Source organism: Hevea brasiliensis, chromosome 1 (genome assembly GCF_030052815.1).
Source record: "Hevea brasiliensis isolate MT/VB/25A 57/8 chromosome 1, ASM3005281v1, whole genome shotgun sequence".
NCBI lineage: Eukaryota > Viridiplantae > Streptophyta > Magnoliopsida > Malpighiales > Euphorbiaceae > Hevea > Hevea brasiliensis.
Genome location: NC_079493.1, coordinates 97,906,443 through 98,050,621, shown reverse-complemented (window position 1 = coordinate 98,050,621; position 144,179 = coordinate 97,906,443). Strand labels below are relative to the sequence as shown.

The window sequence follows — 144,179 nt, the reverse complement described above, 5'->3', positions numbered from 1 at the left end:
AAATCTGAAGTAGAAAATCAAATAGGAAAAAGTATTAAAACTCTTCGATCAAATCATGGAGGTGAATATTTAAGTACTGAATTTGATGAATACTTGAAAGAGCATGGCATTATATCCCAGCTGACTCCTCTAGGAACACCACAATTAAATGGTGTATCTGAAAGGAGAAATCGTACCCTATTAGATATGGTAAGCAGTATGATGAGCTATACTGATATGCCAGTCTCCTTTTGGGGATTTGCATTAGAATCAGCTTTGCATATTCTGAATAGGATTCCATCAAAATCAGTCTCTTTCACACCTTATGAGATATGGCTTGGAAGAAAACCCAGTCTTAAACATGTTAAGTTTTGGGGTTGTCCAACTTACATTAAAAAGCTGAAGACTGATAAATTGGAAACTAAATTAGAAATGAGTACATTTGTTGGGTATCCAAAAGAAAGTTTTGGATATTATTTTTATTTGCCTATATCACAAAAGGTTATGGTAAGCAGAAATGCCATATTTTTTAAACAATAGTTTATTCAAGAAGGTGGCAAAGGAAGGCAAATAAAGTTAGAATTACAGAATTCTAACCAAACAAATCAAATGGATATAGATCCATCTAGTCAACTTATGCTAGTTAATGAAACATTTACAATAATTTTTCGCAGATCAACTAGGATATCTCATCCACTAGAGAGATATGGTTTTCTTTATACAGATGAACAAGAATTGTTGGCTCATGAAGAAATAGATCATGGAGATGATTCTTTTACCTATGAAGAACCTATATTAGATATAGACTCTTCTAAATGGATTGAAGCTATGAAATCTGAAATTGATTCTATGCATAAGAACCAAGTTTGGGATCTTGTTGACCCACCTGAAGGTGTTATACCTATAGGAAATAAATGGGTTTTCAAGAAGAAGATTGGTTCTGATGGAAAGGTAGAGACCTATAAGGCAAGGCTAGTAGTGAAAGGGTTTCGCCAAAGGCAAGAAATCGACTATGAGGAGACTTTTTTGCCTGTTGCCATGCTTAAATCAATTAGGATTTTATTAGCAATAGCTGCATACTATGATTATGTGATTTGGCAGATGGATGTCAAAACAGCTTTTCTCAGTGGAAACATTGATGAAAACATTTTCATGGAACAACCTAGGGGTTTTGAATCACAAGATAGTTCTAAAGTGTGCAAGCTAAAATGATTTATTTATGGGTTAAAATAAGCTTCGAGGAGTTGGAACATCCATTTTGATGAAGTCATTAAGTCATTTGGTTTTATAAAAAATGTGGATGAACCATGTGTATATAAGAAGGTTAGTGAGAGTTCTGTCACTTTCCTTGTCTTATATGTAGATGACATTCTGTTGATAGGCAATGATATAGGTATGTTAACAACCATCAAGGTATGGTTGTCAAATATATTCTCCATGAAAGACTTAGGGGAAACAACCTATATTCTTGGAATTTGCATCTATAGAGATAGAGTGAAAAGAATAATTGGTTTATCCCAAAGTCTATACTTGGAAAAGGTGTTAGAGAGGTTTAACGTACTTGATTCCAAGAGAGGATTATTACCAGTAAGACATGGTGTCCATCTTTCTAAGGAAATGTCTCCAAAGACACCTAAAGAAAGAGATAAGATCGCCAAGATTCCATATACCTTGGCTATTGGAAGTTTGATGTATGCAATATTGTGTGCTGGGCCGGATATCGCATATTCTGTTAGTTTGACTAGCAGGATTCAATCCAATCCAAGTTTGGAACACTGGATAACTGTCAAGAATATCCTTAAGTACTTAAGAAGAACTAAGGATTTATTCTTGATTTATGGAGGTGGTGACCTATAATTGGATGGTTACACTAATTCTGATTTTCAATTAGATATTGATGATAGAAAGTCTACCTCTGGTTTTGTGTTCATTTATAATGGAGGCGCAGTTAGTTGGAAGAGTTCCAAACATAGTACGATTGCTGATTCCACTATAGAGGCCGAGTACATTGCTGCATCAGATGCTACAAAAGAGGCTATTTGGATAAAGAAGTTCGTGATAAAACTTGCAGTAGTTCCTTCCATTGAGTCAGTAGTTCCTCTCTACTGTGACAACAATGGAGCTGTCATACAGGCTAAGGAACCCTGGTCTCACCAGAAATCCAAACACATAGAAAGGTGCTACCACATTATCAGAGAGATAGTTGGGCGAGGCGATGTAGTCATGCAGAAAATAGCATTAGCCGAAAATCCAACTAATCCATTCACAAAGCCTATGTCACAAGCTCAGTTAGATCGACATCTTGAGAAGATGGGTCTAAGATATTGTAATGAATGGCTCTAGTGCTAGTAGGAGATTGTTAGTAGTATGCCTTATAGTATATCATTTTGTATGTATCTTGTACATATTTTATTAATAAAAGGCAAATTTACTCTTCCATTTACATAATCTATTTATGTGTAATTGAAAAGGTCCATTGATATTTTGTTAGAAATTCTATTCTTAAGTTGTTAAGAATATGAGTGACAGTATTTTTAGAACAAAGTATTATAAATTGGTTCACAATCGAGGATACTTCACAAAGGATATGACTTATCCAGAAAGATTGTAATCATGTTTGTTCCCAAGGTATTTATATGAGATATATATAAGATGGAGTGGTGAGTCTCATGACACATAACAAATATGATAGGCACTTATATATGATAATTAGGCCGAACCAGTGACGCTTATGACAAGTACATGGAGTTTACTCTTGTCAATTCATTGTCATATATCATATCATTGCATAAAATCTTTAGACCTTAGATAATACAGTTATCTTGTATATAAGTGGTTTAAGTTTGATATTGCTTTCATACTTGTACTGTGTATGGGTATATGGGCATGTGTTGGCTCCTACTAGTTATATATGGAGGTAGGTGTTGATCAAGATGGAATCGGTTACCCTAAGTAAATAGGGATGAGATCCTATGTTCATTTAATTATTCTTGATGATTTAAGTCCCTAGCCAAGATAGATAGATTTAGTCAGAAAAGAGTTTCTGACAAGAAAATCTAATTAATCAAGAATTGAAATTAAAAGAGAACATAATATTCATAGCGAGTAGAGTTTGACATTAACCATGACTCCAACTAAAATTGAGATTTCTTAATGGAGAGATTCTAGTGCATGGTAACATATGATTAAAAGTTCATTTAAGGTATTCCTTATTACTGATTGGGTTGCCATGGCATGCTATGCTAGGTGTCAACCATGGTCTATGATGTGCCTAAAATGATTTAGAGAAATCATTTAAGGTAAGAAAGAGTACTAACGATATTATGGGATAATATCATTTATTATTGCCAATAAGTAATGAGTCTAGTAAGTCACACATCTACACAAGTTAATCACCAAGTAAAATATGATTTAATTGATTAATTAAAGAGGTTTGATTTGCAATTAGATTTCAAGGTCCCTAGCATGACTTGAAACTAAATCTAGGTTATTGGATGTATAGCATAAATTAAATTTATATTTAAATTTTTTAATTATGAATTTAATTGTGAGAAATTAATTAATGGAAATTAATTAATTAATTAATTTATATTTGATATAAATTAATTTAAAGAGGAAAAATTATTATTTTTTGAGTTAAGAACTCAAATTAAAATAATTTAAAAAGTAAGATTAAATCATATGGCACTATGAGATGTTGACACATGGCACCATATGATCTTACCACTTGTCTTCCTATGATGGAAGACCACTTTTCATCATTTAAATGGAGCTTGACACTTGGCTCAATAGGATTAAGTCAACCAAAAGCAAGATTGAATCTAATGGTGACATGTGGCAAGAGTTAGTAAAGTTTGACTTTACTATAAAAAGGGAAAATGAAGAAAGAGAAACAATTTTTTCTCTTCTTCTTCACATGTTGGATGGTAACATTGAGCTCCTATTTCCTCTCTTCCTTTCTCACTTGATTCAAGAAGAAATCCTTGTTCTTCCTTAAATTAAAATTGCTAGAAATGGTTTCTAGTGCCATATACATCCATTGAACCTTGCTAAAACACAAACCCCTAATTACAAGTGGTTGGCAAAGGCTTGGGAAGTCAAATAAGGGCTGCCATTGGTGAGCTTGTGGTGGACATGCTAGAGGGACTTCATTTGGGGTCCTAGAGGCATCGAAAGCAAGTGGGTTCCATCAATTGTGCTTCAAGAGTTTATTAACCTAAAAGCCCTCTTTTAGTTAAGGTTAATTAGAATTAAATGTTAATTCACAATCCTAAATGGCAAATGAAAGTTTAAAGCATGCTATAATGTGATTTAGTATGCAATTGGGGCATTGAAAATTGATTAGGACCATAATACACATGTATGATGCATGAAACCCTAGAATTGGTTTTAAAATTTCAATGTTTTAAATGCCCTAAATCCATGCTTCCACCCCTACATGTTAGACATAAGGATGTTTAACTAGTATACTCCCGTGTATCTAGTCTTTATAGTCTGTCATAGGTTACTTGGACACAAATATGTGTAATATACTTTAAGTTTAAATAAATACATGAAGAAAGTACTAATATGGGTATAATAAGATTGAATATGTAATATATAAATAAAAAGATCTCGATAAATTATTTGTTCCCAAAGTTTTATAAATATGTAATTAATTCAAAAATTTAGTAAATTTTATATGGAATAATTATTTCAATTATTAGTTATTTTTATTTCAATTATTGCACCACTAAGCAGAAATGCTTAGCGCGATGAATTATTTCCTCGCGTAGGTACAGGAGACTACCACCAGCAGTCGCAGCAGCAGTAGTAGACTCTAGCTAGGATCTTGACCAGATCTGCTACAGTATCAGTGTCACCTCAGCAATCCGTTTTGGTAGGGCTCATGTATATTTAAGTTTTTGCATTTTGGTTATTGTACGTAAGTAAATTATGTACATCATTTTGTGTATGTGAATAAATTGCAAATTATTATATACAAATTTTATATGAATGTATGAAGTTTATATGAATGAAATGAAATTTATTTTCTTGAAATTTTATATGAGTTATTATATAATATAATGCCTGGAAAATTGATATGAGCAACGAGATGATGTATGAAAATATGAAAATGATATGAAATTGTTTTTAACAGGTAAATAAGGAAACCCGCAATGCACTAATAAAACAGAGGAGATTATGTCTGGGTCTCCATAAAAATGAAATGAGATTAAAAAAAAAATTTTCTACACGTAAGATAATATAATTAAATAGATATTAAATTAATATCATACACGATAAGGCAGGACAGGGTGCTTCGGCACTGAATGTAGCACACCTTGCTCGACTACACTGTAGACGGGTGAGTGTTACACTTGAGGAGCCTCTTTATGAGCTGAGCAAATTGGTTACGAGAAATCATTAGTGACAAATCCATCTTATGTGAATTGTTTGTGTTGTGGATAATCATATGCTTGATGCATTGCATATGTATGATTGGAATAAAATGGAATATGAATATTTATTAGTTTACTCCCTAAGCTTTAGAAAGCTTACCCCACCCCCTTCCATTGATCTCAGTTACAAAGTAGCACAGATATAAGGGTTCTACAGCAAGGCTAGTCATTTATAGAAGTCTAACAAAGTTTAATGTATAATTTGTGATTTTATACTAGACATGTAATTATCGACTGTTAGATATTGTGCTTAGTTTCAATGGGTTGTTAATATGTAACATGTAAGAACAAGAATTGTATGAATGTTGCATCAATCCATAAGCACTCTTTTATGATTACGTATGAATGAAGGAACTATACTTTAGCATTTATGAATGTTATGACAAGGTTGAAAATCCTGAGCAATTTTAAATTAAATGTTTTATGTTGTCATGAAAATGCTAAAGTGTAGTTGTATATAAGTTGCTTTGGGTTTTAGTTTATATGGAATAATTAAATGTTTTTACTAGATTCCGACAGTCTTAAACTGACCCATTCCCTAGGGCCAATAGCGGCTCCTAGATGGGCCGTTATAAGACCAAAGTGGCTGAGTTAGGGGGATCAACTCCCATATATGTATGATATGTGACATGTGTGTGTATACCTCCCAATTACCTTCTTGTGTGAGTATTGAATGCTTTGGTTGTGATATGTGCTTGATGTGCATTTCATCCTATGACTTCATTAGTTAAAGATAGATATAGAAAGTATAGTTTTATTAAATATTTAAATTTTTTGAGTTAAACATTCATTCCTGTTTTTGTTTTTTTTTTTTTTTTTTTTTATTTTATTTTATTTTTTTTTTTTTTTTTATGTAACAAGAAGAGTTCTTCTTCACATTGAGTCACTCCTATTTTCTTTCCCACGGGATCTGTTATTTATGTTGTTTTGTTATTTAATATGTCTACAACTATTAGACTATTTCTATACTTATTTCATGGGCTTGTTATATTTTACATGTGGATGTGTGTTTAAGAGTTGAGGTAGGCTCTCCAAATATTTCTAGTTATGTTGTATGCATTGATATGGATCTTAAAGGTTAAGTTGGGCTCCCTTAGATGTTCTTATATATATTATGTTACTATTGCATGTTGGGTCACACTTCTTGGACTTACATTTTGAGTTAGGTTTATTATGGATTTCAAAGGCTTTATGCTAACTTAAATTCTAGTACCTATTCAACTCATAAAATAGGGTCATGACACTTGCATTACAGATATACATGTAGAGCAACCCCACTGCATTTATATCAAAACTAAAATTTAAAATTAGTTATGAGGATAGGACAGACAAAAAAAAAAATGTAAATATATTAGCAACTCTAAGATGTGGTCATTAATCAACTCTTAAAAATATTTTTAGAACTGTTTATTGGAGATAAAAAAAATATTATTGAAATTCTTACTTTTAAATTTAAGATTTTTTCAATTAAATGATTTCTTGATATAATATCAAAACTTGTTAAATTAAAAGATGCAAAATTCTACTCCATTTCAGTACAAAATAAGATGGTATTATATTTATTTACACTTTAAATTTAATAGACATTCACATGAAAATATAAATTAAATGTGTAAAATTGTTATTTTAATCTCATTTTAAACTTGAGTTTTTTTATTCCTGAATTTCATATTCTTGAACCAAATACAGCGTTGGCTATAAAGTTAAGTAAATACATTTTCCCATGGGATACTAGCAATACAATTGTAGAAGTTCCTATTAATTTGATTATAAACCAAAACAAAATAAACTGGTTTAAAGATGTAATGAAATTGTTATTTTGAACTAATTTTAGAAGTGGCTTGTGAGAGCTTGGCTTTAAACTATTGAATATCCACACAAATGCTTATTTCAAGCTAGAGTGCAAAGCTATAATATATAAATATAGAGGGTAACAGGCTATACAATACGCTTCCAATAGGCAATATATATATATATATATATATATATATATATAACTTCACTGTTACGTTTATTTATGCAGCTTTCATTGCTTTCATTTTGTTCTCTTCCCTAAGATTTAATTATTGATTAATAATTTATTTCATGAGGGACATCTGTTAAGGTCCATTTTGTCACCCAAGAATATGCATTTCAACTCCCCAACCTAAGAAACCTGGTTGATTGCAGTTTACATTTTGCTCTATGGATCCCTATCGTGCTAACAATTGATCATTACACTCCTAAGAGAAGAAATGCATATGAAAAATAAGAAAATATAAAAAGAAAGATCAGTTGCTTTTTTTAATTTGTTAAACGAAAAACATGAAAATTATTTTATCACACTTCCAATATATATGTTTTTGTATGTATGCATATGCGTTGATTGCATTTTATATTAATCTCTATAATTTTATTAATAATTAACTACACTCTTTAGAGAAGATGAATATGGAAAACATATATATATATATATAAGACATGTGAATTTTCTCGTAATTTCACATATATATTGGCTTCAGAATGAAAACTTAATATATTTTGCAAATAAATTAGGCTTTAAGCTTAATTTCATCCATATATTTAGTGGGGAAGTTCAATTTAGTTAATTTTTAACTTTTTATCTAAATTAATCAATAACTTTCAATTTAAGTTTAATTTATTCCATAAATCAAGAAATTGTATTTCTTATTTTTGGGCTTAAATTAATAAACTAATAAATTTATTTCAAAATTAAGAAATTAAACTTATTTTTTTTTAATTTAAATCAAGAAATTTAGCTCATAAATTTTAATTTTAAAATTAAATTAAATTTAAATTAAAACTTTTAGATTAATTTAGACAAAAAAATTTAAAATATGGAGGTGCAAGGTAAAATTGAATATTTTGCCACTAAAATTATCTAAAAATTATAAATATACCATAACACGATATTATTAATATATTAAGTAAATAAGACCAAACCCTAAATCATTAAAAGAGATCAATTGACCTTAAATGTTTTAGCATATAGTACACATAAATTATTAAGAATATAATGTTGGTTATAAGCACACTTCTGTAGGTGTGGGGTTGCTGCACTTTTGATATGGTTCATGACCAAACCCATATTTATGTTTGGCACGTGGATGACAGCAGGTGCATGATATAAGCATGAAGTCAGATTGTCACAATAATTTTTTTATTTTTTAGTTTCACTATTAATTCTTTAAGGGAAAAAAAAAAAAGGAAAAAATAATAATTTATAAGGAACAAGAGCAGGCAGCAACCAACACACTCACTCTCTGCAAAACTAAATAGATACCGTTACTTAGAAGCATGTAAGCGTTCCGTTATTCGCCGCCTCGGAATCGAGAGAGCTAAGAGCCCATCAAAATCCATCACCACTCTTCTTCTATGTTTGATGATTTTTTTTCTTATATATTTGAAGACGCCTTCTCTTTCACGCCTCTTATCCTTCTATCTCATCCTATAAATGTTATCCATCACCATAAAGATTCCTCGACAATAGTCCATCATCATAGCTTCTTCTTCTTCTTCTTCTTCTTCTTCTTCTTGCTTTATTTCGTGAAGTTGGCGATAGAGATGAGCGGTAGCAATGTTAATCTCCCTCCTGGTTTTCGATTTTATCCTACTGAAGAAGAGCTCGTTGTCCATTTTCTTCAGCGTAAGGCATCGCTTTTACCATGTCATCCAGATGTCATCCCTGATCTTGATTTATATCCTTATGATCCATGGGAACTTGATGGTATATATCAATTTTTCTTTCTTCCCCTTCCACCACACACACCCCCCAACCCCTCCCCCTCCCCGCCCCCGCCCCCGCCCCACCACCCCCCCATATCAAGATTTCTTTATATTAACATATATTGGGGAACATGCAGGCAAAGCACTGTCTGAAGGGAAGCAATGGTACTTCTATAGCCGAAGGACACAGAATAGGGTTACAGAGAACGGACACTGGAAGGCTATAGACATTGAAGAACCAGTGCTTACAAGCGCAAATATAAGAGTTGGAATGAAGAAATATTTAGAGTTTTACGTAGGAGAAGCTCCAGAAGGAATGAAAACTAGTTGGATAATGGAAGAGTATCGATTATTATCATCGGATTGTTCTTCTAGTAATAGCAGTAGTAGCAGAAGAAGATCATCCAAAACAAGAGGACATCCAAAAATAGTAAGTTCTAAACTTTTATATATTTTTATTTATTACACATGGGACCTGCACCTTTTGACTTCTTGGTTTTTTGTGTGTTGCAGGACCATAGTAAGTGGGTCATTTGCAAAGTGTACGAAAGAAACTGTGGTGATGAAGATGATGGAGCAGAATTGTCATGCTTGGACGAAGTTTTCTTGTCAATAGATGATCTTGAAGAAATAAGTTTGCCAAATTAATCAGACTTTTAATGCGTATATTATATATGTCAGTATAATTGTATCCAAATCAATGTAGGATTGTAACTTGTTTTATGCTTCTATATTGATCAAGATATATATGTTAATTTAGCAACTTCAATTAAGCAATGAAGTGTTTGATTTATAATGCCAGAAGTCCAAATTCTGGTATATTTTCTTTAAAGAATTTATCACCTATTTTGAAATTTTGAATCATAATTAATGAGTTTTCTTTAAAAATGAAATTTCTTGAATTTAAATTTTCTCAATTATAAAAGAAATAAATTATGGATTGTAACAGAAGATTACAAAAAGAAAGGAAAAAAAAAATCTCACGTGCAAGGATCATTGGTGGGAGTTACAGTAACAAGGCAAAACGTGAGGGAGAAGTGGAGCCCAGAGAGCACTGTGAGCTTGCTGGAGAGATCCATGAGCATTTCTTGCTGTTTATGCTTATAGACTTTTTGGGTTGTTTAGCTTTTTATCCTTTTTTTTTCTTTTTTTTTTTTTGATGGAATTTGGTAGTTGTCTTGTATCACAAATCCGAAAGAGCACATCTTCTTTCTTTCTTTCCTTTTTTAATGTGTCTTCTTATTCAAGCATTGAGTCATGTCTGATGCAAGACTTCTTACACTTTTTATTGCCCCGCACGAACGTGTCAAGCACCGTTCCATGTATCTTATGCTTCAACTGTCAATGATATTTGCATTTCATCAAATATATAGATGCATTTTGAGAATGACTTTAATGTAAAAGATGAAATTACTCTATTTTTGAATTACAAGAAAATAATCTTTCTATAAAGTAAAAAATAAAACTGCATATATTAATTTTTCCTGTAATTTATAGATATGAAATACTTCATACCCTTAACCACCTCTAAGTACATCTTTTATTATTTTATTTTTTCCACTGTTTTCACTTTGCTTCATTTATCTAATTGAGGTTAAATTGTGAAAATCGTGATTATTTACAGAGTAAAATTTAGTTTATAAAATATAAAATTACCCTCAAATTGTCACATTTATTCTCAAGTTGGCATGACAAGTGTGATGTGACACCCCTTACCCGTCTACAGTATAGCCGAGCAAGGACTATCATACTCTGTGACGCAGTAACTTATCTTATCTTACTTTATTTCTTTAATAATTTTTATCTCGTTATATTTTAAAATAAATTATATTCAAAGGAAAAACTAACGGATTTTTCCTTATTTTATTACCGTTTGACGTGTTTCACTATTCACCTGTTTAAAAAAATTTCAACAATTATTTTCAATACTAATCTTATCCATATTCATCATAACCAAATAATTTCAACTCATTATCCCAAATATCATTTCTCAACATCATCATTTCCATAATTTTAAATATCATCTCATAAATTTCAATTTATGTTTTCCATCACAATTTCAAGAAATTTCATCCATTTTGATTTTTAACAGCTTTCAATCCTCATTACATATGAAATAGTCAATTTATTAATTTACATCATATACATCTTAAATACAATTTCATAATTTATATTACAACACAACAAATACTTATAATGTACAAAGTACATTAATATGACCTATATGAGCCCTATTTACATGCATTGCTGAGGAGGTGACACCTTAGGCACTTCTGTAGATCTGGACTCCAAAATCTCAGTCTAATGTCCACTGGGCTTTATGTTCAGTACCTACACGAGTAAACAATCTATTGCGCTAGGCATTTCTACTTAGTGGTGCAATAATACAACAAGGAAATAATATACACAAATAAAGATAAAGATAGAGCGTAATTTGTGTAATCAAGAATTTTTTTTTATTTCATATGAAATTTTTAATATTAGATATCTTTTATCATTTTTATTGTTCTTTGGAAGCGCTTATTTCGTAAGTTTAAAATAATAATATATAATATACAAAATTAATAAAAATATTGAATTTATGTTCATATTATTATAGAAGATGCATTTGTAATAATTATTTAAATTATACTTATTTTTCTAGCCTTTTTATTTCTTTACTTAACATTTTCTATGTATTTTAGATCATTTCATAATAAACAAAATTTTAAAACCAATCTAGTTCATTTTAGATCTTTCGCACTCATTTATTTAATTTCTAATATTTTTAACTTATTTCACTGCCCGAGTAACCTATGACAGGCTGACTGGACTGGATATACGGGTCCCTAGCACTGGACACCGTGGTGCCTCCTACCGTCATACCATGAGATGTATAACATCAACCACATATGCAATCAATATAGCTGACATTGGACACTGTAGTGCCTCGAGCCGTCATACCATGGGATGCATAACTTCAACTACATATGCAATCAATATGGCTAAGAAGCCATGGTAACACATAATCTAGCATACAAGAGCTTCGGCAGCCGAAGTAAAGAACTTCAACAGCTAAAGCTGGGTTTTTGAAACTTGATAAAATAGAGTTTTGGGTGGTTAAATGGCTATATTTGCATTTAATGCTGTTAGTAGTATGCCCTAGAGCATATCATTTAGTATGTATCTTGTACATATTTTTATTAATAAAAGGCATTTCCACTTTTCCGTTTACATAATATATTTATGTGTAATAGAAAAGGTCCATTGATATTTTGTTAGAAATATTATTCTTAAGTTGTTAAGAATATGAGTGACAATATTTCTAGCACAAAGTATCATAAATAGGTTCACAATCAAGGATACTTCATAATAAGGACATGACTTATCCAGAAAGATTGTATTCATGTTTGTTCCCAAGTTATTTATATGAGATATAAATAAGATGGAATGGTGAGTCGCATGCCATATAACAAACATGATAGGCACTTATAAATGATAAGTAGGCCAAACCAGTGACACTTATGACAAGCACATGGAGTTTACTCTTGTCAATGTTTTGTCATAAATCATATCAGTGCATATAATCTTTAGACCTGAGATAGCACAGTTATCTTGTATATAGGTAGTTTGAGTTTGATACTGCTTTCATACTTGTACTATGTATGGGTATATGGGCATGTGTTGGCTCCTACTAGTTATATGTGGAGGTAGGTATTGATCAAGATGGAATCTGTTCCTCTAAGTAAATAGAGATAAAATCCTATGTTCATTTAATTGTTCTTGATGTTTCAAGTTCCTGGCCAGGACAGATAGATTTATTCAGAACAGAGTTTCTGATGAGAAAATCTTTTTAATCAGGAACTAGAATTAAAAGAGAACATAATATTCATAGCAAATGGTGTTTGACATAAACCTTGACTCCAGCTTGAGTTGGGATTTTGTAACAGAGAGATTCTAGTGCATGGTAACATATGATTATAGGTTCATTTAAGGTAAACCTTATTACTAATTGGGTGGCCATGGCATGCTATGCTAGGTGTTAACCATGGTCTATGAGGTTCATAAAATGATTTAGAGAAATCATTTATGGTAAGAAAGAGTTCTAATGATATTAAGAGTTGATATCATGTCTCATTGCCAATTAGTGATGAGCCTAGTAAGTCACACATATACACAAGTTATCACCTATTTAAATATGATTTAATTAATTAATTAAAGAGTTTAATTGATTAATTAAATAGGTTTGGTTTGCAATTAAATTGCAAAGTCCCTAGCATGACTTGAAACCAAATATAGATTATTGGATGTATAGTATAAGTTAAATTTATATTTAAAGTGTTTAAATATGAATTTAATTAATGAGAAATTAATTAATAGAGATTAATTAATTAATTTATATTTGATATAAATTGATTAGAAGAAGAAAAATAATTATTTTGGGTTAAGAACTCAAAATTAAGACACTGGGGCATTTTGGTCATTTCACAGTGTGACACGTGGCACCATGAGATGGTGACACTTGGGATTACACATAAGCTTGCCAAATGATTTTTAATCATGTAAGATGATTAAAATCAAGATTAAATATAGGTTTGACACTTGGCACAATGTGATTGGGTCACTTAAACCTAGAGCTAATCAAAGGGTGACATGTGGCAAGGGTTTAATGTGTTAACCTAGCTATTTAAGTGTTGTTATGAAAAGAAAAGCAACCAGCAGCCACTCCTCTCCTTTGTCACGTGTTAGTAGTATGCCCTAGAGCATATCATTTAGTATGTATCTTGTATATATTTTTATTAATAAAAGGCATTTCCACTTTTCCGTTTACATAATATATTTATGTGTAATAGAAAAGGTCCATTGATATTTTGTTAGAAATATTATTCTTAAGTTGTTAAGAATATGAGTGACAATATTTCTAGCACAAAGTATCATAAATAGGTTCACAATCGAGGATACTTCATAATAAGGACATGACTTATCCAGAAAGATTGTATTCATGTTTGTTTCCAAGTTATTTATATGAGATATAAATAAGATGGAATGGTGAGTCTCATGCCATATAACAAACATGATAGGCACTTATAAATGATAAGTAGGCCGAACCAGTGACACTTATGACAAGCACATGGAGTTTACTCTTGTCAATGTTTTGTCATAAATCATATCGATGCATATAATCTTTAGACTGAGATAGCACAGTTATCTTGTATATAGGTAGTTTGAGTTTGATCTGCTTTCATACTTGTCTTGTGTATGGGTATATGGGCATGTGTTGGCTCCTACTAGTTATATATGGAGGTAGGTGTTGATCAAGATGGAATCTGTTCCTCTAAGTAAATAGAGATAAAATTCTATGTTCATTTAATTGTTCTTGATGTTTCAAGTTCTGGCCGGAGACAGATAGATTTATTCGAAAAGAGTTTACGATGAGAAAATCCTTTTAATCAAGAACTAGAATTAAAAGAGAACATAATATTCATAGCAAATGGAGTTTGACATAAACCATGACTCGGCTTGAGTTGGGATTTTGTAACAGAGAGATTCTAGTGCATGGTAACATATGATTATAGGTTCATTTAATGTAAACCTTATTACTAATTGGGTGGCCATGTCATGCTATGCTAGGTGTTAATCCAGGTCTATGAGGTTCATAAAATGATTTCTGAAATCATTTATGGTAAGAAAGAGTTCGATGATATTAAGAGTTGATATCATGTCTCATTGCCAATTAGTGATGAGCCTAGTAAGTCACACACATGCACAAGTTATCACCTAATTAAATATGATTTAATTAATTAATTAAAGAGTTTAAATTGATTAATTAAATAGCTTTGGTTTGCAATTAGATTGCAAAGTCCCTAGCATGACTTGAAACCAAATCTAGATTATTGGATGTATAATATAAGTTAAATTTATATTTAAAGTGTTTAAATATGAATTTAATTAATGAGAAATTAATTAATAGAGATTAATTAATTAATTTATATTTGATATAAATTAATTAGAAGAAGAAAATAATTATTTTGGGTTAAGAACTCAAAATTAAGACACAGGGGCATTTTGGTCATTTTGCAGTGTGACACGTGGCACCATGAGATGGTGACACATGGAATAACACATAAGCTTGCCAAATGTTTTTTTAATCATGTAAGATGATTAAAATCAAGATTAAATATAGGTTTGACACTTGGCACAATGTGATTGGGTCACTTAAACCTAGAGCTAATCAAAGGGTGACATATGTCAAGGGTTTAATGTGTTAACCTAGCTATTTAAGTGTGGTTATGAAAAGAAAAAATAACCAGCAGCCTCTCCTCTCCTTTGTCACACCACTTTGAGGGTTTTTATCTCTTCTTCTTCATCTCTCATCAATTCAAAGAGATTAGCCATCAATCTCTTGAATTAAGAACACTAGAAATTGTTTCTAGTGTCCTGTTTACATCTCTAATCTCTTAAAAGGCAGAACTTGAATTTCTAATTAATAGAAAAAGCTTTAGAGGCTGTTCAAGGGCTGCCATAGGTGTTCTTGGTGTGGACAAGCTAGAGGGACAACATTTGGTGTCCTGAAGATGAATCTCAAAGCGCAGAACCGCATTGCGATTGCATCAAGAGGTTAGTGTAATCGTTCTTGATTTAATATAGGGTTCTAAAATTAATCTGATTAATTTTAAAATCTTAAATAGAAAATACAGATCCAAAAACATATTAAAAGAGTTTTAATATGTTGTTTATCATTGAAATCAAATAGATAAAAATAAATCTTGCATGATGCATGTGACCCTAGGTGAAAATTTTTGAATTCAATGGTATAAACTTGTGTTTTTCACGCTTTCGTTCCTTCAATTGGTATCAGAGCCACTATATTTGCCATTTAGATTGTTGATTATATGATTTAATTGTGTGATTTGATCATTAGATGATTGATTCATTGCTGGTTGGATCAAGAGGTGTGGCGGCACACATGGTGAAGCCACCATTGGTGGCGGCAACAATGGTTCCATGGGTGGTTCAAGTTTTGGCTTTTAATTCTGCAATTGTTGTATGATCTAAGGTCTATTCTTTGACTAATTAAAGTGTTTAATTAGTTGTTTTAATCACACAATTAAATTATGATTCAAATCAGAATTTTAAAAATTGTTTGAATGTGATTCAAATCTGAATTTTAAAAGTTGTTTGAATGTGATTCAAATCTGAATTTTTAAAGTTGTTTGAATCATATTTAAATCTGATTTTTTAAAATTGATTCAATAAAATTCAGATCTGATTTTTAAAAAAATATTTGAATGTGATTCAAATCTGATTTTTTAAAAAATGTTTGAATGTGATTCAAATCTGAATTTTTGAAGTTGTTTGAATGTGATTCAAATCTGAATTTTTAAATTTGTTTGAATGAGATTCAAATCTGAATTTTTAAATTTATTTGAATCATATTCAAATCTGGATTTTTAAGTTGAATACGAGATATTCAATTTAATTTAAGTATGTATGTTTTGTTTAATTGTTAAATAGTGATATGCATGATGGATGATCATGGACTATAAAAGACTAATGTGATTGGATTTATTTCTTTTATGTTTCTTTGGGATTGTAAATTAATTAATTTATTTTAATTTATTTTGGGCATGTATTATTAAGTTTGTAATTTTTTTGGGTTATAATTTCATTTATTTAAGTTCTTGTAAATTCGCCTTGGTATGCCAAGGATTACTATGTAATATTGGATTGCAAGAAGTTCAAGGAGGTCAAGAGCATTGGTGGGACCAGTGGGAGGAATTCAATATCAAGTGTTGATTATGTACTCCTTCAGCAACTCTTGTAAAATGAATGAATGAAATGCACCTAGGAATGCCCTGATTCAATTCTTGGTGGCTCAGAATTGAATCCCTTAGAAAGTCCATGATCATACCATATTTACTGCTTATCCATGAATGCATGAGATGTATGGGAATGTATGCAATTATATGATATATGCATGCTAAATGGATAATGTGCAAAGTGAGACCTTAATAGTAATAAGGATGGCTATAAAATCTTCCAAACAAATGATTAAGTTGGAAATGGTATAATTAAAGTAATTATAACATAAGCCCTCCATTGGGGCAATTATTTTAAGAAATTTTAAATAGTTGCATGAGATGCAATTAATTTAAGAGATTTTCTTAAGAATAATTGTTACGAATGAGATGTTGTAAATATGTCATTAGTATGTTGGCCAAAATTGGATGTACCTGAGGACATTAAAATTATTTGCATAATTCTTGACTCAATGGGATCAACTTAACTAATGCAAGATAAGTCAATAATGGATGTACACGAGATTTTGAGCATTAGGGGCTAGGTAAAGGATTGAACCTCACATGAGATGTGATGGGCAAGGAGTTGCTCACTTATAGTTTATTGTAATTCCAATAATGGATGTACCTGAGGATGATCAATAGAATTATAAGAATTCAATGACCCACTAGAAATCCATCCAACTAGGATTTCCGTTTTCTACTTTGGAAGTGTAGGATTCGCTAAGTTAGTGGGTGGACCAATTTGATTAAAAGACCATAATCATTTTGGTTAATTACATGTTACATTTACTAATTAATCAGTTACTTTACGTAGTTAATTTTTGATAAAAATGAGCACAAAACAACCACCACCATCCAATATCCTTGCAAGCATACTTGATCACAACAGTTGACAGGACCTAATCATGCGATTGGCTAAGAAATTTGAAACTTGTCTGAACCTTGAACATATAGGATATGTTCTAGATTCAAATGTTCTGGTCCCTTACCTCCAGAGGCGGACAAGAGGAACATGAAACTTTGGACAAGTGGAAGGAGCATGATATGAGAGCTAAGTGTTACATGCTTGCTTCCATGAGTAATGAGTTCTGAAGCAACATGAGAACATGCAGTGCAAGTGAGATCCTCCTTCACCTACAAGAGTTGTATGGTGAGCACAGCGAGAATGCTAGGTATGAGATATCTAGACAGCTATTCCGTATGAGGATGTCCGAGGGAGAATGTTGGGGATCATGTCCACAAGATGATTCGGTGATTGACGGCGCTTGGAACATCTTTACTTCAACATGGATTTCCAACTACAAACTGATTTGATCCTTCAGTCCCTTCCTGAGTCTTTTGGGAATTTTGTAACAAATTTCCATATGACTAAACAGGAATGCACCTTAGCTGGTTTACTCAACATGCTGGTTATTGCCCAAAAGAATATGCTGAGCAATAAAGGAAAAGAGGTAGCTTTGGTTGCATCTTCTTACGCTAGAAAGTCCAACAAGAAGAAGGGCAATAAGAAAAAGAAACCTCAGTTCTGGTCCTTCTAAGAAAATAGCTAAGCAGAAAAGGAAGACTAAAGTGATGAAGGCAAAGGAAAGTGTTTCCACCGCCAACAGAAAGTGTTTCCATTGCCAATAAGAAAGTGTTTCCATTACCGATGAAAGTGTTTCCACCGCGAGTATAGCAATCTAAATGAAAGCAATGCCGTGGTGAAAAACAACTCAAGTTCAAAATATATTTGGCACTTAAGGTTATGTCATGTTGCAGAAGATAGGATTACAAAATTGGAGAAAATGGGGATTCTATCCTTATTGGACTCTGAGCCTACTCCAACTTGTGAATCTTGCCTTCAGGGCAAAATGACTAGATCACCTTTTATTGGACAGGGGCTAAGAGCTGAAAATATTTTGGAACTAATACATAGTGATGTATGTGGTCCATTTAAAGAAATGGCTAGAGGGGGCTTTCATTATTTTATTACCTTTACTGATGATAAATCAAGGTTTGGGTGTTTGTATTTGATGAAATACAAACATGAATCCTTTGAAAAGTTTAAGGAATTTAAATCTGAAGTAGAAAATCAAACAGGAAAGAGTATTAAAGCTCTTCGATCAGATCGTGGAGGTGAATATTTGAGTACTGAATTTGATGAATACTTGAGAGAGCGTGGCATTGTTTCTCAGCTAACTCCTCCAGGAACGCCATAGCTGAATGGTGTATCTGAAAGGAGAAATCGTACCCTATTGGATATGATACGTAGTATGATGAGCTATACTGATATGCCAATCTTCTTTTTGGGATTTGCATTAGAATCAGCTTTGTATATTCTGAATAGGATTCCATCAAAATCAGTTTCTTCCACACCTTATGAGATATGGCATGGAAGAAAACCAAGTCTTAAGCATGTTAAGATTTGGGGTTGTCCAGCTTATATCAAAAAGCTTAACACTGATAAATTGGAGACCAGATCAGAAAAAGGTCGATTTGTTGGATATCCAAAAGATAGTTTTGGATATTATTTTTATTTGCCTACTTCACAAAAGGTTGTGATAAGTAGAGATGCCACATTTCTTGAACAACAGTTTGTTCAAGAAGGAGGCAAAGGAAGGCAAATAGAGTTAGAATTGGAGAATTCTGACCAACCAACAGATCAAATGAATATAGATCCATCTAGTCAACCAATACCCGTTGATGAAACATCTACAGCTGTTCCTCGTAGAACAACCAGGGTATCTCACCCACCAATGAGATATGGTTTTCTTCATGAAGAAGAACAAGAGTTGTCTACTCATGAAGAAGTAGATCATGGAGATGATCCACTTACCTATGAAGAAGCTATATCAGATATAGACTCTTCAAAATGGATTGATGCTATGAAATCCGAGATTAATTCCATGTATAAGAATTAAGTTTGGGATCTTGTTGACCCACCTGAAGGTATTGTACCTATAGGGAACAAATGGGTTTTCAAGAAGAAAATTGGTTCTGATGGAAAGGTAGAGACCTATAAGGCAAGGCTAGTAGCGAAAGGGTTTCGCCAAAGGCAAGGAATCGACTACGAGGAGACTTTCTAACCTGTTGCCATGCTTAAATCAATTAGGATTTTATTAGCAATAGCTGCGTACTATGATTATGAGATTTGGCAGATGGATGTCAAAAAAGCTTTTCTCAATGGATACATTGAAGAAAACATTTTCATGGAACAACCTAGGGGATTTGAATCCCAAGATGGTTCCAAGGTATGCAAGCTAAAGCGATCCATTTTTGGGTTGAAACAAGCTTCGAGGAGTTGGAACATCCGTTTTGATGAAGCCATTAAATCCTTTGGTTTTATAAAAAATGAGGATGAGCCATGTGTATATAAGAAGGTTAGTGACAGTGCTATCACTTTCCTTGTCTTATATGTGAATGATATACTATTGATGGGTAATGACACAAGTATGTTGACAACTATAAAGGTATGGTTGTCAAATACATTCTCCATGAAAGACTTAGGGGAGGCAACCTATATTCTTGGGATTCGCATCTATAGAGATAAAGCGAAAAGAATAATTGGTTTATCCCAAAGTCTATACTTGGAAAAGGTGTTAAAGAGGTTTAACATGCTTGATTCCAAGAGAGGATTGTTACCAGTGAGACATGGTATCCATCTTTCTAAAGAGATGTCTCCAAAGACACCTGAAGAAAGAGATAAGATGGTCAGGATTCCATATGCTTCAGCTATTGGAAGTATAATGTATGCAATGTTGTGTACTAGGCCGAATATCGCATATGCTGTTAGTTTGACTAGCAGGTATCAATCCAATCCAGGTTTGGAACACTGGATAGCTGTCAAGAATATCCTTAAGTACTTGAGAAGAACTAAGGATTTATTCTTGATTTATGGAGGTGGAGACTTGCAATTGGATGGTTATCACGATTACGATTTCCAATCGGATATTGATGATAGAAAGTCTACCTCTAGATATGTGTTCATTTGTAATGGAGGTGCGATCGGTTGGAAGAGTTCCAAGCGAGCATGACTGCAGATTCCACTCTGAGAGGTGAGTATATTCTTGCATCGAGATCTGCAAAGGAAGTTGTTTGGATAAAAAGTTCGTGTGAGAACTTACAGTAGTTCCTTCCATTGAGTCAGCGGTTCCATTACAATTGTGACAACAATGGAGCGATCATCTGAGCTAAGGAACTAAGGTCTCACCCAAAATCCAAACACATAGAAAGGCACTACCACATTATCGGACATATAGTTGGGCAAAGCGATATAGCCATGCAGAAAAATAACATCACTAAAAAATTCAGTGATCCATGCACTAAGCCTTTGTCACAAGCTCAGTTAGTCTGTCATCTTGATAATATGGGTGTTAGTTATTGTAATGAATGGATCTAGTGCTAGTGTGTGTTTGAGAGTAGTATGCCCTAGAGCATATAATTTTGTATGTATCTTGTATATATTTTTTTTCATAAAAGGCATTTCCACTTTTCGTTTACATAATATATTTATGTGTAATAGAAAAGGTCCATTGATATTTTGTTAGAAATATTATTCTTAAGTTGTTAAGAATATGAGTGACAATATTTCTAGCACAAAGTATCATAAATAGGTTCACAATCGAGGATACTTCATAATAAGGACATGACTTATCCGAAAGATTGTATTCATGTTTGTTTCCAAGTTATTTATATGAGATATAAATAAGATGGAATGGTGAGTCTCATGCCATATAACAAACATGATAGGCACTTATAAATGATAAGTAGGCGAACCGGTGACACTTATGACAAGCACATGGAGTTTACTCTTGTCAATGTTTTGTCATAAATCATATCAGATGCATATAATCTTTAGACACGAGATAGCACAGTTATCTTGTATATAGGTAGTTTGAGTTTGATCTGCTTTCATACTTGTCTGTGTATGGGTATATGGGCATGTGTTGGCTCCTACTAGTTATATATGGAGGTAGGTGTTGATCAAGATGGAATCTGTTCCTCTAAGTAAATAGAGATAAAATCCTATGTTCATTTAATTGTTCTTGATGTTTCAAGTTCTGGCCAGACAGATAGATTTATTCAGAAAAGAGTTTCTGATGAGAAAATCTTGTTAATCAAGAACTAGAATTAAAAGAGAACATAATATTCATAGCAAATGGAGTTTGACATAAACCATGACTCCAGCTTGAGTTGGGATTTTGTAACAGAGAGATTCTAGTGCATGGTAACATATGATTATAGGTTCATTTAAGGTAAACCTTATTACTAATTGGGTGGCCATGGCATGCTATGCTAGGTGTTAACCATGGTCTATGAGGTTCATAAAATGATTTAGAGAAATCATTTATGGTAAGAAAGAGTTCTGATGATATTAAGAGTTGATATCATGTCTCATTGCCAATTAGTGATGAGCCTAGTAAGTCACACACATACACAAGTTATCACCTAATTAAATATGATTTAATTAATTAATTAAAGAGTTTAATTGATTAATTAAATAGGTTTGGTTTGCAATTAAATTGCAAAGTCCCTAGCATGACTTGAAACCAAATCTAGATTATTGGATGTGTAGTATAAATTAAATTTATATTTAAAGTGTTTAAATATGAATTTAATTAATGAGAAATTAATTAATAGAGATTAATTAATTAATTTATATTTGATATAAATTAATTAGAAGAAGAAAATAATTATTTTGGGTTAAGAACTCAAAATTAAGACACAGGGGCATTTTGGTCATTTTGCAGTGTGACACGTGGCATCATGAGATGGTGACACATGGCATAACACATAAGCTTGCCAAATATTTTTTAATCATGTAAGATGATTAAAATCAAGATTAAATATAGGTTTGACACTTGGCACAATGTGATTGGGTCACTTAAACCTAGAGCTAATCAAAGGGTGACATATGGCAAGGGTTTAATGTGTTAACCTAGCTATTTAAGTGTGGTTATGAAAAGAAAAAATAACCAGCAGCCTCTCCTCTCCTTTGTCACGCCACTTTGAGGGTTTTTATCTCTTCTTCTTCATCTCTCATCAATTCAAAGAGATTAGCCATCAATCTCTTGAATTAAGAACACTAGAAATTATTTCTAGTGTCCTGTTTACATCTCTAATCTCTTAAAAGGCAGAACTTGAATTTCTAATTAATAGAAAAAGCTTTAGAGGCTGTTCAAGGGCTGCCATAGGTGTTCTTGGTGTGGACAAGCTAGAGGGACAACATTTGGTGTCCTGAAGACGAATCTCAAAGCGCAGAGACATTGCGATTGCATCAAGAGGTTAGTGTAATCGTTCTTGATTTAGTCTAGGGTTCTAAAATTAATCTGATTAATTTTAAAATCTTAAATGGCAAATACAGATCCAAAAACATATTAAAAGAGTTTTAATATGTTGTTTATCATTGAAATCAAATAGATAAAAATAAATCTTGCATGATGCATGTGACCCTAGGTGAAAATTTTTGAATTCAATGGTATAAACTTGTGTTTTTCACGCTTCCGTTCCTTCATCACGCCACTTTGAGGCTTTTCATTTATTCTTCATCATCTCTCATCAATTCAAAGAGATTAGCCATCAATCTCTTGAATTAAGAACACTAGAAATTGTTTCTAGTGTCCTGTTTACATCGCTAATCTCTTAAAAGGCAGAACTTGAATTTCTAATTAATAGAAAAAGCTTTAGAAGCTGTTCAAGGGCTGCCATAGGTGTTCTTGGTGTGGACAAGCTAGAGGGATAACATCTGGTGTCCTGAAGATGAATCTCAAAGGCGCAGACACGCTACAATGCATCAAGAGATTAGTGTAATCGTTCTTGATTTAATCTAGGGTTCTAAAATTAATCTGATTAATTTTAAAATCTTAAATGGCAAATACATATCCAAAAACATATTAAAAGAGTTTTAATATGTTGTTTATCATTGAAATCAAATAGATAAAAATAAATGTTTAATTAGGATTTTTAATCACACAATTAAATTATGATTCAAATCAGAATTTTAAAAATTGTTTGAATGTGATTCAAATCTGAATTTTAAAAGTTGTTTGAATGTGGTTCAAATCTGAATTTTTAAAGCTGTTTGAATCATATTTAAATCTGATTTTTTAAAATTGATTGAATAAAATTTAGATCTGATTTTTTAAAAAATGTTTGAATGTGATTCAAATCTGATTTTTAAAAAAATGTTTGAATGTGATTCAAATCTGAATTTTTTAAGTTGTTTGAATGTGATTCAAATCTGAATTTTTAAATTTGTTTGAATGAGATTCAAATCTGAATTTTTAAATTTATTTGAATCATATTCAAATCTGGATTTTTAAGTTGAATATGAGATATTCAATTTAATTTAAGTATGTATGTTTTATTTAATTGTTAAATAGTGATATGCATGATGGATGATCATGGACTATAAAAGACCAATGTGAACGGGACTTGATTAAAATTGGAAATTTGACTTGAACACTTAAGATCGGAATCCTCATTAAACCGGACCAAAACCTTAGCTCTTAAACTTTTGAAAGGGAGATCGGCAATAAAACTGGTAAGAAAAGATCTAGTTCACTTCGTTTATACTACAATGTGTCGGAGAGATCGGTGAGCGATTTAATGGACTGGTAAGGATTTGACTGATGTGAGGACTTAGCATTGATTCAATTCTTTGAGGAGAGATCGGAAATGTGACTGTCCATCAAAGAGGGATCGAAAATGAGATTAGCTGTCAAAAGGAGACTTAGTACTGGGGTCAGTTTCAAAGTTTTATTGATTTTGGGGATCGGCCAAAATATGGTGTCGACATTAATCATAATTTGAAGTGAACTAAAGTGTTACAAACCCAATTGGTAGGCTGCCTAGTGACAGCAGCAATGAGGCTGTGAGTCCAGCCTATTTGGACTGACATATCTTTGGCTGTGTAGGTCCAATTGGTGTTTGGCCAATTGGACATGAAACTAGACTTGTAATGGCACAATTTTGCTGAAGAAACCATGTCCAAAATACCAAAGCAAGTGGACCAAAAATTGGCCCCAATCCGGATACCCTGCAAACAGGTTCTGCAGAATGACCAAATGAACAGTAACTGTTCATTTGGCCATAACTCACTTTAGATATGGTCAATTGACCTGAAATTTTTACAGCAACAAGTTAAGACATAGACAAACAACTTTCATGAAGAAACCTACCCCAAATTATGACCAAAACCTATCCAACAAGGCAGTGGCAGTCACTATTCATTATACTGTAGATTTGGTAAATTCTGCAGTTTTGCAATCCGGCCAGCTGTGGTTTTTGGACCATATCTGGAGCTACAAAACTCCAAATGGAGTGATTCAAAAAACGAAATTCAACTAGACAAAATAAGGAACAACTTTCATGTTTACCATTTCCTCAAATTTTTACTGTAACAGTCACCAATGGAATAGAAAAAATTGAGTTACAAAAACTGAAAATTCTGCTTCCCTTAGTTTAAACTTAGAAATGGTATTAATGCTTAATGCCAATAAGTTTTGAATGCAAAATGTGGTATGTTAGGAGTGTCAAAACCAATGTACCTATTTTCTATCAAAAAGTCAACATTTTTGTTGACCAATGAGGTGAATAGTGACACCAAAACTTGAAATTCAAAATTTGAAGAATTCAAAAGTATCAAATGCCCTAGTATACCTAACAAGATTGGTTTGGATAGTTTGGCATGCCAATAGGGTTCGGTTAGCAGTACTGCACATGACATTATGCCATTCTGTGATTTTATGGCTTTTAGCCATTTTGATATTGTGTTGAGACTTGGCCTCGTGCCTAATATTATTTATGACTTTGCTCACACAATCGAGATACATATGTGACCGATGGTGTGACGGCCCGAGGTACTTGATACCCAGTGCCAGTTTACCCGTTTATCCAGTCTAGTCGTTCAGTATAGGTTACTTGGGCAACCAAATGAATGAAAGTGGACAAAGTTAACGAAATAAATGGATATACAAATACAAATCAAATAAGACATATACATTCAATACATATTTATTTCTGTTATTTCTTTCTATTTTATTATTGCACCACTAAGCATCATTGCTTAGCGCGTTGCTTTTGCCACGCGTAGGTTCTGGAGATATTGATCGTGAGCCAAGTAGACCGCAGACTGGGTGAGTCCACCCTGCAGCTCTGCACAGTGTCCGTGTCACCTCACCACCTACAGTGCATTGGTAGGACACTAGGTTTCATTTTGGTATTTTGTAACTAACTTTTATTTTTTTCATGTGTAAATGAACTTATGTATGTATTTTGATGTTCATGTAAATAATGAGAATTGTGTTTGTGAATGGAAAAGTGAATGTTTATCTGTGTTTTATACACGATTACCACATGAGCTGAATGATTGAGAAACGAAATTGAAAAATATTGAGATTTTGATATTGGAGTTTGAAAGTGATGAGATATGAATATTGGAAGTGTTTTTAATAGGTTCCGAAGAACTATTTTCTGCATTTTTAGCCGGCACTCTGCCGGATTTTCTTTAAAATTTTCGGAACCTCAAATAAATAATAATTTCGATAAATGGCTTAAATAAATTATATTTCATAAACTATATTCAAAACTATGATAAAAATTGATTAAGTTAAAATAGAGGGTGCCGATACACCGTGTGACATTGCTTACTCGGATATACTGTACACGGGTAAGGGGTGTCACATTTAGTGGTATCAGAGCACGGTTTAGGCGTTTCTGGGCCTAAATTGAGTCCATACCATGCATTGCATTTGTAAGAGTCGAGGTGACACTAATGCAGATCTGTTTGTCTTTCTTATTTTGAATAGGATATGGACCCTACATCTCAGAGGGCAGTAGAGGAGGAAGTGGAGAGTCATGCTCCACCTGCAGCAGCTGAGATTGGGGGTATGGGAGAACCTGCTCCGCTAGCTCAAGCAGAGCCTACTCAGCCTCCACAGGCCATGTTCCAACAAATGGCCGAATTCTTCAGACAAATAGCTGTGGCAATGCCAGCAGCAGCACCACCACCACCACCTCCACAACCAAAATCACACCTGGAAAAATTGAGAAAGTATGGAGCAGTGGACTTCTTTGGCAAGAGAGAAGATGATTCTATTGCAGCCGAAAATTGGTTGAACAGAACAGGCAGAGTTCTAAAACAACTCCACTGCACCCCAGAGCAAAACTTAGAAGCTGCCATATCTCTATTGCAAGATGATGCATATGAGTGGTGGGATACGGTGTCTAGTGAAGTACAGCCAGAAGCTATAACTTGGGACTTCTTCCTCTCTGAATTTAAGAAGAAATATATGGGTACTGTATACCTAGAAGAGAGAAGAAGGGAATTCATTAGCCTGAGGCAGAGACAGCTGTCAGTGGCCGAATATGAGAAGGAATTCGTTAGATTAAGCCGCTACGGAAGGGAGATAGTCCCTAATGAAGCTGAAAGGTGTAAGAGATTTGAAGAGGGACTAAATGACAACATAAAGATCCAGCTCACTGCCCTGGGAATCACAGAATTTACCAAGTTAGTGGAAGCTGCAATAAAGGTTGAAAAAGTAAGAATCAGTGAGCAGACCAGAAGGGATAGACAGCAGAAGAGGGGCCCGGGTCAGTCTAGTTCATCTCCTGCACCTGGGAAGAGGTTCAAGGGTCCATCTGCACAGAGTTCAGGCCAGCCACAAGGTCAGGGTCAGTCTCAGGGGCCCAGGCCATAGTTTACCCCTAGGAGAGGTCAGTCCACACCATCAGTGGGCAGCTCTCCAGGGATGGGGTTCAGGGGACCAGCCCCAGCATCTTCTGCATGTCCACACTGTTTGAAATGGCATAAGGGGGAGTGTTGGAGAGTGACTGTGCTCGCTAAGGTGTGGGTCAACAGAGCATCAGTTGAAGAACTGTCCACGCAGAACTACTACAGCTGCTCCAACACAAGCAGACAGACCTACTCCTGCACCACAGAGGGGTAGAAAATCTGGCAAATCTGAGGCTGTGGGACCATCACAGAGGCCTGCATCTGAGCCAGCAGAGAGGCCTGACAGCAGACCACCTGCAAGAGCTTATGCCATTAGAGCTCAGGAGGAGCAAGATGCCCCAGACGTCATCAGGGGTACGTTCTCCCTCTACAATACATCTGTGCATGCATTGGTGGATCCAGGATCCACTCATTCATACATCTACATCAACTAACCCGTAGAAAGGGGGATACTAGTAGGGGAGAGTGACCAAGACATTCTAGTCACTAATCCATTGGGCCACAGTGTAGTGGTGAACAAAGTATACAAGGGTTGCCCGTTAAGGATTCAGGGGCATGAATTCTTGGCAGACCTGATTGAGTTGCCCTTCCACGAGTTTGATGTGATTTTGGGAATGGACTGGTTGTCACGTCATCAGGCAATAGTTGATTGCAAATTGAAGAGAATTTCGTTGAAAACTTCTGAAGGTAATGAGATCACTGTTGTGGGGGAAAGGACAGATTTCTTATCCAATGTCATCTCAGCCACAGTTGCAAGAAGAATGATGAGAAAAGGCTGTGAAGCCTACCTAGCACATGTGGTGGATACTAGGCAGGCTAAGCCAAACCTGAGTGATATACCCACAGTAAGTGACTTCCCAGAGGTATTTCCTGAAGAGTTGCCTGGTTTGCCACCAGAACGGGAAGTTGAATTTGCTATTGAGACACTGCAGGGTACAACACCCATTTCCATTGCTCCTTATAGGATGGCACCCACTGAATTGAAGGAGTTGAAAACTCAGTTGCAAGAGTTACTTGATAAGGGGTTTATACGCCCCAGTGTGTCACCATGGGGAGCTCCAATGCTGTTTGTAAAGAAGAAGGATGGGACTTTGAGGCTATGCATCGATTACCGGCAGTTGAACAAAGTGACTGTGAAGAACAAATATCCGTTGCCTAGAATAGATGATCTGTTTGATCAGTTGAAGGGAGCAGGAGTATTTTCTAAAATTGATCTCAGATTAGGGTATCATCAGTTGAGGGTGAAGGATGTAGATGTGCCAAAGACTGCATTCAGGACCCGATATGGGCATTATGAGTTCCTGGTAATGCCCTTTGGCCTAACAAATGCACCAGCGGCATTCATGGACCTTATGAACCGTATCTTTCATCCATACCTAGATCGGTTCGTAGTGGTCTTTATTGATGATATTTTGGTGTATTCCAAGACCAGTGAAGAACATGATGAGCATTTGAGGATTGTTCTGCAAACCCTGAGAGAAAAGAAGCTGTATGCTAAGTTGTCCAAGTGTGACTTTTGGTTGAGGAGATTGCATTTCTTGGACACATAGTGTCAGCTGATGGGATTAGGGTAGATCCCAAGAAAATAGAAGCAGTGATGGAATGGAAGCCTCCCAGAAACACAACTGAGGTCAGAAGCTTCTTGGGGCTAGCTGGGTATTACAGGAGATTTGTGAAGGGATTTTCCTTAATAGCTGCTCCAATGACCAAGTTGTTACACAAGAATGTTAGATTTGACTGGAATGATAAGTGTCAGACCAGTTTTGAGAAATTGAAGGCTATGTTGACAGAGGCACCAGCAGCACACATACCAAGGTCGAAAGGACTTTGTGGTCTACAGTGATGCCTCTCATAATGGATTAGGGTGTGTATTGATGCAAGAGGGGAAGGTGGTCGCTTATGCTTCCAGGCAGCTAAGGCCACATGAACAAAATTACCCTACCCATGATCTAGAGCTTGCAGCAATTATCTTCGCACTGAAGATATGGAGGCATTACTTGTATGGTGAAAAGTGCTACATTTACACGGACCACAAAAGCCTAAAATACTTGCCAACCCAGAAGGAGCTCAACCTTAGACAGAGGTAATGGATTGAGTTCCTGAAAGACTATGATTGTGTAATTGACTACCATCCTGGGAAGGCAAATGTAGTTGCTGATGCTTTGAGCAGAAAATCCATGACAACTTTGAGATCATTGAATACCCGTTTAACTTTGATTCGAGATGGAGCTATTTTGGCTGAGTTGCAAGTGAGGCCAACCCTGTTACAGCAGATTTTAGATGGGCAGAAGGTAGATGAGAAGCTAATGGCTATTATGAGCAAAATCTCAGAGGGAAAAGCAACTGACTATGAGATGAAAGCAGATGGGTGTCTGTATTACAAAGGAAGACTGTGTGTACCAGATAATGGTGAATTGAAGGCCAGTATTCTAAAAGAGGCACACACCAGTGTATATGCTATGCACCCAGGAAGTACAAAGATGTATCATGATCTGAAGCTTCAGTATTGGTGGCCTGGTATGAAGAAAGACATAGCTGACTACGTGACTAAATGCTTGACATGTCAACAAGTCAAGGCAGAACATCAAGTTCCATCAGGATTGCTACAGCCTATACGCATACCTGAATGGAAATGGGATCAGGTCACCATGGATTTTGTAAGTGGTTTACCTCTCACCCAGAAGAAACATGATACAGTATGGGTGATAGTTGATAGATTGACTAAGTCAGCACACTTTCTGCCAGTTAGGACTGACTACTCACTGGAAAAGTTAGCAGAATTGTATATCAGTGAGATAGTTAGACTGCATGGAATTCCACTTTCCATCATATCTGATCGAGACCCAAGGTTTTCATCAAGATTTTGGAAGAAGTTGCATGAGTCCTTGGGTACACAACTCCACTTCAGCACAGCTTTCCATCCTTAGACGGATGGGCAATCAGAAAGAGTAATCCAGGTCCTTGAGGATATGCTGAGGAGTTGTGTCATTGAGTTTGAGGGAAGTTGGGATAGATACCTCCCACTGGCAGAATTTGCATACAACAATAGCTACCAAGCTAGTATCCAAATGGCCCCGTATGAAGCACTGTATGGGAGAAAATGTAGAGCTTCAGTGTGCTGGACTGAATTGGGCGAAGACAAACTGGTGGGGCTGCACTGTGAAACAGATCGAGGAGAAAGTGAAACTAATCAAAGCCAATCGAAGGTTGGCTCTGCATGCAGAAATCTTATGCCGACCTGAAGAGAAAAGAAATAGAATATGCGGTTGGCGACAAAGTGTTCCTCAAGGTGTCACCGTGGAAGAAGGTATTGAGGTTTGGAAGAAAAGGTAAGTTAAGCCCTAGGTTCATTGGCCCATATGAAGTCATTGAACGTGTGGGTCTAGTGGCCTATAGGCTAGCTTTACCACCAGAGCTGGATAAGATCCACAATGTGTTCCACGTGTCCATGCTCAAAAGATACCGCTCAGATCCTTCACATGTCATCTCCAGGGAAGAAATTGAAATACAGCCGGATTTGACATATGAAGAAGAACCTCTACGGATCCTAGCTCGGGAAGTAAAAGAGTTGAGAAATAAGCAGATTCCACTGGTGAAAGTGCTTTGGAGACACCACAACACCGAGGAGGCAACTTGGGAAAGTGAAGAGACGATGAGGCAACAGTTTCCTCAACTGTTTGCATCAGGTAAATTTCGAGGACGAAATTTAAATTAGAGGGGAAGAGTTGTAACACCCTCCCGGTAGCAACTCCGTACATTCTACTGTTCCGGTGACCAGTGTCGGTCCGGACAGCTAGAGCGTCCTGAAAAATATTTAAACTAAAGTGAGGAACCATAATTAACTTAAATATTAATAAGAAAAATTTAGGAAAAATTTTAGAAATAAAATACAACCAAGTTAAACGAGCGGGTGCCCTAGCGATGGGTAACCCAGAGGGAAGTTGCGGTTCTCGCAACTAGGAGCCCTAGACCCGGGGGAAAAATAATAAAATAATTTTTGAGACTCCGGAGAAGGGTCATTGAGGTCCCTATGGCATTAGAATGCCAAGAAAATATTTAGAAAAATTTTTCAATCGGTACAGACAATTTTGACCCGTTAAGCCAAACGGAGGGCATTTTGGTCATTTCGCCTTCAGAGGTGATTTTTGGCCGACTTGTCCAGTTAAGTAAATAATTATTATGACATAAAATATGAATAAACATTACTAAAAATTAAATTGAAAATGAGTAGTGATGAAAAGAAAAGAAAAAAAAAAGCGCATTTATGACATATGATGATGTCATTTAAAGGCTACCACCAATCAAATTTAAACAACCAATTAACTAACTAATAAAAGAGATAAATAAAGACCAAAGAATTAAAAAAATTTTCAGCCATCTTCTTCCTCATTCAGCCGCACCACCATAACTAAGAACCCTCCATTTTTCTTCCTAAATCAAGCTTAAAAATCTCTTAAACCTCTCCCCAAAACCCTAAGTCATCTTCACTAAAATTAATCCACACACCCTAACGAAGCTCTAGGCAGCCACAAAGAGGAGAAATTTTAGAGTTTTCACAAGTTCAATAAGTTGAGCCAAGAGGTTAGTGCTTACTTATGTTAATATTCCTTTATTTCCATGTTAAGGACTTGAATTTAGTATGAAATTGTAAGTTAAATGAAGTAAAACTCATGTGTATGTGTACCATAAATTTCGACAGCCCTAAGGAAGGAATGAGTCTGATTATTTTAATGGACTTAGAATGAATTAGAGATTATGTTTAAGGTGTATATACACATATATGATGAATGAAAGTGTTTAACTAGGTGTATGGGTGAATTGAAATGGGAAATTAGGGTTTTGGGAGTGAAAAATTGGACTTGGCTTATGAAATGATTAATGGACATTCTAATGGTCAATTAGTGACCATTTGAGGCAAGTTAATCATAATTTGAAGTGAACTAAAGTGTTACAAACCCAATTGGTAGGCTGCCTAGTGACAGCAGTAATGAGGCTGTGAGTCCAGCCTGTTTGGACTGCCATATCTTTGGCTGTGTAGGTCCAATTGGTATTTGGCCAATTGTACATGAAACTAGACTTATAATGGCACAATTTTTCTGAAGAAACCATGTCCAAAAGACCAAAGCAAGCGGACCAAAAATTGGCCCCAATCCGGATACCCTGCAAACAGGTTCAAGAAGATGTCCAAATGAACAAGAATCGCTCATTTAGCCATAACTCACTGTAGATATGGTCAATTGACCTGAAATTTTTACAGCAACAATTAAGACATAGAAAAACAACTTTCATGAAGAAACCTACCCCAAATTATGACCAGAACCTATCCAACAAGGCAGTGTCAGTCACTGTTCATTGTACTATAGATTTGGTAAATTCTGCAGTTTTGCAATCCGGCCAGCTGTGGTTTTTGGACCATATCTGGAGCTACAAAACTCCAAATGGAGTGATTCAAAAAAAGAAATTCAACTAGACAAAATAAGGAACAACTTTCATGTTTACCATTTCCTCAAATTTTCACTGTAACAGTCACCAATGGAACAGAAAAATTGAGTTACAAAAACTGAAAATTCTGCTTCCCTTGGTTTAAACTTAGAAATGGTATTAATGCTTAATGCCAATAAGTTTTGAATGCAAAATGTGGTATGTTGGGAGTGTCAAAACCAATGTACCTATTTTCTATCAAAAAGTCAACATTTTTGTTGACCAATGAGGTGAATAGTGACACCAAAACTTGAAATTCAAAATTTGAAGAATTCAAAAGTATCAAATGCCCTAGTATACCTAACAAGATTGGTTTGGATAGTTTGGCATGCCAATAGGGTTCGTTTAGCAGTACTGCATATGACATTATGCCATTCTGTGATTTTATGGCTTTTAGCCATTTTGATATTGTGTTGAGACTTAGCCTCGTGCCTAATATTATTTATAGCTTGTTAGCTGTTCTGTTGCACACCGGGAGATACATATGTGACCGATGGTGTGATGGCCCGAGGTACTTGATACCCAGTGCTAGTTTACCCGTTTATCCAGTCCAGTCATTCAGTATAGGTTACTTGGGCAACCAAATAAATGAAAGTGGACAAAGTTAACGAAATAAATGGATATACAAATACAAAACAAATAAGACATATACATTCAATGCATATTTATTTCTGTTATTTCTTTCTATTTTATTATTGCACCACTAAGCATCATTGCTTAGCGCGTTGCTTTTGCCACGCGTAGGTTCCGAGATACCGATTGTGAGCCCAAGAGACCGCAGACCGGGTGAGTCCACCTGTGACTCTGCACAGTGTCCGTGTCACCTGACCACCTACAGTGCATTGGTAGGACACTAGGTTTCATTTTGGTATTTTGTAACTAACTTTTATTTTTTTTCATGTGTAAATGAACTTATGGATGTATTTTGATGTTCATGTAAATAATGAGAATTGTGTTTGTGAATGGAAAAGTGAATGTTTATCTGTGTTTTATACACGATTACCACATAAGCTGAATGATTGAGAAACGAAATTAAAAAATATTGAGATTTTGATATTGGAGTTTGAAAGTGATGAGATATGAATATTGGAAGTGTTTTTAACAGGTTACGAAGAACTGTTTTCTCCATTTTTAGCAAGACTCACTGGATTTTCTTTAAAATTTTCGGAACCTCAAATAAATAATAATTTCGATAAATGGCTTAAATAAATTATATTTCATAAACTATATTCAAAACTATGACAAAAATTGATTAAGTTAAAATAGAGGGTGCCGATACACCGTGTGACATTGCTTACTCGGATATACTGTACACGGGTAAGGGGTGTCACATTTGATCCTTCAGTCCCTTCCTGAGTCTTTTGGGAATTTTGTGACAAATTTCCATATGACTAAACAGGAATGCACCTTAGCTGGTTTACTCAACATGCTGGTTATTGCCCAAAAGAATATGCCAGGCAATAAAGGAAAAGAGGTAGCTTTGGTTGCATCTTCTTCTGCTGGAAAGTCCAACAAGAAGAAGGGCTATAAGAAAAAGAAACCTCAGATTCCTGGTCCTTCTAAGAAAATAGCTAAACAGAAAAGGAAGACTAAAGCTAATGGAGGCAAAGGAAAGTGTTTCCATTGCCAAAAGGAAGGGCACTAGAAAAGGAACTGCCCAGAGTATCTTGCTTCTCTAAAGGACATGAAGGATACACCTTTGGAAGGTATATCCATATCTTGTTATTTAGATTCTGATGATACTCATAGCTCATCTACAGCTTGGGTTTTAGATACTGGTTCCAGTTTTCATATTTCTAATGATATGCAGGAACTAGCAAACAGTAGCAGCTTGCGTTCTCAAGATATTAGAGTCCGGATTGGCAATGGTTCAACTGTTGAAGCTTTAGCCATAGGATCTAAATCTTTTTACATGTTTGGACATGTTTTGTGTTTAGATAATATTTTATATGTACCTGATGCTTTTAAGAACATCATTTCTGTTAGTAGTATGCCCTAGAGCATATCATTTAGTATGTATCTTGTACATATTTTATTAATAAATGGCATTTCCACTTTTCTGTTTATATAATATATTTATGTGTAATAGAAAAGGTCCATTGATATTTTGTTAGAAATATTATTCTTAAGTTGTTAAGAATATGAGTGACAATATTTCTAGCACAAAGTATCATAAATAGTTTCACAATCGAGGATACTTCATAATAAGGACATGACTTATCTAGAAAGATTGTATTCATGTTTGTTCCCAAGTTATTTATATGAGATATAAATAAGATGGAATGGTGAGTCTCATGCCATATAACAAACATGATAGGCACTTATAAATGATAAGTAGGCCGAACCAGTGACACTTATGACAAGCACATGGAGTTTACTCTTGTCAATGTTTTGTCATAAATCATATCAGTGCATATAATCTTTAGACCTGAGATAGCACAGTTATCTTGTATATAGGTAGTTTGAGTTTGATACTGCTTTCATACTTGTACTGTGTATGAGTATATGGGCATGTTTTGGCTCCTACTAGTTATATATGGAGGTAGGTGTTGATCAAGATGGAATCTGTTCCTCTAAGTAAATAGAGATAAAATCCTATGTTCATTTAATTGTTCTTGATGTTTGAAGTTCCTGGCCAGATGCATGATTTATTGTAAAAGAGTTTTTGATGAGAAAATCTTTTTAATCAAGAACTGGAATTAAAAGAGAACATAATATTCATAGCAAATGGAGTTTGACATAAACCATGACTCCAGCTTGAGTTGGGATTTTGTAACAGAGAGATTTTAGTGCATGGTAACATATGATTATAGGTTCATTTAAGATAAATCTTATTACTAATTGGGTGGCCATGGCATGCTATGCTAGGTGTTAACCATGGTCTATGAGGTTCATAAAATGATTTAGAGAAATCATTTATGGTAAGAAAGAGTTCTGATGATATTAAGAGTTGATATCATGTCTCATTGCCAATTAGTGATGAGCCTAGTAAGTCACACACATACACAAGTTATCACCTATTTAAATATGATTTAATTAATTAATTAAAGAGTTTAATTGATTAATTAAATAGGTTTGGTTTGCAATTAAATTGCAAAGTCCCTAGCATGACTTGAAACCAAATCTAGATTATTGGATGTGTAGTATAAATTAAATTTATATTTAAAGTGTTTAAATATGAATTTAATTGATGAGAAATTAATTAATAGAGATTAATTAATTAATTTATATTTGATATAAATTAATTAGAAGAAGAAAATAATTATTTTGGGTTAAGAACTCAAAATTAAGACACAGGGGCATTTTGGTCATTTCACAGTGTGACACGTGGCACCATGAGATGGTGACACATGGGATTACACATAAGCTTGCCAAATTTTTTTTTAATCATGTAAGATGATTAAAATCAAGATTAAATATAGGTTTGACACTTGGCACAATGTGATTGGGTCACTTAAACCTAGAGCTAATCAAAAGGTGACATGTGGCTAGGGTTTAATGTGTTAACCTTGCTATTTAAGTGTGGTTATGAAAAGAAAAAATAACCAGCAGCCACTCCTCTCCTTTTTCACGCCACTTTGAGGGTTTTCATCTATTCTTCTTCATCTCTCATCAATTCAAAGAGATTAGCCATCAATCTCTTGAATTAAGAACGCTAGAAATTGTTTCTAGTGTCCTGTTTACATCTCTAATCTCTTAAAAGGCAGAACTTGAATTTCTAATTAATAGAAAAAGCTTTAGAAGCTGTTCAAGGGCTGCCATAGGTGTTCTTGGTGTGGACAAGCTAGAGGGATAACATCTGGTGTCCTGAAGACGAATCTCAAAGGCGCAGACACGCTGCAGTGCATCAAGAGGTTAGTGTAATCGTTCTTGATTTAATCTAGGGTTCTAAAATTAATCTGATTAATTTTAAAATCTTAAATGGTAAATATAGATCCAAAAACATATTAAAAGAGTTTTAATATGTTGTTTATCATTGAAATCAAATAGATAAAAATAAATCTTGCATGATGCATGTGACCCTAGGTGAAAATTTTTGAATTCAATGATATAAACTTGTGTTTTTCACGCTTCCGTTCCTTCAATTAGTATCAGAGCCACTATATTTGCCATTTAGATTGTTGATTATATGATTTAATTGTGTGTTTGATCATGAGATCAAAAGATTATTGCTGGTTGCAAAGCAAGGTGGTAGCATACTTGAAAAAAGTACCATCAATGGTGCGCATGGTTTGGCTACCATGGGTGGTTCAAGGTTTGGCTTTTAATTCTGCAATTGTTGTATGATCTAAGGCCTATTCTTTGACTAATTAAAGTGTTTAATTAGTTGCTTTAATCACACAATTAAATTATGATTCAAATCAGAATTTTTTAAAGTTGTTTGAATCATATTTAAATCTGATTTTTTAAAATTGATTCAATAAAATTCAGATCTGATTTTTTAAAAAATATTTGAATGTGATTCAAATCTGATTTTTTAAAAAATGTTTGAATGTGATTCAAATCTGAATTTTTGAAGTTGTTTGAATGTGATTCAAATCTGAATTTTTAAATTTGTTTGAATGAGATTCAAATCTGAATTTTTAAATTTATTTGAATCATATTCAAATCATGATTTTTAAGTTGAATATGAGATATTCAATTTAATTTAAGTATGTATGTTTTATTTAATTGTTAAATAGTGATATGCATGATGGATGATCATGGACTATAAAAGACCAATGTGATTGGATTTATTTCTTTTATGTTTCTTTGGGATTGTAAATTAATTAATTTATTTTAATTTATTTTGGGCATGTATTATTAAGTTTGTAATAATATTTTGGGTTGTAATTTCATTTATTTAAGTTCTTGTATATTCGCCTTGGTATGCCAAGAATTACTATGTAATATTGGATTGCAAGAAGTTCAAGGAGGTCAAGAGCATTGGTGGGACCAGTGGGAGGAATTCAATATCAAGTGTTGATTATGTACTCCTTCAGCAACTCTTGTTAAATGAATGAATGAAATGCACCTAGGAATGCCCTGATTCAATTCTTGGTGGCTCAGAATTGAATCCATTAGAAAGTCCATGATCATACCATATTTACTGCTTATCCATGAATGCATGAGATGTATGGGAATGTATGCAATTATATGATATATGCATGCTAAATGGATAATGTGCAAAGTGAGACCTTAATAGTAAATAGAATGACCATAAAATCTTCCAAACAAATGATTAAGTTGGAAATGCTATAATTAAAGTAATTATAACATAGGCCCTCCATTGGGGCAATTATTTTAAGAAATTTTAAATAGTTGCATGAGATGCAATTAATTTAAGAGATTTTCTTAAGAATAATTGTTAAGCATGAGATGTTGTAAATATGTAAATGGTTTGGTGGCCAATATTGGATGTACCTGAGGACATTAAAATTATTTGCATAATTATCGCTCAATGGGATCAACTTAACTAATGCAAGATAAGTCAATAATGGATGTACCTGAGATTTTGAGCATTAGGGGCTAGGTAAAGGATTGAACCTCACATGAGATGTGATGGGCAAGGAGTTGCTCACTTATAGTTTATTGTAATTCCAATAATGGATGTACCTGAGGATGATCAATAGAATTATAAGAATTCAATCACCCACTAGAAATCCATCCAACTAGGATTTCCGTTTTCTACTTTGGAAGTGTAGGATTCGCTAAGTTAGTGGGAGGACCAATTTGATTAAAAGACCATAATCATATTTGGTTAATTACATGATACATTTACTAATTAATCTGGTTATTTTCTGCAATTAATTTTCTGATAAAAATGAGCACAGAACAACCACCACCATCCAATATCCTTGCAAGCATACTTGATCACAATAGGTTGACAGGACCTAATCTGTCTGATTGGCTAAGAAATTTGAAACTTGTCCTGAACCTTGAACATATAGGATATGTTCTAGATTCAAATGTTCCTGGTCCCTTACCTCCAGAGGCCACACAAGAGGAACATGAAACTTTGGACAAGTGGAAGGAGAATGATATGAGAGCTAAGTGTTACATGCTTGCTTCCATGAGTAATGAGTTACAGAAGCAACATGAGAACATGCAGAGTGCGAGTGAGATCCTCCTTCACCTACAAGAGTTGTATGGTGAGCACAGCAGGAATGGAGATATCTAGACAGCTATTCCGTATGAGGATGTCTGAGGGACAGAATGTTGGGGATCATGTCCACAAGATGATTCGGCTGATTGAGCAGTTGGAACATCTTGACTTCAACATGGATTTCCAACTACAGACGGATTTGATCCTTCAGTCCCTTCCTGAATCTTTTGGGAATTTTGTGACAAATTTCCATATGACTAAACAGGAATACACCTTAGCTGGTTTACTCAACATGCTGGTTATTGCCCAAAAGAATATGCCAGGCAATAAAGGAAAAGAGGTAGCTTTGGTTGCATCTTCTTCCGCTGGAAAGTCCAACAAGAAGAAGGGCAATAAGAAAAAGAAACCTCAGATTCCTGGTCCTTCCAAGAAAATAGCTAAACAGAAAAGGAAGACCAAAGCTGACAAAGGCAAAGGAAAGTGTTTCCATTGCTAACAGGAAAGTGTTTCCATTGCCAGTAAGAAAGTGTTTCCACTAGCCAGAGTATAGCAATCTAAATGAATGCAATGCCATGGTGAAAACCAACTCAAGTTCAAAATATATTTGGCACTTAAGGTTATGTCATGTTGTAGAAGATAGGATTACAAAATTGGAGAAAATGGGGATTTTATCCTCATTGGGCTCTGAGCCTACTCCAACTTGTGAATCTTGCCTTGTGGCAAAATGACTAGATCACCCTTTGTTGGACAAGGGCTAAGAGCTGAAAATATTTTGGAACTAATACATAGTGATGTATGTGGTCCGTTTAAAGAAATGGCTAGAGGGGGCTTTCATTATTTTATTACCTTTACTGATGATAAATCAAGGTTTGGGTATTTGTATTTGATGAAATACAAACATGAATCCTTTGAAAAGTTTAAGGAATTTAAATCTGAAGTAGAAAATCAAACAGGAAAAAGTATTAAAGCTCTTCGATCAGATCGTGGAGGTGAATATTAGAGTACTGAATTTGATGAATACTTGAGAGAGCATGGCATTGTTTCTCAGTTGACTCCTCCAGGAATGCCACAACTGAATGGTGTATCTGAAAGGAGAAATCGTACCCTATTGGATATGGTACGTAGTATGATGAGCTATACTGATATGCCAATCTTCTTTTGGGGATTTGCATTAGAATCAGCTTTGTATATTCTGAATAGGATTCCATCAAAATCAGTTTCTTCCACACCTTATGAGATATGGCATGGAAGAAAATCAAGTCTTAAGCATGTTAAGATTTGGGGTTGTCCAGCTTATATCAAAAAGCTGAACACTGATAAATTGGAGACCAGATCAGAAAAAGGTCGATTTGTTGGATATCCAAAAGATAGTTTTGGATATCATTTTTATTTGCCTACTTCACAAAAGGTTGTGATAAGTAGAGATGCCACATTTCTTAAACAACAGTTTGTTCAAGAAGGAGGCAAAGGAAGGCAAATAGAGTTAGAATTGGAGAATTATGACCAACCAACAGATCAGATGGATATATATCCATCTAGTCAACCTATACCCATTGATGAAACATCTACAGCTGTTCCTCGTAGAACAACCAGGGTATCTCACCCACCAGTGAGATATGGTTTTCTTCATGAAGAAGAACAAGAGTTGTCTACTCATGAAGAAGTAGATCATGGGGATGATCCACTTACCTATGAAGAAGCTATATTAGATATAGACTCTTCAAAATGGATTGATGCTATGAAATCCGAGATTGATTCCATGTATAAGAATCAAGTTTGGGATCTTGTTGACCCACCTGAAGGTATTGTACCTATAGGGAACAAGTGGGTTTTCAAGAAGAAAATTGGTTCTGATGGAAAGGTAGAGACCTATAAGGCAAGGCTAGTAGCGAAAGGGTTTCGCCAAAGGCAAGGAATAGACTATGAGGAGACTTTCTACTTTGTTGCCATGCTTAAATCAATCAGATTTTATTAGCAATAGCTGCATACTATGATTATGAGATTTGGCGATGGATGTCAAAATGACTTTTCTCAATGGATACATTGAAGAAAACATTTTCATGGAACAACCTAGGGGATTTGAATCCCAAGATGGTTCCAAGGTATGCAAGCTAAAGCGATCCATTTATGGGTTGAAACAAGCTTTGAGGAGTTGGAACATCCGTTTTGATGAAGCCATTAAATCCTTTGGTTTTATCAAAAATGAGGATGAGCCATGTGTATATAAGACGGTTAGTGACAGTGCTATCACTTTCCTTGTCTTATATGTGGATGACATACTGTTGATGGGTACTGACACAGGTATGTTGACGACTATAAAGGTATGGTTGTCAAATACATTCTCCATGAAAGACTTAGGGGAGGCAACCTATATTCTTGGGATTCGCATCTATAGAGATAGAGCGAAAAGAATAATTGGTTTATCCCAAAGTCTATACTTGGAAAAGGTGTTAAAGAGGTTTAACATGCTTGATTCCAAGAGAGGATTGTTACCAGTGAGACATGATATCCACCTTTCTAAAGAGATGTCTCCAAAGACACCTGAAGAAAGAGATAAGATGGCCAGGATTCCATATGCTTCGGCTATTGGAAGTTTAATGTATGCAATGTTGTGTACTAGGCCGGATATCGCATATGTTGTTAGTTTGACTAGCAGGTATCAATCCAATCCAGGTTTGAAACACTGGATAGCTGTCAAGAATATCCTTAAGTACTTGAGAAGAACTAAGGATTTATTCTTGATTTATGGAGGTGGAGACTTGCAATTGGATGGTTATACTGATTCTGATTTCCAATCAGATATCGAAGATAGAAAGTCTACCTCTGGATATGTGTTCATTTGTAATGGAGGTGCAGTCAGTTGGAAGAGTTCCAAACAGAGCACGATCAGAGATTCCACTATAGAGGCCGAGTATATTCTCGCATCGATGTCGCAAAGGAAGCTGTTTGGATAAAGAAGTTCGTGACAGAACTTACAGTAGTTCCTTCCATTGAGTCAGCAGTTCCATTACACTGTGACAATAATGGAGTAGTCATACATGCTAAGGAACTAAGGTCTCACCCAAAATCCAAACACATAGAAAGGCACTACCACATTATCAGAGATATAGTTGGGCAAGGCGATTTAGCCATGCAGAAAATAGCATAAGTTGAAAATCCAGCTGATCCATTCACTAAGCCTATGTCACAGACTCAGTTAGACCGACATCTTCAGAAGATAGGTCTAAGATATTGTAATGAATGGCTCTAGTGCTAGTGGGAGATTGTTAGTAGTATGCCCTAGAGCATATCATTTAGTATGTATCTTGTACATATTTTATTAATAAATGGCATTTCCACTTTTCTGTTTATATAATATATTTATGTGTAATAGAAAAGGTCCATTGATATTTTGTTAGAAATATTATTCTTAAGTTGTTAAGAATATGAGTGACAATATTTCTAGCACAAAGTATCATAAATAGTTTCACAATCGAGGATACTTCATAATAAGGACATGACTTATCCAGAAAGATTGTATTCATGTTTGTTCCCAAGTTATTTATATAAGATATAAATAAGATGGAATGGTGAGTCTCATGCCATATAACAAACATGATAGGCACTTATAAATGATAAGTAGGCCGAACCAGTGACACTTATGACAAGCACATGGAGTTTACTCTTGTCAATGTTTTGTCATAAATCATATCAGTGCATATAATCTTTAGACCTGAGATAGCACAGTTATCTTGTATATAGGTAGTTTGAGTTTGATACTGCTTTCATACTTGTACTGTGTATGAGTATATGGGCATGTGTTGGCTCCTACTAGTTATATATGGAGGTAGGTGTTGATCAAGATGGAATCTGTTCCTCTAAGTAAATAGAGATAAAATCCTATGTTCATTTAATTGTTCTTGATGTTTGAAGTTCCTGGCCAGATGCATGATTTATTCGTAAAAGAGTTTTTGATGAGAAAATCTTTTAATCAAGAACTGGAATTAAAAGAGAACATAATATTCATAGCAAATGGAGTTTGACATAAACCATGACTCCAAATTTGAGTTGGGATTTTGTAACAGAGAGATTTTAGTGCATGGTAACATATGATTATAGGTTCATTTAAGATAAATCTTATTACTAATTGGGTGGCCATGGCATGCTATGCTAGGTGTTAACCATGGTCTATGAGGTTCATAAAATGATTTAGAGAAATCATTTATGGTAAGAAAGAGTTCTGATGATATTAAGAGTTGATATCTGTCTCATTGCCAATTAGTAATGAGCCTAGTAAGTCACACACATACACAAGTTATCACCTATTTAAATATGATTTAATTAATTAATTAAAGAGTTTAATTGATTAATTAAATAGGTTTGGTTTGCAATTAAATTGCAAAGTCCCTAGCATGACTTGAAACCAAATCTAGATTATTGGATGTGTAGTATATATTAAATTTATATTTAAAGTGTTTAAATATGAATTTAATTGATGAGAAATTAATTAATAGAGATTAATTAATTAATTTATATTTGATATAAATTAATTAGAAGAAGAAAATAATTATTTTGGGTTAAGAACTCAAAATTAAGACACAGGGGCATTTTGGTCATTTCATTACAGTGACACGTGGCACCATGAGATGGTGACACATGGGATTACACATAAGCTTGCCAAATTTTTTTTAATCATGTAAGATGATTAAAATCAAGATTAAATATAGGTTTGACACTTGGCACAATGTGATTGGGTCACTTAAACCTAGAGCTAATCAAAAGGTGACATGTGGCTAGGGTTTAATGTGTTAACCTAGCTATTTAAGTGTGGTTATGAGAAGAAAAAATAACCAGCAGCCACTCCTCTCCTTTTTCACGCCACTTTGAGGGTTTTCATCTATTCTTCTTCATCTCTCATCAATTCAAAGAGATTAGCCATCAATCTCTTGAATTAAGAACGCTAGAAATTGTTTCTAGTGTCCTGTTTACATCTCTAATCTCTTAAAAGGCAGAACTTGAATTTCTAATTAATAGAAAAAGCTTTAGAAGCTGTTCAAGGGCTGCCATAGGTGTTCTTGGTGTGGACAAGCTAGAGGGATAACATCTGGTGTCCTGAAGACGAATCTCAAAGGCGCAGACACGCTGCAGTGCATCAAGAGGTTAGTGTAATCGTTCTTGATTTAATCTAGGGTTCTAAAATTAATCTGATTAATTTTAAAATCTTAAATGGCAAATACAGATCCAAAAACATATTAAAAGAGTTTTAATATGTTGTTTATCATTGAAATCAAATAGATAAAAATAAATCTTGCATGATGCATGTGACCCTAGGTGAAAATTTTTGAATTCAATGGTATAAACTTGTGTTTTTCACGCTTCCGTTCCTTCAATTTCTATATCTAGTTTGACTAGAAATGGCTATGAATTTCAGTTCACAGATGATGTTTGCAATATTTATTTTGGAAATAAATATGTTGGTTCGGGTTATATGAATGATAGTCTTTATTGTTTGGATAATAATGACAAACACAAATTGAATGTAAGTGATCTAAAAGAATGCAATGCCATGGTGAAAACCAACTCAAGTTCAAAATATATTTGGCACTTAAGGTTATGTCATGTTGCAGAAGATAGGATTGCAAAATTGAAGAAAATGGGGATTTTATCCTCATTGGGCTCTGAGCCTACTCCAACTTGTGAATCTTGCCTTCAGGGCAAAATGACTAGATCACCCTTTATTGGACAAGGGCTAAGAGTTGAAAATATTTTGGAGCTAATACATAGTGATGTATGTGGTCCATTTAAAGAAATGGCTAGAGGGGGCTTTCATTATTTTATTACCTTTACTGATAATAAATCAAGGTTTGGGTATTTGTATTTGATGAAATACAAACATGAATCGTTTGAAAAGTTTAAAGAATTTAAATCTGAAGTAGAAAATCAAACAGGAAAGAGTATTAAAGCTCTTCGATCAGATCGTGGAGGTGAATATTTGAGTACTGAATTTGATGAATACTTGAGAGAGCATGGCATTGTTTCTCAACTGACTCCTCCAGGAACGCCACAGCTGAAGGGTGTATCTGAAGGAGAAATTGTACCCTATTGGATATGGTACGTAGTATGATGAGCTATACTGATATGCCAATCTTCTTTTGGGGATTTGCATTAGAATCAGCTTTGTATATTCTGAATAGGATTCCATCAAAATCAGTTTCTTCCACACCTTATGAGATATGGTATGGAAGAAAACCAAGTCTTAAGCATGTTAAGATTTGGAGTTGTTCAGCTTATATCAAAATGCTGAACACTGATAAATTGGAGACCAGATCAGAAAAAGGTCGATTTGTTGGATATCCAAAAGATAGTTTTGGATATTATTTTTATTTGCCTACTTCACAAAAGGTTGTGATAAGTAGAGATGCCACATTCCTTGAACAACAGTTTGCTCAAGAAGAAGGCAAAGGAAGGCAAATAGAGTTAGAATTGGAGAATTATGACCAACCAACAGATCAGATGGATATAGATCCATCTAGTCAATCAATACCCGTTGATGAAACATCTACAGCTGTTCCTCGTAGAACAACCAGGGTGTCTCATCCACCGGTGAGATATGGTTTTCTTCATGAAGAAGAACAAGAGTTGTCTACTCATGAAGAAGTAGATCATGGAGATGATCCACTTACCTATGAAGAAGCTATATCAGATATAGACTCTTCAAAATGGATTGATGCTATGAAATCCGAAATTGATTCCATGTATAAGAATCAAGTTTGGGATCTTGTTGACCCACCTGAAGGTATTGTACCTATAGGGAACAAATGGATTTTTAAGAAGAAAATTGGTTCTGATGGAAAGGTAGAGACCTATAAGGCAAGGCTAGTAGCGAAAGGGTTTCGCCAAAGGCAAGGAATCGACTATAAGGAGACTTTCTTGCCTTTTGCCATGCTTAAATCAATTAGGATTTTATTAGCAATAGCTGCATACTATGATTATGAGATTTGGCAGATGGATGTCAAAATAGCTTTTCTCAATGGATACATTGAAGAAAACATTTTCATGGAACAACCTAGGGGATTTGAATCCCAAGATGGTTCCAAGGTATGCAAGCTAAAGCGATCCATTTATGGGTTGAAACAAGCTTCGAGGAGTTGGAACATCCGTTTTGATGAAGCCATTAAATCCTTTGTTTTTATAAAAAATGAGGATGAGCCATGTGTATATAAGAAGGTTAGTGACAGTGCTATCACTTTCCTTGTCTTATATGTGGATGACATACTGTTGATGGGTAATGACACAGGTATGTTGACAACTATAAAGGTATGGTTGTCAAATACATTCTCTATGAAAGACTTAGGGGAGGCAACCTATATTCTTGGGATTTGCATCTATAGAGATAGAGTAAAAAGAATAATTGGTTTATCTCAAAGTCTATACTTGGAAAAGGTGTTAAAGAGGTTTAACATGCTTGATTCCAAGAGAGGATTGTTACCAGTGAGACATGGTATCCACCTTTCTAAAGAGATGTCTCCAAAGACACCTGAAGAAAGAGATAAGATGGCCAGGATTCCATATGCTTAAGCTATTGGAAGTTTAATGTATGCAATGTTGTGTACAAGGCCGGATATTGCATATGCTGTTAGTTTGACTAGCAGGTATCAATCCAATCTAGGTTTGGAACACTGGATAGCTGTCAAGAATATCCTTAAGTACTTGAGAAGAACTAAGGATTTATTCTTGATTTATGGAGGTGGAGACTTGCAATTGGATGGTTATACTGATTATGATTTCCAATCACATATCGATGATAGAAAGTCTACCTCTGGATATGTGTTCATTTGTAATGGGGGTGCAGTCAGTTGGAAGAGTTCCAAACAGAGCACGACTATAGATTCCACTACAGAGGTTGAGTATATTACTGCATCAGATGCTGCAAAGGAAGCTGTTTGGATAAAGAAGTTCGTGACATAACTTACAGTAGTTCCTTCCACTGAGTCAACAATTCCACTACACTGTAACAATAATGGAGCAGTCATACAGGCTAAGGAACCAAGGTCTCACCAAAAATCCAAACACATTGAAAGGCGCTACCACATTATCAGAGAAATAGTTGGGCGAGGCGATGTAACCATGCAGAAAATAGCATCAGCTGAAAATCCAGCTGATCCACTCACTAAGCCTATGTCACAGACTCAGTTAGACTGACATCTTGAGAAGATAGGTCTAAAACATTATAATGAATGGCTCTAGTGCTAGTGGGAGATTGTTGGTAGTATGCCCTAGAGCATATCATTTAGTATGTATCTTGTACATATTTTTATTAATAAAAGGCATTTCCACTTTTCCATTTACATAATATATTTATGTGTAATAGAAAAGGTCCATTGATATTTTATTAGAAATATAATTCTTAAGTTGTTAAGAATATGAGTGATAATATTTCTAGCACAAAGTATCATAAATAGGTTCACAATCGAGGATACTTCATAATAAGGACATGACTTATCCAGAAAGATTGTATTCATGTTTGTTCCTAAGTTATTTATATGAGATATAAATAAGATGGAATGGTGAGTCTCATGCCATATAACAAACATGATAGGCACTTATAAATGATAAGTAGGCCGAACCAGTGACACTTATGAAAAGCACATGGAGTTTACTCTTGTCAATGTTTTGTCATAAATCATATCAGTGCATATAATCTTTAGACCTGAGATAGCACAGTTATCTTGTATATAGGTAGTTTGAGTTTGATACTGCTTTCATACTTGTACTATGCATGGGTATATGGGCATGTGTTGGCTCTTACTAGCTATATATGGAGGTAGGTGTTGATCAAGATGGAATCTGTTCCTCTAAGTAAATAGAGATAAAATCCTATGTTCATTTAATTGTTCTTGATGTTTGAAGTTCCTGGCCAGGACAGATAGATTTATTTAGAACAGAGTTTCTGATGAGAAAATCTTTTTAATCAAGAACTAGAATTAAAAGAGAACATAATATTCATAGCAAATAGAGTTTGACATAAACCATGACTCCAGCTTGAATTGGGATTTTATAACAAAGAGATTCTAGTGCATGGTAACATATGATTATAGGTTCATTTAAGGTAAACCTTATTACTAATTGGGTGGTCATGGCATGCTATGCTAGGTGTTAACCATGGTCTATGAGGTTCATAAAATGATTTAGAGAAATCATTTATGGTAAGAAAGAGTTCTGATGATATTAAGAGTTGATATCATGTCTCATTGCCAATTGGTGATGAGCCTAGTAAGTCACACACATACACAAGTTATCACCTATTTAAATATGATTTAATTAATTAATTAAAGAGTTTAATTGATTAATTAAATAGGTTTGGTTTGCAATTAAATTGCAAAGTCCCTAGCATGACTTGAAACCAAATCTAGATTATTGGATGTATAGTATAAATTAAATTTATATTTAAAGTGTTTAAATATGAATTTAATTGATGAGAAATTAATTAATAGAGATTAATTAATTAATTTATATTTGATATAAATTAATTAGAAGAAGAAAATAATTATTTTGGGTTAAGAACTCAAAATTAAGACACAGGGGCATTTTGGTCATTTCACAGTGTGACACGTGGCACCATGAGATGGTGACACATGGGATTACACATAAGCTTGCCAAATGTTTTTAATCATGTAAGATGATTAAAATCAAGATTAAATATAGGTTTGACACTTGGCACAATGTGATTGGGTCACTTAAACCTAGAGCTAATCAAAGGGTGACATGTGGCAAGGGTTTAATGTGTTAACCTAGCTATTTAAGTGTTGTTATGAAAAGAAAAGCAACCAGCAGCCACTCCTCTCCTTTGTCACGCCACTTTGAGGCTTTTCATCTATTCTTCTTCATCTCTCATCAATTCAAAGAGATTAGCCATCAATCTCTTGAATTAAGAACACTAGAAATTGTTTCTAGTGTCCTGTTTACATCTCTAATCTCTTAAAAGGCAGAACTTGAATTTCTAATTAATAGAAAAAGCTTTAGAAGCTGTTCAAGGGCTGCCATAGGTGTTCTTGGTGTGGACAAGCTAGAGGGACAATATCTGGTGTCCTGAAGACGAATCTCAAAGGCGCAGACATGCTGCAGTGCATCAAGAGGTTAGTGTAATCGTTCTTGATTTAATCTAGGGTTCTAAAATTAATCTGATTAATTTTAAAATCTTAAATGGCAAATACAGATCCAAAAACATATTAAAAGAGTTTTAATATGTTGATTATCCTTGAAATCAAATAGATAAAAATAAATCTTGCATGATGCATGTGACCCTAGGTGAAAATTTTTGAATTCAATGGTATAAGCTTGTGTTTTTCATGCTTCCGTTCCTTTAAATGCACCCTCAATGATCATTTTTTTCCCAAAACTATAAATAGAGGTCATTTATGACTGAAGAAAGAGAACAATAACTATTTCTTGAGAATTTATTGTGTTCAAAAGATTTTTTCTTCTTCTTCTCTCTCTAGAACTTGAGCTATCATAATTAATTATTGAGAGCTTGATATTTTGAGCTGTAATTTCTTTGTTCTGAGAGTTAGTTTAAGATTGTTGCAAGCATTCATTGTAACTTGAGTGTGATAGAGCATTAAATTGCTATTGAGTGTAAAAGAATTTGTAAAAGAGCAAGGGTTTGCTCTTATGGTGATTGTAAGGGGTTTATTCTTCACTGAAAGAAGAATTTTAGTGGAGTTAACTCTCAAGGAAGGCCTTAAGGAGAGGACGTAGGCTTGGGATGTCACACCTTACCCCTCTATAAGATATGACATGATCCCATAGTATACCTAATAAATTACCTGTAACACCCATATTTGTATAGCTTGGTATATTTTACTATTCCGATGACCTGTGTCAGTCTGGATAATTAAGAGGATTAGAATTGCATTTAAGACAAATAAATAAGCCCTGAAAATAAATAATTAGTAATTGTCAAATAATTAAGTATAAATAAGAAAAACAGAACACAAGAGGTTAAATGAGCCGAGAGTCACAGCGATGGGTGACCTTCTCAGGAACGACAGCGAGGTCGATTTAAACTCAAATTTTAAACCGTAAAAATGTGACACTGCGGTCCTTAGGACTATTGTGAACACAGTGGAAAAGAGAAAATCACAAAAAAAAAAAAAAATTGTTAAGCAGGTCAAATAATTAGGTCAGGGATCCGGAAGAAATATTAAATTATTTGCAAACTGGATTGAACTAGCTAGGAGCAAATTGGTCAATTGACCCCTAAAGTTGACTCCTAACCTGATTGTCAAATAAAATCAGAGAAAAGAAAATTTCAGAATTGGGAATTAAATTAAAGAACTAATAGAAAAATAAATGGAAAAAAAAGTGAAAGAAAAAGTGAAAAAGTTATTACATCATGCATGATGCAATAAACTTAATAATTAAGAATTAAAAAATTATGGATAATTATGTATTAATTTAGTTAAAATTTATAAAAGAAAAGAAAAAAAAATTATCTTCCATTCTTGCCGTGACCTCTCTCTCTCTTCTCTCCGTCTCAAAATCTCCATGAAAGCTCATTTGTGAGCTTGAAGAAACCAAAATCCCACCATAGAAAATTCACTTACCATGTTTAAACTTTGTTTGGGCAACTAGAAAAGAAGATTAAACGAGAAAGAAAGAAGAAAAAGTTGAAGGAAGTGAAGATTGAAAAGCTATATCAAGGTTAGTAAGCTAAACTTGAATTTCTAGTTGAATTAATTGTGTTCATAGTTGAATAAACCTAGAAATATACTTAAAATGAAATGAAAACAACTTTGGAGGACAAGCTGTGAATTTGGCCAGCTAGGGTTTAAGTTGAGAATGCATGAGTTTGATTGAATTAAATATGTTAGAAAGCTTGAATGAGTTGAAAAATGGTGTTTGTATGCTTGGAACTAATTAAATGTAACAAATCAAGTGAGTTAGGATTTTAGACCTAGGGTTTGGGAGACAAAACTTGAAGAATTGGTCAAATGGTGTGTTTGACCTAGTTTGAGCTGAAAAATGGTCATGTATGACCAATTGTGGTATGTTGGAAGTGTTGGGATCAAGTGGAGATTCTGATTGGATATGGCCATTATGCAGGCAGCAGGACCAAGGTCCTTTTCAGGGACCAAAACTGAAAATTTACCAACCCAATTGGTGTGAGGCCAATTGGAAATGAAACTAGACAAAAAATGACATATTTTTCATTTGGGAATCATGCTTAAAAAGTGACCATAGCATAGTGAACAAATTGACCAAATTTGGAATTGGGTGTTCTGCCCTGTACAAAAATGACCAAATAAACAGTGTCCATAATTTGGGCTAAGCAGGTCTAAATGACCTGAAATTTTACCAATAGAATATGAGATATAGACCTAAAACTTTTATGAAGAACAAAAGTCCAAATTATGCCCTTAACCAAGTCATTTAGCCACCCAAAATTGGTGACCTAAAACTGCTAGAACCAAGTTGGTGCCCAGAAAATCTGAGTTAGGCTAACCCGGCCAGCCATGTTCAAATGGCTATAACTTGAGCTAAAAAACTCCAATTGGAGTGATTCAAAAAGGAGAATAAAGTTAAGACAATAAGAAACAATTTCTATGGAGAAAACTTAGCCAAATTCTAATAGCAACATGACCAATGGAATAGTGCAATACAGGACACCAAAACTGAAAATTTGTAAATTTTCCTAAAAGACTTAAAAATTGAGTAAACAACCAAAACCAACAAATTAGGTAACCAAAATGTGGTATGTGGGTGAAATTGGAATTCCCATACCTATTAAGCCTTAGAAAGTCAACAAATTGACTTGAATAGTATCGTGAATAGTAATTTCGAAATACAAATTTTAAAGAACATCAAGTTTAGCATATTAAAACTAGGGATAAGTAAATTTGAATTTATTTTTGGAGTTATGATAAATTGCAATACTGAAACACTGTGAAGTAGAAAAGAATACCAGGAAAGAACCCAAGAGATCGAGTCAAGGCCAAAAGGCGACTCGTATAAGGTTTGTGCACAACATAGAATTTTTGTAAATTTTCTACTGCACTTTGTTTTGAATGAATTGAGATATGAAATTGTGACACGATGGAATCGAAAAGTTTATTATGCTTTTGATTTAAATTATTGAAAGATTAATGGTTTGTGTTTGAAATGGCAATAAATGTTTAGTAAATTGTTAAGATAGTTTTGAAACCATAGTGTCATGACCATATATTTGAATACCTCACTAGCATGACTAGTGGGGGATGTAACACCCCTAAGTTTGGTAGTGCGTTCTGCTGCTCCAGTGACCAGTGTTGTCCGGACAGCTAGGATGCCTAGAACCACACTTCAATGAGAGTGAGGAGACATAAAATAATGAAATAAAAGAAAAGAAAGTACAAGAAAAACAAAGGAAAAATGATTGCAAAGAAATGTGATCAAGTTAAACGAGCCGGGAAACCTAACGATGGGTGACCGCACTGGGAAGTCACGGCGTGGACCGTTGGCCCTGGATTGGAACCACGAAAACATTTTTGGGAAATAAATATACCCTTGTTGAAGAATAAATATAAATAGAAATTTCAAATAAAAATTAAATAATTAGTACAAAGAAAAGTGAGAAATGGAAAAACAGACAAAACGAATACTGAAAATCAGAATGCCACGAACAGGGCATTATGGTCATTTGACATCCCAAGTGTCTTTTGACCTAAATGTCCATTAAAAATAAATAGTATTACACTTAGAAAATAAAATGAAAAATTAAATTGGTGGTACCTAAAATAAATAGTGGAAATTATGGGTTAAATGTGGAATAAATGAATAATTACTTTATTATATGATTAAGTGACTAAGTGGACCACTAAGGGGATTAATTAAATACATAGTGGGACATGTGTACACTTAAAATGCAGCTGAATAAGTCATCTTCCTCATTTGCATTCAAATTGCCGAATTGAAGAGTGAAGGAAACTCCATAGCCATTTTTCATGCAAGCTTTCTTAACTCTCCATTTTCAACTCCAACCTCTTAGTGTTCTTCATTAAACTTTGTCTACACATCACAAGGAAGATATTGATACTAATTTTGAGAAGTTTGATGAAGGTTTAGCAAGTTACAATTAAAGGTAAGTTTGCATTTTTGAGAATTTCTTTGTTAAAGTTTATGTTCATGTTATGGGTGTTAGTTTGGTGAAAGAAAATTTGGAGTTTGAAGGGTTATTGTTGTTTTCATTTTGGACAGCCATGAGTCACGTTTTTGATGAGATATTTGTGCATATAATTGATGAGAAATGGTGTTGATCATGATGAATTAGTAACCTAGTGAATTATTTCATGTTTATGTGGTAATTTATGCACTTGGATGGGAAATTGTAAAATGGACGGCACTTTGATGTTGAAGAATGGTTTGTGGCAGCTTGGGGACACTTGAGTAATGGTATATATTGAAGGAAATGTATGCAGAATATTAACCTAGAAGGATTGATGATATGTATGTAGATTGATCTTGTAAAGTGTGTGTAAAATTTGTAATGGTTAGGTGTGTTTGTAATAGTACTTAGAAATTGTAATTGTGAATGATATTGGTGTGTTGAGGCTGATTGGAATCTGCCCAAAATAATGTTAATGTAAAGTAGAAAGTGCTGTTGGTAATGTACAAAAACTGATTTGGTAGGGTATGGAAGTAAACTTTGCAAGGTAAATATGTGTTTTGAATGGGGTGTGAAAAGCATATTGAGGGCAGTACACATTTTAGCCTATAACCTTAAATGTGTAACCTCAATTGGTATGAGACCAATTTGAGGTGAAACTAGGCACAAAATGTGCCAACTTTCATTGAGAAACCATGCCAAAATTCTGCTTGCAAGGTGACCTAAAAAAATGACCAATTCGGATTAGGTGCAATTAGGACCTGAAAAATGACCAATTGGGCAGCAGTGAGTGTTTAGGCCATAACTCACTCAAACCAGGTCCAATTGACCTGAAATTTTAACCAAGAATAGTTAAGACCCATACCTACAAGTCTTATGAAGACACCAAAGCCCAGAAATGACCATAAGCAAGTCAAACAACTTGCACAAGTTCGGGTCCAAAAACTGGCCGAACCAGAATTGACCAATTTGACCTAAAATTGACCTAAAATGGTACCATTTGACCAGCAAGAGTGTAATGACCATAACTCGGTCTACTTAACTCGGATTGACCTGAAATTTTGCACCGCGGTCCATAAGACCTAAATCTACGAGTTTGTAGTTTCGACCGAGACCCGAAAACCGAGGAACTAGATCGTCCGTTAGGTCAAACCAGTGTCCGAATCCAAAGAATTTGCATTAAAATGCACTAAGCAAGGAAATGACTTTGGTAAAACATACCAAACCTAAAACCCTATCAAATGTGACATATTAACGACACTAAAACCTAATTTACCTAAAGCGCAACGAGGGTCGGTATATTAGGTGATTAAGTGAATAATTTAGTTCAGTGCATTATTTACCAAACACCATCGATAGAGACAGTTTAAATTAGTACTGAAACACATCGAATTGTGTTTCTCGATACCAAAGACTCAGAAAAGGGAAGGAAACAGAGTCCAGATCGTGGGGACATCATCGAGGTTTGTGCACAACAACTGCTTTTGAATAAATTTCAATGTAAATAAATATTGACTATTTGCATATCATTGTATTAAATTGTGGAAAAGTGTTTGGTGGAAACTTATTGATTGAAAAACATTGTCAATTGTTTGAAAATGTGAAAAATTGTTTGAATGGTATTTGATGGATACTTATTGATTGAAAAGCACTGTAAATGGTTTTTGTGGAAATTGAAGTGAATTACGAATTGTGTTGCCATTTTGTGAATGAAATTATAACTTTGGAAATTTATTGGATTCTTACGGATCTTTTGTATAAATTGTGTGGAATTGTTTTGAGTGATTTTTGGTATGACTCTTATAATATGTTCCTCGTCCATTAATTGGGTGAGTGTGATTAGTCCTCCCTCTTTGACTTATTAGTCCGGGGTGAGTATGATTATGTTCCTCCCTCTTTGACTTCCCACCGAGGTGAGTATGGATGAGTTCTCATTATATAGCTAGCTTCCTCCTCATTGATTTCGATTATTGGGGTGAGCATGTCTTGTCGTGGTGTACAACACGGCATATATGGAAGAATTGTGTCATGGCCTAAATTGTGTTATAGATTGGCAACATTGTATTCTTCAGTTATTTGATCGAATTGTGTTATTATGTATTGTGAGATTGTGAAATTGATTTAAACTCTTATTGACATATCTATTGAATTCAACCATGATCGACTTATTGAAAATTATTGTGATATTAACAAATGGAGTTTAAATTCTTGTTGACATTTATTGTCTTGAATTTAACTATGGTTTTAAGTATCCACTATTGATATGATTTATGAATTGTGATTTAAAATTTGTATTTGGTAAATGTTGTGCACCGAGACATTGTCTCTGATAGCTTTTATTCGTCGCAGTAGAGAGACAGACAGGCAGGCTAGGCTAGTATCGCTGAGAGATTTTGGGTATAGTAAGTATACCACATGTGGCATTTTAATCAGCTTGTAATGTATATTCACTGTATGTATATTTTGTTCTTGGTTTTGAGCTTGTAAATTTAAGTTGTACAAGAAAGTTGTAAAATAATTATGAGTTATTTGGCTTGTAAAATTGTGTTATATCTTTGTATCTTAGTCTTTGAAAATCACTGTGGATTTGACTTGAGAAATGTGTTGTGTTGATAAAAATGTTGGAGTTGAGATTTGAAAATATATTGAAGTGCTTTTAACAGGTTTACAGAATAACTGTTTTTTCCAAAATACAAAAGGCACATTCCCAAAATTTTTACAGATATTCCAAATAAATCAAATGAGTTAGTTGTTTCACTTGATTCACCAAAGTCTTTCACACTGTAAATAGTGCTCACCACCGTAAAAGAAGTAAGAAAAGTTTTAAAATCCCTTGTAGTGTATTTAATGGATTATCGAGACGGAGTTGGTAATTCATTAGGTATACTACGGATCATGTTATGCCTTACAGAGGGGTAGGGTGTGACATGTTTTAGTGGTATCGAGCAAAGTTTTTAAATTGCTTTCACTGTCATTTGAATATTCTTTCTTCACACAATATCATTGTTTGATACATACAAGACATTACATTATAAATATGCACTAACGGGAGGAAATCTCCTTGTGTTATTGGTTTAGAGATCTAAAATCCTCGCATTGACTATGGAAGAGGGTGATCGTTCATCGATCAATCTATTGAGGCCGAGGTGCAAGGATGCCCCATGCCTACATAATGTCGGTGGTTCAAGAGCACCACCTGCAGCATCGCAGACGGCGTGCAATGTTCCAACAAATGGATGGTAATGTGCCTACTCAAGTCCCAATACAGACACCGGTGGTACAACCACGCCTTCGCTAGACAATATGACAAATTGATGAAGTATGGGGCTACAGAGTTCAAGGGGATAGATCCTCTAGAGGCAACAATGGTTAGAGAGGATGGATAGGGTATTCAAGAAACTGCATTGCACAGAGGAGCTTAGATTTGAGTACTCGATCTTTGCTCTGGGGATGCTTATGGTAGTGGAAAACCATCCCCACACCGATAGAACTGCAGTGCTAACATGGAATGACTTCCTCAGGAATTCAGGCAAAAATATGTCCCCGATGCTTATGTAGACCTGCAAGAATTCCTAAGTCCAAAGCAGGGGGTCGAGTATGAAAGGGAATTCTCCGCCTAAGCCATTATGCAAGAAGTCTACTTTCTACCAGGAGAGATGTAAGAGGTTTGAAACCGCTTGAAGCCTAGTATCGATTACAAGTGGTCGGATTCAACATAACAACTTCTCTGAACTTATTTCTCAAGCACTAGAATTAGAAAGAATTGAATCAAGCGGCTCTTGAGAAAAAGAAATCGAGAAGGCGAGAAAAAGAGGGAAAGTCCAGAGTTCTAGTGGTCCCTTGGAAAGAGGAAAACTTTGGGGATCTGACAGAGATAGTAAGAAGTCAGAGAGATAGATCTTTTGGATGAAACCACCTCGATCCGATCACCAACTCAACAGAAACCAATGCGCTGTCGGATCGACTTTGTGAAACTTGTGGTAAACCACATAGTGGGGTATGTTATAGAGCCGTAGGAGCATGCTTTAATTGTGGAGAGACGGTCATTTTGCTAAGGATTGTGTAAATCTAGGTCGCCTGGATCATTTACTACACTAAAGGGATCAACCCAAGTTTCTACCCCAAAGATTTCACAATCAGTTAGTAGAGGCAAAGGTAGAGGAAGGGGTAGTACACCTAGAAGTCGACTGTGAATCACCAAAGCAGGTGATGCTTCAACGAGAGTATACGCTATCTGAAAAAGAGATGAGACTTTTGACATCATGGTACTTTCTCAATTAGCAACTGAGATATATATATGTATTGTTTGACCTGGAATTTTCATATTTTTACATTAGTGTTAGAACTATATGTTCTGTTGTTATTCGTTTACAGAGGAATAAATTTTGACGCATTAGTGATTAGCCCTTAAGATAAGGATTGTGATAATAAGTGAAATTAGTTTTGAAAGAGTTTATCGGCGAAAAGTATTTTCTAACACACCATAAATTATAAAGCTAATTAGTGAGCCTACTTAATGTTAGGCAAGAGGACGTAAAAGTAAGATGCGAATGGAATTGCTCTTGATAAGGGCAAGGAGGTTACTGTTAGAAATTGCTAATGGATATTGTAATCAGAATAAGATTCGAATATCAGTGAATTCAAAAAGAATAAAAGATAACAAAGTTTGATCTATTGGGATGTATCGTAGTAACTATGCAATGTTCTTGATGTTTATACTGTAAGCTGCAGATTACAGTACTAACTTGAGATTATTGTGTAGAGCTACGTACTAACCGATAGTACACCTAGATGAGAATAGTTGCCAACGGATCTGTTTTGGCATAGTTATGCAATTTAATTGTTAGAAATAAGTTTGAAAATCCTACTTAGGATCTAAAACTCAAAAGTTAAAATATCGAAAGGTTATAGTTCAGATAAAAGGAAGTAAGTTATAGAACATTGTGAGATAAAAAGAGTTATGGAAGTAGAGACTTGAGCAGTTGATTCATATGTAACAAAGAAATATTCGAATGTGAGGAAGACTATGGACTAGAATGGTCAAAGGACCAATGCCTGATGAATGATTCTAATATGACCTCAAGGGTCATTCAAGAAGGAACGTGAGCTGAAATATTAGACAACATAATAGTAAGAGGAGATTGGTGTTATCCAAACAAAGTAAACATTGTATTAGATTGTTAAAAGTCTTACGATCATATAGAAAGGAGAAAATAAACGTATGACTATTGTAAGATGATTACTGGGTAAAATTTCGTGGACGAAATTTATTTAAGGGGGGGAGAATTGTAACACCCCTAAGTTCGGTAGTGCGTTCTTGCTCCGGTGACCGGTGTTGTCCTGGACAGCTAGGATGCCTAGAACCACACTTCAATGAGAGTGAGGAGACATAAAATAATGAAATAAAAGAAAAGAAAGTACAAGAAAAACAAAGGAAAAATGATTGCAAAGAAATGTGATCAAGTTAAACAATGGAAACCTAACGATGGGTGGGAAGTCACCGTGGACCGTTGGGATTGGAACTCGAAAACATTTTGGGACATAAATAGACCCTTGTTGAAGAATAAATATCATTAGAAATATCAAAGAAAAATTAAATAATTAGTACAAAGAAAAGTGAGAAATCGAAAAACAAACAAAACCCAGTATCTAGAAAAATCAGAATGCCACCAGGGGCATTATGGTCATTTGACATCCCAAGTGTCTTTTGACCTAAATGTCCATTAAAAATAAATAGTATTACACTTAGAAAATAAAATGAAAAATTAAATTGGTGGTACCTAAAATAAATAGTGGAAATTATGGGTTAAATGTGGAATAAATGAATAATTACTTTATTATATGATTAAGTGACTAAGTGGACCACTAAGGGATTAATGAAATACATAGTGGGACATGTGTACACTTAAAATGCAGCTGAATAAGTCATCTTCCTCATTTGCATTCAAATTGCCGAATTGAAGAGTGAAGGAAACTCCATAGCCATTTTTCATGCAAGCTTTCTTAACTCTCCATTTTCAACTCCAACCTCTTAGTGTTCTTCATTAAACTTTGTCTACACATCACAAGGAAGATATTGATACTAATTTTGAGAAGTTTGATGAAGGTTTAGCAAGTTACAATTAAAGGTAAGTTTGCATTTTTGAGAATTTCTTTGTTAAAGTTTATGTTCATGTTATGGGTGTTAGTTTGGTGAAAGAAAATTTGGAGTTTGAAGGGTTATTGTTGTTTTCATTTTGGACAGCCATGAGTCACGTTTTTGATGAGATATTTGTGCATATAATTGATGAGAAATGGTGTTGATCATGATGAATTAGTAACCTAGTGAATTATTTCATGTTTATGTGGTAATTTATGCACTTGGATGGGAAATTGTAAAATGGACGGCACTTTGATGTTGAAGAATGGTTTGTGGCAGCTTGGGGACACTTGAGTAATGGTATATATTGAAGGAAATGTATGCAGAATATTAACCTAGAAGGATTGATGATATGTATGTAGATTGATCTTGTAAAGTGTGTGTAAAATTTGTAATGGTTAGGTGTGTTTGTAATAGTACTTAGAAATTGTAATTGTGAATGATATTGGTGTGTTGAGGCTGATTGGAATCTGCCCAAAATAATGTTAATGTAAAGTAGAAAGTGCTGTTGGTAATGTACAAAAACTGATTTGGTAGGGTATGGAAGTAAACTTTGCAAGGTAAATATGTGTTTTGAATGGGGTGTGAAAAGCATATTGAGGGCAGTACACATTTTAGCCTATAACCTTAAATGTGTAACCTCAATTGGTATGAGACCAATTTGAGGTGAAACTAGGCACAAAATGTGCCAACTTTCATTGAGAAACCATGCCAAAATTCTGCTTGCAAGGTGACCTAAAAAAATGACCAATTCGGATTAGGTGCAATTAGAACCTGAAACATGTCCAATTGGGCAGCAGTGAGTGTTTAGGCCATAACTCACTCAAACCAGGTCCAATTGACCTGAAATTTTAACCAAGAATAGTTAAGACCCATACCTACAAGTCTTATGAAGACACCAAAGCCCAGAAATGACCATAAGCAAGTCAAACAACTTGCACAAGTTCGGGTCCAAAAACTGGCCGAACCAGAATTGACCAATTTGACCTAAAATTGACCTAAAATGGTACCATTTGACCAGCAAGAGTGTAATGACCATAACTCGGTCTACTTAACTCGGATTGACCTGAAATTTTGCACCGGTCCATAAGACCTAAATCTACGAGTTTGTAGTTTCGACCGAGACCAAAACCGAGGAACTAGATCGTCCGTTAGGTCAAACCAGTGTCCGAATCCAAAGAATTTGCATTAAAATGCACTAAGCAAGGAAATGACTTTGGTAAAACATACCAAACCTAAAACCCTATCAAATGTGACATATTAACGACACTAAAACCTAATTTACCTAAAGCGCAACGAGGGTCGGTATATTAGGTGATTAAGTGAATAATTGAGTTCAGTGCATTATTTACCAAACACCATCGATAGAGACAGTTTAAATTAAAACACTTCAAATTGTGTTTCGTTACCAAAGACTCAGAAAAGGGAAGGAAACACTGAGTCGGATCGTGGGGACAGTCATCAGAGGTTTGTGCACAACAACTGTTTCTTTTGAATTATTTTCAATGGAAATAAATATTGAATATTTGCATATCATTGTTTTAAATTGTGGAAATGTGTTTGGTGGACACTTATTGATTGAAAAACATTGTGAATGGTTTGAAACTGTGAAAAATTGTTTGAATGGTATTTGATGGATACTTATTGATTGAAAAGCATCAGAAATGGTTTTTGTGGAAATTGAAGTGAATTACGAATTGTGTTGCCATTTTGTGAATGAAATTATAACTTTGGAAATTTATTGGATTCTTACGGATCATTTGAATAAAATGTTTGGAATTGTTTTGACTCACAATTGGCATGACATTGATAATATGTTCCTCCTCCATTAATGGGGTGAGTGTGATTATTCCTCCTCTTTGACTTATTAGTGCGGGTGAGTATGATTATGTTCCTCCCTCTTTGACTTCCCACTGAGGTGAGTATGGATGAGTTCTCATTATATAGCTAGCTTCCTCCCTCATTGATTTCGATTATTGGGGTGAGCATGTCTTGTCGTGGTGTACAACACGGCATATATGGAAGAATTGTGTCATGGCCTAAATTGTGTTATAGATTGGCAACACTGTATTCTTCAGTTATTTGATCGAATTGTGTTATTATGTATTGTGAGATTGTGAAATTGATTTAAACTCTTATTGACATATACTGTCTATTGAATTCAACCATGATCTGACTTATTGAAAATTATTGTGATATTAACAAATGGAGTTTAAATTCTTGTTGACATTTATTGTCTTGAATTTAACTATGGTTTTAAGTATCCACTATTGATATGATTTATGAATTGTAATTTAAAATTTGTATTTGGTAAATATTGTGCACCACTGAGACATTGTCTCAGCGATAGCTTTTTATTGCTGTCGCAGGTAGAGAGACAGACAGGCGCTAGTATCGCCAGCGAGAGATTTTTGGGTATAGTAAGTATACCACAAGTTGCAATTTGTAAAGTAATGTATAAACACTGTAAGAATATTTTGTTCTTGGTTTTGAGCAGTTGTAAATTTAAGTTGTCTGAAAGTTGTAAAATAATTATGATTTATTTGGCTTGTAAAAATTGTGTTATATCTTTGTATCTTAGTCTTTGAAAATCACTGTGGATTTGACTTGAGAAATGTGTTGTGTTGATAAAAATGTTGGAGTTGAGATTTGAAAATATATTGAAGTGCTTTTTACAGTTTTAAAGAACTGTTTTGTCCAAAATACAAATGGCACCTTGCCAAAATTTTTACAGATATTCCAAATAAATCAAATGAGTTAGTTGTTTCACTTCAGTTCACCAAAGTCTTTCACACCTGTAAATAGTGCTCACCACTGTAAAAGAAGTAAGAAAAGTTTTTAAAATCCCTTGTAGTGTATTTAATGGATTATCAGTAGACGGAGTTGGTAATTCATTAGGTATACTACGGGATCATGTTATGCCTTACAGAGGGGTAGGGTGTGACAGGGGAAATCAGTTTTGAATTTTGATTCCTTCTCTGGCTGAAGTGTTGAGGTGTGTGCCAGTAGAAGAAGAAAAAGAATGGGTTCCCATATATTTAAGCTAGCTAGCCTTGTGATATGACTTCTCCTTAGCCTCTGGCTATTGATATGTTATTTGTTTCGAATGGCATGATATAACTGTGTGTTTTTATGAAATTTGTTTTGAGACTTTCGAAATGAAATTATTTGGATTAAATGCATATAAATTATATTTTGTATTTATTTCTCATATTTAGTTTAATTTTTGAATAAGTATGATTTTAATTCTGCATAAATATTATTTTAGTATGTTGTGCACTACTGAGTCATAGTACTTAGCGATGGCTGTTATTGCTGTCACAGATATAGTTACTAGAGGAGCGGCAAAGTGAGCTGCTGAGGATTGTGGAGCTACCTACCCTGAAGTTTATCGAGTACATTTTATACCCTGATTGTAAAAATTATTTTGATGTATGTAATATATGTAAATGTAGAAAATGGTCATGAGCAGTTGTATAAAGCTTGTAATAAATTTTAGTTGGGATTTTTCCTAATGCAAATTTTTGGAATGATGTATATAAATTGTTTTATCTTTAATGAAATATGAATGGAAGTATTTTATTTTAATTCGAATGAAATTAATTAATTAGTAGTATTTTGATGATGTGGAATTTTGAAATTTGAAAAATGATGTTGAAATTGGTTGGGATGGATGTTAAATTGATGTAGTTGATGAGATAAATCATTAGAAGTACTTTTTACAGGTATTTGAAGAACTGTTTTCTCAAAATACATATGGCACTATGCCGAAATTTTTATAAAAATTACAAAAAAATAAAATGAGACAAAAATTTTAACTAATTTTCAAACTCTAATTAAATGTTTTAATACCTATTAAAAAATGCTCAGCACTTCTAAAAAGTAAAAAAATGATTTTAAGATCCCTTGTAGGGTACTTAATGAGTTATCGGTAGGTGAAGTTCAGTAGTTCATTAGGTATTCTACGGGATCATGTTATGCCTTACAGAGGGGTAAGGTGTGACATGTTTTAGTGGTATCAGAGCAAATTTTTGAAGTATGTTTTAACTTGTGAATTTGTATCTTTTCTTTGCTAAGTACAACTGCTCAATGTCCTTATTTGTTACATACAGTGCATTAAATCATAAATATGAACTAACGGAGGGAAATCTCCTTGTGTTATTTATTCGGGAGATATCCTACTCCAGATTGATATGGAAGAAGGGGATCGCTCAGTTGAGCAATCTGTTGAAGCTAAGGCACAAGGGGAAGCCCCACTACTGAGAATGTCGGTGGTCGATGGCACCAAAGACCACAAATGCCGCTGCTTTCCTACACGCCGCATGCCAGATGGCGGTAATGTTTCAACAAATGGCTGGAAGCTTGCGTGCTCAAGCTCCACCCTAGACACCAGTAATACAACTACAGCCTCCAGCCAGAAAGTATGACAAGCTGTTGAAGTATGTGTGTAACACCCTAGGCAAATCCCACATGGGCAAAACACGAGAGAGATGCTGGGTTTATAAATTGGCGGTTCGTAACCCCTAGTGACGTGTTTTAAAACTGTGAGGGCTTTGGCTCAGAGCGGACAATATCACTCGTGGGCTGGGTCGTTACATTTGTGGTATCAGAGCTGCTCCGCGTGCAACCTTGAGCGATGGTGGGGCAAACCTCAGCGAGGACGCTGAGTCCCATAAGAGGGCTGGATTGTAACACCCTAGGCAAATCCCACATTGGCAAAACACGGGAGAGATGCTGGGTTTATAAGTTGTTGGTTCGTAACTCCTAATAACGCATTTTAAAACCGTGAGGGCTTCGGCCCAGAGCGGACAATATCACTAGTGGGCCGGGCCGGTACACAGTGTCTTCCATGTGTCCATGTTAAGGAGGTACAGATCTGACTCATCTCATGTACTATCAGTTGAAGAGATTGAGGTAAATCCAGACCTCTCATATGAGGAAGAACCCATAGAAATTCTGGCATATGAGGTGAAGCAGCTAAGGAATAAACAGATACACCTGGTTAAAGTGCTGTGGAACCATCATTCAGGCCAGGAAGCTACTTGGGAACGTGAAGAGGACATGAGGAGACAACACCCATAGCTATTCAGAAACTGATACCAGGTAAAATTTCGAGATGAAATTTATTTTAAGGGGGGGGGGGGGGGGGAATTGTAACACCCCTATGTTCGGTAATGCGTTCTACTATTTCGGTGACGGGTGTTGTCCAGACAGCTAGGATGCCTAGAACTACACTTAAATATTGATGAGGAGACATAAAATAATGAAATACAAGAAAAACAAAGGAAAAATAATAGCAATGAAATGTAACCAAGTTAAACGAGCTAAGAACCATAGCGATGGGTGACCACACCGGGAAGTTGCGGCGTGGACCGTTGACTAGCCCTGGATCGCGGGGAACCTTGGTAAGTATTTTTAAGACTTAAATAGACATCTATTAAAATATAAATATCATTAGAAATATCAAAAAAAAAATTAATTAATTAGTACAAAGAAAAACGAAAAATCGGGAAAACGACAAAATTCGGTGCTACCGAAAAATCGGGAATGCAACCCGAACAGGGGCATTGTACTCATTTGACACCCCGAGTTGTCTTTTGACCTAAATTTTCATTAAAAATAAATTATATTATACTTGGAAAATGTCATGAAAAATTAAATTGGTGGTACCTAATTTAAATAGCAAAAGATAGGAGTTAAATGTGGAATTTGGAAACTTTAGAATAAACAAATATTAAATCTTTACATGGTGCTCCACTAACTCCATTAAGTGTACCATTAAGCATCATATTGTGGTAGAAACTTCATCTTCTTCAACATCCCAAAATCCAGCCGAACTGCTCTTGAAAGGAAACCTCCATGGCCGTCCATGGCCAAGCTTCAATCCTTCATCTCCAAGCCAATTTCCTTACATTTTCCTTCACTAAAGTTGTTCTACACAACTTGGGCAGTAGATAGGCAGCAAGAAAATCAAGTTTTGGTGAGGTTTTAAAGAATTTTAAAAGTGGTAAGTATGTATTTTTTATTATTGTTTCATTAAATCTTGAATGGATGTTATGGGTAGTTGAATTGTGGAAGGATTTTTGAAGTTTGATGAGTTAAGGGAGAGGTACATTTTTTGTAGCCATGGAACTTTAATAAGAGCAGTTTATCCTTGCATGTAAATGGTAGATTAAAGTGTTGATGTAAGTGTTTTTGTGTGTAGGAATAAATTGGATAATGTATACTAAATGTATGTGTGATAGTACACTTGATTTTGGAAGCTTGGAAGCTAATTGGAGAGATGTACAAATCAGCAACTTTAAGTGTAGATCAAAATATATTGTTTCATGGTTTGGTTTATGGAATTATAGTGTTGAATTATGGTACTTGTTATGGCAGCATGTATAAGTGTATAAAGGTTTGAAGATGGACATGTAAATGAGCTATGTCATGTGGTTAAATTGTTTGTAATTGGACTTGGAAAATTCTGTACTATAATGTGCATATTGAGAATGGTTATAAGCTGCCAAAATGACCAAAAATGAGTTGCTAAATATGTTTATGTTATGGTATAAACTAAAAATGACATGAAGGAAATAACTTGGTGAGCATAGGATATGTAATTGGTAAAGGGTGAATAATGTACAATAGGGCAGTGTATGTTTTGGCTTGGAACCTTAAGTGTGTGATTCCAATTGGTATGAGATCAATTGGAGGTGAAACTAGGCACAAAATGTGACAACTTTCATGAAGGAAGCTTACCAAAATTCTGCTTAGAAGGTGACTTGAAAAATGACCAAATCCGGATTAGTGCTTTAAAAGCCTAAAAATTGACCATTTGGGCAGCAGTTGATGTTTTGGCCATAACTCACTCAAAACAGGTCCAATTGACTTGAAATTTTTACCATGAATAGTTTAGACATATATCTACAATTATTATGAAGACACCAAAGCCCAAAAATTGCTAGAACCAAGTCAAATAGCTTTCACAATTTCAAGTCCAAAAACTGGCCGAACCAAAAGTGACCTAAAAATGACCTAAAGCTACTATTTTGGTACATTCTGTCTAGCATTGGTAGATTGACCATAACTTGGTATACACAACTCAGAATGACCTGAAATTTTGCCCCACGTGCAATAAGACATAGACCTACAAGTTTGTAGTCTTGACCGAAACTCGAAAACTGAGGGAACTAGGTCGTCCGGCTAGGTCAAATTAGTATACCAGAATCCGACAAATTGCAATAAAATGCAATATACATGAAAATGAATTGGGTAACATGTACCAACACTAAAAGGCTATTAAATGTGACACATTGGTAACATTAAAACCTAATTCACTTAGAGTGCATCGAGTGTCAACATCTTTGGTTGACTAAGAAAATAATAGAATTCAATAAATTAAGTATTAAGCTTTATTCTTAGAGACAGTTTAAATGAGTACTGAAACACTTCAAATTGTGTGTTTCAGTTAGCAAAGACTCAGGGAAGGGGAAGGAAACACTGAGTCAGGGCCAAGAGATAGTTATCAGAGGTTTGTGCATAACAGTTATTTCTTTTGAATTTTCAATTAAAATAAATTATTACTATTTGTATATTATTGTTTTAAATTATGAAAAATTGTTTGAATGATATTTGATGGATACTTATTGATTGAAAAGCATTGTAAATGGTTTGAAATCACAGCTATCATGTATATTGATTGAATTCCTTGCTAGCTTGTCTAGTGGGATGAATTGAATTTCCCTCTCTGGCTGAAGTGTTGAGGTGTGTGCCTGTTGAGGACGAATAGAATAAGTACTCATATTATTGCTAGCTAGCTATGTTATTCCTCACTAGCCATCGGCTTTTGGGATGAATTGAACTTTGGCAACATGATTAAGCTGTGTGTGTGATTTATTGATATTCATTGTGGTATTGTGAAATGGAGTTTAAATTCTTATTGACATTCACTGTCTTTTGAATTTAACTATGTTTTGATTTATTGAGATTTATTGTGAAATGGAGTTTAAATTCTTATTGACATTCACTGTCTTTGAATTTAACTATGGTTCTAAGTATCCACTATTTGTATGATTTATGGCTTATGATTTAAAGTTGTATTTTGTTAATGTTATGCACCATTGAGACATTGGCTCAGCGATAGCTTTTCATTGCTGTGGCAGGCAGACAGACTGACAGGGCAGCAGACTAGGCTGCTAATACTTCAGTGAGAGTTTATCGGGTATATTGAGTATACCGTATTTTGCATTTTGTATTGTAATATATGTTCACTGTATGTATATAGTGTTCTTGGTTTTGAGTAGTTGTAAATTAAAATTGTACATTGAAGTTTTAAAATAAATTGTAAATTATTTTAGTTTGTAAATATTGTGATATATTTTTTTTATCTCAGCCTTTGAAAATACTGAAAAATTATTGTGGATTTGAGTTGAGAAACATATTGTGTTGATTAAAGGTTGGAGTTTGAGATTGAGAAATATATTTGAAGTGCTTTTTACAGGTTTTTGAAGAACTGTTTTATTCAAAATACAGATGGCATTTCGTCAAATTTTTTACAGAAATTACTAATAATTCAAATGTATTAGTTATTTCACTTCAGTTCAAAAAAAAAAATTTTTAACACCTGTAATTAGTGCTCACCACTGTAAAAAGAAGTAAGAAAAGTTTTAAAATCCCTTGTAGTGTATTTAATGGGTTATCAGTAGATGAAGTTGGTAATTCATTAGTTATACTACGGGATCAAGTTATGCCTTATGGAGGGGTAGGGTATGACATTGTACACGTCAATAACTCATCAAAACCTTCAAATTTCTTCACCATTCAACTCATCTCAACCTTAAAACAAACTTTAATGAAGCAAGGAATGAAAAACTAACACTAACCTTTTTTGAGCTTCACCAAAACTTCATCAAATCCTCTCCTTTTTTCTTCCAACATGCTGCCCAAGGTGTGTGTGCAAGCTTTAATGAAGAAACCAAGTGGAAAGGAGGCTTGAATCATGAGTGCATGGTGGTGGAGTGAGGTTTGGCCATGGAGGATTTCCATGGTGTTTCTCTCGACTGGTTTGTTTCCAAGGTTGAAGATGAACATTTCTGTCCCAAATTGGCTTATATATGTGTCCCAAAATCTGAGTTAGTGGAGCACTAACCATAAATTAATGATTTAATTACTTAAAGTTCCATAATTTGCACATTTGCCTCATTTCTTCCACTATTTATATAATGTACCTCATTTTTATTTTTCATGATATTTTCAAAGTGTAATACCACTTATTTTTAATGAACAATGAGGTCAAAAGTTAACTCTAGGTGTCAATTTACCAAAATGCCCCTCTTCGGGTCAAATTCGGACTTTTTCGGTGCTACCGATTTACTCCTTATACCGCCGATTCCTTAAATTTTCGTTTTTGGTTTATACTAACTTATTAATTTTTCTTTGACATTTCTAATGTCAATTACACCTCAGTAGACCTTTAATTAGGTCCTGAAAATATTTCTCTGAGTTTTCCGCGGTCCAAGACTAGTCAACGGTCCTCGCCGTAACTTCCCGGTGCGGTCACCCATCGCTACGGGTTTGGCTCATTTAACTTAGTCACATTTTATCTCTTTTATTTTTCCTTAATTTTTCTCATCACATATTTCATTATTTTATAGTTTCTCACTGTCATTACAGTGTAGTTCTAGACATTCCGACTTTTCGGTGCAGACATTAGCTGTCGAAATAGTAGGACGTACGGAAATGAGGATGTTACAACTCTTCCCCTCTAAAAAGGAATTTCATCCTCGAAATTCATTGAATTTAAACAACTGAGCTTATCATTATCTCATAATTTTATTCACTCTCCCATCATTGTGTTCTTTTGCCTTTATTATCTATACTCATGAAAGTCTATTATTCATTAGTTCACTAATTTCTTATACTGGAATCCTTACTGGTCTTTCAGTCTCTTTTACTAATTCCAACTCTGTTAAATTACCCTTTGTTTAGATATTCTGCATTTATCTCATAAAAAACTTATATCTTGATATCATCATGCTTATTTAATAACTATCACTACACATGAACTCCATCAGTGGAAGTTATCTATTCTTGCTTCCGGAGGGAGCATCAATCCAATTTCTATATGTATTCTCAAATACCTAAATCATTCCTTTTTGACAAAAATGTCAAAATAATTATAAGACTCCATATCAATGTCTAGATATCTTTACCCAACTCAGTTCAACGTACTGGTGTTCTGCACTTTTTCCCTTACAGTGTTTCATAGGGTGTCGTTTGTATGCTAGCTTGACACTTATTATTGTATACAAATTCTTTTAGTGGGAGGTATCTGTCCCATCTCTTTTCGGATTCAATGACACAAGTTCTCAGTATATTCTCGAGGGCTTATCACATATTACAAGTTATTATTATCATTTTATTTCATTGTTTACAGGAACTCAATGAGTTTCAGAATTTACCTGAATTACTTGTTTCGACTATCAATCTGTCAGAAGATGATAAGTCGTACTGAAATCTCTAAGCTTATAGCAATTACTGTAGTACAGGTAGTTCACATTAATGTAACTGAGTCACTAACTCAAGCTACCTTACAAGTGTAGTCTTTCGATAGGCTAGTTCTGAAGTTTTAAATTTATGACTAAAATTTTCACATTTATTTCCCGTAATAGTACTCTATTCGGGCATAACTGTATCAAATTATAGATTACTTACAAATATTCTTAGTTTATTGTACCACGAGGAAGCACGTAGCTCTATACAATAATCCCATGTCGGTACTGTAATCTGCAGCTTAAAATACTAACATCGAGAACATTACATAGTGACTACGTTATAACATCATGAACTAGGTTTTCTACTTCTTTTTCTAATGTCCTCTATGACTTTGAGTCCATATCTTAACTTTGAATAATCAAAAGTAAACAAATCTGCATTAGTGTCACCTCTACTCTTATAAATGCAATGCATGTATGCATGTTAGTTCTTTCTATTTATTTGTGGCTAGCTCTGATATCACTAAATGTAACACCCCTCACCCATTTACAGTGTAGTTGAGCAAGGCATGCTACACAGCGTGCTGGAGCACCTAATCTTATCTGATTTCATTATAGTTCTTGATTTATTTGTTCAAAAAATTTATCTGAGGTTTAGGCTATTTTTAATGTTTATCAAAATATGACTAATTTAGAAAATTAAAAAATTTTAATGATAATTCGGCAGAGTGCCGGCTGTAATTTGGATTAACAGTTCTTTTGAACTTGCCAAAAATAATTTCAATATATACTCAAATTCATAACTCAGATTGTCTCAAAGCATTCTCAATAGTTTCTCAAACTCAGATTCAGTATCAAAATTTCTCAAATTCAGTCTCATTCAGAATCATTATGATTAGATAATCAATTCAAATATCAGAATTCTTATATTTCATTAACTTATATAATTTGACAATTAAGTACATAAATTTATCAAGTACTGGATATACAAATGAAATTGCAGTTACTAATTCACATTACAATATAAGCAGTAATTATAATGTACAGATTAGAAAACATGCTTAAAATGAGCCCTATCTACATGCATTGCTAAGGAGGTGACAACCTTGAACTCTTCTAACACTTTTGCAGATCTGGACTCCAAAAGTCTCAATCGATAGTCTACTGGTTTTACCTTCAGTACCTATGCAAGGAAACAATTCCATCGCGCTAAGCATTTCTGCTTAGTGGTGCAATAGTACAATAAGAAATAATATATACAAATAAAGAAAGAAATAAATCATAATTTGGATATCCAGGAATCAATTATTCTAACTTTCTTATATTTTAAGTCTCTACAGTTTTGCAAATTGTATCTTTGTTATGTTTCTATTACTAATCTCTTTTACTCATTTCATTCAATGCTTAATTTAATTGTACTAAAATTTCCGTATACTTAACTTAACTGCCTGAATTGAATAATGTTTTAATTGACTGCCCGTGCATCCTGTACACTGACCAGACTAGATAAATGGATATACTAGCACTGGGTACCTAGTACCTCAAGCCGTCACACCATCGGTCACAAAGTGTCTCCCGATGTACAAACAGGGTGGCTAAAAAGCCATATAATCAATCAGGCATTAAGCCGAGTATAATAACACAATTTGCATAGCCATAGGCTATTAAAATCATAGTATGGCATAATAAGCCATAAAACACAATATGACATAAAGCCATTTACAAAACAGCTGTCAGAATCCTATTAGAATACCAACCTATCCAAACTAGTCAACTAGGCAAACTAGTGCATATTACAAGATTAAATATTTATTTCTTTATTTTTAGGATTTACTGGTCATTATACAATTCACTGGTCAATGAAAATGTTGACCTTTTTAGATATCATGGATAAGTTGATTTTAGTATCAACATGTAACGATCGGGAACCAGCCACTAGAGGAATTGTCCGCTTTGGCTATAAGCCTCACGGTTTTGTCCCATAGGTGGAATGGAGAACTTCCCAGGAGGTCACCCATCCTAGGATTTCTCTCAAACGAGCACGTTTAACCCTGGAGTTCTTCCAACTCTCCAGGCCATTCCACCAAAAAGCGCCTCTAGTGATTAGTTCTCCCATCTTATATATCATTACTTTTGAGCCCAAGACCATCTCCGTGCTTTGCCGATGTGGGATTCGCCTAAGGGACCTTTCTCCCCCCCTTTCGGGACTTAGCGTCCTCGCTGAGGTTTGCCCCACCATCGCCCAAGAGGACACGCGAGTGGCTCTGATACCAATTGTAACGATCGGGAACTAGCCACTAGAGGAATTGTCCGCTTTGGCTATAAGCCTCACGGTTTTGTCCCATAGGTGGAATGGAGAACTTCCCAGGAGGTCACCCATCCTAGGATTTCTCTCAAACGAGCACGTTTAACCCTAGAGTTCTTCCAACTCTCCAGGCCATTCCACCAAAAGGCGCCTCTAGTGATTAGTTCCCCCATTTTATATATCATTACTTTTTGAACCCAAGACCATCTCCGTGCTTTGCCGATGTGGGATTTGCCTAAGGGACCTTTCTCCCCCCCTTTTGGGACTCAGCGTCCTCGCTGAGGTTTGCCCCACCATCGCCCAAGAGGACACGCGAGTGGCTCTGATACCAATTGTAATGGCCCAGCCCACTAGTGATATTGTCCGCTCTGGGCCGAAGCCCTCACGGTTTTAAAACGCGTCACTAGGGATTACGAACCACCAACTTATGAAACCAGCATCTCTCCCTTGTTTTGCCGATGTGGGATTTGCCTAGGGTGTTACACAACATGTCACAATTTACAATTCAATATGCTATCAATATAATGCAATTTACCCTTTTCACAAGTTGGCATTCATTGCCAAATTACTTCAAGCATCATTTTATGTAATTGTCAAATTCTCAATTTTTGTGTGCTAGATTGGTCTAGCTTAAAGTCCTATTTATCTTGGTTCTTAGCTGTCAAAGAAGTAAAATTGTAGCTCTATGTCTTATTGCACTATGGGCAAAATTTCAGGTCATTATGAGTTATATAGACCAAGATATGGTCAATTTACTAAAGCTGGACAGATTGCACCTTTAGTGCAAAATTTGGTCAATTTTATGTCACTTTTAGTTCTTGTAGTTTTGGTATCGGAACTTGTGCAAGCTATTTGACTTGGTTCTGGCCATTTATGGGCTTTGGTGTCTTCATAATAATTGTAGCTCTATGTCTAAGCTATCCATGATAAAAATTTCAGGTCAATTGGACTTGTTTTGAGTGAGTTATGGTCATCCCAATGACTACTGTTCATATGGTCAAAAATCTGGGTTTGCAAGGTTGCCATTCTGGATTTGGTCATTTTTAAGGTCAGTTTTTAGGCAGAATTTTTAGCAACATTTTCTGCATGAAAGTTGGCCTATTTGGTGTCTAGTTTCACCCCCCATTGGCCTCATACCAATTGGGTTCACAGTTTTGCACTTATGACCTAATTTAGGTGCTACCAACATACACAACCTGCGTTTGAACATCACACTTTCAATTTTGACAATCCTCCTCCTCCCAATACTTCAATATTTAATCATGGCACTTCTATATATATTGTACACAATTTCAGCACACTCAAGTGCTCAATACACATATTACTACCCTTATTCTCAAAATTAAATTCAACATAATATATACATGTATTCACTTAATTTTTACTACATACAATTCCACCACTACTTCACATGTACTGCCCTTAAACCATAATTACCATAATTCATCAATTTAATTCATGATATCAAGCATCAATTCATGCACTTCAACGTTGCCAAAAATGGCAGTTTGCTAAGGTCTCCAAATTTCTTTCCAAAACCCCTAAATTCAATACTTACACATACATGGGAATTAATTGGCTAGCACTTTAATTTAACTCCATCAACACTAATTCCCATCAATTTAATGTAAGAAAAACTCAAAGAACATATGCTCCCATGGCTGCAAAAAATTATACAAATCAATAACTCATCAAAACCTTCAAATTTCTTTACCATTCAACTCATCTCAACCTTAAAACAAACTTTAATGAAGCAAGGAATGAAAAACTAGCACTAACCTTTTTTAAGCTTCACCAAAACTTCATCAAATCCTCTTCTTTTTTCTTCCAACATGTTACCCAAGGTGTGTGTGAAAGCTTTAATGAAGAAACCAAGTGAAAAGGAGGCTTGAATCATGAGTGCATGGTGGTGGAGTAAGATTTGGCCATGGAGGATTTCCATGGTGTTTCTCAAGGCTGGTTTGTTTCCAAGGTTGAAGATGAACATTTCTATCCCAAATTAGCTTATATATGTGTCCCAAAATCTGAGTTAGTGGAGCATTAATCATAAATTAATGATTTAATTACTTAAAGTTTCATAATTTGCACATTTGCCTCATTTCTTCCATTATTTATATAATGTACCTCATTTTTATTTTTTGTGACATTTTCAAAGTGTAATGCCACTTATTTTTAATGGAAAATGAGGTCAAAAGTCAACTCTAGGTGTCCATTGACCAAAATGCCCCTCTTCGAGTCAAATTCGGACTTTTTCGGTGCTACCGATTTACTCCTTGTACCGTCGATTCCTTAAATTTTCGTTTTTCATTTATACTAACTTATTAATTTTTCTTTGACATTTTCAATGTCAATTACACCTCAGTATACCTTTAATTAGGTCCCGAAAATATTTTCCTGAGTTCCCCGCGGTCCAAGGCTAGTCAACAGTCCTCGCCATAACTTCCTGGTATGGTCACCCATCGCTACAGGTTTGGCTCATTTAACTTAGTCACATTTTATCTCTTTTATTTTTCCTTAATTTTTCTCATCACATATTTCATTATTTTATAGTTTCTCACTATCATTAAAGTGTAGTTCTAAACATTCCGACTTTCCAGGACAGATATTAGCTGTCGGAATAGTAGGACATATGGACTACAAAAGTGAGGATGTTACACATATAGTATCAGCAGAAGGTATTAAGGTAGATCCCAGCAAGATAGAAGTTGTCCTTAATTGGAAGCCACCCAGAAATATCACAGAGATTCAAAGTTTCCTGGGGTTAGCTGGATACTAACGCCATTTTGTGAAAAGGTTCTACATGTTGGCATCTCCACTGACCAAGCTGCTTAGAAAAGATGTGAAATTTCAGTGGACGGATAAATGCCGGCAGAGTTTTGATGAATTGAAGAGGTGTTTGACTAAGGCTCCAGTACTGACTTTACCTACCCCGGGTAAAGAATACACAGTATATAGTGATGCTTCTCATAATGGGTTAGGTTGTGTACTGATGCAAGATTGAAATGTGATTGCCTATGCATCACGTCAGCTGAAATAGCATGAGAGGAACTATCCGACACATGACTTGGAGCTTGCAACTATTGTGTTCGCTCTTAAGATCTAGAGACACTATTTGTATAGGGAGAAATACTACATTTACATAGATCATAAGAGTTTGAAGTATCTGGGTACTCAGAAGGAGTTGAATTTGAGACAGAGGAGATGGTTAGAGTTGATAAAAGACTATGATTGTCTGATAGACTATTAGCCAGGGAAAGCTAATGTGGTGGTTGAAGCCTTAAGTCGCAAGACTATAGAAAGTCTACGGGTTACTCTTTTGTCTATGGTACATGAGTTGAGAGTATTGCATGCCAGCTTAAAGATTAATAATGAGGGGCAGACAGCAGTTGCATGGCATGTACAACCAGTGTTGATTGATCAGATCAGAATGGCTACTCAGAATGATCAAAAGTATCAGAAGCTGTTAGAAGAAGTCAAAAAGGGGAAGAAGCTTGAATTCTCAATGAGAGATGACCGCCTACTGCTTCACCAGGGCAGAATGTGCACCCCTAATGATGTTGACTTGAGACAGATCATTTTGAAGGAAGCACATGAGTCTCCTTTTCCTATGCACCCTAGTGGCACAAAAATGTATAGAGGGCTGAAAGAGCACTACTGGTGGATGGGTATGAAAAGAAATGTAGTAGAATTTGTTTCTAAATGCCTAATTGTTAGTAGTATGCCCTAGAGCATATTATTTAGTATGTATCTTATACATCTTTTATTAATAAAAGGCATTTTCACTTTTCCGTTTACATAATATATTTATGTGTAATAGAAAAGGTCCATTGATATTTTGTTAGAAATATTATTCTTAAGTTGCTAAGAATATGAGTGACAATATCTCTAGCACAAAGTATCATAAATAGGTTTACAATCGAGGATACTTCATAATAAGGACATGACTTATCCAGAAAGATTGTATTCATATTTGTTTTCATGTTATTTATATGAGATATAAATAAGATGGAATGGTGAGTCTCATGCCATATAACAAACATGATAGGCACTTATACATGATAAGTAGGCCGAACCAGTGACACTTATGACGAGCACATGGAGTTTACTCTTGTCAATGTATTGTCATAAATCATATCAGTGCATATAATCTTTAGACCTGAGATAGCACAGTTATCTTGTGCATAGGTGGTTTGAGTTTGATACTGCTTTCATACTTGTACTGTGTATGGGTATATGGGCATGTGTTGGCTCCTACTAGTTATATATGGAGGGAGGTGTTGATCAAGATAGAATCTGTTCCTCTAAGTAAATAGAGATAAATCCTACGTTCATTTAATTGTTCTTGATGTTTCAAGTTCCTGGTTAGCATAGATAGATTTAATCAGAAAAGAGTTTCTGATGAGAAAATCTTTTTAATAAAAAACTGGAATTAAAAGAGAATATAATATTCATAGCAAATGGGGTTTGACATAAACCATGACTCCAGCTTGAATTGGGATTTTGTAATAGAGAGATTCTAGTACATGGTAACATATGATTATAGGTTCATTTAAGGTAAACCTTATTACTGATTGGGTGGCCATGGCATGCCATGCTAGGTGTTAACCATGGTCTATGAGGTGCTTAAAATGATTTAGAGAAATCATTTATGATAAGAAAGAGTTCTGATGATATTAAGAGTTGATATCATGTCTCATTGCCAATTAGTGATGAGCCTAGTAAGTCACACACATACACAAGTAATCACCTAATTAAATATGATTTAATTAATTAATTAAAGAGTTTAATTAATTAATTAAATAGGTTTGGTTTGCAATTAGATTGCAAAGTCCCTAGCATGACTTGAAACCAAATCTAGATTATTGGATGTATAGTATAAGTTAAATTTATATTTAAAGTGTTTAAATATGAATTTAATTAATGAGAAATTAATTAATAAAGATTAATTAATTGATTTATATTTGATAGAAATTGATTAGAAGAAGAGAAATAATTATTTTGGGTTGAGAACTTAAAATTAAGGCACAGGTGCATTTTGGTCATTTGACAGGGTGACATATGGCACCATGTGATGGTGACACATGGCACTACACATAAGCTTTTCAAATATCTTTTAATCATGTACGATGATTAAAATTAAGATTAAATATAGGTTTGACACTTGGCACAATGTGATTGGGTCAATTAAACCTAGAACCAATCAGAGGGTGACATGTGGCAAGGGTTTAAGTGGTGACCTAGCTATATAAGTGTTGTTATGAAAAGAAAACAATACAACCAGTAGCTGATATCTATGGTGCCTCCACCCAAGAAGCTCTCCCTTCTCTTCTTCTTCATCTCTCATCTATTCTAAGAGATGAGCAAACAATCTCTTGAATTAAAAATACTAGAAATTGTTTCTAGTGTCCTGTTTACATCTTTAATATCTTAAAAGGCAAAACTTGATTTTCTAATTAATAGAAAAGGCTTTAGAAGCTATTCGAGGGCTGCCATAGGTGAACTTGGTGTGGACAAGTTAGAGGGACAACATCTGGTGTCCTAAAGTCGCATCCTAAATGTACAAATACACTGTAGTGCATCAAGAGGTTAGTGTATTTGTTCTTGATATAATCTAGGATTTTAAAATTAATCTGATTAATTCTAAAATCTTAAATGGCAAATACAGATCCAAAAACATATTAAAAGTGTTTTAATATGTTGTTTATTATTGAAATCAAATAAATAAAAATAAATCTTGCATGATACATGTGACCCTAGGTGAAAATTTTTAAATTCAATGATATAAACTTATGTTTTTCATGCTTCTGCTCCTTCACTAACTTGTCAGCAAGAAAAAGTAGAACATCAAGTACCAGCTAGTTTGTTACATCCACTACCAGTACCAGAATGGAAATGGGAGAGAATAATGATGGATTTTGTGATGGGACTTCCGAGGACATAGAAGAGCCATGATGCAGTATGGGTTACAGTTGATAGACTGACCAAGTTTGCTCATTTTCTGCCTGTTCAGACTGTATGGAGTGCCAGTATCCATCGTATCAGCCAAAGATCCTAGGTTCACTTTTAGATTTTGGGGTAGTCTTCAGAGAGCCCTAAGAACTAGATTAAACTTCAGTACGACATTCCACCCACAGACAGATGGCCAGTCTGAAAGGTTAATTCAGATTTTGGAGGACATGCTATGGGCTTGTGTGATTGAGTTTGAGGGCAGTTGGGACACACACTTACCTTTGATTAAGTTTGCTTATAACAACAGCTACCAATCAAGCATTGGGATGCCTCCATATGAAGCTTTGTCTGGCAGGAAATGTAGAACCCCATTGAGTTAGGATGAGGTAGGCAAAAGAAAGATGATTAGGCCAGAAATTATTTAGCAAACTGAAGAGAAAATCAGATTGATCAAAGATCGACTTAAGACTGCAACAGACCATCAGAAGTCCTATATTGATTTGAAGAGAAGGGATATTGAGTATGCAGTGGGTGACAAAGTATTCCTCAAGGTTTCCCCTTAGAAGTAGATTATGAGATTCGGTAGAAAGGGGAAATTGAGTCCTCGTTTCATTGGGCCATATGAGGTTCTGGAGAGAGTGGGTCCTTTGGCATATCGCTGGCACTACCTCTAGAGTTGGAGAAGATACATAATGTCTTCCATGTATCTATGTTGAGGAGGTATCGATCAGATCCATCTCATGTACAACCAAGAGAATTAGAACTTCATCTAAGACACCTAGTTAAGCCCTGAACACAAATAATTAGTAATTGCCAAATAGTTAAGTGTAAATAAGAAAAACAGAACACAAGAAGTTAAATGAGCCAGGAGTTACAGCGATGGATGACCTTCCCGAGAAATGACTGCGAGGTTGATCGTAACCCGAATTATGAACCAAAAAATGTAACGCCGCAGTCCTTAGGACTATTGCGAACACAGTGGAAAAGAGAAAATCACGAAAAAGAGTTGTCAAGTAGGTCAAATAATTAGGTCAGGGATTTGAAAGAAATAGCGAATAGCTTGCAAGCCGGATTGAACAAGCGAGGGGCAATTTGGTCAATTTACCCCTAGAGCTGACTCCTGACCTAACTGTTCAATAAAATTTGAGAAATAAAAATTTTAAAATATAGATTTAAATTAAAGAAGTGTGAAAAAAATAAAAGAAAAAGAAAAGAAAATGAAAATAGAATTATGACATCACCCAAGATGACATCATGCATGACCATAAAAATAATTTCCAATTAATTATATTTTGACCAAGTCAAATAAGAGATAACAATAAAAAAAATTTAAAAAAAATGAAATTTGTCTTCTCTTCTTCATTGTTTCCCGTAACTCCCTCTCTCTTGTCTTTCTCTTCCTTCATCTTCCACCATTGTTAAAGAATAGAAAGCTTAAATTTCTTTGGTTCCCTTCCATAAATCCCCCAAATCCCAACACTAAATTTCACCCTTAGACCTAGATAAACTCTTTGGGAGCAAGAAGGAAGAGAAAAATTGGAGAATTGAAAAGCTCCATATGAGGTAAATCTCTCTCCTAACTTAAATTGATTTATGCTTATAGAATTAACATTGAACAAGTGAAAATAACTTAGAAATTATGTAAAACCAAATAGAAAATAATTACTGAGGGACTAAACATGAAATTCATCCAGCTAGGGTTAGGGTTTGATATGAATGAGTTTGATGGTTTTGAATGGTTATTTGTGGTGAATAAGGTGTGTAGAACATGAATACACACTTTAAATTACATTAGATTGAGCTTTGTGTGTAGCTAGGGTTTTGAGCATGTGAAAAATTGAAGAAAAATTTGAGAATTGGCCAAATGATGTTATTGACCTTATTTGAGTGGAGAAATGGTCTATTGTGACCATTTGTGGTATGCATGAATTGTTGGAAACAAGTTTAAATTCGGATTGGTGAGAGTCAATCTGCAGGCAGCTTGACCTAGGTCTTTTTTCAGGACCAAAACTGAAAATTTACCAACCCAATTGGTGTGAGGCCAATTGGGAATGAAACTAGACACAAAATGGCACATTTTTCATTCAGGAATCATGCTTAGAAAGTGACCATAACTTAGTGAACAATTAGGCCAAATCCAAAATTGGCAAACTGACCTGTATAAAAATGATCAAATGAACAGTAGTTACGTAAATGACCATAACTTGGTCTAGGAAAGTCCAAATGACCTGAAATTTTACCAGTAGAAAGCTAAGATATAGCCCTACAACTTTCATGAAGAAAATAAACCCAAATTTTGTCTATAACCTGTTTGAAAAGCCACCTGCATCAACCTACAAAAACTGCCATTATCTAGTGAATGCCCAGAATTCTGGGTAAAACTAAATCCGGCCAGCCATGTTCAAATAGCTATAACTTAGGCTACAAAACTCCAAATGGAGTGATTCAAAAAGAGAAATAAAGCTAAGACAATAAGGAACAACTTTTATGAAGAAAACTTAGCCAAATTTCTACAGCAACATGACTGATGGAACAGTACAAAATAGGACATCAAATCTAGAAAATTGAAATTTGTACTTAGGAGACCTAAAATTTGAAGGAATAACTAAAACCAACAAAAATGGTAACCAAAATGTGGTATGTGAGTATAATTAGATTTCCCATACCTTTTAAGCATAATAAAGTCAATATTTTGACTTGAATAGTATCATGAATAGTAACCCCGACCTAAAAATTTTTAAGAAAGTAAGTTTAAGCATGTTAGGGCTAGAGTTGAGCATATATGAGTTTAATTATTGGATTTATTGTGAGATAAGATACTGAAACACTGTCAATTGTGTGTTTTAGCTAAAAAAGACTCGAAAAATCTAAGAAACTGAGTCAAGGCTTAGAGGCGACTCACGTCAGGTTTGTGCACAATAAATTATATGATTATTTTCTAAGTGAAAATTTGACTTGTTATGCTGTATGAAATTTCTGTATTGTTTATAAATTGTGTTGCCATTTTGTGACTGCAAAAATGACTTTGGAAATTGTTTGGGATCTTTTCTAAATTATTTGAGTACTTTTGTTTTAAATTGATTTTGTGTTCACACTTAGTATGACAGTATGATATTATTCCTCCTCCACCTATGGGGCTCAGATCGTTTATTTTCCTTCCTCTCTGGTTTACCAGTTGAGGTTGTAGATCAGATGAGTACTCATTAGCTAGCTAGCCACCTCCCTCATTGATTTCAATTAGTGGAGTTGTATATTGCTTTGTCGTGGTGTACAACACGGCATTGATCGGAAATTTTGTGTTATGGCTTAAGTTGTGTATGAATTGGCAACACTGTATTTATTAAATTGTTTGACCAAAATTGTGCTATAATGAGTTTTGATAATTTGTGAAATATTTAAATTGTGATTTATCAATGAATATTTTATGTTTTGCATTTCAAATTTTTATTGTGCACCACTGAGCGATAGCTTATTTTGCTATCGCAGATAAGGGCAAGGAGAAAGTAGCAAAGTGAGCTGCTATTGAGATAGAGGACTACATTGACCTTTTTGGTACGGGTATTTATTTATACCCTTGTAGTTATTTTGATGTAAATATTGTAATGTCATATGTATTAATGTAAAGTTGAGCAGTTGTACAGTAAATTGTAATATAGTATTTTGGATTTTCTTTTTGTAAATTAAGACCTATATATCTAAATTAAATTTTAAATGCAATGTGAATGAAATTATGAAATATTGTGAGATGACAAACTTTGATTGAATTGTGGAATTGATTTGAATTATGTTGAACTGAGTCATTTTGGTGGTTGGGAGTTGTGGAAATAATTATTAGAAGTGTTTTTACAGGATTTTGAAGAACTGCTTTCTCAAAATACAAATAGCACTCTACTGAAATTTTTCCAAAATTTACAGACAAATAAAAATGGACAAAATTTTTACTAGTTTTGAAACTTCAATTAAATGTTTTAAATTCCTACTAAAATGCTCACCAGTTCCAAAAAGTAAAAAAATGGTTTTAAAATCCCTTGTAGGGTACTTAATGAGTTATCGGTAGGTGAAGTTCGGTAGTTCATTAGGTATTCTATGGGATCATGTTATGCTTTATAGAGGGGTAAGGTGTGACAAAGGAGCACTATAAAGCAGTTACCTTGAGAAGAGGTAAAACATTAGAAAAGCAACCATCAGAGGAAAAATCAATCGAAAAAACCTTTAATGAATCTGATAACCAAATAGAAGAGAAGGAGGAAGAAGCTGAAAAGAAACAAGAAGGGGAAACAAAGAAGAAGAATAAGTTACTAGAGCCATATCAACCTCCTCTTCCTTTTCCCCAGAGATTCCAGAAAGCTAAACTGGATAAACAGTTTGGAAAGTTTTCAGAAGTTTTGCAGAAACTCTACATTAACATTCTCTTTACAGAAGCACTTTCTCAGATGCCATCTTATGCTAAGTTCCTTAAAGAGATTCTTTCAAAGAAGAGAAGGTTGGAAGATTATGAGACTATTGCTCTTGCAGAGGAATGCAGTGCCATATTGTAAAACAAACTGCCACCAAAGCTCAAGAATCCAGGAAGCTTCTCCATACCTTGTCTGTCACACCCTACCCCTCTGTAAGGCATAACATGATCCCGTAGTATATCTAATGAATTATCAACTCCGTCTACTGATAACCCATTAAATACACTAAAAGGGATTTTAAAAACTTTTCTTACTTCTTTTACAGTGGTGAGCACTATTTATAGGTGTTAAAAACCTTTTTGAACTGAAGTGATAGAACCAACACATTTGAATTATTTGGAATTTCTGTAAAAATTTTGGCAGAGTGCCATTTGTATTTTGGATAAAACAGTTCTTCAGAAAACCTGTAAAAAGCACTTCAATATTTTTCCAAATCTCAACTTCAACATATTTCTCAACACAACATATTTATTAACTCAAATCCACAGTGATTTTTTCAAAGTCTGAGATACAAGAAATATAATATAATTTTTACAAGCTAAAATAACTCATAATTATTTTACAACTTCAAGGTACAATTTGAATTTACAACTGCTCAAAACCAAAAATAATATATACATACAGTGGTCATATATTACAGTACAAAATGCAAAATGTGGTATACTCATTATACCCGGTAATCTCTTGCTGGAGGTACTAGCAGCCTAGTCTGCTGCCCTGTTTGTCTGTCTACCTGCGACAGCAATAAAAAGCTATCGCTGAGACAATGTCTCAGTGGTGCACAACATTAACCAAGTACAATTTAAATCACAATTCATAATCATTTAAATGATGGATATGTAAAATCATAGTTAAATTCAAGACAATGAGTGTCAGAAGGAATTTAACACAATACCACAATAAATCTCAGAGATCAAAACATGGTTAACTTCAAAAGACAATAAATGTCAATAAGGATTTAACTCCATTTCACAATCTCATGATACAAATCAATAAATCACACACAGCTTAATCATGTTCCAAAGTTCAATTCGTCCCAAAAGCCGATGGCTAATGAGGTATTCAATTCGTCCCAAAAGTCGATGACTAATGAGGAATAACATAGCTAGCTAGCAAAAATATGAGTACTCATCCAATTCGTCCTCAACAGGCACACACCTCAACACTTCAGCCAGAGAGGGAATTCAATTCGTCCCACTAGACAAGATAGCGAGGAATACAATCAATATACATGATAGCTGTGGTTTCAAACCATTTCCAATACTTTTCAATCAATAAGTATCCATTAATATCATTCAAATAATTTCTCACAATTTCAAATCATTTACAATACTTTTCAAGCAATAATTATTCATTCAAACACATTTCCACAATTTAAAACAATAAAATACAAATAGTCATAATTCATTTCAATTGAAAAATTCAAAAGAAATAGCTGTTGTGCACAAACCTCTGATAATTGTCTCCTGGTCTGGACTCAGTGTTTCCTTCCCTTTTCCTGAGTCTTTGGTAACTGAGAAACACAATTTAAAGTGTTTCAGTACTAAATTAAATTGTCTCTAACGATAATGTTCGATAAGTAATTCACCGAAAGCTATTATTTGCTTAATCACCTAATATATCGACCCTCGATGCGTTCTAGGTAAATTAGGTTTTAGTGTCACTAATATGTCACATTCGATAGTCTTTTAGGGTTGGTACATGTTACCAATTTCATTTCCTTGTTTAGTGCATTTTATTGCAACTTGCTGGATTCCGGGATACTAGTTTGACATAGCCGGACGACCTAGTTCCCTCAGTTTTTGGGTTTCAATCAAAACTACAAACTTGTAGATCTATGTCTTATTGCACGCGGGGCAAAATTTCAGGTTAATCCGAGTTATGTAGACCAAGTTATGGTCATTTTACTATTGCTGGTCAAATGGCATCAAATTAGGTCATTTTAGGTCAACTTTGGTCAACTTTGGTTCGGCCAGTTTTTGGACCCGAACTTGTGCAAGCTGTTTGACTTGCTTATGGTAATTTCTGGGCTTTGGTGTCTTCATGAGACTTGTAGATATGGGTCTTAACTATTCATGGTTAAAAGTTCAGGTCAATTGGACCTGTTTTGAGTGAGTTATGGCCTAAAAACTAACTGCTGCCCAATTGGTCAATTTTCAAGTCTCAATTGTACTTAATCCGAATTAGTCATTTTTCATGCTACCTTGCAAGCAGAATTTTGGTATGCTTTCTCAATGAAAGTTGGCATATTTTGTGCCTAGTTTCACCTCCAATTGGTCTCATACCAATTGGAGTTACACATTTAAAGTTATAGGTTAAAATGTACACTGCCCTTAATTACATTGCATAAACATGTATCAATTACACATTTACCTTACTCTAAGTCCATCTCTCTTACCCATTCTGTTTTGGTACATTACCAAAACCATTTACCACTTCACATTAAAATCATTTTGGCCAGAATACAAACATCCTCAATACACCAAATAAAACTCTAATGCATAAAGTCCAATTACAACCATAAATACACATAACACTACTCATCATTTCATACAATTTCCACCACTAATTTATATACATATCCATCAATCCTCAATGTCATAATTCTGCCAATATCTTCATGAATTCATACATTCATCAAAGAGTCCCAAGGCTGCCGAATTGTTCCACAATGCCAAAGTTTCACATACTTTCCTCAACTTCAATTTTAAATGCATAATCACCATTACATATGGAAATAACTTACTAGTACATCAATTCACCCTATTCAACATGAATTCTCATCAAACATATGTAAGAATATTTCATTAACCATACAACTCCATGGCTGTCCAAAAATTGATATATCAAGAACTCCTTAAAACTTAAAATTTTCTTCACAAAGCAAACACCCATAACATGTATACAAACTTTAACAAAGCAATATTCAAAAATACAAACTTACCTTTGGTTGGGACTTGTTAAACCTTGATTAAACTTCTTGATTTTAGTATCAAACTCTTCCTTGTGATGTGGGGATAAAACTTAATGAAGAAACCTAAGTGATTGGAGGTGAAATGAAGGAGTGGAGGAAGCTTTAAGTGAAACGGCAATGGAGGTTTCTCAATCCTCTCAATTCGGCATGGATGGTCTTCAAAGGTTGAAGATGATGCTTTAGTAGAGCAATCTGCCCACTTAATCCATTTTATAATTCTTAGTGGTCCACTTACTAAATTTAAATCATATAATATGTTAAATGTGTTATTTACACAATTTCCACTCCTCTTTTGGCTATTTGCATTAGGTACCACTAAACTAATTTTTCATTTTATTTTCTAAGTGTAATATTATTTATTTTTAATGGACATTTAGGTCAAAAGACAATTCGGGATGTCAAATAACCATAATAATGCCCCTGTTCGGCTTACATTCCCGATTTTTCGGTAACACCAGGTTTTGTCTGTTTTTCGATTTCTCACTTTTCCTTGTACTAATACTTTAATTTTTCTTTGATATTTCTAATGATATTTATACTTCAATTGATGTCTCTTTAAGTCCTAAAAATATTTTCCAGGGTTCCCCGCAGTCCAGGGCTAGTCAACGGTCCACGCCGTGACTTCCCGGTGCGGTCACCCATCGCTAGGGTTCTCGGCTCGCTTAACTTAGTTGCATTTCTTTACTTTTATTTTTCCTTTGTTTTTCTTGTATTTTCTTTTCTTGTATTTCACTATTTTATGTCTCCTCACTCATAACGAAGTGTAGTTCTAGGCATCCTAGCTGTCCGGACAACACTGGTCACCGGAACAGTAGAACGCACTACCGAATATAGGGGTGTTACATTGTCTTATTAACAATATGAAAATAGACAAGGCACTCTGTGACCTAGGTGCAAGCATGAGTCTGATGCCTCTATCAATATGTCAAAAGCTGGATGTAGGAGAGCTCAAACCCATAACAATTTCACTACAACTGGCGGATCGGTCTGTTAAGTACCCGGTGGGCATCCTAGAAAACATCCCCATCAAGGTGGGAAAGTTCTTCATCCCTGTTGAGTTTATTGTCCTGAAAATGGAAGTGGATGTCCAAATTCCTATCATCCTAGGAAGATCTTTCTTGGCAACCACCAGAGCTATCATAGATGTTAAAAATGGGTGGTTAACTCCCAAGGTAGGAGATGAATAAGTAGAATTCAACCTGTTCACAAAAGTAAAGCATAAACTTGAAATTGATGAATGCTTAAGGGTTGACATAACTGACAAGCTAGTTCAAGAGGAATTACACAAAACACATGATGAAGATCCTCTGGAAGCATTCATAATGCACAACCACACAGCAGATAATGAAAATACCGAAATTACAGCTTGTACACAATCTTTCGAAGCTAGCCTATCTCTACCCTTAGCTCAAGCTCTCTAGGTGGAAGAGCTAAAGGAGGAACAACCAAAAAGCAAGTCACAGGAGGACACTAAATAGGTAAACTGAAAATTCTCTCTTCCACACTAAGGTATGCATTCTTGGACTCAAACTCTAAATGTCCTATTACTATAAATGCTAGCCTATCAAATGAAGAAGAGAAAAAATTGTTAAAGGTGCTTAGGACCCATAGCAAAGCTATAGGGTATAAAATAGAATACCTGAAAGGGATTAATCCTTTAATTTGCATGAATAAGATACCCATGGAGGAAAATAACAAACCCACTATTAAACATCAAAGGAGACTTAACCCAAACATGAAAGAAGTAGTTAAGAAAGAAATTCTGAAACCATTAGATGCGGCTATTATATACCCAATTTCTGATAGTAAATGGGTTAGCCCAGTGTATGTAGTACCTAACAAAGGTGGGACAATTGTCATTCAAAATGTAAACAGTGAATTGATCCCTACTAGGGTAGTCACTGGTTGGCGCGTGTGCATAGACTATAGAAAATTAAATAGTGCCACCAGAAAAGACCATTTTCCTCTCCCTTTCACAGACCAAATGTTAGAAAGGCTAGTAAAACATTCCTACTTTTGTTATCTAGATGGGTATTGATGATTTTTCTATTCACCCAGAAGACTAGGAAAAGGCCACTTTTACATGCTCTTATGGAACCTTTGCATATAGAAGAATGCCTTTTGGTCTTTACAATCCCCTGCTACTTTTCAAAGATGCATGATGGCCATTTTTTCTGATTACATTGAAAATATTATGAAAGTTTTTACGGATGATTTTTCTGTCTATGGAACTACTTTTGATGAATGCCTAGCTAACTTATCTAAAGTGTAGCAAAGATGTGAAGAATCAAATCTAGTTCTAAATTGGGAAAAATTTCACTTCATGGTAAGGGAAGGTATAGTTCTTGGGCACCTGGTATCAGAAAGAGGAATTGAAGTTGACAGGGAAAAAATTGAAATCATTGAAAAGATGCCACCACCAACATCAGTCAAGGAAGTGAGAAGCCTTTTATGACATGCAAGCTTCTATAGAAGATTTATTAAAAATTTTTCCAAAATAACTAAGCTACTGACTAACTTGTTAAGTCAAGATGTTCCCTTTGATTTTGATGAAAATTGCCTTGTTTCTTTCAATAAGATCAAAGAAGCCTTAATTTCAGCATCAATTATACAACCACCTGATTGGGAGTTGCCATTTGAGGTGATGTGCAATGTAAGTGACTATGCAGTTAGAGCGGTACTCAGACAAAGAAAGGATAAAAAGCTTCATGCCATGTATTATGCCAGTAAGACACTTGACGACACACAAATCAACTATGCTACAATAGAAAAGGAATTCCTAGCAGTGGTGTTTGCAATCGACAAATTTAGATCCTACCTACTTAGATCAAGAGTCATTGTATTCATAGACCATGCTGCTATCCCGTTCCTTTTGAACAAGAAGAAAGTAAAGTCAAGGTTCATTCGATGGATTTTACTCCTATAAGAATTTGACCTTGAAATTAAGTACAAAAAGGGATTCAAGAACGTAGTAGCTGACCACCTCTCAAGGCTAAAACAAGAAGACATAGGGGACATTGAGCATTTACCAATTGATGACTCATATCCTGATGAGCAATTACTAGCATTATCCCAAGCTCCATGGTATACTGACTTTGTTAATTAACTTGTATGCAGGGTATTGCCACCAAACATGTCCTATCAGCAAAGGAAGAAATTCCTGCATGATGTGCACTCCTACACATGGGATGAACCTCTGCTGTACAAAGAGATGCAATGATGGGCTAATAAGAAGATGCACACCAGAGGAGGAAATAGAGAGCATTCTGTAGCACTGCCATTCATCACTATATAGAGGATATTTTGGTACCACAAAAACAGCAGCCAAGATTTTACAATCAGGGTTTTACTGGCCATATCTATTTAAGGATGTGAGATCCCTTATGCTAGCTTGTGATCAATGCTAAAGAACAAGAAACATCTCAAGAAGGAATGAAATACCACTACATGGTATACTTGAAATTGAACTATTTGATGTATGGGGAGTAGACTTTATGAGTCTATTCCCAACCTCCTTTGGAAATAAGTATATCCTGGTTAGTGTTGATTATGTGACAAAATGGGTAGAAGCAATAGCCACACCAACAAATAATGCCAGAGTGGTCACAAAATTCCTTAAAAAGAACATCTTCACAAGATTTGGCACACCACGAGCAATAATCAGCGATGGAGGAAGCCACTTCTGCAATAAAAAATTTGAAACATTATTGAAGAAATATGGAGTGACTCACAAAGTGGCAATCCCTCACCATCCTCAAACCAGTGGTCAGGTAAAAATTTCAAATAAGAAGCTAAAACATATCCTTGAGAAAACAGTCAATAGCTCAAGGAAAGACTGGTCTATGAAGTTGGATGATGCATTATGGGCATACTGCACTATATATAAAACTCCCATTGGAATAACACACTTTTGCTTGGTTTATGAAAAATCCTGCCACCTCCTTGTCGAACTTGACCAAAAGGCCTATTGGGCAATCCAGACCCTAAATTTTGACGTAAAGGCTACTGATGAAAAAAGGCTTCTACAGCTCAATGACCTGGAAGAAATGAGGAAGGATGCCTATGAGAATGCTAGGATCTTCAAGGATAAGACAAAAAGATAGCACGAAAAATGCATATCAAGGAAAGAAATCAAAGGAGTTCTTGTCATGCTGCTCAATTCAATATTAAAACTCTTTCCAGGGAAGTTGAGGTTAAGATGGTTTAGACCCTTTAAGGCGACTCAAGTCTTCCCTCATGGAGCAGTAGAAGTATAGAGAGAACCATCAGGTGCCTTCAAGGTCAATGGGCAAAGATTGAAGCCATACTTCCCAGGGGATAAAATTGAGATGGATTTACCCAATCCTACAGCACCCCTCCACCTCAACAATGAAGCTAAAGAACAGTCCAACTAATGACTATAAACAAACGCTCTTTGGGAGGCAACCCAAATACTTTTGTAACACTTCTTTTGATTTTCATTATTTTACTTTGTGTTCTTTAATATTTGAAGGTACCTCAAGTCACAACTCTGTAAAACCAAGGTACTAAAAGTAAGGGAGGAGTGGAAACATCAAGTCAAAACCACACAAGAGAAGATTGCACAAAACTGGGGAAGTAACTCTATTGCTAATCTTTACATTCATTTCATTCATATAAATAGGAATGCTTTAGCATGAAATTTTTGTATAGAGGGAAAAGGAGAGCCAGAAATTTACACGAGCTGTGTATATAATTTTACATGCCCCGTGCTTCATATACAGAGAGAAAAATTTTGAGTTTAAGGGAGATAGAGAGTTACATGGGTCCCCAAATAAATTTACACGGGCCGTGTAACTTAATTAGCAAAGCGAATTTCGGATAGGAAGTTACATAGGTCGTCAAACAAATTTACACGGGCCGTGTAACCTATCTAAGAAGGGAACTTTCGGACAAAAAATTACACAGGTCCTCTGACCGCAACTCGTGTATCATGTCGCAGATGGAATACCTAGGGGCGCGAAAATGAGTGAAATGAAGGGACTTTTTATCTCTTTAAATACTCCAATCCCCTCTACATTCCCATCCACTCTAAAAGTCTTCCTCTCCCAAACTTTTCCTCTTCAAATACCTCTCCAATGTCCATTCCCTTCACAAAACCCTAGCTTTTTTCCCTCTCCAAAGCACCAATGGCTCCTACTAAACACCCAGCATGAAGAATGGGCTCTTCTGTCACACCTTACCCCTCTGTAAGGCATAACATGATCCCGTAGTATACTTAATGAATTACCAAACTTCATCTACTGATAACCCATTAGGTATACTACAAGGGATTTTAAACCTTTTCTTATTTCTTTTTACAGTGGCGAGCACTTTTGACAGGTGTTAAAAATTTTTTATCGAAGTTAAATCACATATTAGGTCTGAAATAGCCACAAATTTTATAAAAATTTCGGCAAATTATCATCTGTATTTTGAATAAAACAGTTCTTCAAAAACCTATAAAAAAAAACACTTCTAATTCATTTGTTCAATCCCAAACTCCAATAATAGTTCAACACAAATAAATTTCTCAACATTTGTCAAACTCAATTCAACATAAATTTTCAGTATTTCCAAAGATAGACTACAAAATGATTGAATAGTTTAAACGCTGACATAAGAAATAAATATATTACAACTTTAGTTTACAACTGCTCAAGACCAAGTACAATATATACATACAGTGCACATACATTATAACAAAAATTACAAAAAAGATGGTATACTCAATATACCTGGCAAAATCCCAAAAGTGTTGCACAAGCAGCCTACTCTGCTGCTCTGTCTATCTGTCTACCTGCGACAGCAATGAAAAAGCTATCATTGAGTAAAATTTACTCAGTGGTGTACAATAACAATTTAAAATGCGGTATATAAAACTTTTATTGATAATTTACAATTCAAATAATTTACAATTTCATGTCATAATTTTCAAAGCTCATATAACACAAATTTAATCAAACAATTTAATAACACAGTGTTGCCAACCAATAACACAACTTAGGTCATGACACAATTTTTCAGAACATGCCATGTTGTGCACCACGATAAGACATACTCACCCCACTAATCGAAATCAATGAGGGAGGTAGTTAGCTAGATAATGAGTACTCATCCACACTCACCTCAGACTAGCAAGTCAAAGAGAGAGGAATATAGTCATACTCACCCTATAAATGGAGGAGGAACATAGTAATATTGCCATGCCAAGTGTGAATCAAACCAATTCTAAATCACAATATTTAAATATTTCATACAAACCACAAATCACATTTTATCTCAAAATTTCCATTTACAAAGTAGGCAACACAATAATTTTCAAATAAAATTTCCAAAGCCAAAACAATAAAAAATTATTCATAATTCATTTCTCCAAATAAATTTTCTAGTAAAAGCAGTAAATATAAAAAGTATTGTGCACAGACCTGATTTGAGTCGCCTCTAGGCCTTAACTCAATGTCCCTTATGCTTCTCAATATCCTTTTCAACTGAAACACACAATTTAAAATGTTTCAGTACTCATTTAAATTATTTCTAATCATAAGGTTCCATAATTAAATTTTATTGATACTATTTCTTACATTAGTCAACCTATAATGTTGACCTTTAATGCACACTAGGTGAATTAATTTTAATGTTACCAATATGTCACATTTTATAGTCATCAAGTGTTGATATATGTTACCAATTTCATTTTCAAGTGTATTGCATTTTATTGCAATTTATCGAATTTTGGTATGCTGTTTTGACGTAGCCAGATGACCTAGTTTCCTTGGTTTTCGGGTTCTGGTCCAAATTACAAACTTGTAGGTCTATCTCTTAGTGAACTTTTGCCACAAATTTTAGGTCATTTGGAGTTTACTAGACCAAGTTATGGTCATTTTACCAATGCTGGTCAGATTGCACTAAAATGGCAAACTTAGGTCATTTTTAGGTCATTTCCGATTCTGGCAGTTTTTATACCCAAACTTGTGCAAGCATTTTGACTTGCTTATGGTCATTTCTGGTTTTTGGTGTCTTCATAATACTTGTATCTCTATGTCTAAGCTTTCCATGGTATAAATTTTAGGTCATTTGGACCTGTTTTGAGTGAGTTATGGCCAAAATACTGACTGCTGTTCAAATGGTCAATTTTCAGGTTTGCAAAGTCACTAATCCGGATTTGTTCAATTCTCATGTCACTTTTTGGACAGAATTTAGGTAGGCTTTCTTCATAAAAGTTGGCACATTTTGTGCCTAGTTTCACCTCCAATTGGCCTCATACCAATTGGAGTCACACACTTAGGGTTATAGGCTCATTTGCATACTGCCCTTTACATGTCTCTCAAACACCAAACCAATCACACATTCACCAACTATATCTTCACTTCCCAAACAATTCTGCACTTGCACCATACCATACCTATTCATTAGTTTACATTATAGTAACTTTGGGCAGAATACAATGACCTTACATACACCAAATACAACTCCTAATTTACAATATCCAATTCTAAACAATTTTTTCCACATAATACTCCTAACCAATATATATAATTTCCACTACCAAATTATATACATTATCACTACTATTTCAAATATATATGCTGCCACTTTTTATACTATAATTCAACAACTTTTCATGGATTTAAACACTACCAATCTTCACCATGAGGCTGCCCAAGTAACACATACATCAAGCTTCCATTTTAGCGTTTCAAACTTACAATTCAAACTTTATACATGGTAAATCACTCCTATACATATAAGCACTTAAATCAACACCTCAATTTACCATTTACATATAAAAACAAGATAAACAAGTAGAACTTCCATGGCTATCGAAATGGAATATCACCTTAACTCATCAAACCTCAACATTTCTTCCATAAATCAACTCATCACAACACCCACACAAGTTTTAACAAAGAAATGAAAGAAGATTGGATATGTACCTCAAGTGGAACTTATCAAAACTCCTTCAAATCTCTCCCTTTTTGCTCCCAAAATTCTACCCAAGAGGTGTACTCTAACTTTAGTGAAGACAACTTGATGATTGGATGGCTTGATCTTGAGTAGATGAAGCTCCCCACATGGGACGACAATGGAGTTTTTTAGGGAGAAAGGAATTTGGCAAAGATGAATTTGAGAGGAAGAAGAAGACATTAGTGGAGTATTTGTCCTTAAGTGAGTTTATATAGTCTACTAATTGTCCACTAATTCTCCATTTAACTTAAATTAATAATATTATAATTAAACTTTTAATTATTCCCATTGTTTTCCACTTAATTTCTCTTAATCATATTTTATCTTTAATCTCATTTTTCATTCAATTTTTCAAAATATACTACCACTTATTTTTCATGGACATTTAGGTCAAAAGCCAACTCAGGGTGTCAATTGACCAAAATGCCCCTATTCGGGTTGTATTCCCGATTTTTCAGTAACACCGATTTTTATCGGTTTCTCGATTTCTCGTTTTTCTTTGTACTAATTAATTAATTTTTATTTGATATTTTCTAAGTCAATTATATCTCAATAGATGCTTATTTAAGTCTTAAAAATATTTTTTAGGGTTCCCCGCGGTCTAGGGCTAGTCAATGGTCCTTGCCGTAACTTCCAGGTGCGGGCACCCATCGCTACGAGTTTGGCTCGTTTAACTTACTTTCATTTCCTATCTTTTATTTTTCCTTAATTTTTTTGTATTTTCTTTTCATTTATTTCATCATTTCATGTCTCCTTACTAACATTTAAGTGTAGTTATAGGCATTCTAGCTGTCCGAGCAGACACTGATCATCGGAACAGTAGAACGCACTACCAAATATAGAAGTGTTGCATCTTTTTCCAGAAAAGGACACAACTCTTCACCCTTACCTCCCCAGCCATCACCCCAGTGCTTGAGAATGAGACGAGCCACACCTCCCCCACCTCAACCACAACCACCACAGCTAGAACAATCAGAGTTCTCCATTGTCTAGCCATTTCACTATTTTGCCTACCGAGATTTGTGCGCGTGGCTTAACAACAAGAGGATTATCTCCACAAAATACATGGATTTTGAGTTACTGGAATAACTCGACCTACGAGAGGAGATTGATGGGCTGCTTGATAGCATTGGATGGACTAGATTCGCCCAACTCCAATTCGCTGCCTACAGAGACACCACTCTCGAGTTCCTTGGGAGCATTAAGGCCACTTTATGGCCCACGAAAAGAGAGGATAGGGGTAGGATTGAATTTCGTCTGCTTGGCATCGATCGGGTGATGAATATGGATGAGTTTAACGCAATGTTTGGCTTTAACAGCACCGGGTTCCAGGAGATCCCATAAAACATGATGATTTATAATAGCGTGGACTTTTGGAGCTCCATTACCCCCTAATGCTTAACTCTAGTAAGTCCAAATCCTCCAGTATCACCAACTTTGCTCTACGGTATATGCACAAGCTAGCTACTCACACCATCATGGGCCGTGGTGACAGCTTGGGCGTGGTAAACGCTAATAAGCTCTTCTTTTTGTGATGTATGGTCACAGGCCAACGTTGCAGCACTAGGTTCTTCCTATGCAACCACCTATGCTTCATATCCCACCAGCCTATAGGGCACATAGTGGTTAATGGCCTCATCACAGCCATTGCACTCCGCTACGGCTTCGTTTCTGGACATCACAGGCTATGCTTCATCACTGGCATCGCCAAGATTGACCAAACCATCTGCATATCTATGGGGATATGTAAGAAGGTTGGGAACACATGCTTCCTCATCGATGCAGAAGGGAATATTATCCCTCGGAGGGAAAAAGTACAGGAAGAGCGAGTAAGCCCTTATGGGCCCAAGGGGAAGCCCAAGAGCCACTCCACCATGAGTCCCTTGCTAGAGTTTCTCCATACACGCCACCACCGACTGACCCTGTCCTCGCATACCTTCAGTGCATGGAGACCACATTCAACAATAGAATGCAAGTGCTCGAAGGCAACCTCTAAGAAGCCCACAACAAGCTCGATAAGATGATTGAGAGGCTTGACTGAGAGGGACCATTATCACCATCAGATACTTTCTAAGTTAGGACTTTAGGATAGGTTCTTTCATATAAAATTTCTATGCCTTAGTCCTAAATTGTGCTCATAAGTCTCTAATCTTGCTGTTTTGTCCAAACTTTCAATTTTTAATACATAATATGCTTTTTCGTAAATTTTTGTGCTATATCTTAATTTTGTATATTGTGTTGCCATTGAGGACAATGTTAGATTTGAGTTTGGGGGTACAGATGCATTTCATGCACTGCATTCATTACATTTCATTACATCACTTAATTATTTCCATATTATATTGTGTATCAAAAATCCAAAAAATTTTGCAAATTTTGAGAATTTCAAATGTTTTTAACTTAAAACTACAATAAAAAAATATTAATAAGCTGATAATTAGACTCCATGGTGTTGAGGAATGAATGTATCTGGATAGGCAAAAAGGGATTTAATTTGTTGTTTGTGAAAAACTTAATCACCTTAGTGGAGCTAGACTAGTTAATCCCCTTTCATAACCATTAATTTATCACATTGAACTTGCAAAATTAGGAGAAAATTTTTGAAATACAAATAAACCTAAAAATGTCTCACCAGCTCTAGAACATGTCTCTTAGACCTATCGACGCAAAATCTTAGCATATGCTTGATGAAGAGATGATTAAGGTATTCTTTGATATAGCCTCATTAAGCCTTAACCACCCCTAGTTACAATATATCCCTTGTACCCAACTTGAGCCTATATTTTTACCTATATAATTTTCCTTGTTTACCTATAAATATTTACCTAGCCACTAGCCTAAAACACTCACCTCACCCTTTTGAGAAAGTCTAGTGTATGAAGGATAGGTATATCAAGTGTAAAAGAAAACATGGAGAGAAGGTGTGAAAAACTAAAAAGAGTACAAGTGTGCAATTAAAATCAAGGAAAATTTTGCCTTTCCAACTCAATAAAAGTAATGAGTTTGGGGGAGAGGACAAAAGGGACATATAAAAAAAAAGGGTCCCACAAGTATCATAAAAATATCCTTAGCACTATAAAGAACCCTTATTCCCACATAAAATGAGCAGAATAAACTTGGTATACTTAAAACTTTGTGCATGAAAGCTATTCTCATGTTTGCACTCCTTAAAACCCTTCATTGGTAGCCAAATCATCATCCCTTAATACCATTACAACCTCTCTAAAAACCTTTTGATCTTTTAAAAGTGTGTGCTACATTAGTAGAGATAGGGAATTGAGATTTGCCTGTGGAGTTGGAATTGAGTACTTTATCACAATTATCCATAATAGAGGCAAATTTGAGGGGAGTAAGTGTTTCTTAAGTCTATCCTGATAAAACAGGTTATTTGTGACTTATTAATAGCCTTGCATAGAGAAACAATTAGTTGAAACACCATAAAAGGCGATAAAGCTTTAAACAGGCAGCTATTGAAACCCTTATGCCTTGAAAGAGAGTAATTGGTATGAAGGATTGAAGGAGTTCAAATATATGCATATTGAATTTATGGTTGTGTTTCTAAGTTATCCCCTAAAATATGTTCTAAAAAGTTTTTGATTTGTTCCAGGACAAGCAAAAGTTTGAGTTTGGGGGTTTTTGATACACTTGTATTACATAGATGTTTTTAAGCACATTTGTATAGCATTTCATAGCATTTAGATAGGTAATTTCATGCATAATCACCAAATTCATTAACTTTTATAGATTTCATCACTCTGCACTAAATTCTATGCTTTCTGCATTATTTTAGATGTTTAGAGGAAGTTCCAAAGCATAGGAGTAAAGAAGGAAGCTTGGAAAAACTCAAGAAGAGAAGATTGTTGCTGATACATAGTACACGGGTCGTGTAAACATACCATAGACCTGTGTAACTTACTGCCAGAAGAAAACCAAAGAAGTCAAAAAAGAAACACAGTACACAGGCCATGTAACACGACCCATATAAACACAGCACACAGTACACAGGCCTCAACTCTAATTAAAGTCTCATGCATGTTATGCACACTATCTCTTTCTATCTATCTAGGTCTAGGACCCAAACAGAGTCTCCTTTGTTTTATTAATGTTTGGTGGGTTCCACTATTCACTTGTTAAAACAATTTCATATCCATTTCAGTTTCCACATTTCACTTCACAATGTAATTGGCTCATCTGAAATTCAAGAAATATATTTCATTTCATTCATATATAATGATGTACAAATTTACAATTTATTTACAATATCAAAATATAACTACATTTCATTTATATACAATGAACCAAAAGTACAAAATCTAAATATATGGGCCCTACCAAAATGTAAACCATAGAGGTGACTCTCACACTAGAGTAAATCTAGCCAAATCTCTTTACCAGAGCACTATTGCTACTGCTGCTGGTGGTCTCAAGTGCCTACGTGATGGAAAATCAACACGCTAAGCATAATGCTTAGTGGTGCATAATTTAAAATAAAAGTAACTAAATAATCAAGAATAATTAATCTATGTATAATTACGTAAATTTTGGTCATTTACATATTTATTAAACTTTGGAAATAATTAAATTTGTCAGGATCTTTTCTATTCATTTCTCTCATATTTTGTCTTATTAAATTTATATCAGTGCCGAAGTAACCTATAACAGATTATAAAGGATGGATACATAGGAGTATACTAGTTAGACAACCATATGTCTACCATGTATACATCTGTCATGTCTGGCACAAGGCTAGCGGGCAGGCATTAAAGCTAGAAATTATATCAGGCACCATGGCCGACGGGCAGGCATAAAGCCTGTAGAATAACCATATCAGGCAGATATTGTCTATCAATAATTATTCCTATGGGCAGTACTGCTATCTGTAGTCCTTAATTGGTATACCAATTGATCTGAGCTATATACATAAGTCTAGGTATACATCGGACAAATAAATGTTATTAATTATTTATGGTTTTATCATTTCATGTCAATTTGTAGTGGGAAAATAAGTCCCACATACACATTAATGCCACTTTTTATGTTTAATAATTCATTAGGGTTAATCCCCTATCATGTATTAAGTTATTTCTTGAACCTTTCTTTAGGTCCAGAAATAATGTCTTAACTTCACCTAGCTAATTGGTCAAGATTTGACCACTATTTGGTCACACTTCCTTCATCGAAGTTGTTTCTCTATATTTTGTCTCTGTTTTCCTTTTTGAATCATGTCATTTGGAGTTTTAGAACTCAAGTTATGGTCAAATAACCAAAACTGGTTCATTGCCTCATTCTGGTTCTAGAACTAGGCAGATTCTGAAATCCAACTTTGTCTAATTATTTGAGCATGTTACAGCCACTTTGAGGCCTAATATTCTTCATAGAAGTTGTTATCCAATGTCTTAGGATTTAAGATTTACAATTTTTCAAGTTTTATAAAATAAGTTATAATTAATTAACTATCCTGAACTCATGTATCCTGTGGCTTCAAGATTCCAGGTTCAGGTCAGTGGATTTGTTTCCCATTTTAGGATTCTTACGCTCACAATATGAGGAAAGTCCCTAAATCAAAGTTGGAGCCTTATTTTTTAGGTTGTCAAAATAGTTTGGCTCATCCTAATTGGAGTTTCTAGTAAAAGTTATGGTATAAAAACTGTTTTGGGGTCAAGTGATTTCTTGGTTCAATTTCAGGTTTTAGCATGTTGACTTGACCTAGCCAATTGACCAAGTTTCATTTGGTTCTGGGTTTTGGTCAAAATACCAAAATTGTATTTTTAGGTCTTACAGAGATTTTGGCTTTGGTTTCACTACATTTTCAGTTTTTTGGACCAAGTTATGGCATTTTTACCAAAACTGGTCGGATAGGTTCAAGTTCAGAATTTCTGGGCAGACTTGGTTCTAACAGTTTTGATAAGCTAAATTTGGTTAGCAATTTAATTTGGTTATGGTCAGAATTTGGGTTTTTATTCCTCATGAAAGTTGTTCTACTAAGTCTAGGCTTTCTAGGGGTTAAGAATCAGCTCATTCTGACCTTTCTAGAGAAAGTTATAGCCATTTGAACATTTACTATTCATTTGGTCATTTTCCTAGGTAGAGATTAGGGTTGCCCGGATTCAAGTAGTTTTTAGGTTAGGCTAGGGATAGTTTTTAGGCATGGTATCTTCATGAAAAATGGGGCATTTTGACCCTAGTTTCATCTCCAATTGGCCTCACACCAATTGGAGCAACACAATTCTACTTATGGCTCAAAAACTACACTGGACTCATAGGTCCCAAAACCTGTATGAAAATTCAGCACTCCCTAATTCAATTTCTCCCAACGCCCAAACCTCAATTGACATTCATAGCACTTCTAATAGTAAAAAAATCATCTCAACATCATCAATTTCAAATCATATATAAGATTCCCAAAGTTAGGTCAAAACCCTAATTTCAATGTTCACAACTCATGCAATTTTCATACAATTTGATTTCTATCATATACAAACTCATCAATAACACTAACAAACCAATTAACTTCATCAAAAATCATCAAATCCCAACTCAATTCATGGCTGCTGAAATTTAGGATTCCCACTTGTTAATGATTTTCTTTTCATTTCATGCAATTTCCACCTAATTTAGCATGCTTACCATACTTAGAAAAGAAGGAAAAGTAATGCACTAACCTTATGTTGACCCAACTTGGACTTGCCCAAAACTTCAATTTCCTAGCTTTTCTTGGTAGCCAATCACTTCTCCTATGTAACACCCTATTTGTATAGTCTGGTATATTTCACTATTTTGGTGACCGGTGTCGGTCCGGATAATTTAGGGGATTAGAACCACACTTAAGACAACTAGATAAGCCCTAAACACAAATAATTAGTAATTGTCAATTAGTTAAGTATAAATAAGAGAAAAAGAACATAAGAGGTTAAATGAGTTGAGAGTCACAGCGATGGGTGACCTTCTCGGGAAGGACTACGAAATCGATTTAAAGTCAAATTTCAAACCGTAAAATGTGATGCCGCGGTCCTTAGGACTATTGCGAACACAGTGGAAAAGAGAAAATTACGAAAAAGAATTGTTAAGCTGGTCAAATAATTAGGTTAGAGATCCAGAAGAAATATTGAATTATTTGCAAACTGGGTCGAACCGGCGAGGGGCAATTTGGTTAATTGACCCCTAGAGCTGACTTCTGACCTAACTGTCAAATAAAATCGGAGAAAAAAAAATTTCAGAATTGGGAATTAAATTAAAGAACTAATGGAAAAAAATAAATAAAAAAAAAAGAAAAAAGAAAAAGTGAAAAGTGATGACATCATGCATGATGCAATAAACATTATAATTAACAAATTTATTTGATTTAATTTGTGGTCTTCCATAAGGATAAATTCATAAAAGAAGGAAAGAAAGAAAAAAAATCAAAAAGTCTTCATCTTCTTCAAAATTTTCGTGAGCTCTCTCTCACCTCTCCCTCTCCACAAAACTCCATTAAAGCTCATCTTTAAGCTTAAAGATAAGAAAATCCCACTATAGAAAAATTACTCACCATGATTAGAGTTTGTTTTAGCAACTAGAAGAGGAGATTGAAGAAGAAAGAAAGAAGAAAGGAAGAGGTTTGAAGGGAAAGAAAATTCTGCACTAAGGTTAGTGATCCAAACTTGAAACTTTTAGTTTAATTAATGTATTTATAGAACTTAGAAATATGCTTAAAATGAAATGAAAACATCTTTGGAGGACTAGGTGGAAATTCGGCTAGCTAGGGTTTATGATGGAAATGCATGTGTTTTGATTAATTAAATATGTTAGGAAGCTTAATTGAGTTGAGGAATGATGTTGGTATGCTTGCAATCAATTAAATGTAACAAATTAGTGAATTAGGGTTTGGACTTAGGGTTTTGGAAGACAGAAATTGGAGAAATGGTCAAATGGTGTGTTTGACCTAGTTTGAGCTGAAAAATGGTCATTTGTGACCAATTGTAGTATGTTGGAAGTGTTGGAATTGAATGGAAATTCAGATTGCTTAGGGCCATTATGCAGGCAGCAAGACCAAGGTCCCTTTCAGGGACCAAAACTGAAAATTTACTAACCTAGTTATTATGAGACCAATTGGGAATGGAACTAGACACAAAATGACACATTTTTCATTTAGGGATCATGCCCAGAAAGTAACCAAAACCTAGTGAACAAATTGACCAAATCCGGAATTGGGTGTTCTGACCTGTACAAAAATGACTAAATAAACAGTGTTTGTTCATTTGGCCATAACTTGGACTAGGCAGATCCAAATGACCTGAAATTTTATCAGTAGAAAGCTGAGATATAGCCTTACAACTTTTATGGGGAACACAAGTCCAAATTATACACTTAACTAAGTCATTTAGCCACCCAAATTTAGTGACCTAAAATTGTGGAACCAAGTTTGGTGCCCAGAAAATCTAGGTTAGGCCAATCCGGCCAGCCATGTTCAAATGGCTATAACTTAAGCTAAAAAACTCCAAATAAAGTGATTCAAAAAGGGAAATAAAGTTAAGACAATAAGGAACAACTTCTATGAAGAAAACTCAGCCAAATTCTAATAGCAACATGACCAATGGAGTAGTGAAAAATAGGACACCAAAACTGAAAATTTGCAATTTTGCCTAAAAGACTTAAAATTTACAATCCTTAAAACCATGCAATAAATCCTTAAATGCATAAGAAAATTTACATTTAATTTATATAATTTCATTCAACAAATTAAAATCTCAACACAACAAAATTATAAATCATAAAATAAACTTGTTCAAATTAATTTAGAAGTGAAAAGTAACAAAATAGTTAGTTGCGCACAAACCTTATACGAGTCACCTCTTGGCCTTGACTCGATGTCTCGGGTTCTTTCCTGGTATTCTTTTTCATTGAAACACACAGTTTCACAGTGTTTTAGTATCACAATTTATCATAACTCCACAAATAAATTCAACTCTACTTATACCTAGCTTTAACATGCTAAACACGACGTTCTTTAAATTTTGTATTTTGGGATTACTATTCATGATACTATTCAAGTCAATTTGTTGACTTTCTAAGGCTTAATAGATATGTGAATTCTATTTCCACTCACATACCACATTTTGGTTACCTAATTTGTTGCTTTTGGCCTTTTCTCAAATTTTAAGTTTTTTAGACAAAATTGCAAATTTTCAGTTTTGGTGTCCTGTTTTATACTATTCCATTGGTCATGTTGCTGTTAGAATTTGGCTAAGTTTTCTTCATAGAAGTTGTTCCTTGTTGTCTTAAATTTATTTCCTTTTTTGAATCACTCCATTTGGAGTTTTGTAGCTCAAGTTATAGCCATTTGAACATGGCTGGCCGGATTGGCCTAACCCAGATTTTCTGGGCACCAAACTTGGTTCTAGCAGTTTTAGGTCACTAATTTTGGGTGGCTAAATGACTTAATTAAGGACATAATTTGGACTTGTGTTCTTCATAAAAGTTGTAGGGCTATATCTCAGATTGCTACTGGTAAAATTTTAGGTCATTTGGACCCGCCTAGCCTAAGTTATGGCCAAATGAACAAACACTGTTTATTTGGTCATTTTTGTACAGGTCAGAACACCCAGTTTCGGATTTGGTCAATTTGTTCACTAGGTTTTGGTCACTTTATGGGCATGATCCCTAAATGAAAAATGTGTCATTTTGTGTCTAATTTCATTCTCAATTGGTCTCACACCAATTAGGTTAGTAAATTTTCAGTTTTGGTCCCTGAAAGGGACCTTGGTCTTGTTGCCTGCATAATGGCCCTAAGCAATCCAAATTTCCATTCAATTCCAACACTTCCAACATACCACAACTGGTCAAAAATGACCATTTTTCAGCTCAAAATAGGTCAAACACACCATTTGACCATTTCTCCAATTTTTGTCTTCCAAAACCCTCGGTCTAAACCCTAATTCACTAATTTGTTACATTTAATTAATTCCAAGCATACCAACATCATTCCTCAACTCAATTAAGCTTCCTAACATATTTAATTCAATCAAAACACATGCATTTTCATCACAAACCCTAGCTAGCCGAATTTCCACCTAGTCCTCGAAAGATGTTTTCATTTCATTTTAAGCATATTTCTAAGTTCTTTATGCTATAAATACATTAATTAAACTAAAAGTTTCAAGTTTGGATCACTAACCTTAGTGCGGAATTTTCTTTCCCTTCAAACCTCTTCCTTTCTTCTTTCTTTCTTCTTCAATCTCCTCTTCTAGTTGCCAAAACAAACTCTAATCATGGTGAGTAATTTTTCTATGGTGGGATTTTCTTATCTTCAAGCTCAAAGATGAGCTTTGATAGAGTTTTGTGGAGAGGGAGAGGTGGGAAATAGCTTAAGGAAATTTTGAAGAAGATGAAAACTTTTTGCTTTTTTTTTTCTTTCTTTTATGAATTTATCCTTATGGAAGACCACAAATTAAATTAAATAAATTTGTTAATTATAATGTTTATTGCATCATGCATGATGTCATCACTTTTCACTTTTTCCTTTTTCTTTTTTTTTTCTATTTATTTTTTTTCATTAGTTTTTTAATTTAATTCCCAATTCTGAAATTTTTATTTCTTTGATTTTATTTGATAGTTAGGTCAGAAGTCAGCTCTAGGGTCAATTGACCAAATTGCCCCTCGCCTGTTCGACCCGGTTTGCAAATAATTCAATATTTCTTCTGGATCCCTGACCTAATTATTTGACTGGCTTAATAATTCTTTTTTGTGATTTTCTCTTTTTCACTGTGTTCGCAATAGTCCTAAGGACCGCAGTGTCACATTTTATGGTTCGAAATTTGAGTTTAAATTAACTTCGCAGTCCTTCCAGAGAAGCTCACCCATCGCTGTGACTCTCGGCTCATTTAACCTCATATGTTCTGTTTTTCTTATTTATACTTAACTAATTGACAATTACTAATTATTTGTGTTTATGGCTTATCTAGTTGTCTTAAGTGTGGTTCTAATCCCCTAAATTATCCGGACCGACACCGGTCACCGGAATAGTGAAATATACCAGACTATACAAATAGGGGTGTTAAAATTCTCCTCCCCTTAAATAAATTTTGTCTCAAAATTTTATCTGGTATCGAAAATTAAATTAAAGAACTATTGAAAAATTAAAGAAAAAGAAAAAGAATAAAAAATGGGACTTATTACATCATGATGATGACATCATATATGATGTCAAAATTAATTTTAATTTTCCAACCTTTTTTATCAAGTCAAATAGCCAAATAATTAAAAAAAAAAAGAAAAAAAAAAGAAAGAAAAGAAGATAAGGATTAATGACATCATACCACGTCACTTAGGCAAATCCCACATCGGCAAAGCACGGAGATGGTCTTGAGTTCAAAAAGTAATGATATATAAGATGGGAGAACTAATCACTAGAGGCGCCTTTTGGTGGAATGGCCTGGAGAGTTGGAAAAAATCCAGGGTTAAGCGTGCTCGCTTGAGAGAAATCCTAGGATGGGTGACCTCCTGGGAAGTTCTCCATTTCACCTATGGGACAAAACCGCGAGGCTTATGGCCAAAGCGGATAATTCCTCTAGTGGTTGGAGCCCGATAGTTACAATTGGTATCAGAGCCGCTCGCGTGTCCTCTTGGGCGATGGTGGCGCAAACCTCAGCGAGGACGCTGAGTTCTGAAAGGGAGGGAGAAAGGTCCCTTAGGCAAATCCCACATCGGCAAAGCACGGAGATGGTCTTGGGTTCAAAAAGTAATGATATATAAGATGGGGGAACTAATCACTAGAGGCGCCTTTTGGTGGAATGGCCTAGAAAGTTGGAAGAACTTCAGGGTTAAGCTTGCTCGCTTGAGAGAAATCCTAGGATGGGTGACCTCCTGGGAAGTTCTCCATTTCACCTGTGGGATAAAACCACGAGGCTTATGGCCAAAGCGGACAATTCCTCTAGTTGTTGGAGCCTGATCGTTACATCCTAGGTGTGGGAATAATTTTTTGTGAAGGCACTTAGGGATTTTGGAGTGAGAATGGAGAGGAATTCAAGCTTAAAAGCTTGAAAATGGTAGAAGGAGTCTTCCAATGGTGGTTCGACCAAGGTGGGTTAGGGAGGAAGAAGAAGACTTTGATAAATGTTAATTTTTCCTTAGTGTTTATATTTATATTATGGTAATTCACATAAATTTTTCTGAGGTAATTTTAGCATCATGCTTAGGTTAGCATGAGATCATGCTTACATCATAAATTTATTCCTTTTTCTTTTCTTTTCTTTTCTTTTCCCATTTCCATTGCATTTTTTATAATTTTAATTCATTTTACGTGTTTTAACCTTTCTCATTTTAATTGACATTTAGGTCAAAATTCAACTCTGAGGGTGAAATGATCGAAATGCCCTTCATTGTGCTTATCGAGTTATATTTGTCTGTACTGATTGACTTAATTTTCTTGAATTTTCTTTGACATTTTTTTAATGTCATTTAATACTCATAAACCTTCAATTTAATCTCAAATATTTATTTCACAGGGTTCCTCATAGTTCTGGGATCGGCAACTATCTTCATAGTCGCTTCCCGGTATGGTCACCCATTGCTGGAACCTCAGCTCCTTTAACCTATTGTCATTTCAATTCTTTTATTTTTCATTAATTTTACTTGATCTTTATTTCATCAATTTATGTCTCCTCATTCTAGCTTTAGTGTAGTTTCAGACATCCTGGATGTCCGAGCATAAGTTAGTCATTGGAACAGTATAATGTACGGACTACCTAAAGTGAGGGCGGTACAATTCTTCCCCTCTAATTAAAAATTTCGTCCTCAAAATTTACTTGGTGTGAATAGCTGAGGGAACTGCTGCATCATCATCTCTTCGCTCTCCTCTGTCGCCTCTTCTGTATTGTGGTGTCTCCACAAGACTTTCACTAGTGGGATCCTCTTGTTTCTGAGTTCTTTGATCTCTCGTGCCAAGATTCTGATTGGTTCTTCTTCATATGTGAAATCAGGTTGTACAATTATCTCTTCTGCTGAGATGAAATGTGAAGAATCTAATCTGTATCTCCTGAGCATTGACACATAGAATACATTATGGATCTTGTCCAGCTCAGGTCGTAAGGCTAACCTGTAGGCTACTAGCCCCACACGTTTAATGACCTCGTATGGACCAATAAACCTAGGGCTTAACTTACCCTTCTTGTCGAATCTTAGCACTTTCTTCTAGGGCGACACTTTGAGGAACACCTTATCGCCAACCTCATACTCTATGTCTTTCCTCTTCAAATCAGCATATGACTTCTGTCTATCTGAGGTAGCTTTTAGGTTATCTCTGATGAGCTTCACCTTTTCTTCTGTCTGTCTCACCAAGTCTGGGCCCACTATTTTATCCTCACCTAACTCTGTCTAGCACAAGGGAGTCCTGCACCTCCTCCCATAGAACGCTTCATATGGAGCCATCTTTATACTGGCTTGGTAGCTATTACTGTAGGCAAATTCTACCAGAGGAAGATATCCCAACTTCCTTCAAAATCAATGATACAACTCCGAAGTATATCCTCTAGTACTTATCATATAATTCATGTCATGTCATTACTATCATTTCTTTAACATCTACAACAAGTTATTAAGTTCTAAGGGTTACCTGAATCACCCATTCTGACTGTCCATCCATCTGAGGATGAAAAGTCATACTGAAGTGCAGTTGAGTGCCTAATGTGTAACACTTCTATGTTCGGTAGTGCATTCTACTGTTCCGATGACCAGTGTTGTTCGGATAGCTAGGATGCCTAGAACTACATTTAAATGTTAGTGAGGAGACATAAAATAATGAGATACAAGAAAAGAAAATACAAGAAAAATGAAGGAAAAATAATAGCAATGAAATGAAACTAAGTTAAACGAGCCAGCACCGCAGTGATGGGTGATCGTACGGGGAAGTTATGGTGCAGGCAATAGTCGACCCCAGGACTGCAGAGAACCCTCAAAATTTAGTTTCAAGACATAATTAAAGACTTATTGAAATATAAATGTCCTTAGAAATATCAGAGAAAATTAATTAATTAGTACAAAGAAAAATGAAAAATCGAGAAAATGACAAAAATCGGTGTTATCGAAAAATCGGGAATATAACCCGAAGTGGGGAATTTTGGTGATTTGACACCTAGAGTTGACTTTTTACCTCAATGTCTATTAAAAATAAGTGGTATTACACTTTGAAAATGTTATGAAAAATAAAAATGTGGTACATTATTTAAATAGTGAAAGAAATGAGGCAAATGTGCAAATTATGGAACTTTAACTAATTAAATCATTAATTTATGGTTAGTGCTCCACTAAGTGGGATTAGTGGACATATAAAACCAAGTGGATAGCATACAAATTCACTTTCTTCCTCATTTTTTCACTTTTCCGAATTGCTTTCTCAAGTTCTTCCATGGCCAAATGTTCTTCCAAGCTTCCTCCATGGCCACCCCTTTATGCAAGCTCCATCTACCATGATTAAGCCATGGTTTCTTGCAAGTTTCTTCATTAAAAGTGGTGTATACCTCTTGGGAAACAATAAGGGAGCAAGAAAGATAAGTTTTGGTGGAGTTTTGAAGAAGTCCAAAAGAGGTAAGTGGTTATTTTCAATTCTTATTTCATTAAAAGTGTAAATAAGGTTGTGGGTAATTGAATTATGGAAGAAATTTGAGGTTTGATGAATTATTGGTGATGGAGCATTTTGGCAGACATGAAACCTCACCATGAATAGCTTGTCCTTGCATGTAAATGGTTGTTTGGATGTTGATTTAAATGTTTAATTGTATTAAAGTTGAATTCCATGTGTAAAGTTTGATTTTTAAGCTTGAAAAGTGAAAATGGAAGTTGATGGGCATGTGTAAACTTGTGGCAGCCTCATGAAGAAGATTGAAATGTTTAAGTTCATGAAATATTGTTGAATTATGTTACTTATGGTGGCAGCATGTGTATGCGAATAATTGTTTGGATTTGGACATGTAAATGAGGTATGTTCATGTGGTTAAATTATTGTAATTGGACTTTGAAAATTCTGAGTTATAATGTGTATGTTGAGAGTGGTTACAAGCTGCCCAAATGACCAAAATATGATGTAAAGTGTGTTAATGTTATGGTACCAAATTAGAATTGGCATGAAAGGTAAACTTAGTAAGTATTGAATGTGTAATTGGTAAGTGTTGAATAATGTGTAACAGGGCAGTGTACATTTTAGCTTAGAACCTTAAGTGTGTGACTACAATTGGTATGAGACCAATTGGAGGTGAAACGAGGCACATAATGTGCCAACTTTCATGAAGGAAGCTTACCTAAATTATGCCTAGAAGGTGACTTGAAAAATGACCAAATCCGGATTAGTGACTTAAAAGCCTGAAAATTGACCATTTGAGCAGCAGTTAGTTTTTTGACCATCAATTGACCTGAAATTTTTACCATGAATAGTTTAGACATAGATCTAAAATTCTTATGAAGACACCAAAGCCCAGAAATGGCCAGAACTAAGCCAAATAGCTTGCACAAGTTCAGGTACCAAAACTGGCCGAACCAAAAGTGACCTAAAAATAACCTAAGCCTACCATTTTAGTGCATTCTGTCCAGCATTGGTAAATTGACCATATCTTGGTCTACACAACTCAGAATGACCTGAAATTTTGCCCTGCGTGCAATAACACATAGACCTACAAGTTTGTATTTTGGACCAAAACCTGAAAATCAAGGGAACTAGGTCGTCCGGCTAGGTCAAAATAGTACACCAAAATCCGGTAATTGCAATAAAATGCAATATTCTTGGAAATGAAATTGGTAACATATACTAACACTAAAGGGCTATAAAATGTGACATATTGGTAATATTAAACCTAACTCACTTAGAGTGCATCAAGGGTTAATATTATAAGTTGACTAATGAAATAAATTGAAGGGAATAGTACCAAGAAAATTTAGATATTGGATTTTATGGTTGGAAACAAATTCATTGAGTACTGAAACACTTTAAATTGTGTGTTTCAGTTGATAAGGATATTGAGAAGCATAAAGAACATTGAGTCAAGGCCTAGGAGTGACTCAAATCAGGTTTGTGCACAACTAGTTTTTAATTGATTTTGTTCTGAATATTTCATATAATTAAATGACATATTTTTCTTATGTATTATGTTTAACAAGCATTAGATTTAATTCAATGATTATTGAAATTGTTATAGTATGTATGAATTTAGCTTTGTAAAATGGTATTTCCTCATATTAAGCATTGTTGTGGATTAAATAAATTATGTTTTGGAAAAGTGATAGAACATGTTTTGATTTGTGATGGGCAATTTGCATGGAAAAATGCAAATTTATGATTTGAATTGTGATGAGCATAAAAATTATTGGATATTGGATTTGACTTTGAAGCAAATTGTATTGTGATTTATGCTCACTAAAAGGATTGTGATATTGTTTTATATCTCACTATAGATGCTTGACTAGGTTATTACCTGTCTCTCTCATTTGTTGAGAAAACAATGGAGTTAGTTGTGTTTTGATTACCATGGTACGTGCACAGGCTTAGATTCTCCTCTTATTAGAGGTTAGATCTAAGTTTTTTATGTTATGGCCCTTTCGGAAGATTCATTATTGTGATGTGTATTATGCACGATGATTCGACCTCCCCAACTATAGGGAGTTAGAATCACCCCGAAGATGGCCCTTTCGGATTAGTCTTGCATAGTTAGTGAGATAAAGAATGGTTTTTGAGATAAAGAATGGTTTTTGAGATAAATAATGATTTTCAAGATAAAAAATGTTTTTGAATAGTAAAGAATTGTGATTTCAATTATGATTTATGTATAATTGATTTTGTTGGAATTACCTTAAATGGTTAGTTATGATTTGATAAATTGAATTTTGTGATCAAAGTCATTTTATAAAAATGATTTATATTATTGGCAATGAATATTTTGAGTTTTGGAATTCGATGAGTATTTAGATTTTCAAATTATTTGCTGTAAATTTTGTCAATGTATATTATACTATGTTTTAAATTATAGTTGTGCACCACTGAGTTCACCATTCAGCGATAGCTTTGTATGCTGTCACAGGTGAAAAGAGCATAGAGCAATTGAGTAAGCTTCTTTAAAGAGACATTCAAATCAGCTCTAGGTATACCCATGTACACAGGTTTTGATGTATGCATGTAATAATATATATGTAAATTATTTAAGTAGTTGTATAAAACTCTTGTGAAATATTTTGGTATGTAATTAAATATAAATTATTGTGATATAAATGTTGAGTCTTATAATCAATGAAATGTTCTTTATGATGAGATTGGTTTGAAAATGAATTGATTTGATTGTTGAGATTTGAATTGTGAGTTGAAATGAAGTTATTGGAGTTATATTTGAGAAAACATATTGGGAGCATTTTCCTTTTTAGGTTTGAAGAACTGTTTTCTCAAAACACAGCCGGCACTTTGCCAAAATTTTGAAAAATTTTTATAACACCAGATTTTAATCGATGATTTAAATTTTACGAAAATTGTTTTAAAATCCCTTGTAGTATATCTAATGGGTTATCGGTAGGCAAAGTACGGTAATTCATTAGGTGTACTACGGGATTATGTTACATCTTACGGGGGAGTAGGGTGTGACATAACAACTCCTATAGCTTCTTCTAAAACCTCGAAGTAAATCTCGGGTCTCAGTCAGATACGATCAATGTTAGCACTCTATGTAGCCGAACTATCTTAGCTATATAGATCTCTGCTAACCTCTCTAGTGAATAGTCAGCTCTAATCGGTATAAAGTGAGCTGACTTTGTCAATCTATCAATAATCACCCAGATAGTATCATGTTTCTTCTGTGTCAATGGCAGCTCAGTAACAAAATCCATGGTGATGCTGTCCCATTTCTACTCTAGTATGGATATGGGTTGCAACAACCTTGATGGAACCTAATGCTCAGCCTTAATCTACTGACATGTCAAACATCTTGCCATAAAGTCACCAATCTCTTTCTTCATTCCAGGCCACTAATAATGTGCCTTCAGATCATGATACATCTTGGTACTTCCTAGATGCATGGCATGGAAGCTACTGTGTGCTTCTTTCAGAATATTCTTCTTTAGTTGTTCATCTCCTGGTACACATATTCTGCCTTTATAATGTAGGCACCCATCTCCTTTCAACTCATAATCAGTCTCCTTCCCCTCTTTAACTCTGCTCATAATAGTCATCAGCTTTTCATCCCTTATTTGTGATTACTAAATTTGTTGTAGTAAACTTGGCTTTAAATGCAACTCAGCCAAAATAGTTCCATCTTGAGCTAAGGACAAGTGAACATTCAGTGCTCTCAAAGCCATTATGGACTTCCTGCTCAGTGCATCAACCACTACATTTGCCTTTCTAGGGTGGTAATCAATCACACAATCATAATCATTAAGGATTCAATCCATTTCGTCTGTCTCAAATTGAGTTCCTTTTGGGTTGGCAAGTACTTCAGACTCTTGTGATCCGTGTAGATATAGCATTTCTCGCCATATAAGTAATGCCTCCATATCTTCAATGCGAATATTATTGCCGCCAATTCTAGATCATCAGTTGGGTAGTTCTTTTCATGTGGCCTTAGCTGTCTGGAAGTAGAAGCAACCACTTTCCCTTCCTGCATCAGAACACACCCAAACCCATTTTGAGAGGCATCACTGTAGATCACATAGTTTTCCCTGACTCTGGCTGTGTTAACACTAGAGCCTCTATAAGCATAGCCTTTAGCTTTTCAAAGCTAGCTTGGCACTTGTCATTCCAGTTAAACTTTGCATTCGTATGCAGCAGTTTAGTTAGTGGAGTAGCTATAAGGGAAAGTCCTTTCATAAATCTTCTGTAGTAACCAGCTAAACCCAAGAAGCTTCTAACCTCTGTTATATTTTTAGGAGGCTTCCATTCAACTATTGCTTTAATCTTCTTTGGATCTACTCTAATCCCATCTGTTGATACAATATGTCGAAGGAAAGATATTTCATCTAAGCAAAAGTCACACTTGGATAGGTTGGCATATAACTGCTTCTCTTGCAGTGTCTGTAATACCACTCTCAGGTGTTTATCATTCTCTTCCTAGTTCTTAGAATACACCAAGATATCATCTCTGAAAACCACTATAAACCGATCCAAATAGAGATGAAAGATGCAGTTTATTAGATCCATGAAAGCTGCTGGTGCATTCGTTAGCCTAAATGGCATCACTAGGAACTCATAGTGTCCATACTGGGTCCTGAAAATTGTTTTAGGCACTTCTGCCTCCTTTACTCTCAGCTGGTGATAGCCTGATCTGAGATCTATCTTGGAGAATACACTAGCTCCTTTCAGTTGATCAAACAGATCATCTATCCGTGGTAAAGGATATTTATTTTTCATAATCACCTTGTTTAATTGTTGGTAATCTATACAAAGTCGAAGGGTACCATCCTTCTATTTCACAAATAACACCGGTGCTCCCTAGGGTGACACACTAGAGCGTATCAAACCCTTATCCAGTAACTCTTATAAATAAACTTTCAACTCTTTTAGTTTGGTGGGTGCCATCTTATATGGAGTAATGGAAATCAATACATTACCGGCATAACTTCTATAACAAACTCCACCTCTCTCTCTGTTGGCAAACTTAGCAACTCTTCCGAAAATACATCCGAAAAATCACATACAATGTGGATGTCTTGTAAACTTGGGCTAGTCTTCCTGGTGTCAACCACATGTGCTAAGAAAGCCTCACAACCTTTCTTTATCATTCTTCTGGCTGTAGTGGCTGATATGAAAGTGGAAAGACAACCCGTTCCTTCACTTACAACTGTAATCTCATCCCTATCTACTGTCTATAATGTAATCCTCTTCAACCGATAATCTACCATCACCTGATGACGTGATAACCAATCCATTCCTAGTATCACATTAAATTTGTGGAATGGTAGCTCGATCAAGTCAGTAAAAAACTCATAACCTTATACCCTCAGAGGACAACCCTTATAGACCTTCTTCACCATGACACTATGGCCTAAAGGGTTAGTGACTAATATGTCATCCTCTAACTCCTCTATCTATAGCCCTCTATCAACTGATGATGTAATGCACACATAAGAGTGCGTGGAACTAGGATCAATCAAAGCATAAATAGATAAATCATAAAGAGAAAAAGTACCTCGAATGACATTTGCTAGATCTGGCTCTTTTCGAGCTCTCATACCATAAGCACGGGGTGCTACCCTGGCCTCTTGCCTCTCAATAGTCTCTGTAGTAGGCCTCTGTGATGTACCAATTGTATCGGGCCTCGTAGGTGTTCTACCCCTCTATGTTACCGAGGTAAACCTCTCTGTCGGGGGTGGAGCAGTAGGAACACTGCACTGTGGACAATCCTTCAAAAAGTGATCCGTAGATCCACGTATGAAACATCCCCCAATTAATAATCTGCACTCTCCTTAGTGGCTCCTCCCACGGTATTTACAGGCTGGTATTGAGGCTGATCCCTGTATAGCTGCACCCAGAGAACTACCAACTAAAACACCTGACTGTCCTCCTCTCCTCGGAGAAAACTGAGATCTTTGTCTCTTACCTCGACCTTGGGTCTAACCCTAAGACCCCTTGGACTTCTTACCATCAGAAGATAATACACTAGACTGGCCCTGTCTAGAACCCTTCTTACGCTGTCGGTCTCTCCTAGACTGCTCCTCATCTCTAATTCTCTCCCTATCAAGAGCTGATGCTACTAACAAAGAGAAATCTGTGAAGTGGTGAGATGTAACTATCAGTCGGATGTTGTCATTTAGTCTGTCCTCAAACCTCCTGCATCTATCAGGCTTTGTGGGCATTATCTCCCATGCATATCTACTAAGTCTCATGAATTCTCGCTCATATTTAGAGATCATAAGCTACCTCTGTCTCAACGCTAGGAATTCTCTCTGTCACACCTTACCCCTCTATAAGGTATAACATGATCTCGTAGAATACCTAATGAACTACCAAACTTCACCTACCAATAACTCATTAAGTACCCTACAAGGGATTTTAAAACAATTTTCTTATTTTTGATAAGTGGTGAGCATTTCTAATAAGTATTTAAAACATTTAATTGAAGTTAAAAACTAGTTAAAACTTTTGGCCCTTTTTTTTCCGCAGAATTTATAAAAATTTTGACAGAGTTCTGTCTGTATTTTGAGAAAACAGTTCTTCAAATACCTATAAAAAGCACTTCTAAAATTTTTTCTCAACCACTACTTCAATTTCACAATCAAACTCAATCAATTTCAATAATTCCATAATCATTTCAATCAATTTCTCAAGTTTAAAATTCAATAATCCTCAGAATACTAGCAATACATTTCATTTAAATTAAATAAAATAGTTGTACTCATATTTTATTAGAGACAAAACAATTTATATACATTCTTACAAAATTTACATCAAAGGAAGTTTAAACTAAATTTTTTTATTACAAACTTCATATAAACTTTGTACAAGCTGCTCAAGACCCATTTACATGTCCATACTTTTATATGCAATACATACATCAAAAGAAATATTTACAATTAGGGTATAAATTATACTCGATAACTTTAAGCTGAATGATCTTTAATCTTTAGCAGCTCAGTCTGCTGCTCCTCTAGTCTCTGTATCTGCAACAGCAATAAAAGCTATTGCTGAGTACTAGGACTCAGTGGTGCACAACATACTAAAATAATCTTTATGCATAATATAAATCACATTTATTAAAAAATTTGACTAAACATGAGCATTAAACACAAAACATGGATTATGAGATTTTAATGCAAACCAAGTTCATTTTGAAGTATCAAAACACAATTCATAAAACCCACATTTAGATCATGCCATTCGAAACAAATAGAATCTCAATAGCCAGAGGCTAAAGAGAAATCACATCACAAGGCTAGCTAGCTAGCTCAAATATATGGATATCCATTCACATCCTCTTCTACTGGCACACCTCAACACTTCTCCAGAGAAGGAATCAAAATTCGAAACTAATTATCCCCATTAGTCGTGCTAGTGAGGTGTTCAAATATATAGTCATGACACTGTGGTTTCAAAACTTATCTTAACAATTTGTTAAACATTGTCATTCCAAATATGCACAATAACTTTCACAATTTAAATCAAACATCATAAGAATGCCATAATTCAATACTTCACATTATTCAAAACAGTATGTAAAAGATAATTATAAAAATTATACGTTGTACACAAACCTCAAACGAGTCGCCTGTTGGCCTTGACTCGACTCTTCGGGTTCTGTCCCGGTTTTCTTTTCCACTGAAACACACAATTTTCACAGTGTTTCAGTACCATAACTTGGCATAAATCCAAAAATAAATTTAACTTCACTTTTACCTAGCTCTAACGTGCTAAATTCGACGTTCTTGAAATTTTGTGTTTCGGGTTACTATTCACAGTACTATTCAAGTCAAATTATTGACTTTCTAAGGCTTAATAGGTATGGAAATTCCAACTTCACCCACATACCACATTTTGGTCACTAAACTTGTTGGTTTTGGTCATTTTCTCAAAACTTAGGTCTTTTAGGCAAAATGGCCAAATTTTCAGTTTTGCTGTCCCTAATTGTACTGTTTCATTGGTCAGTTTACTGTTGGAATTTGGCAAAACTTTCTTCATAGAAAATGTTCCCCATTGTTTTAAGTTTATTCTCCTCTTTGAATCACCCCAATTGGAGTTTAGTAGCTCAAGTTATAAGCAAATTACATTTAGTGTTTATGCTGCAGAAATTTTTTTCTAGCAGATTATTAATTCCAATTTCGTTCAGCAATTTAATCAAGTTAGGTCCATAATTTGGTCTAACTTTCTTCATATGAAATGTTCTACTATGCCTTAGGTTTCCATCGGTTCAAGAATCACCTAAATCGGAGTTTTGTAGAGAGAGTTATAGCCATTGAAACTTTACTATTTAAATGGCAAATCTGCAGTTTGCAGATTCAGTGACCCAACTTTGCTCAGTAATTTGATTTGGTTAATGGCATAATTTGGGTTTGTGTTCTTCATGGAAGGTTTAGATCCATATCTCATCTAACCACTGATAAAATTTCAGGTCATTTTGACCTGCCTAGCTCCAGTTATGACCAAATGAAGAAACACTGTTCATTTGGTCAGGTTGTGCAGAGGCAGACTGTGATTTCTCAACTTTGGTCAATTTGTTTACTAGGTTTTAGTCACTTTTTGGGCATGCTTCCTAAATGAAAATTGTGTCATTAAGTGCTTATTTTCATCCCCAATTGGTCCCATATCCATTGGACTTGTAAAATTTCATTTTTGGTCCCTCAAAGGAGATTTTGGTCATGCTGTCAGCACATGACCTTATCCAATCCGAACTGACTTTTAATTCTAACACTTCTAACACACCTCATTTGGTCACAAATGACCATTTTTCACTTTACATTAGGTCAAAGACACCATTTACAAATTTCTCCAAATTTTTGCCTCAAAACCCTAGGTCTCAAACCCTAACCTCCATGTTTAGCTTATTTCATGCAACTAACTATATAAACCTCAACTACACCTTCAATCAAGCTTGCCTACCTTTTTAATTGTATCAAAATCCATCAATTTCAAGTTACCTTTAAGCTGACTGAATTTTACTATATTCCTAAATATGTTGTTTTTATTTTATTTTCATAAATACTAGTTCACTTCAAGTGCAATTTCATGAATATAAGGAGAATTGAGAGGATTCTTGACTAACCTTTAAGGAAGTATTCCCAAAGCTTCAATTTTCTTTTTATTTTCCTTCAAATTTCTTTCTCAATAGGCTTGCCGAGATCCAAGAACAAGTTTTATTAAGGAAAATTGTGGGATTTATGGGGTTGATTTAAGCTTTAAAAGCTTGAAATTAAGTAGCCATGGAGGATTTAGTGAGAAAAGGGAGAGAGATGAGAAGCTACGAGAAAGAGAAAAAAAAAAAAAAAGAAGAAGAAGAAGATAAAATTTGGCTTTTCAATTTTGTTTTTATTCTTTAATTTGACTTAGTCAATTAGTTAATTAAGTTAAAATTAATTATGAAGTCATAGTTGCATCATCATGATGATGTCATCACTTTTTCAACTTCTTTTTCTTTTTTTTTTCTATTAGTTCTTTAATTTAATTCTTGATTTCAAAATTTTCTTTTCTCCGATTTTATTTGACAGTTAGGTCAGGAGTCAGCTCTCGGGGTCAATTGACCAAATTGCCCCTTGCCTCTTCATCCCAGTTTGCAAATAATCTAATATTTCTTTCGGCTCCCTAACCTAATTATTTGACTGGCTTAACAGTTCTTTTTCATGATTTTCTCTTTTTCACTGTGTTTATAAGGGTCCTAAGGACCACAGCGTCATATTTTACATTTCGAAATTTGAGTTTAAAATGGCTTCGTAGTCGTTCCCGAGATGGTCACCCATCGCTGTGACTCTCGGCTCGTTTAACTTCTTATGTTCTGTTTTTCTTATTTATACTTAACTAATTGAACATTACTAATTATTTGTGTTTATGGCTTCTCTAGTTGTCTTAAGTGTGGTTCTAATCTCCTTAATTGTCCGGACCGACACCGGTCACCGAAACAGTGAAATATACTAGGCTATGCAAACGGGGGTGTTACAATTCTCCCCCCCTTAAATAAATTTCATCTCAAAATTTATTTAAGGGGGGGGGGGGGGGAGAATTGTAACACCCCCGTTTGCATTTACCTGGTATCAATCTCTGAACAATTGTGGGTGCTGTCTCTTCATGTCCTCCTCTCGTTCCCAAGTAGCCTCCTGGCCTGAATGATGGTTCCACAACACTTTTACCAATGGTATCTGCTTGTTCCGTAGCCGCTTCACCTCATAAGCAAGAATTTGTATGGGTTTTTCTTCATATGTGAGGTCTAGATTCACTTCAATTTCCTCTATTGGTAGTACATGAGATGGGTCTAATCAATACCTCCTCAACATAGACACATGGAAGACATTATGTATCTTTTCCAACTCTGGAGGTAGTGCCAAATGATATGCTAAAGGACCCACTCTTTCTAGAACCTCATATGGCCCAATGAAATGAGGACTTAGTTTCCCCTTTCTGCCGAATCTCATAATTCTCTTCCAAGGAGAAACCTTGAGGAAAACTTTCTCACCCACTGCATACTCAATATCTCTTCTCTTCAAATCAATGTAGGACTTCTGACGGTCTGATGCAGTCTTAAATCGATCTCGGATCACCCTGATTTTCTCTTCAGTTTGCTGAACAATTTTGGGTCCAATCATCTTTCTTTCACCCACGTCATCCCAACACAACGGGGTTCTACATTTTCTACCATACAAAGCTTCATATGGAGGCATCCCAATGCTTGATTGGTAGCTGTTGTTGTAAGCAAACTCAATCAAAGGCAAGTGTGTATCCCAACTGCCTTCAAACTCAATCACACAAGCCCGTAGCATATCCTCCAAGATCTGAATTGCCCTCTCAGACTGGCCATCTGTCTGTGGGTGGAATGCAGTACTGATGTTCAATCTAGTTCCTAGGGCTCTCTGAAGACTACCCCAAAATCTAGAAGTGAACCTAGGATCTCTGTCTGATACAATGGATACTGGCACTCCATGCAGTCTCACAATTTCATCAATGTATAACTTGGCCAATCTTTCCAAACTATAATCCATCCGGACTGGTAGAAAATGAGCAGACTTGGTCAGTCTGTCAATAATGACCCAAACTGTATCATGAATCTTCTGTGTCCTCGGAAGTCCCATCACAAAATCCATTGTTATTCTTTCCCATTTCCATTCTGGCACTGGTAGTGGATGTAACAACCCAGTGGGTACTTGATGCTCTGCCTTCACTTGCTGACAAGTTAGGCATTTGGAAACAAACTCTGCTACATCTCTCTTCATACCCATCCACAAGTAATGCTCCTTTAGCCCTCTATACATTTTTGTGCCACCAGGGTGCATGGCAAAAGGAGACTCATGTGCTTCCTTCAAAATGATCTTCCTCAATTCAACATCATTAGGAACACACATTCTGCCCTAGTGTAGCAATAGACCATCATCTCTTATTGAGAATTCTGATTTCTTGCCCTGTCGGACTTCTTCCATCAGCTTCTGATACTTCTAATCATTCTGAGTAGCCATTCTAATCTGATCAATCAACACTGGCTGTACATGCCATGCAACTGCTGTCTGCCCATCATCATTAATCTCTAAGCTAGCATGCAATGATCTTAACTCATGTACCAAAGACAAAGGAGTAACTCGTAGACTTGCCATAGTCTTGCGACTTAAGGCATCAGCCACAACATTAGCTTTCCCTGGCTGATAGTCTATCAGACAATCATAGTCTTTTATCAACTCTAACCATCTCCTCTGTCTCAAATTCAACTCTTTCTGGGTGCCCAAATACTTCAAACTCTTATGATCTATGTAGATGTAGCACTTCTCTCCATACAAATAATGTCTCCAGATCTTAAGAGCAAACACAATAGCTACAAGCTCCAAATCATGTGTTGGATAACTTCTCTCATGCGGTTTTAGATGGCGTGATGCATAGGCAACGACATTTCTATCTTGCATCAATACACAGCCTAACCCATTGTGAGAAATATCACTGTAAATGGTGTATTCTTTACCCGGTGTAGGTAAAGTCAGGACTGGAGCTTCAGTCAAACATCTTTTCAATTCATCAAAACTCTATTGGCATTTATCCGTCCACTGAAATTTTACATCTTTTCTAAGCAGCTTGGTCAATGGAGATGCCAACATGGAGAATCCCTTCACAAATCGACCGTAGTATCCAGCTAAACCCAGAAAACTGCGAATCTCTGTGACATTTCTAGGTGGCCTCCCATTAAGGACAGCTTCAATCTTACTTGGATATACCTTAATGCCCTCTTCTGATACTACATGCCCCAAGAAAGATATTTCTTTCAGCCAAAATTCACATTTCGATAATTTGGCTTATAGCTGTTTCTCCCTCAAAGTCTGCAGTACAATCCGCAGATGTCTATCATGCTCTTCTGCATTCCTCGAATAGACCAATATATCATCAATAAATACCACAACAAACTGGTCAAGGTATGGTCTGAAGATAGTGTTCATCAGATCCATAAAAGCAGCCGGAGCATTAGTTAACCCGAATGGCATAACCAAAAACTCATAATGCCCATAGCGGGTTCTGAAGGCAATTTTAGGAATACTCTGCTCTTGTACTTTCAGTTGATAATAACCTGATCTCAAGTCAATTTTGGAGAACACAGCTGCACCCTCAACTGATCAAACAAGTCATCAATGCGGGGCAATGGATATCTATTCTTTATTGTCACTTTATTCAACTGTCGATAATCAATACACAAGCGGAGAGTGCCATCCTTCTTCTTAACAAACAACACTGGCGCATAAAGCCTTTGTCAAGCAATTCTTGCAATTGCACTTTCAACTCTTTCAATTCTGCTGGTGCCATTCTATATGGTGTTATGGAGATTGGGTCCACACCAGGCATAATATCAATTTCAAACTACAATTCTCTTTCTGGAGGTAATCCTGGCAATTCATTAGGAAATACATCCGGAAAGTCACATATAGTAGGGATGTCCTTCAGTGCTGGACTCCCCACTTGGGTGTCTATTACATGTGCCAAGTATGCTTCACACCCCTTTCTGATCATTCTTCTGGCTAGTGCAGCCGAAATGATGTTTGATGGAAGTAAATGCCTCTCCCCATGTATTACCAAATCACCATACAAAGGGAGACCAAAAGTAACTGTTTTCAGTCTACAATCAATCATGGCGTGATGCCTGGCTAATCAATCCATGCCCAAGATAATATCATACTCTTTGAAGAGCATTTCAATTAAATCTGACAGGAAAAACATGTCCTTGGATCACCAAAGGACAGTCTCTATAAATTCCATTTGGACACATGGAACAGCAAGTGAACTGACTATGCTAGCACTAACATATGAATGGGTTGAACCCGGGTCAAACAATACAAATACTTCTTGCTCAGAGATAGAAAATATACCAGCGACTACGTCAGAAGTCTCAGCCTCTTCTCGTTGTCTCATTGAATAAACCCTGACTGAAGCACTTCCCTGTGCTAACTGACCAACTGTGCCCTGATTGCCTGAAGTAGTGCCTTTACCTCTACCTCTTCCTCTGCCAACTGATTGTGAACCTTTGGGAGCAGGACTCTGAATAGATCCCTCGGCAGTAATAGGAGCTGGACCATATCTCGGAAACGGAGCACCAGTACAGTCTCTTGCTAAATGACCCTTGCCTCCGCAGTATAACATGATCCCGTAGAATACCTAATGAAATACCGAACTTCACCTACCGATAACTCATTAAGTACCTTACAAGAGATTTTAAAATAATTTTCTTATTTTTGATAAGCGGTGAGCATTTCTAATAAGTATTTAAAACATTTAATTGAAGTTAAAAACAAGTTAAAATTTTGGCCCATTTTATTTTTTTGCAGAATTTATAAAAATTTTGACAGAGTTCTGTCTGTATTTTGAGAAAACAGTTCTTCAAATACCTGTAAAAAGCACTTCTAAAAATTTTTCTCAACCACCACTTCAATTTCACAATCAAACTCAATCAATTTCAACAATTCCATAATCATTTCAATCAATTTCTCAAGTTCAAAATTCAATAATCCTCAGAATACTAGCAATAAATTTCATTTAAATTAAATAAAATAGTTATACTCATATTTCATTAGGGACAAAACAATTTATATACATTCTTACAAAATTTACATCAAAGGCAGTTCAAACTAAATTTTTTTATTACAAACTTTGTACAAGCTGCTCAAGACCCATTTACATGTCCATACTTTTATATACAATACATACATCAAAAGAAATATTTACAATTAGGGTATAAATTATACCCGATAACTTCAAGCTGAATGATCTTTAATCCTTAGCAGCTCAGTCTGCTGCTCCTCTAGTCTCTGTATCTGCGACAACAATAAAAGCTATCGTTGAGTACTAGGACTCAGTGGTGCACAACATACTAAAATAATCTTTATGCAGAATATAAATCACATTTATTAAAAAATTTGACTAAACATGAGCATTAAACACAAAACATGGATTATGAGATTTTAATGCAAACCAAGTTCGTTTCGAAGAATCAAAACACATTTCATAAAACCCACAGTTAGATCATGCCATTCGAACCAAATAGAATCTCAATAGCCAGAGGCTAAAGAGAAATCACATCACATGGCTAGCTAGCTCAAATATATGGATATCCATTCACATCCTCTTCTACTAGCACACCTCAACACTTCTCCAGAGAAGGAATCAAAATTCGAAACTAATTATCCCCACTAGTCATGCTAGTGAGGCGTTCAAATATATGGTCATGACACTGTGGTTTCAAAACTTATCTTAACAATTTGTTAAACATTGTCATTTCAAATATACACAATAACTTTCGCAATTTAAATCAAACATCATAAGAATTCCATAATTCAATACTTCACATTATTCAAAACAGTATGTAGAAGATAATTATAAAAAGTATACGTTGTGCACAAACCTCAAACGAGTCGCCTGTTGGCCTTGACTCAACTCCTCGGGTTCTGTCCCAGTATTCTTTTCCACTGAAACACATAATTTCACAGTGTTTCAGTACCATAACTTGGCATAAATCCAAAAATAAATTTAACTTCACTTTTACCTAGCTCTAACGTGCTAAATTCGACGTTCTTGAAATTTTGTGTTTCGGGTTACTATTCACTATACTATTCAAGTTAAATTATTGACTTTCTAAGGCTTAATAGGAATGGGAATTCCAACTTCACCCACATACCACATTTTGGTCACTAAACTTGTTGGTTTTGGTCATTTTCTCAAAACTTAGGTCTTTTAGGCAAAATGGCCAAATTTTCAGTTTTGCTGTCCCTAATTGTACTGTTTCATTGGTCAGTTTACTGTTAGAATTTGGCAAAACTTTCTTCATAGAAAATGTTTCCTGTTGTCTTAAGTTTATTCTCCTTTTTGAATCACCCCAATTGAAGTTTTGTAGCTCAAGTTATCAGCAAATTATGTTTACTGTTCATGCTGCAGAAATTTTTTTCTGGTAGATTATTAATTCCAATTTCATTCAGCAATTTGATCAAGTTAGGTCCATAATTTGGTTTAAATTTCTTCATATTAAATGTTCTACTATGCCTTAGGTTTCCATCGGTTCAAGAATCACCTAAATCAAAGTTTTCTAGAGAGAGTTATAGCCATTGAAACTTTACTGTTCAAATGGCAAATCTGCAGTCTGCAGATTCAGTGACCCAATTTTGCTCAGTAATTTGATTTGGTTAATGGGATAATTTGGGTTTGTGTTCTTCATGAAAGTTTTATATCTATATCACATCTAATCACTGGTAAAATTGCAGGTCATTTTGACCTGCCTAGCTCCAGTTATGACCAAATGAACAAACACTGTTCATTTGGTCAGGTTGTGCAGAGGCAGACTGTGATTTCTCAACTTTGGTCAATTTGTTCACTAGGTTTTAGTCACTTTTTGGGCATGCTTCCTAAATGAAAATTGTGTCATTTGGTGCCTATTTTCATTCCCAATTGGTCCCATATCCATTGGACTTGTGAAATTTCATTTTTGGTCCCTCAAAGGAGATTTTGGTCATGCTGCCAGCACATGACCTTATCCAATCCAAATTGGCTTTTAATTCCAACACTTCTAACACACCTCATTTGGTCACAAATGGCCATTTTTCACTTCACATTAGGTCAAAGACACCATTTACAAATTTCTCCAAATTTTTGCCTCAAAACCCTAGGTCTCAAACCCTAACCTCCATGTTTAGCTTATTTCATGCAACTAGCTATATAAACCTCAACTACACCTTCAATCAAGCTTGCCTACCTTTTTAATTGTATCAAAATCTATCAATTTCAAGTTATCTCTAAGCTGACTGAATTTTACTATATTCCTAAATATGTTGTTTTTATTTTATTTTCATCAATACTAGTTCACTTCAAGTGCAATTTCATGAATATAAGGAGAATTGAAAGGATTCTTGACTAACCTTTAAGGAAGTATTCCCAAAGCTTCAATTTTCTTTTTATTTTCCTTCAAATTTCTTTCTCAATAGGCTTGCCAAGATCCAAGAACAAGTTTTATTTAGGAAAATTGTGGGATTTATGGGATCGATTCAAGCTTTAAAAGCTTGAAATTAAGTAGCCATGGAGGATTTAGTGAGAAAAGGGAGAGAGATGAGAAGCTACGGGAAAGAGGAAAAAAAAAGAAGAAGAAGAAGATAAAATTTGGCTTTTCAATTTTGTTTTTATCTCTAATTTGACTTAGTCAATTAGTTAATTAAATTAAAATTAATTATGAAGTCATGGTTGCATCATCATGATGATGTCATCACCTTTTCAACTTCTTTTTCTTTTTTTTTTCTATTAGTTCTTTAATTTAATTCTCGATTCTAAAATTTTCTTTTCTCCGATTTTATTTGACAGTTAGGTTAGGAGTCAACTCTCGGGTCAATTGACCAAATTACCCCTCGCCTATTATGAGAGATGAAGAGAAATAGCTGGAGAGGCTCAAAGTGGCGTGACAAATGAGAGGAGAGGCTGCTGGTTATTTTTTTCTTTTCACAACCACACTTAAATAGCTAGGTTAACACATTAAACCCTAGCCACATGTCACCTTTTGATTAGCTCTAGGTTTAAGTGACCCAATCACATTGTGCCAAGTGTCAAACCTATATTTAATCTTGATTTTAATCATCTTACATGATTAAAAAAACATTTGGCAAGCTTATGTGTAATCCCATGTGTCACCATCTCATGGTGCCGCGTGTCACACTGTGAAATGACCAAAATGCCCCTGTGTCTTAATTTTGAGTTCTTAACCCAAAATAATTATTTTCTTCTTCTAATTAATTTATATCAAATATAAATTAATTAATTAATCTCTATTAATTAATTTCTCATCAATTAAATTCATATTTAAACACTTTAAATATAATTTTAATTTATACTACACATCCAATAATCTAGATTTGGTTTCAAGTCATGCTAGGGACTTTGCAATTTAATTGCAAACCAAACCTATTTAATTAATCAATTAAACTCTTTAATTAATTAATTAAATCATATTTAAATAGGTGATAACTTGTGTATGTGTGTGACTTACTAGGCTCATCACTAATTGGCAATGAGACATGATATCAACTCTTAATATCATCAGAACTCTTTCTTACCATAAATGATTTCTCTAAATCATTTTATGAACCTCATAGACCATGGTTAACACCTAGCATAGCATGCCATGGCCACCCAATTAGTAATAAGATTTACCTTAAATGAACCTATAATCAAATGTTACCATGCACAAGAATCTCTCTGTTACAAAATCCCAACTCAATTGGCCGAGTCATGGTTTATGTCAAACTCCATTTGCTATGAATATTATGTTCTCTTTTAATTCCAGTTCTTGATTAAAAGATTTTTCTCATCAGAAACTCTTTTCTGAATAAATCTATCTGTCCTGGCCAGGAACTTGAAACATCAAGAACAATTAAATGAACATAGGATTTTATCTCTATTTACTTAGAGGAACATATTCCATCTTGATCAACACCTACCTCCATATATAACTAGCAGGAGCCAACACATGCCCATATACCCATACATAGTACAAGTATGAAAGCAGTATCAAACTCAAACTACCTATATACAAGATAATGTGCTATCTCAGTCTAAAGATTATATGCACTGATATGATTTATGACAAAACATTGACAAGAGTAAACTCCATGTGCTTGTCATAAGTGTCACTGGTTCGGCCTACTTATCATTTATAAGTGCCTATCATGTTTGTCATATGGCATGAGACTCACCATTTCATCTTATTTATATCTCATATAAATAACTTGGGAACAAACATGAATACAATCTTTCTGGATAAGTCATGTCCTTATTATGAAGTATCCTCGATTGTGAACCTATTTATGATACTTTGTGCTAGAAATATTGTCACTCATATTCTTAACAACTTAAGAATAATATTTCTAACAAAATATCAATGGACCTTTTCTATTACACATAAATATATTATGTAAACGGAAAAGTGGAAATGCCTTTTATTAATAAAAATATATACAAGATACATACTAAATGATATGCTCTAGGGCATACTACTAACAATCTCCCACTAGCACTAGAGCCATTCATTACAATACCTTAGACCCATCTTCTCAAGATGTCGGTCTAAGCGAGCTTGTGACAAAGGCTTAGTGCATGGATCAGCTGAATTTTTTTCAGCTGATGTTAATTTTCTGCATGGCTATATCGCCTTTGCCCAACTATATGTCTGATAATGTGGTAGTGCCTTTCTATGTGTTTGGATTTTGGGTGAGACCTTAGTTCCTTAGCTCAGATGATTGCTCCATTGTTGTCACGGTGTAGTGGAGCTGGACTCAATGGAAGGAACTCTGTAAGTTTTGTCACGAACTTCTTTATCTAAATGACTTCCTTTGCGGCATCGATGCAACAATATACTCGACCTCTGTAGTGGAATCTACGATCTTGCTCTGTTGGAACTCTTCCAACCGATCGCACCTCCATTACAAATGAACACATATGCAGAGGTAGACTTTCTATCATCGATATCTGATTGGAAATCAGAATCAGTATAACCATCCAATCGCAAGTCTCCACCTCCATAAATCAAGAATAAATCCTTAGTTCTTCTCAAGTACTTAAGGATATTCTTGACTACTATCCAGTGTTCTAAACCTGGATTGGATTGACACCTGCTAGTCAAACTAACAGCATATGCGATATCTGGCCTAGTACACAACATTGCATACATTAAACTTCCAATAGCCGAAGCATATGGAATCCTGGCCATCTTATCTCTTTCTTCGGGTGTCTTTGGAGACATCTCTTTAGAAAGATGGATACCATGTCTTACTGGTAACAATCCTCTCTTGGAATCAAGCATGTTAAACCTCTTTAACACCTTTTCCAAGTATAGACTTTGGGATAAACCTATTATTCTTTTCGCTCTATCTCTATAAATGCGAATCCCAAGAATATAGGTTGCCTCCCCTAAGTCTTTCATGGAGAATGTATTTGACAACCATACCTTTATAGTTGTCAACATACCTGTGTCATTACCTATCAACAGTATGTCATCCACATATAAGACAAGGAAAGTGATAGCTCTGTCACTAACCTTCTTATATACACATGGCTCATCCTCATTTTTGATAAAACCAAAGGATTTAATGGCTTCATCAAAACGGATGTTCCAACTCCTCGAAGCTTGTTTCAACCCATAAATGGATCGCTTTAGCTTGCATACCTTAGAACCATCTTGGGATTCAAATCCCCTAGGTTGTTCCATGAAAATGTTTTCTTCAATGTACCCATTGAGAAAAGCTGTTTTGACATTCATCTGCCAAATCTCATAATCATAGTATGCAGCTATTGCTAATAAAATCCTAATTGATTTAAGCATGGCAACAGGCGAGAAAGTCTCCTCATAGTCTATTCATTGCCTTTGGCGAAACCCTTTCGCTACTAGCCTTGCCTTATAGGTCTCTACCTTTCCATCAGAACCAATTTTCTTCTTGAAAACCCATTTGTTCCCTATAGGTACAATACCTTCAGGTGGGTCAACAAGATCCCAAACTTGATTCTTATACATGGAATCAATCTCGGATTTCATAGCATCAATCCATTTTGAAGAGTCTATATCTGATATAGCTTCTTCATAGGTAAGTGGATCATCTCTATGATCTACTTCTTCATGAGTAGACAACTCTTGTTCTTCTTCATGAAGAAAACCATATCTCACTGGTGGGTGAGATACCCTGGTTGTTCTACGAGGAACAGCTGTAGATGTTTCATCAATGGGTATAAGTTGACTAGATGGATTTATATCCATCTGATCTGTTGGTTGGTCAGAATTCTCCAATTCTAACTCTATTTGCCTTCCTTTGCCTCCTTCTTGAACAAACTGTTGTTCAAGAAATGTGGCATCTCTACTTATCACAACCTTTTGTGAAGTAGGCAAATAAAAATAATATCCAAAACTATCTTTTGGATATCCAACAAATCGACCTTTTTCTGATCTGGTCTCCAATTTATCAGTGTTGACTTTTGATATAATCTGGACAACCCTAAATCTTAACATGCTTTAGACTTGGTTTTCTTCCATGCCATATCTCATAAGGTGTGGAAGAAAGCGATTTGATGGAATCCTATTCGGAATATACAAAGTGATTCTAATGCAAATCCCCAAAAGAAGATTGGCATATCGGTATAGCTCATCATACTACGTACCATATCCAATAAGTACGATTTCTCCTTCAGATACACCATTCGGTTGTGGCGTTCTGGAGGATTCGGTGAGAAACAATGCCATGCTCTCTCAAGTATTCATCAAATTCAGTACTCAAATATTCACCTCCACGATCTGATCGAAGAGCTTTAATACTTTTTCCTGTTTGATTTTCTACTTCAGATTTAAATTCCTTAAACTTTTCAAAAGATTCATGTTTGTATTTCATCAAATACAAATACCCAAACCTTGATTTATCATCAGTAAAGGTAATAAAATAATGAAAGCCCCCTCTAGCCATTTCTTTAAACGGACCACATACATCACTATGTATTAGCTCCAAAATATTTTCAGCTCTTAGCCCTTGTCCAACAAAGGGTGATCTAGTCATTTTGCCTTGAAGGCAAGATTCACAAATTGGAGTAGGCTCAGAGCCCAATGAGGATAGAATCCCCATTTTCTCTAATTTTGCAATCCTATCTTCTACAACATGACATAACCTTAAGTGCCAAATATATTTTGAACTTGAGTTGGTTTTCACCATGGCATTGTATTCTTTTAGATCACTTGCATTCAATTTGTGTTTGTCATTATTATCCAAATAATAAAGATCATCATTCATATAACCCGAACCAACATATTTATTTCCAAAATAAATATTGCAAACATCATCTATGAACTGAAATTCATACCCATTTCTAGTCAAACTAGATATAGAAATGATGTTCTTAAAAGCATCAGGTACATATAAAATATTATCCAAACACAAAACATGTCCAAACATGTAAAAAGATTTAGATCCTATGGCTAAAGCTTCAATAGTTGAGCCATTGCCAATCCGGACTCTAATATCTTGAGAACGCAAGCTGCTACTATTTGCTAGTTCCTGCATATCATTAGAAATGTGAAGCGCACTGATATCTAAAACCCAAGTGTAGATGAACTATGAGTATCATCATAATCTAAATAACAAGATATGGACATACCTTGAAGGTGTATCCTTCTTGTCCTTCAGAGAAGCAAGATACTCTGGCGGTTCTTTTCAGTGCCCATCCTTTTGGCAATGGAAACACTTTCCTTTGCCTCCATCGACTTTAGTCTTCCTTTTACATTTAGCTATTTTCTTGGAAGGACCAGGAATCTGAGGTTTCTTTTTCTTATTGCCCTTCTTCTTGTTGGACTTTCTAGCAGAAGAAGATGCAACCAAAGCTACCTCTTTTCCTTTATTGCCTGGCATATTCTTTTAGGCAATAACCAGCATGTTGAGTAAACCAGCTAAGGTGCATTCCTGTTTAGTCATATGGAAATTTGTCACAAAATTCCCAAAAGACTCAGGAAGGGACTGAAGGATCAAATCCGTTTGTAATTGGAAATCCATGTTGAAGTCAAGATGTTCCAACTGCTCAATCAGCTGAATCATCTTGTGGACATGATCCCCAACATTCTGTCGCTCAGACATCCTCATACGAAATAGCTGTCTAGATATCTCATACCTAGCATTCCTGCTGTGCTCACCATACAACTCTTGTAGGTGAAGGAGGATCTCACTCGCACTCTGCATGTTCTCATGTTGCTTCTGTAACTCATTACTCATGGAAGCAAGCATGTAACACTTAGCTCTCATATCATGCTCCTTCCACTTGTCCAAAGTTTCATGTTCCTCTTGTGTGGCCTCTGAAGGTAAGGGACCAGGAACATTTGAATCTAGAACATATCCTATATGTTCAAGGTTCAGGACAAGTTTCAAATTTCTTAGCCAATCGCATGATTAGGTCCTGTCAACCTGTTGTGATCAAGTATGCTTGCAAGGATATTGGATGGTGGTGGTTGTTTTGTGCTCATTTTTATCAGAAAATTAAATGCAGAAAATAACCAGATTAATTAGTAAATGTATCATGTAATTAACCAAAATGATTATGGTCTTTTAATCAAATTGGTCCTCCCACTAACTTAGCGAATCCTACACTTCGAGTAGAAAAGGAAATCCTAGTTGGATGGATTTCTAGTGGGTGATTGAATTCTTATAATTCTATTGATCATCCTCAGGTACATCCATTATTGGAATTACAATAAACTATAAGTGAGCAACTCCTTGCCCATCACATCTCATGTGAGGTTCAATCCTTTACCTAGCCCCTAATGCTCAAAATCTCAGGTACATCCATTATTGACTTATCTTGCATTAGTTAAGTTGATCCCATTGAGTCATTAATTATGCAAATAATTTTAATGTCCTCAGTACATCCAATATTGGCCACCAAACCATTTACATATTTACAACATCTCATGCTTAACAATTATTCTTAAGAAAATCTCTTAAATTAATTGCATCTCATGCAACTATTTAAAATTTCTTAAAATAATTGCCCCAATGGAGGGCTTATGTTATAATTACTTTAATTATAGCATTTCCAACTTAATCATTTGTTTGGAAGATTTTATAGCCATCCTTATTACTATTAAGGTCTCACTTTGCACATTATCCATTTAGCATGCATATATCATATAATTGCATACATTCCCATACATCTCATGCATTCATGGATAAGCAGTAAATATGGTATGATCATGGACTTTCTAAGGGATTCAATTGAGCCACCAAGAATTGAATCAGGGCATTCCTAGGTGCATTTCATTCATTCATTTTACAAGAGTTGCTGAAGGAGTACATAATCAACACTTGATCTTGAATTCCTCCCCTGGTCCCACCAATGCTCTTGACCTCCTTGAACTTCTTGCAATCCAATATTACATAGTAATCCTTGGCATACCAAGGCGAATTTACAAGAACTTAAATAAATGAAATTACAACCCAAAAATTATTACAAACTTAATAATACATGCCCAAAATAAATTAAAATAAATTAATTAATTTACAATCCCAAAGAAACATAAAAGAAATAAATCTAATCACATTGGTCTTTTATAGTCCATGATCATCCATCATGCATATCACTATTTAACAATTAAATAAAACATACATACTTAAATTAAATTGAATATCTCATATTCAACTTAAAAATCCAGATTTGAATATGATTCAAATAAATTTAAAAATTCAGATTTGAATCTCATTCAAACAAATTTAAAAATTCATATTTGAATCACATTCAAACAACTTCAAAAATTCAGATTTGAATCACATTCAAACATTTTTTAAAAAATCATATTTGAATCACATTCAAATATTTTTTAAAAAATCAGATCTGAATTTTATTGAATCAATTTTAAAAAATCAGATTTAAATATGATTCAAACAACTTTAAAAATTCAGATTTGAATCACATTCAAACAACTTTTAAAATTCAGATTTGAATCACATTCAAGCAATTTTTAAAATTCTGATTTGAATCACATTCAAACAATTTTTAAAATTCTGATTTGAATCATAATTTAATTGTGTGATTAAAACTACTAATTAAACACTTTAATTAGTCAAAGAATAGGCCTTAGATCATACAACAATTGCAGAATTAAAAGCCAAACCTTGAACCACCCATGGAACCATTGTTGCCGCCACCAATGGTGGCTTCACCATGTGTGCCGCCACACCTCTTGATCCAACCAGCAATGAATCAATCATCTCATGATCAAATCACACAAATAAATCATATAATCAACAATCTAAATGGCAAATATAGTGGCTCTGATACCAATTGAAGGAACGGAAGCGTGAAAAACACAAGATTATACCATTGAATTCAAAAAAATTTCGCCTAGGGTCACATGCACCATGCAAGATTTATTTTTATCTATTTGATTTCAATGATAAACAACATATTAAAACTCTTTTAATATGTTTTTGGATCTGTATTTGCCATTTAAGATTTTAAAATTAATCAGATTAATTTTAGAACCCTAGATTAAATCAAGGACGATTACACTAACCTCTTGATGCACTGTAGCGTGTCTGCGCCTTTGAGATTCGTGTTCAGGACACCAAATGTTGTCCCTCTAGCTTGTCCACACCAAGAACACCTATGGAAGCCCTTGAACAGCCTCTAAAGCTTTTTTCTATTAATTAGAAATTCAAGTTCTTCCTTTTAAGAGATTAGAGATGTAAATAGGACACTAGAAACAATTTCTAGTGTTCTTAATTCAAGAGATTAATGGCTAATCTCTTTGAATTGATGAGAGATGAAGAGAAATAGCTGGAGAGGCTCAAAGTGGCGTGACAAATGAGAGGAGAGGCTGCTGGTTATTTTTTTCTTTTCATAACCACACTTAAATAGCTAGGTTAACACATTAAACCCTAGCCACATGTCACCTTTTGATTAGCTCTAGGTTTAAGTGACCCAATCACATTGTGCCAAGTGTCAAACCTATATTTAATCTTGATTTTAATCATCTTACATGATTAAAAAAATATTTGGCAAGCTTATGTGTAATCCCATGTGTCACCATCTCATGGTGCCACGTGTCCTGTAATGAAATGACCAAAATGCCCCTGTGTCTTAATTTTGAGTTCTTAACCCAAAATAATTATTTTCTTCTTCTAATTAATTTATATCAAATATAAATTAATTAATTAATCTCTATTAATTAATTTCTCATCAATTAAATTCATATTTAAACACTTTAAATATAATTTTAATTTATACTACACATCCAATAATCTAGATTTGGTTTCAAGTCATGCTAGGGACTTTGCAATTTAATTGCAAACCAAACTTATTTAATTAATCAATTAAACTCTTTAATTAATTAATTAAATCATATTTAAATAGGTGATAACTTGTGTATGTGTGTGACTTACTAGGCTCATCACTAATTGGCAATGAGACATGATATCAACTCTTAATATCATCAGAACTCTTTCTTACCATAAATGATTTCTCTAAATCATTTTATGAACCTCATAGACCATGGTTAACACCTAGCATAGCATGCCATGGCCACCCAATTAGTAATAAGATTTACCTTAAATGAACCTATAATCATATGTTACCATGCACTAGAATCTCTCTGTTACAAAATCCCAACTCAAGCTTGAGTCATGGTTTATGTCAAACTCCATTTGCTATGAATATTATGTTCTCTTTTAATTCCAGTTCTTGATTAAAAGATTTTCTCATCGAAACTCTTTTACGAATAAATCTATCTGTCTGGCAGGAACTTGAAACATCAAGAACAATTAAATAAACATAGGATTTTATCTCTATTTACTTAGAGGAACAGATTCCATCTTGATCAATACCTACCTCCATATATAACTAGTAGGAGCCAACACATGCCCATATACCCATACATAGTACAAGTATGAAAGCAGTATCAAACTCAAACTACCTATATACAAGATAACTGTGCTATCTCAGGTCTAAAGATTATATGCACTGATATGATTTATGACAAAACATTGACAAGAGTAAACTCCATGTGCTTGTCATAAGTGTCACTGGTTCGGCCTACTTATCATTTATAAGTGCCTATCATGTTTGTCATATGGCATGAGACTCAACATTCCATCTTATTTATATCTCATATAAATAACTTGGGAACAAGCATGAATACAATCTTTCTGGATAAGTCATGTCCTTATTATGAAGTATCCTCGATTGTGAACCTATTTATGATACTTTGTGCTAGAAATATTGTCACTCATATTCTTAACAACTTAAGAATAATATTTCTAACAAAATATCAATGGACCTTTTCTATTACACATAAGTATATTATGTAAACGGAAAAGTGGAAATGCCTTTTATTAATAAAAATATATACAAGATACATACTAAATGATATGCTCTAGGGCATACTACTAACAAATATTTCTTTTGGCTCCCTAACCTAATTATTTGACTGGCTTAATAGTTCTTTTTCGTGATTTTCTCTTTTCCACTGTGTTCATAAGGGTCCTAAGGACCGCAGCGTCACATTTTATGGTTCGAAATTTGAGTTTAAAATGGCTTCATAGCTGCTCCTAGACGGTCACCCATCACTGTGACTCTCGGCTCGTTTAACTTCTTATGTTCTGTTTTTCTTATTTATACTTAACTAATTGAACATTACTAATTATTTGTGTTTATGGCTTTTCTAGTTGTCTTAAGTGTAGTTATAATCTCCTTAATTGTCCGGACTGACACCGGTCACCAGAACAGTGAAATATACCAGGCTATGCAAACGGGGTTGTTACACTCTCTTTTTGTCCTCTAAGTACACATGGCTGATTTATTTCTTTCTGAACTCAGCTAGAAAGAAATCTCAGGTAATCTGTGCAGGCTGTACCACTCTCGATACTATCACCCACCATTGATATGCATCCTCTTGAAGTAGTGATAGAGAACACTCCAATTGTTGCTTTGGGGTGCAGTGTAGCTACTGCAATACCCTCTCTGTCCTCTCCAGCCAGTACTCTACGGTGGCTGGGTCATCCTCCTTCTTACCCTTAAAATCAATGGCCCCATATTTTTATAGTTTTTCTAGTGGGGACCTCTGCACTGGCTATGGCTGTGGAGGTGGTGGTGGTGGTGGCTGCCCACTGGCTGTGGCTGTGGAGGTGGTGGTGGTGGTGGCTGTACAGGTAGTGGTGGCGGTGGCTGTGGCTGTGGAGGTAGAGGTGGCTATGGCTAAGGTATAGCTCTGGTAATCTGATGGAGCATCTGAGTCATCTGCTCTAGGAAGGCCAGCTGTGCTCTCCCCATAACAACATGTGATGACCCATGCTCTACTACTTCGCTCCTGACTGGGAGCAGGTGCAAGTGCATGAGACTCTACCTCCTCCTCAAAAAGTCTAGGAGACCCATGCTCTGAGGGATCGAATGCCATCGATCCTATAAAATAGACTAGAGAACAGATCTGTATTAGCATCACCTCAACTCTAATTAAAGGCCCATGCATGTTATGCACACTATCTCTTTCTATCTATATAGGTCTAGGACTGCCTAAATCTTTGCTCTGATACCACTAAATGTGACCCCCCTTACCCATCTACAGTGTAGCCGAGCAACATGTGCCGCATTTGGTGCCGGAGCACCCTATCTTATCTTGTCATGTACATTGTTAATTTAAACACTATTTATTCATGTTATCCATATTGTGGAAAAATTTTTTTTATATCACAATTTATTTTTATGGAGACCCGAAGAGAGTTTCCTCTGTTTTATTAACATTTGGTAGGTTCTACTATTCACCTATTAAAATAATTTCATATCCATTTTAGTTTCCATATTTCACTTCACAACGTAATTGGCTCATCTGAAATTCAAGAAATATATTTCATTTCATTCATACATAATGATGTGCAAATTTACAATTTATTTACAACATCAAAATATAATTACATTTCATTTATGTACAATGAACCAAAAGTACAAAATCTAAATACATTGGCCCTACCAAAATGTAAGCTGTAGAGGTGACTCTCACACTAAAGCAGATCTGGCCAAATCTCTCTACTAGAGCACTACTGCTGTTGCTGCTGCTGGTCTCAAGTACCTACACGATGGAAAACTAAAGCGCTAAGCATAACGCTTAGTGGTGCTAAATTTAAAATAAAAGTAACTAAATAATCAAGAATAATTAATCAATGTATAATTACGTAAATTTTGGTCATTTACATATTTATTAAACTTTGGAAATAATTAAATTTATCAATATCTTTTCTATTCATTTCTTTTATATTTTGTCTTATTAAATTCATATCAGTGCCCAAGTAACCTATAACAGACTATAAAGGCTAAATACACGGGAGTATACTAGTTAGACAGCCATATGTCTACCATGTATACATCTGTCATGTATGGCACAAGGCCGGCAGGTAAGCATTAAGCTAGAAATTATATCAGGCACCATGGCTGACGGGCAAGCATAAAGCCTATGGAACAATGATATCAGACAAATATTGTCTATTAATGATTATTTCTATGGGCAGTACTGCTATCTGTAGTCCCTAATTAGTATACCAATTGATCTAAGCTATATACATAAGTCTAGGTATACATTGGGCAAATAAATGTTATTAATTATTTATGGTTTTATCATTTCATGTCAATTTGTGGTGAGAAAATAAGTCCCACATACACATTCATGCCACTTTTTATGTTTAATAATTCATTAGGGTTAATTCCCTATCATGTATCAAGTTATTTCTTGAACCTTTCTTTAGGTCTAGAAATAATGTCTTAACTTCACCTAGCTAATTGGTCAAGATGTGACTACTATTTGGCCACACTTCCTTCATGGAAGTTGTTCCTCTATGTTTTGTCTCTGTTGTCCTTTTTGAATCATGTCATTTGGAGTTTTAGAACTTAAGTTATGGTCACATAACCAAAACTGGTTCATTGCCTCATTCTGGTTCTAGAACCAGGCAGATTCTGGAGTCCAAATTTTTCTAACTATTTGGGCATGTTACAGCCACTTTTATGCCTAATTCTTCATAGGAGTTGGTACCTATGTCTTAGGATCACTTAGATTTAAGATTTACAACTTTTCAAGTTTGATAGAATAAGTCATAGTTAATTAACAGGCCTAGACTCATGTATCCTGTGTCTTCAAGATTTCAAGTTCAGATCAGTGGCTTTGTCTCCTATTTTAGGGTTCTTATACTCAAAATTTGAGGAAAGTCCCTAAATAAAAGTTGGATTCCTGTTTCTTAGGTTTTCATAACAGTTTGACTCATCCCAATTGGATTTTTCTGCTAAAAGTTATGGTATAAATACTACTTTGGGGTCAAGTGATTTCTTGGTTTAATTTTAGGTTTTAGCATGTTGACTTGACCTAGCCAACTGACCAAGTTCCATTTGGTTCTGGGTTTTGGTCAAAATAACCAAATTATAGTTTTAGGTTTTATAGAGATTTTGGCTTTGGCTTCACTATAGTTTCAATTTTGTGGACCAAGTTATGGCATTTTTGCCAAAATTGGTTGGATAGGTTCAAGTCCAAAATTTCTGGGCAGACTTAGTTCTGGCAGTTTTGACAAGCTAAATTTGGTTAGCAATTTGATTTAGTTATGGTCAAAACATGGGTTTCTATTCTTCATGAAAGTTGTTCTACTATGTCTAAGCTTTCCAGGGGTTCAAGAATTAGGTCATTTTGACCTTTCTAGAGTAAGTTATGGCCATTTGAATATTTACTATTCATTTGGTCATTTTCCTAGGTCTAGATTAGGGTTGCCCAGATTCAAGTAGTTTTTAGGTCAGGCTAGGGATAGTTTTCGGGTGTGGTCACTTCATGAAAAATGGGTCATTTTGACCCAGTTTCATCTCCAATTGGACTCACACCAATTGGAGCAACATAACTCTACTTATGGCTCAAAAACTACACTAGACTCATAGGTCCCAAAACCTGCATAAAAATTCAGCACTCCCTAATTCAATTTCTCCTAACACTCAAGCCTCAATTGACTTTCATCGCACTTCTAATAGTAAAAAAATCATCTCAACATCATCAATTTCAAGTCATACAAGATTCCCAAAGTTAGGTCAAAACCCCAACTTCAATGTTCACAACTCATGCAATTTCATACAATTTGATTTCTATCATATACAAACTCATCAATAACACTAACAAACCAATTAACATCATCAAAAATCATAAAATCCCAACTTAATTCATGGCCACCGAAGGTTCGCACTTGTTAATGATTTTCTTTTGATTTCATGCAATTTCCACCTAATTTAGCATGCTTACCATACTTAGAAAAGAAGGGAAGTATAATTAAAGCACTAACCTTATATTGACCCAACTTGGACTTGCCCAAAACTTCAATTTCCTAGCTTTTCTTAGTAGCCAATCACTTCTCCTAGGCATGGGCATAATTTTTTGTGAAGGCACTTAGGGATTTTGGGTTGAGAATGGAGAGGAATTCAAGCTTAAAAGCTTGAAAATGGTGGAAGGAGTCTTCCAATGGTGGTTTGGCCAAGGTGGGTTAGGGAGAAAGAAGAAGACTTTGATAAATTTTAATTTGTCCTTAGTGTTTATATTAATCCTATGGTAATTCACATAAATTTTTATAAGGTAATTTTAGCATCATGCTTAGGTTAGCATGAGATCATGCTTACATTATAAATTTATTCATTTTTCTTTTCTTTTCTTTTCCCATATCCGTTGCATTTTTAATAATTTTAATTTATTTTATTTGTTTTAACCTTTCTCATTTTAATTGACATTTAGGTTAAAATTCAACTCTGAGGCTGAAATAACCGAAATGCCCTTCATTGCGCTTATCGGGTTATATTTGTCTGTACTGATTGACTTAATTTTCTTGAATTTTCTTGACATTTTTTTAATGTCATTTAATCCTCATAAACCTTTAATTTAATCTCAAATATTTATTTCATAGGTTTTCTCGTGGTTCTGGGGTCGGCAACTGTCTTTATAGTCCTTTCCCGATACAGTCACCCATCGCTGGAACCACGGCTCCTTTAACCTATTGTCATTTCAATTCTTTTATTTTTCATTAATTTTACTTGATCTTTATTTCATCAATTTATGTCTCCTCATCCTAATTTTAGTGTAGATCCAGACATTCTGACTTTCCGAATAAATGTTAGTCATCGGAATAGTAGAATGTATAGACTACTTAAAGTGAGGGCATTACAAACCGAGGCCCGTGTAACCTTCTGGACACAAGGTACAACATTCTAGCTCCAGTAAGTTACATGGACCTGGACTATGTAGTGACATATAGGTCGTGCATCAGTCAATAGCCAGTTTCCTGTTTTGGTTCCAGCTCTAGTTTTTACAAAGAGAAGAGACTTCTAATACTTTTGGGACTCTAAAAACCTAACCCTAGACATTGAATATAAATAGAGGCAGCAGAAAACATAGAAGAAAATCTGGGTATTAGCATCTTTACATACACATCTTCATTTACATTCATCTTGTGACACCCCTTACCCGTGTACAGTATATCCGAGTAAGCAATGTCACACGGTGTACCGGCACACTCTATTTTACCTTAATTAATTTTTTTTTATAGTTTTGAATATAACTTGTGAAATATAGTTCATTTAAGCCATTTATTGAAATTACAATTTATTTGAGGTTCCGAAAATTTTATAGAAAATCCGGCAGAAAGTGTGCTGACTTTATCAATCTATCAACTATCACCCATACTGCATCATGTTTCTTCCGGGTGAGAGGTGGACCACTTACAAAATCCATGGTGACCCGATCCCATTTCCATTCAGGTATGCGTATAGGCTGTAGCAAACCCGATGGAACTTGATGTTCTGCCTTGACTTGCTGACATGTCAAGCATTTAGTCACATAGTCAGCTATGTCCTTCTTCATACCAGGCCACCAATACTGAAGCTTCAGATCATGATACATCTTTGTACTTCCTGGGTGCATAGCATATACACTGGTGTGTGCCTCTTTTAGAATACTGGCCTTTAATTCCTCATCATCTGGTACACACAGTCTTCCTTTGTAATACAGAAACCCATCTGCTTTCACCCCATAGTCAGTTGCTTTTCCTTCTGAGATTTTGCTCATAATAGCCATTAGCTTCTCATCTACCTTCTGCCCATTTAAAATCTGCTGTAGCAGGTTTGGCCTCACTTGCAACTCAGCCAAAATAGCTCCATCTCGAACCAAAGATAGACGGGCATTCAATGATCTCAAAGTTGTGATGGATTTTCTGCTCAAAGCATCAGCAATTACATTTACCTTCCCAGGATGGTAGTCAATTACACAATCATAGTCCTTCAGGAACTCAATCCATCGCCTCTGTCTAAGGTTGAGCTCCTTCTGAGTTGGCAAGTATTTTAGACTCTTGTGGTCTGTGTAAAAGTAGCACTTTTCACCATACAAGTAATGCCTCCATATCTTCAGTGCGAAGATAATTGCTGCAAGCTCTAGATCATGGGTAGGGTAATTCTGTTCATGTGGCCTTAGCTGCCTGGAAGCATAGGCAATCACCTTTCCCTCTTGCATCAATACACACCCTAACCCATTATGTGAGGCATCACTGTAGACCACAAAGTCCTTTCACGACCTTTGTGTGTTAACTGCGGTGCCTCTGTCAACATAGCCTTCAACTTCTCAAAACTGGTCTGACACTTGTCATTCCAGTCAAATCTAACATTCTTGTGTAACAACTTGGTCATTGGAGCAACTATTAAGGAAAATCCCTTCACAAATCTTCTATAATACCCAGCTAGCCCCAAGAAGCTTCTGACTTCAGTTGTATTCCTGGGAGGCTTCCATTCCATCACTGCTTCTATTTTCTTGGGATCCACCCTAATCCCATCAGCTGACACTATGTGTCCAAGGAATGCAATCTCATTCAACCAAAAGTCACACTTGGACAACTTAGCATACAGCTTCTTTTCTCTCAGGGTTTGCAGAACAATTCTCAAATGCTCATCATGTTCTTCCCTGGTCTTGGAATACACCAAAATATCATCAATAAAGACCACTATGAAACGATCTAGGTATAGATGGAAGATACGGTTCATAAGGTCCATGAATGCTGCAGTTAGTAGTATGCCCTAGAGCATATCATTTAGTATGTATCTTGTACATAATTTTATTAATAAAAGGCATTTCCACTTTTCCATTTACATAATATATTTATGTGTAATAGAAAAGGTCCATTGATATTTTGTTAGAAATATTATTCTTAAGTTGTTAAGAATATGAGTGACAATATTTCTAGCACAAAGTGTCATAAATAGGTTCACAATCGAGGATACTTCATAATAAGGACATGACTTATCCAGAAAGATTATATTCATGTTTGTTCCCAAGTTATTTATATGAGATATAAATAAGATGGAATGGTGAGTCTCATGCCATATAACAAACATGATAGGCACTTATAAATGATAAGTAGGCCGAACCAGTGACGCTTATGACAAGCACATGGAGTTTACTCTTGTCAATGTTTTGTCATAAATCATATCAGTGCATATAATCTTTAGACCTGAGATAGCACAGTTATCTTGTATATAGGTAGTTTGAGTTTGATACTGCTTTCATACTTATACTATGTATGGGCATATGGGCATGTATTGGCTCCTACTAGTTATATATGGAGGTAGGTGTTGATCAAGATGGAATCTGTTCCTCTAAGTAAATAGAGATAAAATCCTATGTTCATTTAATTGTTCTTGATGTTTCAAGTTCCTGGCCAGGACAGATAGATTTATTCAGAAAAGAGTTTCTGATGAGAAAATCTTTTTAATCAAGAACTGGAATTAAAAGAGAACATAATATTCATAGCAAATGGAGTTTGACATAAACCATGACTCCAGCTTGAGTTGGGATTTTGTAACAGAGAGATTCTAGTGCATGGTAACATATGATTATAGGTTCATTTAAGGTAAACCTTATTACTAATTGGGTGGCCATGGCATAATATGCTAGGTGTTAACCATGGTCTATGAGATTCATAAAATGATTTAGAGAAATCATTTATGGTAAGAAAGAGTTCTGATGATATTAAGAGTTAATATCATTTCTCATTGCCAATTAGTGATGAGCCTAGTAAGTCACACACATACACAAGTTATCACCTAATTAAATATGATTTAATTAATTAATTAAAGAGTTTAATTGATTAATTAAATAGGTTTGGTTTGCAATTAGATTGCAAAGTCCGTAGCATGACTTGAAACCAAATCTAGATTATTGGATGTATAATATAAGTTAAATTTATATTTAAAGTGTTAAAATATGAATTTAATTAATGAGAAATTAATTAATAGAGATTAATTAATTAATTTATATTTGATATAAATTAATTAGAAGAAGAAAAATAATTATTTTGGGTTGAGAACTCAAAATTAAGACACAGGGGCATTTTGGTCATTTTGCAGTGTGACACGTGGCATCATGAGATGGTGACACATGGCATAACACATAAGCTTGCCATTTTTTTTTTAATCATGTAAGATGATTAAAATCAAGATTAAATATAGGTTTGACACTTGGCACAATTTGATTGGGTCACTTAAACCTAGAGCTAATCAAAGGGTGACATGTGGCAAGGGTTTAATGTGTTAACCTAGCTATTTAAGTGTGGTTATGAAAAGAAAAAATAACCAGAAGCCTCTCCTCTCATTTGTCATGCCATTTTGAGCCTCTCCAGCTATTTCTCTTCATCTCTCATCAATTCAAAGAGATTAGCCATCAATCTCTTGAATTAAGAACACTAGAAATTGTTTCTAGTGTCCTGTTTACATCACTAATCTCTTAAAAGGCAGAACTTGAATTTCTAATTAATAGAAAAAGCTTTAGAGGCTGTTCAAGGGCTGCCATAGGTGTTCTTGGTGTGGACAAGCTAGAGGGACAACATCTGGTGTCCTGAAGACGAATCTCAAAGGCGCAGACACGCTGCAGCACATCAAGAGGTTAGTGTAATCGTTCTTGATTTAATCTAGGGTTCTAAAATTAATCTGATTAATTTTAAAATCTTAAATGGCAAATACAGATCCAAAAACATATTAAAAGAGTTTTAATATGTTGTTTATCATTGAAATCAAATAGATAAAAATAAATCTTGCATGATGCATGTGACCCTAGGTGAAAAATTTTGAATTCAATGGTATAAACTTGTGTTTTTCACGCTTCCGTTCCTTCAATTGGTATCAGAGCCACTATATTTGCCATTTAGATTGTTGATTATATAATTTAATTGTGTGTTTGATCATGAGATCAAGAGATTCATTGCTGGTTGGATCAAGAAGTGTGGCGGCACACATGGTGAAGCCACCATTGGTGGCGGCAACAATGGTTCCATGGGTGGTTCAAGGTTTGGCTTTTAATTATGCAATTGTTGTATGATCTAAGGCCTATTCTTTGACTAATTAAAGTGTTTAATTAGTTGTTTTAATCACACAATTAAATTATGATTCAAATCAGAATTTTAAAAATTGTTTGAATGTGATTCAAATCTGAATTTTAAAAGTTATTTGAATGTGATTCAAATCTGAATTTTTAAAGTTGTTTGAATCATATTTAAATCTGATTTTTTAAAATTGATTCAATAAAATTCAGATCTGATTTTTTAAAAAAGATATTTGAATGTGATTCAAATCTGATTTTTAAAAAAATGTTTGAATGTGATTCAAATCTGAATTTTTGAAGTTGTTTGAATGTGATTCAAATCTGAATTTTTAAATTTGTTTGAATGAGATTCAAATCTGAATTTTTAAATTTATTTGAATCATATTCAAATCTGGATTTTTAAGTTGAATATGAGATATTCAATTTAATTTAAGTATGTATGTTTTATTTAATTGTTAAATAGTGATATGCATGATGGATGATCATGGACTATAAAAGACCAATGTGATTGGATTTATTCCTTTTATGTTTCTTTGGGATTGTAAATTAATTAATTTATTTTAATTTATTTTGG

General features: G+C 34.9%; 1 protein-coding gene across 1 annotated transcript; it reads left to right on the top strand.

Annotated features, from left to right (window-relative positions):
• The first annotated feature begins 8,669 nt into the window (after positions 1–8,669).
• Positions 8,670–10,176, top strand: LOC110671631 (NAC domain-containing protein 104). Its single transcript, XM_021834140.2, has 3 exons — positions 8,670–9,147; positions 9,284–9,576; positions 9,660–10,176. Exons 1-3 carry the CDS (start codon positions 8,796–8,798, stop codon positions 9,792–9,794), a joined length of 780 nt encoding a protein of 259 aa, XP_021689832.2. The 5' UTR covers positions 8,670–8,795; the 3' UTR covers positions 9,795–10,176.
• Positions 10,177–144,179: the final 134,003 nt, after the last annotated feature.

Excerpts from the sequence above, each read along its gene's own strand:
- LOC110671631 (XM_021834140.2), top strand. The coding sequence starts at position 8,796 with ATGTTTGATGATTTTTTTTCTTATATATTTGAAGACGCCTTCTCTTTC. Across the intron at positions 9,148-9,283 it reads TGATCCATGGGAACTTGATG|GCAAAGCACTGTCTGAAGGG; the intron begins GTATATATCAAT and ends GGGAACATGCAG. Across the intron at positions 9,577-9,659 it reads CAAGAGGACATCCAAAAATA|GACCATAGTAAGTGGGTCAT; the intron begins GTAAGTTCTAAA and ends TGTGTGTTGCAG.